General features: G+C 34.4%; 2 protein-coding genes across 2 annotated transcripts; both read right to left on the bottom strand.

The window, feature by feature from the left end:
- Positions 1 to 11979: 11979 nt before the first annotated feature.
- On the bottom strand, positions 11980 to 13374 carry LOC127557377 (E3 ubiquitin-protein ligase TRIM11-like). The gene has a single exon (XM_051990714.1). The coding sequence runs from the start codon at positions 13372 to 13374 to the stop codon at positions 11980 to 11982; it is 1395 nt and encodes a 464-aa protein (XP_051846674.1).
- A 17211-nt stretch (positions 13375 to 30585) lies between these two features.
- On the bottom strand, positions 30586 to 110551 carry LOC127555168 (Putative N-acetylated-alpha-linked acidic dipeptidase). The gene is made up of 19 exons (XM_051987305.1): positions 110059 to 110551; positions 97154 to 97262; positions 91470 to 91656; positions 85817 to 85918; positions 74176 to 74301; positions 72159 to 72345; positions 69201 to 69294; positions 63651 to 63749; positions 61192 to 61277; positions 58671 to 58790; positions 53459 to 53541; positions 52091 to 52154; positions 50099 to 50166; positions 45141 to 45232; positions 40362 to 40452; positions 38882 to 39146; positions 38462 to 38543; positions 35452 to 35544; positions 30586 to 33365 (listed from the first exon to the last, which is right to left on the bottom strand). Exons 1-19 carry the CDS (start codon positions 110171 to 110173, stop codon positions 33185 to 33187), a joined length of 2244 nt encoding a protein of 747 aa, XP_051843265.1. The 5' UTR covers positions 110174 to 110551; the 3' UTR covers positions 30586 to 33184.
- Between the last annotated feature and the right edge of the window lie 9562 nt (positions 110552 to 120113).

Here is a 120113-nt window from a genome sequence, read left to right as displayed (position 1 = left end):
GTCCTGAAAGGTTCTCCTATGCTGGGATAGTCTGTCCCGCTCTTTCCTTCCTTCTTGCTTTATCCTTTCAAGGCAATGGAATTCCTCCTCTATCAGGAGGCAGTGCAGTTTGCATAATTTTCCTATGATCATTTCCTGCCAGTCAACAACAGGTCTCTCCTCTTCAGCAAGAAGTTTCTCTGCTTCCTCAAAGTACTTCTCCAAGCAAATCTGAATGTGCTAGAGCTTTCTTCCTGCAATTGGGAGCAGCTTCTTCTATAGGAGAGAGCCTATGAGCCCCATGCTTTGGGATTGGGCAACATCTCACACAGGATGTCTCGTCATCTTCATAAAATCACTTGAAGACTTTGTTGTGTGTGTCACACTGCCTCTGTCCTCTAGTACTCTACAAAAGCTGGGAGCTGAGCTGTTTGCCCAGTTCAGTCAGCTCTGCTAGGTACCTGTTGATTAATGGGAAGTCTCTGACCCTGCATTGTCAAGAGAAAGTTGAGGCTCTGCAGCTTGAGAGACATGCAAGGCAAAAACTCTGCCCACACTCGATGCTGACTGGCCAATAGATGGTACAAGTGATTTCACTCTGCAATTTCTGCAACATTTCCGTTCCCAGCATCCTTTGAGGTAAATTTATCACAACCAGCTCCCAGTATTATCTGCCTGAGCTGAAGGCCTGTTCAGCAAGGACAATGTGAAAATGAGAGTCTTCAGGATGTGGGGTGTCCCACCTACCACTCTTCTCCAGCTCTCACACTCTTCAAATCCTCAGAAACAATCACGCAAGGACTGGGTGATGTAGGATCCATTGTGATGTCCACTCTGAATCAGTTGAGTGTCTCTATTATTTCAGAGATGGGTCACATTCTCTGCTCTGGAATGACAGCTTTGGCCCTTTGGAAAAACACTGACTCTCTCCTTTCCAGCAACTGTTTGACATTCCAGAGCAGATCCTGATTGGGTTGGGAGTCTACTTCCTGTAGATCTAGCCTGAGGTCCTGAAGGGTTCTTCCATGCTGGGGTAGTCTGTCCCCCTTTCTTCTTGCTTCATCCTTTCAAGATAATGGAATTCCTCCTCCATCTGGAGGCAGTCCACTTTGTATAATTCTCCTCTGATCATTTCCTGCCAGTCAACCCTAGGTCTCTCCTCCTCAGCAAGAAGTTTCTCTGCTTCCTCAAAGTGCTTCTCCAAGCAACTCTGAATGTGTCAGAGCTTCTTCCTGCAATTGGGAGCAGCTTCTTCTACAGGAGAGAGCCTATGAGCCCCATGCTTTGGGGTTTGGCAGCATCTCACACAGAGCAATGTCTGGCTGTCTTTACAGAAGGAGTTGAAGACTTTACTGTGTATGTCACACTGCCTCTGTCCTCCAGCAGTCTACAAAAGCTGAGAGCTGAGCTGTTTGTCTAGTTCAGTCAGCACTGCTAGGTACCTGTCAATTAATGGGAAGTCTCTGTCCTGAGACCTGCATTCAGGGCAAGAAAAAGTTGTAGCTCTGAAGCTTGAGAGATATGCTGGGCAAAAGCTGTGCCCACAGCTGATGGTGACTGACTCAGAAGTAGTGTCAACAGATGGTACCAGTGATCTTACTCTGCAATTTTTGCAACATTTCCATAGCAGCAGCCATTCTGCTCTTTCCAATTGCTTCTTATTTATAGCACCTGAAATGAAGAGACTTCACTTCCATTCCAAGCATTGCTTCTGATCAGAAAGATGCTCTCCTTTCATAGGAGGTAGCCCCACCCCTCTAAGGCCTCCCAGAAAAGGTAGGAATTCCCCTGGCCAGCATTTCTGAAGTTCAACCTATTAACTCTTCTAGATGCAGCAGTCCTGAAGATCCCAGAGTTCACACCTCTGGTTGGCTCCCTTGATTGGGTGGATTTCAGCATGCCAAGAGGGCTCCAGTGTCTATAAGGAAAAATGCTGTGAAAATATGGAGCTTTAACACAGTGAATTTTAAAATCGGATTTTTGAACAAACCCTCTCTAAACGAGAAGAATCCATAGGTGTCTTTTTTTTTGTTTACCTTGCCATGTCCAAAGGGTTCCCAAGTCTCCTCAAGAATCCTCTGCATCTTTCCCTTCAATCTTATAGTGAGTCCCAGAATTTGAGATTAGGAATGGACTTCTGTGGTTATTTTGTTCAAACCACCCATGAAGGCCAGCCTCATGATAGCATTCAATAAATGATTCTCCATTCTCTGGTCCATTTACAAAGGGATTCTCATCACTTCTTTTCTATTACAGTGATCTTCTCATCTGTCTCTCAGGTATCTCCTCCCTTCTCAATCAGTTGATTTTTCAGTCATCCAGGGTAGGATTGAAAATCATAGTTATTTTCCTTCTTGACACATGAAAACAAGAACACGGAGACAAAGGGGATCATGTTCCAGAGTTGCCAAATAATCTTCCTCAAGCACCTTGAGAATTAAAAATGTCCAAAATGGAGTAACAGAAAAACTGGCTTATGTCTTCTTTTAAGTAATAGATTATCTTTTCACAAATAGTTCAACATACAAAGCACATTAACTAATTTTTTCTTTTACATTTTTAATTTATCTGAAAAAGCCTCAGTCTGTGCCAAAAACTTGACTGGGAATTTAGTTTCCTTTCCTTTACCCTATTCTTTTTCACAAATAGAGTTCCATGAGGTCAGGGTCTGGTTTGCTTGTCCTTATCTCCTAATATCTTGTACAATGTCTGAAAATAATTATAGCCTGCTTTAAAAAAAATTAGGTAAATTGAATTGGATGGAATTGAATAATGAGGAATGAAGACTCTAAGAAGGTTCCAGGATTAGAAGGCAAGTGCTTTTTTTTTTTTCCATTTCTCTATTTGTTCAAATGCTAATCAATATTTCTATAGTTTCTATGAGCTATCCCAGTGTAGAGGATTCCTGTAAGATCTACTATCAGCATCTGGGAGTATGATAGGACTGAAAAGGAAAACTCTAATTTGCCACAACCATGATCTCTTTGAAAACCTTAGATTCTTTTGTTGGCAGGGAAAAGACATTTGTTTAGAAGTGGGAAACAAGGAGACCTGAAAGCTATGTTGCTTGGCTGAGTGATAGTGACCTGTGAGAAATCAGGAATATTCTATTCCAGAGAGATGTTAAAGAAAGGGGGGACTCATGTGCAAAAAATGTTTGTGGCAGTATTATGCCACAGTTCTCTTTAACTGTCCTGACTCAGTTTCCCTGTACTAGTATCCTTAACTGTTTTGTCTTAATCTCCTAAGCTGTAAAACTCCCCCTCTGGTATGTATTGGATATATGTATTCTATGTATTGGGTATTTTAAAAGTAAAATGATTTGTATGTGTAATGTTCACGTATGAAACATATACTTGGATATGATAATTGTTCTAAGTTGCGAACTTACCGAGACAAAATTTCTTTCTGTTATTACTATAAGGTTAGGATAAATCTTTGTTTAGGGTTTACCAGAAACTTGATTAATGAAATCTGTTATTAGAGGTAAAATTTCTTGGGTTTATAGTTAATTAGTTAATGCTATTTGGGAGTTTTAGAGCTCCACCCTCTGACAGTTAGTGTGGTGATTGATTGGAATAAAACTGGGTTAAGGGTATTTTATTCTGTATGTGCTGAAGTTTGAGTTTTAACTGCTTATTTTATGTTATAATTATGTTCTTGCATTTTTCCTTCTGTAACTGTTATCTATGTTCCGAGCAATGGTCAATAGAAACTGTTAATGCAATTCAATTATGTCACACCTTGCTATTTCCAATCTGGTTATATGTTATAACTGGTTATATGTAATCATTATATCCTAAGTATTTGGGCAAATAAGTATTTAATCTGATCATTTATCTGTTACTGAATATTTGTCTGTGAATATTCAGGATTTTAAACATTTCTAAAAGAGGACAGTTAACATAGTGAGAAGCTGCTGGCCAATTCATACTGGCCTCTTCACATTTTGTATCAGTCTGTTCTAATCTTTACTTGTTAGATTTGTGTTTTTTGTTCTAGATTTTAGTCAAATTAAAGATATTGGCTTGCTTTTGGAACCTGGATCAGCTTTGATCAGCTTTGATTGTCAGCATGGCACACCCATCCTCTGCATGGAATGAGAGCCTCCTATCATTTCACAGCCTGGAGCAGCAGGTTTTAATTGAGACCATGGACTGGAACCCTTCTTCTAGTGTACTTTGGACTGATATGAGGGACTTTGGGAATGGTTGATCCTGACTGTTAAACCTTGCCTGGATCATCTATTACTGTGTGTTTAAGATTTGGGATGGGATTTGTTAAAACTGTGTAATCATTGCTGTTATGTTTGAGGGATTTTTAGGACATGCTACTGTACTAGTCTGTTATGTATGGGGATTTTGATTCACTCTTGGGATTTATATGGAGAATGGTCATTGGATAATTCCTTTCCATGAGGAAAAAAAGGGGAGGAAGAGATAGAACACTGGGGAAACTGGTATATTTTTTTTTGTCAAAATACCTGAAAGAATGGTAACCCCTAGCTCCTATTCACTTTGCCTAAGGCACTTTTGCTCCACCCCTATCTCACTAATTCAGATTGAATTTGGAAGTCTTTTAAACAGTCCTTTTTTACTTTTATTATGCTTTAGCTTTAGCTTTGGAATCCCTTATTCTGTTAAAATTGCCCTCGCAGACTCAGTTTTGGGGATTATTATTATTATTATTATTATTATTATTATTTTTAGAAAAGTTTTAGAAATCAGACACCTGTCCTGGGACTGGCAGTTTCTCTGATCTGTGTTTTTTCCATTTCTGTAACCCCAGTTCATTATTTCAGCATTTCAAAGGACCTTGAAGTTTTGCATGAGGCACCTAAAAAGTTTGGAGTTTGCCTGCCTTGATGGTCTAACTGTGCATAATCTGCTCAGAAATCTGATCCTTTCTGCAGCTCTGTTTGTTCCTCTGGGCAGGGACAGTTGAAGCTACTCCAAGCCTTACCCTTCTCCCCTTTGAATGAGCCCTTGATCCCTGCTATTAATTAAGTGCACAAATGACCACAGACCTAACTGTCCATCTCAAACTGGACTCTCTGGCTGAGATGGTACTCCAGAACTGTAGAGGACCTGACATGCTTGCAATAAGGGAGCCTTTGTACAGCTGTTAACTCTGGGGTTATCAGGGAGAGACTTAATTTTGCCAAACGAGTCCTTGCATTTTTCTAGTTTTATTTTGGGTTGGTCAAAATTATGGTGCTAAGACCTCCTGGGTATCTAGAGGAAGGTGCTAATATTCAAAGGTTTGAATATTTAGGAGAGTGTAGAATGTTATGCCACAGTTCTCTTTAACTGTCCTGAGTCAGTTTCCCTGCACTAGTTTCCCTTGTCTCAGTTTCCTTAACTGTTCTGTTTTAATCCCCTAAGCTGTAAAATTCCCCCTCTGGTCCATTAATACTGGGGGCCATTTGCTCTTGGATTATAAATTGTTAATGCAAGCAAGATAAAGAAGAGAGTAGACCTCCTGACTCTTTTCTGTCCTCAAGGATTTACATTATCCCTCTAAAATATTCCAAGATGCCTCACTGACATTTTTATTTCTGTGTATTCAGATGTCCTGTCTCTGGTTTTTAGGATTTATGGCCTCCCCCAGCCTGACAGAAGTTTTTGTGCCTTTTCCCTCTTCTTTGTTTCTAAAAGGTATTTAAGGGTTTGAGATTCTCTCATTCATCACTGGATGATGGATGCTGGATTCTTTGAGATGACAGTCTCCTCCAGCTCTGGGACCAACATGGATCCCTTAGTTCCAGTGTATCTCTCCATCCTGATCTCTGTCTGACTGTATAGTTTGAGACGAGAGTCCTGTCCAGTCAATTATGCTCTCCAATTAATAAAATATTAAAAACTCTCTAATCTCTCTCCTGCCTCACTTTCTCCGGCATTACAGCATCCATTTTTGTAGTGGTAAGGAACTGGAAACTGACTGGATGCCCACAGTTAGAGAATGACTGAATAAGTTATGGTATATGAATATTATAGATTATTATTATGTAAGAAACGACCAGCAGGATGATTTCAGAGAGTCCTGGAGAGAATTATGAGAACTAAAAATTATCCATATGTTTTGAAAATAAAAAGCTTCAATGAAAAACATGCAAAAAAGAACTAAGGAAGGGTTCATGTTTTGGGAAGGGACATGCAGGAAAGGGAGGATCCAGAGAGCTGGAAGGATGCTGCAGATACCCAGGAGTTGTGTCTAAAGGGTATTTAAGTCAGTTTATACAGACACACAAATGAGTGATTCCAAGAGTGCCAGAAAGAATAAGGAGATGGCTAGCCCTGGACAGCTTTGATAGTAATGCTCCATAAGTAAGTATTAACATAGTGGTAAGGGGGATGGTTTGGGATAGGGTGAAATTAATATGTTGTCTAAGCCAGATTTGAAATTTCCCAAAAGGCACATTTTCAAAGACCTGACTCTCTCTAAAAGTACAATTTGATCCTTCTGAATTTACTGCAGTCTCATTCTTCAGAATCATTTTCCTTGAGGGATCTGCCAGGTTTCCTTTTGTTTTTTTAAATTAAAGTTTTTTTATTTATAAAACATATTCATGGGTAATTTTTCAACATTGACCCTTGCAAAGCCTTCTTCCAAATTTTCCCCTTCTTCCCCCCCCCCCCATCCCCTAGATGGGAGGGTAGGCCAATATATCTATGTTGAAATATATGTTAAATAAAATATATGTATACACATTATACAGTTATCTTGCTGCACAAGAAAAGTCAAATGAAAAAGGGAAAAAAAACACCTGAGAGAAAACAAAATGCAAGCAAACAAAAACAGAAAGTGAGAATTCTATGTTATGGTCCATACTCTGCTCCCATGGTTCTCTAGCTCTGGGTATAGATGGCTCTCTTTATCACTGAGCAGTTGGAACAGATTTAAATCATCTCATTGTTGAAGAGAGCCATGACTATCAGAATTGATCATCATATAGTCTTCTTGATGCCGTGTATAATGATTTCCTGGTTCTGTTCATTTCACTTAGCATCAGTTTATATAAGTCTCTTTAGGTCTTTCTGAAATCATCTTACTAGTTCTTTCTTTCTTTTTTTTCCTCACAATTTAGTACCTTTTTTATTGTTCCAAATGGTTACATCAATTCACAGCTCTATCAACAGTTCATCAGTGTGCCAGTTTTCCAACAGCCAGAGAACGTATGCATTTCAAGCATGTTCAAGCCTGACCACATGTGAAAGATGAAATGCTGAGTGAGGTTAACAGCAAGAAAGCTAGTATGGCAAGAAGGCAGAGTATATAATAGGGATGTAATGTAATTTGGAGAACCATTAGAACCATTCAAAACCATTATTACTATTGCATGTTATTCCAATTAAGTGGAATAAGAATTGGTTTTACTAACATTCATAGTAACCAAGGCAAAGCTTTCAAAAACTAAATTCTCACAATATTTTCTTTTTCTTTTCTTTATTATTATAGTTTTTTGTTTACAAGACAGATGCATGGGCAATTTTTCAGTATTCAGCCTTGAAAAAACCTTTTGTTCCAACTTTTCCCCTCCTTCCCTCACCCCTCCCCTAGATGGCAGGTAGACCAATACATGTTAAATATGTTAAAGTATATATTAAATGCAATATATGTATACATATTTATAGTTATCTTGCTGCACAAGAAAAAAATCAGATTTAGAAATAAAGTAAAAATAATCTGAGAAGGAAAACAAAAATGCAAGCAGACAATAACAGAAGGAATGAAAATGCTATGTTGTGGTCACACTCATTTCCCATAGTCCTTTAGCTGGGTGTAGCTGGTTTTCTTCATTACGGACCAATTGGAACTGATTTGGTTCATCTCATTGTTGAAGAGAGCCACATCCATCAGAATTGATTAACATATAGTATTGTTGTTGAAATGTATAATCATCTCCCAATTCTGATCATTTAACTCAGCATCAGCTCATGTAAGTCTCTGCAGGCCTTTCTGAAATCATCCTGCTGTTCATTTCTTACAAGAAAATAATATTCCATAAAATTCATATACCACAATTTATTCAGCCATTCTCCAATTGATGAGCATACATTCAATTTCCAATTTTTAGCTACAAACATTTCTGTACACGTGGGTTCCTTTCCCTTCTTTAAGATGTCTTTGGGATATAAGCCCAGTAGAAACATGGCTGGATCAAAAGGTGTGCACTGTTTGATAACTTTTTGAGCATAGTTCCAAATTGCTCTCCAGAATTGTTGGATGTATTCACTATTCCAGCAAAAATGTATCAGTGTCCCAGTTTTCTCACATCCCATCTAACATTCATCATTGTCTTTCCTGTCATCCTAGCCAATCTGAGAGGTGTGTAGGGGTATCTCAGAGTTGTCTTAATTTGCATTTCTCTGATCCATAATGATTTGGGGTAGCTTTTCATATGGCTGGAAATAGTTTCAATTTCATCATCTGAAAATTATCTGTTCATATCCTTTGACCATTCATCAATTGAAGAATGGCTTGATTTCTTATAAACTATAGTCAATTCTCTATATATTTAGAAATGAGGCCTTTATCAGAACCTTTTAAATCTCATTCTTTATGCTCTAGATCATATACCCATTTTGACCTTTATCTTGGTGTATGGTGTTAAGTGTGGGTCAATGCCTAGTTTCTGCCATACTAATTTCCAATTTTCCCAGCAGTTTTTATCAAATAGTGAATTCTTATCCTAAAAGCTGGGATCTTTGGGTTTGTCAAATACTAGATTATTAAAGTTATTGACTATTTTGTCTTGTAAACCTAACCTATTCCTATTGAACCTATTGAAATGATTGATCTGATCATCTAGTCTATTTATGAGCCACTACTAAATGGTTTTGGTGACTGCAGCTTTTATAATATAGTTTTAGATCTGGTATAGGTAGGCCATCTTCATTTATTTTTTTTCCCAGTAGTTCTCTTGAAAGTCTTGACTTTTTGTTCTTTCAGATGAATTTTGTTGTTATTGTTTCTAGGTCATTAAAATGTTTTGGGGGGAGGAGTCTGATTGGTATAGCACTAAATAAATAGATTAATTTAGGTAGTATTGTCATCTTTATTATATTTGCTCAACCTATCCAAGAGCACTTAATATTTTTCCAATTGTTTAGATCAGTCTTTATTTGTGTGGAAACTGTTTTTTAGTTTTGCTCATATAAATTCTGACATTCTCTTGGCAGATAGATTCCCAAATGTTTTATACTATTAAAAATTGTTTTAAATGGAATTTCTCTTTCTATCTTTAGCTGTTGGATTTTGTTACTGATATATGAGAATGTTGATGATTTATGTGGATTTATTTTGTATCCTGCAATTTTGCTAAAGTTTTTCCTTATTATGCTGGAATCCCTCAACTCTCCCTTTGTTTTATAAATCACTTATTATGCCAAAGGTAACAAATGGTTAAAGGAAGAAAAACGTCCATTCTTGTCCTTGAAGTGCTTAAAGTGGGAATAAGGGGAATAACATATCCCTCCAAAAAACTGCACAATACAGAAGCTTGAAGGACAGAAAGACACCAGATCATAAGAGGTTTTAAATACCAAGAAGAATAACTTTTATTTCAATGAGTTGGATTTACAATAACCAAAATTAGGTACACAGAATGGATAGAAAGAAACTTCTTCCTCTACCTTCTTTTCCAGAGAGGAGAAATGCAAATGTGAAATACTGCTTGTAACATCTTGAAGAAGACTATGCTATAATTTGATAATTCATCTAAGTTGCCAAAAAGCCATCTCTTGTCCAAACTCAAAAGTCCTGGCCCCTAGAGGATCTACTCTAAAAGTCAGTACCCCTTCTTTTGTTTATTCCTTAAGAACTAGCTGGAACTGGTCTTTCCCCAGGGAACAACTCTCCTGTCATTGCTTCTCCATTTAAAATTGATTTGTGACTTGGATCTCCAAAGGAAAAAGCAATCAGGGGTTTGGAGTGGTTTTAGTTTCTAGGCAAGATTTAGTAGAGGCAGTTGAAGCCAGTCAAACACTGACCATTGCATAATTGCCAGAGTGTGGCTTGACTATCAGTACCTTATTTACCTGCCAATCTACCAGCTAGAACTGTTTTCCATTTTCCAAAGAAAGTTCTAATAATCTACTGTCATGTCAATGAGAAGGAAAACACATCTAAGGTTAGAAAGTCCTGTCGTTCCTCACTCAGTGTCTCTGCATTCATTCATTCGTTCATTCATTGAGAGAAAGAAGTGAAAGTCCAAATGTCTTGGTTACTGGTAACCTAAGCAGTAACATGTGACCATGTTCAGGTTTCTGGATTTTGCCTGCCAGTGTCAACCATTTAACAGTTTACAAATGTCTGTTAGTAAAATGACATCTTGTCCAGAAGAAAAATGTGCCTTGGTTGTAATTCTATTCACCACAATCTGACATCAGTACATTGCTTAACTTTGTTAAACTGGCCACACTCTTATACCCAACCTCTACCTACATTTCACCCTTTTCATCTTGCCTTACAAAGGACTGATCTCTAACACCCTGAGAAGCAAAGAAAATATAGAAGATTCAAAAAGAAAGTGATGAATCAAGTTCATCTTAAAAATCAGTATAGAACATAGCAATAATTCTTTTTAAAAAGATGTCAAAATACTTCTAAGAAGAGAATGTGAGTGAATGTAGTAAGAAATATTTGAAAACAATTAAAATTTTGTTATATATAACATGGGCTTCAGAGAAGTATTCAATCACAGCAATATTGTCAAGTTCATATACCTGTTAGCAATACTATACTGTTTTACCATAGTGTAAACTCCTGGGGGGAGGGGAGACTAAATTCTACTTATATTTCTTATCTTATACAGATGCCCAAAGGGGAAGTCTTCCCATTATTTGCTGAATCTCTTCTTTTCATCATTTTAAAAAATGTTTCAAGCATATTCCATTGCATTCTCCAAATGATACATACCCCCTTTGATTTCCAGCTTCTTGCCCCAAATAAAAAAATTGCTCCCCACATGTTTGTGTAAGTGATTTCTTTTCCTTATTCTTTTATGTTTTCTGTGTTAGTCTTTATTCTGGTCAATTACCCCTATTCACCAACTGCTTGTCATTTGAAGTTTAATAAAACTTTAAATTCTAATTTTCATTCAGATCCATAAGCTATCCAATCAAATGGACCAAGGTGGAAGCCATTATTTTCCAGTATGACACGAGGGTTTATGAATTGAGAAATTCTTCAACAATTTGTAATTTGTCAGCAAGAATCACTGGGATTGCTGACAGTAAAGAAGGAATTTTTTTTTCTGGAATTACTGAAGAAATTCATATTAGCACTCATTTCCTTCTCACATCAGTTTTCTGGAGTCCATCAGACCCCAATATTCTTTAGGGTGCTAACAATAATATGACTTGAATTTTTATAAGGTATGAGGTCAATTAAAACAATTAGTGGAAGGGGCAGAGAGAAATCAGGAAGTTGTTTGCTAGATTCTTTAAAATTCTTTAGATTCCTTGAAGAGATGAAGATAATTTTAGAAAAGTTAAATTCATTGTAACAAATAACTTTGCTACCAGAAAACCCCAAAGGAGAAAACAAAGAGCTTGACACAAAGGAAAGAACTGAACATAAAGCTATAAATAAGCACACCAAAAGCTAGAATTCATTTCACATTTTTATTAAATGAGGCAAAAGAAAGGTTAACAGTAATTTGAGTTGTATAAGAGAGGAAAAAGATTGAAATGTATGGCTTTAGAAGAACTTTGATAAATTCCAGGAAGGCTATAAAAGCCATAGTCCTTATGTGAGTTGTTCATTATGTTTTTAACTGCTGAAAAAGAATTGATATATTGTGAAATTTCATAGACAGAATGCACTGAGAATAAGAAGGCACAACATACTTGGGAATAGTCCTCTTCAGCTTGCAGGTGAAAGGCAAGCCATCTAGAAGTTGGTGATGCTCCTTCTCTTGCAGGGGAAGCTTGGAAATGGAAAAACACCAGCCCGGGAGCCTAGTGGTGGGTTGAGAATTCCTCCTTGAAGAAATGCTCAGAGAGATGAATAGCAGCAAGCACAAAGATGAGAATCCACTGGACAGAGAGTCATGGCACCAGGCTTTGTTCCTGGAAGTGGGGGGCCAGGAGAAAACATGGGTGTAACAGGTGCTACGAAGGAAATATCAGGTAACTGATAAATAAGAGAACTCTGGAGAACATTGTAAAAGGCGAGGGTGCCAGTTTGGTATTCTAGGTAGAGGCCTACCCTGGGAATAGGGCTTTTCAGTCTGTGGTTCAGTGATCCAGGGTAGGATTGCAAAAAGTAATTCTCTTCCTTCTTGACACATCGCAGGAAGAACACGGAGGGACAATGCTTCTTGCTGCCTCCACTTTCTCTCTTCAAGTAGGGTGTGTGGATCCCCAGCATCCACTGAGGCAGTTGGGTCACATCCACCTCCCAGTACTGTCTGCCTGAGCTGAAGGCCTGCTCAGCAAGGACAATGGGAAGATCGGGATCATCAGCAGGTTGGCTGTCCAGCTGCCAGCCTTGTCCAGCTCTTACACTCTTCAGATCCTCGGCCACAATCAGGCAAGGACTGGCTGATGTGGGCTCCATCCTGATGTCCACTCTGAAGCGGTTGAGCATCTCTATCATGCCAGAGACGGGACACACTCTCAGCTCTGGGATGAGCGCCTTGGCCCTTTGGGACAACACGGACTCGCTCCTTTGCAGCAACTGCTTGACATCCCGCAGCAGATCCAGATTGGGCTGGCACTCTGCTTCCTGGAGATCCAGCATGAGGTCCTGAAGGCTTCTCCTTTGCTGAGAGAGTCTGTCGCGCTCCCTGCTTTCTTCCTGCTCAATCCTCTCAAAAGGGCATTCCTTGAATAAGTAGCGGTTGTAGGGTTTGAAGTATTCTTCTGTAATCATTTCGCCCCAGTTCACAAGAGGCCTGTGATTAGCAAGAAGTTTCTCTGCTTCTTCAAAGTGCTTCTCTAAGCAGCTTTGAATGTGCTGCAGCTTCTTCCTGAAATTGGATGCAGCTTCTTGTACAGGAGAGAGCCTGTGAGCCCCGTGCTCTGGGGTTTGGCAACAGCTCTGACAGAGCAGCGTCTGCTCGTCTTCACAGAAGAACTCCAAGGCTTGGTGGTGAGTGGCACAGCGCCTCTGTCCTCCAGCACTCTGCACCAGCTGGGAGCTGAGCCGTTTGCCCAATTCAGTCAGCTCTACTAGGCTCCCATTGATACATACCGGCAATTCTCTGACCTGAGACACTTGCCTGCATTCAGGGCAGGAGAAAGCTGTAGCTGTCGAACTTGGGAGACATGCTCGGCAAAAGCTGTGCCCACACCGGATGGTAACTGGTTCACAGAAGTAATTCCAACAGATGCTACAGGTGATCTGGCTCTGCAATTGCTGCAGCATTTCTGCAGCAGCAGCAGCCATTCTCCTCTCTCCACTTGCTTTTCTTCTGCAGCAGCTGAGATGAAGAGGCTTCACTTCTATTCCAAGCAATGTTTCTGAGCAGAAAAAGGCTCACCTTTTATAGGAAGCAGCCCCACCCCTCTAGAGCCTCTCAGACAAGGTGTGAATTCCCCTGCCCCAGAATTCTGAACTTCTACCTGTGAACTCCTCCCAGCTGCAATTGTCCTGAGAATTTCGGAGTTCACAGCTTTAGGCAGCCCCACCCCTCTAGAGCCTCCTAGACAAGGTGTGAATTCCCCTGCCCCAGAATTCTGCAGTTCTACCTGTGAACTCTTCCCAGCTGCAACAGTCCCGAGAACTCCGGAGTTCACAGCTTGAGTTGGCTCCTTTGTATGGATGGATCGCACCATCCTGATGTGTTCCCCTGTCTCTTAGAAAGAAGCCCCTCAAAACAAGGAGGTTCAGATCAATGAATTTTATAATCTGATGTGTGTAGGGACCCAGTGTAAACACAAGAATCCCCAAGTACCTTCTCTCCTTTACCATGCCACACCCAATCAGTTCCAAGTCTCTTGGAGAATCCTCTGCATCTCTTCCTTCAGTCCACTTATGGAGAATCACAGAATTTGAGAGGAGAAATGCTCCTCCATGGTCATTTAGTGTAAAGAACCCATTCTCAAGATGAGGGCCATCTCCGTGATCCAAGAAAAGGATGCCCATGGCTAAGACTCACTGTGAAATCACCATTTTGGAAGCCAAAACACAAACAAGGATTTATTTATTTTTGAGGCTTAAGGTATATTCAATGCAAAGGAATACCTAAAGAGGCTCCCAGAAGATTTCCAAGTACGTGGAAGCTACAACACTTTGACTCTCCACTCCAGCTCCTTGCCCTGGTCTCCCTATACTGTGGTCTAGCTTTGGCAGACTGTCCCCCAGCCCGATTGAAACAGACCTGTTGTAAAATTCTTCCAAGGTATCTTCTTCTAGAAATGTGTTGTGCTTACAAATATTTGGGGATTCTTTGACTTCAAAATCAGTTTAGAGGCTTCATCTGCTGTTGGTTTGAGAGAAAGTTAGAGGAGGTTACAGAGAATGCTGTCTGCTCTCCTCCATCTTGGCTCCACCCCCTGCCATGGCCTTTCCACAAAACTTGAATCCTTGCTTCTTTTTTTCACAAGGTACTCTCAATCAGTAAAGTCTCCTTGTTCCCCATTTCTAGACAAATATCTCTCCCCTTCCAAGAAAGAACGTGAGGATTTCAAAGAGATCTTGTTTGTGGCAAAATAGAGCTTCCCCTCTCAGTCCCAGATGGTAATAGCAGTCCTCACAGGAGTCCCTGACATTGGGATAACTTAAACAAGATATAGAGATATCGGCTAGTACTTGACCAACTGGAGCAATAAGTGGAATGGATAAAAAAGCACTTGCCTTCCCAATCCTGTAGCCTTCATTGGAGTCTTCATTACTCAGTTCAGTAGAATTCAATTCAGTTAACATTTTAGTCACCTCATTTTACAGGCATCATGGAAGGTAGTAGAAGACAAAAACAAATTAGCCCTTGCCCTCAATGTATACCATTTGTGAAAGAAAGATAGGATTAGGGAAAGGGAATTAAATTTCCAGATAAGTTGTTGACATCACTAGACGCTAGGAAAAAAAAGTCAATCAATGTGCTTTGCATGTAGAACTGTTTATAAAAAAGTTTATGTTGTTTAAATTAAGAAGCAAATCAGTTTTTCTGTTACACTTTTTTAGACATTTACAATCCTCAAGTTCCTTGTGGAAGGTTAATTGACAAATGTGGAAAGAATGGATTAGGGAGGAAGAAGACACTTAACTGAGAGACAAATGAAAGGATCACTGCAATAGGAAGTAATGAGTATCCCATTGTAGATGCACCAGCGAAGGGACAGCTACTTCTTGGATCTTGGAGATGGCCTCATCATGGGCATGGATTCCTTGAACCAAATGGCCATGCAGAGCCATTTCTTTTTTTTTTTTTAATAACTTTTTATTGATAAAACCCATGCCAGGGTAATTTTTTTACAGCATTATCCCTTGCACTCACTTCTGTTCCGATTTTTCCCCTCTCTCCCTCCATCCCCTCCCTCAGATGGTAAGCAGTCCTTTACATGTTAAATAGGTTACAGTATATCCTAGATACAATATATGTGTGCAGAACTGAACAGTTCTCTTGTTGCACAGGGAGAATTGGATTCAGAAGGCATAAATAACCCGGGAAGAAAAACAGAAATGCAAGCAGTTTATATTCATTTCCCAGTGTTCTTTCTTTGGGTGTAGCCGCTTCTGTCCATCCTTGATCAACTGAAACTGAATTAGCTCTCTTTATCAAAGAGATCCACTGCCATCAGAATACATTCTCATACAGTATCATTGTTGAAGTATATAATGATCTCCTGGTTCTGCTCATTTCACTTAACTTCAGTTCATGTAAGTCTCGCCAGTCCTCTCTGTATTCATCCTGCTGGTCATTTCTTACAGAACAATAATATTCCATAACATTCATATACCACAATTTACTCAACCATTACAGAAGCAGCTACACCCAAAGAAAGAACACTGGGAAATGAATATAAACTGCTTGCATTTTTGTTTTTCTTCCCGGGTTATTCATACCTTCTGAATTCAATTCTCCCTGTGCAACAAGAAAACTGTTCAGTTCTGCACACATATATTGTATCTAGGATATACTGTAACCTATTCAACATGTAAAGGGCTGCTTGCCATCTAGGGGAGGGGATGGAGGGAGGGAGGGGAAAAATCGGAACAGAAGTGAATGCAAGGGATAATGCTGTAAAAATTTTATATCAATAAAAAGTTATTTAAAAAAGTACATTCCCATTTTGCAATAGATATATTGCTGTTTATATTTTTATATTTTTGATGAAAAGTAATAAAAAGAAAAGTTTCTGATAAAAAAAAATTACTCAACCATTATCCAATTGATGGGCATCCATTCATTTTGCAGCCTCTAGCCACTACAAACAGGGCTGTCACAAACATTTTGGCACATACAGGCCCCTTTCCCTTCTTTAGTATCTCATTGGGGTATAAGCCCAGTAGAAACACTGCTGGATCAAAGGGTATGCACAGTTTGATAACTTTTTGAGCATAGTTCCAAATTGCTCTCCAGAATGGTTGGATGTGTTCGCAATTCCACCAACAATGTATCAGTGTCCCTGTTTTCCCACATCCCCTCCAACATTCCGCATTATCTTTCCCTGTCATTCTAGCCAATCTGACAGGTGTGTAGTGGTATCTCAGAGTTGTCTTAATTTGCATCAGAAATACAGTTCTCAAGAGTTCTTTTTACCTTTTTATACTTCTCTTGAGTCATATTTGGAGGTCAAACTTTTTTGTTTAGCTCTGGTTTTTTCATCTGAAATAAATAGAATTCACCTATTTCATTGAATGTCCATCTTCTTTCCTGGAAGAAAATATTCAGTTTGGCTGGGCACATTATTCTTGGCTGCATACCAATTTCCTTTGCCTTTTGGAATATCAGATTCCAGGCACTTTGATCCTTTAATGTGGATGCTGCTAGATCAGGAGTAATCCTTATTTTGGCTCATCAGAATTTAAATTGTTTTTTTTTTTTTTTTGGCTGCTTGCAGTACTTTTTCCTTGGTCTGATAGTTCTGGAATTTAGCCACAATATTTCTTGGAGTTTTAATTTTGGGATTGCTTTCAATAGGCGATCAATGAATTCTTTCAATGTCTATTTTCTCTTCTGATTCTATGACATCTGGGCAGTTCTCTTTGATGCTTTCCTGAAAAATAGTGCCTAGTCTCTCTCTCTTTTTTTTCATCATGATTTTCAGGGAGTCCAATAATCTTTAGATTATCTCTCCTAGATCTTTTTTTCCAGGTCTGTTGTTTTCCCAAGTAAGTATTTAACATTTTCTTTCTTTCTTTCTTTCTTTTTCTTTTTTTGGTTTTGCTTGACTGATTCTTGGTGTCCCCTTTAGTCATTCATTTCCATTTTTTCAATTCTGATTTTTAATGAATTATTTTCTTCATTTGTTTTTAAAATTTCTTTTTGTATTTGCCCAATTGAGTTTTTAAATGAGTTGTTTTGTTCTATGGAATTTTCTTCCTATTTTGCCAATTTTACTTTTTAAGAAGTTATTTTCTTTTTCCAATTCACAAATTCTGTTTTTCAGGGAGTTGTTTTTTTTTTTTTCCACTCTATCTTTTAATGAGTTATATGCCTTATTCAGACCCTCTTGCAAAGCTTCCCTTTCCTTTCCCCATTTTTGTTCTACCTCTCTTTTAAGATCCTTAAAAAAATTATTCAATGAGAGCCTCATGTGGTGGGGACCAGATATTTTGGGTTTTCATGTAGAAACAAACTGTTTTTAGTCTCCTTAGGGTTTGAAATCTGTTCTCTTTTCAGTATAGAAGCTATTTGTAATTAGAGTCAGCTTTGTCTTTTTACTCAAAAATAAAAACAAAAACAAACCACTGCAAGTCTGCTTATGGAGTAGTGAGATATTTCCAAGCTGCCTCTACAGACAACAGTAAGTCACAGTAAAGCAGCGGTGGCTTTACTGGGATTATTGGTTGCATGTTGAGATCCTGCTGACTGCCTCCTGGTGCTTGTTGGGTATAGCTAGATCCTGAGAGACTCTAGCATTTGGGGGGTATAATCTTTACCCTCTGTGCTTATAGCTTCTCTGCTGATCTACTGGCTTGCTGCCAGGGCAGAGTAGCTGACACTGTGGTAGAGTTCTCCCCACAGATTTTCCACTGGTGGAGACCACTCCCTCTCCCCCCCCCTCCCCGGTCTGCTCAGTATAAGGTATTCTCCATGCTCTCACAGCCTATCTGCCTGAGTCTCCACCTGGTCTAGCTCCATTCTGTCCCTGCATGCAAGCAAAAACAGACCTTTTCTGGCAAATTTCGAGATTATCTTCTATTGGTAATGTGTTATGCTCCTAATATTCGTGGGTTCTCACATTCAAGCACTAATTCAAAGGCTGAGTTTTGTAAAAAATAGTTTGAGGGTAGAGGAGTGATCAGAAAGATGTGTGTGTCCTGTCCTCCATCTTGGCTGGAGCACAGTTTCTTAAACTGTGGTTCATGACTATATAAGGGCTCTAGTAAAAATATGTTAGGATTCCAAAATTATGATTTATTATCAATAGATATTTGATTTCTATACCTATTTTATTATCTTTATTTCTAAGAGTCACATGAAAAGTTCTCAGACAAAAAGAGGTTCTGAATAGAAAAAGTTTAAAAAGTCTTCTTATTTTAGAGTAAAGTAAGTGACATCAATGAGTTTCCAAACTTGAATATTTGACAAAAATTCTTGAGATGTTAAATGGAAACGCCAATTGTTATAAAACCCAGTTTTCATTTGATTGAAATATGTCCTCAATTTAAATCATAAGGTAGTCTTAAGGGTGCCTCCCCATTAGGAAATCCCCTTCTGATGAAACCATTAGATGAATTTAGATCTAGGTATAATTGATTCAATTCTAATTTCAAGTGAGACAATTATATTTTTTATGACTATTTGATATTAAAAGAATGTTAGGAAAATTTATGCATCAGAAATTTGTTAATTGGGTGCTCTTATGCCAAGTTGTCTTAGTTTACCAATTTTTTAGCTGTATGAAAATGATGCCTAACCTAATTGTGCTAACTCACTGCGTTATAAATACTATTTAAAAATGGACTGTTCTTTGATTCTCTTAGGTTATATATTTAATTGCTAAAAGACTGATCTATATACATATAAAACTCCTTAGATATACTATCTTGAGAAGATGGTAATCATAATTGTTTGTGAAGTTGGCATATAGCAAAGAACCCTTAAAATGTCCTCATCTTTTATAATCTGAACACTGAAATCTTATTGACTCCACTAAAAGTTTGAATTCAAATTAGGAATCAATACGTTAATTCTACATTTTATGAAAGTTTCTCAAAGATTGCTTCCTGAGTAAAAGTACCCACACCTTCTAAGTGCTTAATCTAAGTTTTTAGAGTTTTTCTGCCTGGTCAAAATTTGGCCACCCAGAATCTTAGAGTAAGAAATTTGATTGTTTATTTAGTATTTTATTTTTCTCCAAAACAAATTTTAACATTCACTTTTTAAAACTTTGAGTTTCACTTGAAATACTAAAGTGTCATTCATGGATTTGTGAACTCCAACCATTCTGGAGAGCAATTGGGAATTATGCCAGAGGACTATAAAACTGTATTGTAATCCAGCAGTCCTACTTCTAGATCTGTCTCCCAAAGAGATCATAAAAAGGAGAAATAACCCATATATACAAAATTGTTCATATCAGCTATCGCTGTGATGGCAAAGAATTGAAACCTGAAGGGATGCCCTTCAATAGGGGAATGGCTGAACAAATTGTGGTATATGAATGTAATGGAATATTGTTGTTCTCTAAGAAATAATGAGCAGGCAGTTAAAAAAAAACCTGGAAAGAGTTACATGAATTGATGCTGAGTGAAATGAGTAGAATCAAGAGAATATTGAACACAATAACTGCAATATTGTACAATGAACTATGAATGATTTAGCCCTTCTCAACAGTACACTCATGTTTCATGATGGAAAATGTTCTCCTCATGTAGAGAAAGAATTATGGAGTCTGAATGCATACTGAAGAATAGTATTTTCATATTATTTTTGTTTTTTTTTCCCTGTGGTTTTTCCCTTTTGTACTGATTCTTCTTTCACAACTTGACTAACATAGAAATATGTTGAAAAAAATAAAAATTTGAGACCAAAGAAAGTGTCAACAAAACTGTTATGAAAAGTGAAAGGAACAGGATACAAGCTAGATCAAAGAATGTGTACAATGTTTACATCCAATTAAATAATTAAATTTAATTTAAAATTAAAAAAAAACTTTTAATTTCAAATTTTTTCCTTTTTTCTCTTCCCACTATTCATTGAGAAAACAATCGGACTTCTGGGGGCAGAGCCAAGATGGCAGAGCAGGCACACATGACTCTCTAAGCTCCTCTCATTACCCTCATAACCAACTATTTAATCCAGCCTTAAAAATAACTCTTCACTAATGAGCAGAACCAGGAGATCATTATACACTTCGACAACGATATTGTATGAGGACATATTTTGATGGAAGTGGATTTCTTTGACAAAGAGACCTAACTAAGTTTCAATTGATAAATGACGGACATAAGCAGCTACACCCAAAGAACGAACACTGGGAAACAAATGTGAACTATCTGCATTTTAGTTTTTCTTCCCGGGTTATCTATACCTTCTGAATCCAATTCTCCCTATGCAACAAGAGAACTGTTCGGTTCTGCAAACATATATTGTATCTAGGATATACTGCAACATATCCAACATATAAAGGACTGCTTGACATCTAGGGGAGGGGGTGGAGGGAGGGAGGGGGAAAAAATCGGAAAAGAAACGAGTGCAAGGAATAATGTTGTCATTATAAAGTAATCATTAAATAAAAAAATAAAAAAAAAATAAACACTTTGCTGAGGACCAAAAAAAACAAACAAACAAACAAACAAACAAAAAAAAACTCTTCACTGCTTAAATTCATGAAGATTAGAAGCACTACAACTCACCAACCGAAGACAATCCGGAAGATCGCCAGGAAAGGTTTGTCCTGAGGGGCTAGGAACAGACTAGCACAGACAGCGAGAGGCTAGGTCCTGAGCAGACCGGGGACGGGGGTGATCTCTGTGGCTAGAAAAGTTATAGAGACGACTCTGCTATAGGCAACTGCTCTGCCTTGATTACAAAGCAGTAAACTGGCAGAGAAATTAAAGTCTAAAACAGAGGGTCCTCTAAAAAATGCCAGAACCTAACGAGATCTGGCTGTAACCCCTCAAACCCAGAAGTGACTCAGGCAGACTTTACTGCAGCCCTGCAGCCACATCCGGTAGTTCGGGGCTTTTGCCGGGGCAGTTACTAATCTGCACGGCAGGGGGGCACAGCCTGGGCAGTCTGTAATCGGCAGAGTGGGGGGCTCAGCCTGGGGCAATAGAACCTCCCCAGCTGACTGTGCTTCCCAGGCAGACACTTCCTGTCCCTGCAAATCCATTCACGGCTCAACTGCTAATACCCACAGCCCCAGGGCAGGGTTTGACTTGGGGCAGTGAAACTCTCACTGCTAAATGTCTAGCCCCAGGGCAGTCGTTATCTCACACAGCCGGGGTTCTTTGCAGGGCACTTTCTCAGCCCGGTCCTGCAGGCCTGAGTTACTCCTGGGTGGGGAACTCTTTCCAGAGCACTCCAGTACCTCGCTGCTTTTTGTAGCCAGTTGGCAGGACAGCTACTCATCCATATACCTTTCACTGCTCTGCAGAGGAAGCTGGTAACCTCCTGGCTCTGAAGGCAGAGCTTACAGGCTTTAACAAAATGAGTACAAAAATCAAAAGAACAATTGATAGTTTCTACACAGAAAGAGAACAGCTTTTCAACCCTGAAGAGAATAATAGCAGACATTCTCCAGACGATTGTTGGTCTCCAATACAAAAGGTTCTCCTAGAAGAGACTATTAAAAACCTTAAAAGAGAGCTAGAAGAGAAATGGGGAAAGACACATAACTCACTAAAAGAAAAATTTGATAAAGTGGAAAAAGAAAACAACTTCCTGAAATGTGGATTGGAAAAGGTAAAAAACTCCCAAGAAGTGCAGGGAAAAAGAATTTGTGAATTGGAAAAAGAAAATGACTCACTAAAAAAAAAAAAAAAATAGTGAAATGGAAAAAAATTCCATAGAGCAAAACAACTCAATTGGACATATACAAAAAGAAGTAAAAAAAGCTAATGAAGAAAATAACTCACTAAAAATCAGAACTGAACAAATAGAAATGACAGATTCATTAAGACATCAAGAATCAGTCAAGCAAAACCAAAAAAAATGAAAGATTGAAAAAAAATGTCAAATATTTACTTGGAAAAACAACAGACCTGGAAAATAGATCTAGGAGAGATAACCTGAGGATCATTGGACTGCCAGAAAATTATGATGAAAAAAAGAGCCAAATACTATTTTACAGGAAATCATCAAAGAGAACTGCCCAGAAGTAATAGAATTGGAAGGGAAAATAGGCGTTGAAAGAATTCATCGAACACTTCTGAAAAAGACCCTAAAATAAAGACTCCAAGGAATATTGTGGCCAAACTTCAGAATTTTCAGACTAAAGAAAAAATTTTACAAGCAGCCAGGAAAAAAACAGTTCAAATACCGAGATGCCACAATAAGGGTCACGCAAGATCTGGCTGCTTCAACATTAAAGGATCAAAGGGCCTGGAATCAGCTATTCCAAAAGAGAAAAGAACTTGGAATGCAGCCAAGAATAAACTACCCAGCTAAGCTGAGCATTTTTTTCCACGTAAGAAGATGGACATTTAATGAAATAGAGGAATTCCATCTATTTCTAAGGAAGAAACCAGACTTAAACAAAAAATTTGATCTTCAACAACAGGAATCAAGAGAAGTAGAAAAAGGTAAAAGGAACTCTTGAGAACTGTATTTCTGTTGTGAATATACATAAAAACCATATGTATAATTTGATTTTACTGATATAACATAAAAAAGGGAAGTAGAAATGGAAAGGGGATAGTGTCAGAAAAAGGGAGGAAGGGAGATAAAAAGAGGGAAACTACATGCGACAATGAGGCAAAGGAAACCTATCATATATGAGGGAACTTAGAGAGGGGGAGGAACATTGTGTGAATCCTACTCTCATCAGAATTGGCTCAAAGAGGAAACAATTGACATATTTGTTTTACAGAGATTTTTCTCTCACTTCATTAAAAAGTGGGAGAGGAAAAGGGAGAAGGAAAAAAGAGTAATAAGGGAAGGGTACAAGAAAGGGGAAGGGATTCAAAGGGAAGAGGGAGGGATACTAAAGAGGGAGAGCTGCATGACGTTAATAGGACCAATAAGTTTAATACTAGGGAAGAAGGGAAGGAGGGCAAGAAAAAGAAAAGTATAATCTGGGGATATTAGGATGGCAGGAAATACAGAATTGGTTATTTTAACCACAAATGTGAATGGGATGAACTCTCCCATAAAGAGGAGGCAGATAGCAGACTGGATCAAAAGTCAGAACCCTACAATCTGTTGTTTACAGGAAACACATTTAAAACAGGGAGATAAATACAGAGTAAAGGTAAAAGGCTGGAGCAGAATCTATTATGCTTCAGGTGAAGTCAAAAAAGCAGGGGTAGCCATTCTTATCTCAGATCAAGCAAAAGCAAAGATTGATCTAATTAAAAGAGATAAGGAAGGAAACTATATCTTGCTTAAGGGTACTATAGACAATGAAGCAATATCAGTATTAAACATATATGCACCAAGTGGTATGGCATCTAACTTCCTTAAAGAGAAGTTAAGAGAGTTGCGAGAAGAAATAGACAGCAAAACTATAATAGTGGGAGATCTCAATCTTGCACTCTCAGATTTAGATAAATCAAAATCACAAAACAAATAAGAAAGAAATTAAAGAGGTAAATAGAATATTAGAAAAATTAGGTATGATAGATCTCTGGAGAAAACTGAATGGTGACAGAAAGGAGTATACTTTCTTCTCAGCAGTTCATGGAACCTACACAAAAACTGACCATATATTAGGACATAAAGACCTCAAAATTAAATGCAGGAAGGCAGAAATAGTAAATGCTTTCTTTTCAGATCACAATGCAATAAAAACTACATTCAACAAAAAGTTAGGTGTAAATAGACCAAAAAGGAATTGGAAACTAAATAATCTCATCTTAAACAATGATTGGGTGAAACAGCAAATTATAGACACAATTAACAATTTCACTCAAGATAATGACAACGATGAGACATCATATCAAAATTTATGGGATACAGCCAAAGCAGTAATAAGGGGAAATTTTATATCCTTAGAGGCTTACTTGAATAAAATAGTAAAAGAGAAGATCAATGAATTGGGCCTAGAACTTAAAAAGTTAGAAAAAGACCAAATTAAACCCCCCAATTACTAAACTTGAAATTCTAAAATTAAAAGGAGAAATTAATAATATAGAAAGTAAAAAAAAACTATTGAACTAATAAATAAAACTAAGAGTTGGTTTTATGAAAAAACCAATAAAATTGATAAACCTTAGGTAAATCTGATTGGAAAAAGGAGAGAGGGAAATCAAATTGGCAGTCTTAAAAATGAAAAAGGAGAACTTACCACTGATGAAGAGGAAATTAAAGAAATAATAAGGGGTTACTTTGCTCAACTTTATGCCAATAAATTTGATAACCTAAGCGAAATGGATGACTACCTCCAAAAATATAAGCTTCCCAGATTATCAGAGGAGGAAGTAAATTGCTTAAATAGTCCCATTTCAGAAAAAGAAATAGAACAAGCTATTAATCAACTCCCTAAAAAAAAAATCCCCGGGACCAGATGGATTTACATGTGAATTCTACCAAACATTCAAAGAACAATTAGCCCCAATGCTTTATAAACTATTTGAAAAAATAGGGAATGAAGGAGTCCTACCAAACTCCTTTTATGACACAGACATGGTACTGATACCTAAACCAGGTAGGTTGAAAACAGAGAAAGAAAATTATAGACCAATCTCCCTAATGAATATTGATGCTAAAATCTTAAATAAGATTAGCAAAAAGACTACAGAAAATCATCCCCAGGATAATACACCATGATCAAGTAGGATTTATACCAGGAATGCAGGGCTGGTTCAATATTAGGAAAACTATCAATATAACTGGCCATATTAATAATCAAATTAACAAAAACCATATGATCATTTCAATAGATGCAGAAAAAGCATTTGATAAAATCCAACATCCATTCCTATTAAAAACTCTTGAGAGTATAGGAATAAATGGATTTTTCCTTAAAATAATCAGTAGCATCTATTTAAAACCAGCAGTAAGCATCATATGTAACAGGGACAAACTGTACCATTCCCAATAAGATCAGGAGTAAAACAAGGTTGCCCACTATCACCATTACTATTTAATATTGTATTAGAAATGCTAGCTTTGGCAATAAGAGTTGAGAAAGAGATTAAAGGAATAAGAATAGGCAATGAGGAAACCAAATTATCACTCTTTGCTGATGATATGATGGTACACTTAGAGAACCCCAGAGACTCTACCAAAAAGTTATTAGAAACAATCCACACCTTCAGCAAAGCTGCAGGATATAAAATAAACCCACATAAATCATCAGCATTCTTATATATCACTAACAAAATCCAACAGTTAGAGTTACAAAAAGAAATTCCATTTAAAGTAACTACTGATAGTATAAAATATTTAGGAATCTATCTGCCAAGGGAAAATCAGAAACTTTATGAGCAAAACTACAAAACACTTTCCACACAAATTAAGTCTGATCTAACCAACTGGAAAAATATTAAATGCTCTTGGATTGGGCGAGCAAATATAATAAAGTGACAATACTACCTAAATTAATCTATTTATTTAGCGCTATACCAATCAGACTCCCAAAAAACTACTTTGATGAATTAGAAAAAATAACAACAAAGTTCATATGGAAAAACTAAAGGTCAAGAATTTCAAGGGAATTAATGAAAAAAAAATCAAATGAAGGTGGCCTAGCTGTGCCAGATCTAAAATTATATTATAAAGCAGCAGTTACTAAAACCATCTGGTATTGGCTAAGAAATAGACTAGTTGATCAATGGAATAGGCTAGGTTCAAAGGACAAAACAGCCAATAACTTTAATAATATAGTGTTTGACAAACCCAAAGACACCAGTTTCTGGGATAAGAATGCATTATTTGACAAAAATTGCTGAGAAAATTGGAAATTAGTATGGCAGAAACTAGGCATTGACCCACACTTAACACTGTACATCAAGATAAGGTCAAAATGGGTTCATGACCTAGGCATAAAGAATGAGATTATAAATAAATTGGAAGAGCACAGGATAGTTTACCTCGCAGACCTGTGGAAGAGGGAGGAATTTATGACCAAAGAAGAACTAGAGATCACTATTGACCACAACATAGAAAAGTTTGATTATATTAAATTGAAAAGTTTTTGTACAAACAAAACAAATGCAGACAAGATTAGAAGGGAAACAATAAACTGGGAAAACATTTTTACAATCAAAGGTTCTGATAAAGGCCTCATTTCCAAAATATATAGAGAATTGACTCTAATCTATAAGAAATCAAACCATTCTCCAATTGATAAATGGTCAAAGCATATGAACAGACAATTCTCAGATGAAGAAATTGAAACTATTTATAGACATATGAAAATATGCTCCAAATCATTATTAATCAGAGAAATGCAAATTAAGACAACTCTGAGATGCCTCTACACAGCCATTCTGGAGAGCAATTTGGAACTATGCTCAAAAAGTTATCAAATTGTGCATACCCTTTGATCCAGCAGTGTTTCTACTGGGCTTATACCCCAAAGAGATACTAAAGAAAGGAAAGGGACCTCTATGTGTCAAAATGTTTGTGGCAGCCCTGTTTGTAATAGCTAGAAGCTGGAAAATGAAAGGATGCCCATCAATTGGAGAATGGTTAAGTAAATTGTGGTATATGAATGTTATGGAATATTATTGTTCTGTAAGGAATGACCAGCAGGATGAATACAGAGAGGACTGGCGAGATTTACATGAACTGATGCTAAGTGAAATGAGCAGAACCAGGAGATCATTATATACCTCAACAACAATATTGTTTGAGGATGTATTCTGATGGAAGTGGATCTCTTCGATAAAGAGAGCTTTAATTGATCAAAGATGGACAGAAGCAGCTATACCCAAAGAAAGAACACTGGGAAATGAATATAAACTGCTTGCATTTTTGTTTTTCTTCCCGGGTTATTTCTACCTTCTGAAGTCAATTCTCCCTGTGCAATAAGAAAACTGTTCGGTTCTGCACACATATATTGTATCTAGGATATACTGTAATCTATTCAACATGTAAAGGACTGCTTGCCATCTGGGGGAGGGGGGTGGAGGGAGGGAGGGAGGGGAAAAATCGGAACAGAAGTGAATGCAAGGGATAATGCTGTAAAAAATTACCCTGGCATGCGTTCTATCAATAAAAAGTTATTTTAAAAAAATTTAAAAAGAGAGAAAACAATCAATTTGATATAGATCATACATTTGTAGTCATACAAAATATTTCCATAATAGACATGTTGTAAAAGAAAATATAGATTCCCTCAAAAAAAAAATCCCTGAAGGGGAAAAAAAAAGTTTGCTTCAATTCAGATACTATCACTTCTATCTCTAAGCATGGATATTTCTCACTATAAGTACTTTAGAGTTCTCCTGGAATGTTGTGTTGCTGAGAATAGCTAAGCCATTTACACCTGATCATCTTAAAACTTTTTACACATTCATTTTTTATCAGTTCATCAAAATTTTTTTTTCTGAAATCATCTTGCTCATCATTTCTTATACCAAAATAGTATTCCATCATAATTACATAACACATTTTTGTTCAGCTATTTCCCAAACAATGAGCTTTCTCTCAATTTTTAATTCTTTGCCTTTATAGAAGAGCTTCTTTTAATATTTTCATACATATAGATCCCTTTTTAAAAAAATCTCTTTTGGGATACAAATTAGTAGTGAGTTGTATTGTTAGGTCAAAGGGTATTCATGGTTTTATAGCCCTTTGGACAAAGTTCCATATTATTGTACAGAATGGCCTAATCAATTCACAACTCCAATAATGCATTAATGTCTCATTTTTCCCACATTCCCCCACTATTTGTCATTTTTCTTCTATTTTCTTAAATAATCTAATAAGCATGAATCTGAGAATTGCTTTATTTTATATTTCTCCAATCAATAGCGAGAGCATTTTTCTATATGCCTATATATAGTTTGACTACTTCATCTGAAAACATTTTTTTTTATCATTTATCATTGGGAATGACTCTTATTTATATAAAAGTGACCCAGTTTTCTCTCTGTTTGAAAAATATAGCCATTATTAGAGAAACTCACCTCAATTTTTTTTCAGTTGCTAACTATATTCCCTCTATCCTGTATCCCTTCCTGTTTATTCTGTTCTATCTTTTATATTTTCCCTCCTCAGAATTTTTTTGTTTCTGACTATATTCTCCTCCATTCTACTTTCCATTTTATCACATTCTCCCATCCCATTCTTATATCACCTTTCCAACTTATCTTCCCTCTGGGGTTAGATACAATTCTATACCAAATTGAAAATTTATGTTATTATCTCTGAGCCAATTCTTATGAGAATAGGTTCATACATTGCCCCGTACTTCCCTCCTCTTCTCCTTTATTGTAAAAGTTTTTTCTCGAATCTTTTGTGGGATATAATTTAGCCCATTCTACCTTTCTCTTTCCATTTCTCCTATCCTTTCTTGTCCCCTGATTTTATATTTTTTGGATACCATCCCTCCATATTCAACTCACACTTATGCCCTCTGAGTAACCATACTCCTTCTAACAGACTTAATAATTAGAAAGTTCTTAGAAGTTACAAGTATGTTTTTCCATGGAGACACACAGTTTAATCTTATTTAGCCCCTTATGTTTTTCCTTTCCTGTTTTTATTTTTATGTTTCTCTTGAGTTTTATATTTGAAAGTTAAATTTGCTATTCAGCTCAGGTTTTTTCATCAATAATGCTTGAAAGTGCATTATTTCATTCAATATCCATTTTTTCCTCTAAAGGATTATGCTCAGTTTTGCTGGTAAGTGATCCTAGCTACTTTGCCCTCCAGAATATCATATTCCAAGCCCTCAGATCCTTTAATGTAGAAGCTGCTAAATCCTGTTATCTTCTCCATGATACTAGAATGTAGAATCTTTTTGGTTGTTTGTAATATTTTCTGCTTGACCTGGGAGCTCTGAAATTTGACTACAACATAATGAGCCTATGCCCTCTCCACTGGAGTTTAAGGTAACCCATCTGTGAAAGAGAAAATCAACCAGAGTCATCTGAGTGGAGATGAATTTCCTTGTCTAAATTAGTGGAGGTGGCTGAATCTCATTATTAAGCCATATTCTTATGGGAGGAGTTGAAGATCATTAACCCATATCTTCATTATCTTATTATCTTCATTAATAAGCCCACTTTCTCCTTAATTGTTCACTAATGAAAGTTGATTGGCTGGCTGGCCATTCTATCACTGGAATTAACATAGCCATCTCAACTATTGACTCTTTTCAGTGTTGCTCTCTGTGATAGCTCAAAATAGAACAAAACACGACAGAATGAAATTCATGGACCCATCTAAACCTGATATGGCTCATTTGAAGGTTTCCTGTCCTCTGGATATGTCTCCATCTTCCTAACACAACTAAAACCTTTCATGCTTTATGCTTATCTTTCCCATTTGGTAAGGGTCAGGGCATTTTGAATGAGCCAATAGCAAGTATCTTCTCACGTGCATTATCAATCATGGGAGACCAATCAGACTTGCCTGAAGAAGAATTTGCTGTCTTCCAGGAAAAAATAGACTCTTTTACTTTCTCCAGTGGACTTTCCAGTAGAAAAGTGAAGATGGTTGGAACCCAAGCATTTTTCAGTTTACTAATAGGAATGAGAGGGAATTTGGAACTGCTGGGAAGCCTCTTCCTCCTCTTTTTTTGCCAGTTACCTAAACATCATACTCCATTCCATCTTTAGGCAATACATGTTATATATTTCATTCTTTTCTTTTTCTTTCCAAGGCTCCTGCTCTTAGGCATTTCATTTTAGATTTTGAGTCTGTAGTATGAGTTGCAAGGTAAAAAAAAATCATTATTTTATGCATTGCTAAATTCTGATTCGTTCTTGATCTGCTTTCCCAAAACTGATGTTGAAGAATGGATCACTGCTTCTTTCCTTCCTATTTTCTGACATCAGCAGGATATCCCTCCCCACTGGTTCAGGAGGTAAGGTACTTTAACTGTTTCATAATTTTGCCTTTCTTTAAACGTTTTGATGAAGTTGTGCTGGACCTGTGGATTCTATCCTCCACGCACCCACCCACATACACATATACTTCCTCGCACATTCTTCCTGCCTTTAACAACTAAAGTATACAACCCAGCAACCCAACCCACAACTCTGTGAAATGAACCTAAAAGAGGGAGCCCCAAGTTCAGTCAAGAATGAAGAGGATTACCCTTCTATTATCCTTGTTTTCTCTCTATGTGGGATTGTTGGAAAATTACTTTTGATACATTTTCTGATATTATTTTCTTGAAGTGGCTTATCCCTTATATAGAACAGTACTTTTTGAATAAGTTTTCAACAAGATTTTAATCTGATTTTATTATACAACATAACAAAAAATACAGAAACAATGCGTTATATTTATATAACACTTTAGAACACTTTACATTTATTATCTCACTTCATTCTCACAACAATTCTCTGATGAAGGTGCTATTATTATCTCTATTGTTCAGGTGAGGAAAGTGAAACACTGAGAAGATAAATGACTTGATTAATATCACACCATTAATAATCATTATGATTTGAACTCAGGTCTTCCTAATTCCAAGTTTAGCATTATATCCATTATATTATCTATAGAGTGGTGGGACTTAAAAGGCATAAGAACTGCAGCAAGAAATCTAACCCAAGGTTCTTTTAGTGCAACATTTTGATGATAACACCAAAGGACTAACCTGAGTAAGAACCTCTCACTGCATCTCAGTAGTGATCTATAAGGCTCAGTTGCAGTTCAGCCAGTAGTTTCACAATTTAACCAAAGAAGTCTATAGGAATCTTGAGCAGATGCTTCTTGGTCCCAGTGACAACAGTGTGGATTTGATACCCAATAAAAAAGCTATTCTTGGATTGCTCCAGAACACTAGCATGAGAAGGGCATTGGAAAAGGATTAATGTTATTAGATATGGAGGATGAATTTAAACTGAGATGAATGGATTTGAACCATAGGGGATTAGTAAGAAAGAATTTTGGGTTAAAACAATCTTATCCTTATGTTAAGAGCTGTGAATATAGGAAGGAAACTGTCTACTCTTGAGACATGAAATGAAGATAAAATTATCTTCTAGGCAACATAACAAAAATGATGAAGATGATGATGATGATTGATCTTTATATAAGCACTTTAAAGGATGTAAAGTGTTTTACATACATTACTAAATTTTAGCCTCAAGACAACCCTGTAGGGTAGACACTTAAAGTATCATATCCATTCAAAGTTGAGGAAACTGAGACAGAGAGATTAAATGATTTGCCACTCATCACATAGCTAATAAATGACAGGGGTAGGAACTTTTCATAAGTTCAAGTCCAGAGTTCTTAAAAATGCACTGAACTGCCTCAGTAAAATCATCCTTTGATACAAGTGACTGAGTTGGTTATTAGGTGAAGATTTGCATGTCCTACCATGCAGGACAGGAATTCTAGACAGGTTGACTGATGAGATATATGTGCATCCTATCAGGACGAGCCTAGCTAGATAAATAAAGATTACAATTATAATATGGATGAAACATGGCTAAAAAACTCCAAAATAACAGGAGGTGTTAGTGGACTATAAGCTCATAGGGACTTTACAGATCATTTTATAGAATAGAAAAGGAGGAAGAGAATAAATCAGTTGTCCAAGATCACAGAGTTAGTTTTTTGCAGAGCTTAAGACTAAGGCTTAGGTATCCTTGCTCCCAATTCCTTCCATTCTCTACCATAACAGCATAGTATTTGTATTATGTGTATTTTGGATGAAGGGGAGAAGAAGGGAAAGGAGTCTAGACTTGTAATTTTATGACTATATAGACCTCCTGGTATTTGTGGACAATTCTTTCCACAGATGCAGATGAGCAACTTTCTGCAATTTATGATCTGAGAAAGGTGCCAAGAACATTAAGTAGTTAAGTATTTCAGAAGGTTTTCTAATTCCAAGGCTAGCCCTTCAGCCATTATGCCAAGCTTTTTACATGTATCTTTGTATTTTAATTATTATTTATTAATCAGAAAATGTGATTTACCAAAATATTCTGTGGTAGGTTAATCTTCTCTTTCTGGATGTTCCTCAAATTATATATTAAAATTGAGATTAATTTTCAAATGCTCTTAAACAATAATGGAATAAGCATAAATTACATACATCCTTTGAGCCCCTTAAAATGGGAAACTATCAATAAAAGAGTCCACTGAGTTTTCACAGAAATGAGTTCACTCTAACCATATTAGGGTAAACTACAGCACCTTTTTATTTAAAAAAGAAGTTAGTTTTATTGATATATTAAATTCATATTTTTGCATGACTATCATTTCCAGATATAAGCTCCCTTGTCTCTCTTCCACCAAACATTACTGAACCCCCATCTTTTAAAAATGTCATTAATACCTTTTATTTTTTATGTAAATATCATTTCTGATATTAGCTTCCCTGCTCATTATTGAACCTTCCTCTTAAAGAAAATAGTTAAATAAAAACAGTCAGTTTATATTTGGTAGAAAATTCAGTATTCTGGCCCTATATTTTCCTTTTCTATTCCTACCTGTCAGAAGAAAGCTATGTTTCATTTCCTATTTTTTGGAACCAAGAGTACTCATTACAATTACTCAGAATTTGATTTCCATTTAGTATTCTTTTCATTTAGATTATTGCAAGCATTGTGGGTACCATTCTTCTGGTTTGTCTTGTTCCACTCTGCATCATTTCATACAAATTTTCTCATGGTTCAGTTTCTTATATTTCTTATATCATTTCTTATATCACAATAATATTCCTCTACCTTCAAAAATCATTTTGTAGAGGCCTTTACCAAGGATGGTCATCTATTTTGCTATTGGATACTTTCTAAAAGATGTTCAGTTTTCACAAGTGATCCCTTGCTCTGGATTTTACGCGACTTACTTCAAAGTACCTGCTGCAGCTTGCACTGTGAAGGCTGCAACAGAAATCTGCTTCTTGACTTCCGCCCAAGCCTTTGAAGGATTTTTTTTGTTTTCAATATCAAAGAGAGCATCATAAATTCCTGGGAATGCCTCCCCAGCATATTTGTTATGACTACTTGGAGCAAAGATGATATGCCTGTTGGTAAAATACAATTTTATGAATATCTGTTCAATAAAAAATTTAAGCTCTCATTTGAAAATGAACACTGACTATAGTATTCACTATTCTTTGGTTGTGGGAAGAGGGAGAGGTAAATCCCAGTCCTTTTAGATGATTCTATCAAATTATCATGCTAGGAGACCATGGGCTTTGAGCTTTACATTTGAGAGGGTTGAACTCTAGGATATTTATGAATTCCTTTCAAATTCTATAGTCTATGAAATGATATTTAAGTTGTGTGTTATAGTGGATCCAGTAGAAGGAAGACATAGAGGTAGAAAGGACCTCAGATGCTACTGAGTCCAATTCTCTTGATGAATAGATGAGGAAAGTGAGGCTGATGGATACTAATTGATTTGCCCAAGTGTCTGAATCAAGATTTGAACTCGTATTGCTGATTCTGCATCTCTCAGAACACAGGTTTGATTTGTAGTTCTACTTCTTGTTCTTTGTGTTACTCTAAGTAACTCATCATATCCAAGTCTGTTCTATCATCAGAAAAATTAAAAAGTTGGATTAATTGAGCCCTAATATTCACTAGATCTCTAAATCCTATGATGCAATAGTGGAGAGTGATTTGTCTAAACTACATATTCATCATTCCTCAATAAAACCTGCTTGTGACCAATAGCTTGAATAGATGAAAAAGTTATATAAGCTAAGGATAATAGTTTTGTGGCATTTTTTCTCTTCTGTGAATTTATCCTTTTTGTGATTTTATAGATAGACATTCAGTATCTGTCTGTCTCTGTCTCTCCCTTCCTTCTCCCCCATCTCTTTCTCCCTCCCTCTATGTTTATATTTCTATACCTTGCTATCTATATTTTCTTTTTGTACATAGCACTTTGCATTTTATCTCCCACATTAGATTCGGAGTTTCTTGAGAATGGTATCTCTTGATTTGGTTGTGCTTTTTCTTTCTTTGTATTACTCACAGGTAAGAGCAACAAGAGCAAAATACTTAATAAATGTTAGTTCACAGACTCATTAAATCTGCAACTTTGGTTTGGATTGGTATGATCGTCTAACCAAGTGAGCTTGGTTGATCTCCAAATTGCTAGAAAGCAAATGATACATTAAAGACTCTTTTGATCTCAGAACTGAGAAGGGATCTAAGAGGCTATCTACTTCATTTATCTTCCCCTCAATTCTACAATATCCCTGTCAGTGGTTATTCAGCTTCTGCTTAAAGGCCAAGTGATAAGAAACTAATTTTTTTATTCTTCTTTTGAATATTTCAACTCATTGTGCACAGTTCTGCCTCCCAGTTTAAAAAGAAGCCTCATTTCTTTTTTGCAAATCCTCAATGAAGTCTTCCCTGATTTCTCCCATTTGGTAATAATCTTCCCCCTCAGACTTTATACGAGACTATGTTTGCCATTTCTTGAATTCCCTCATTGTGCATTAGGTATTATGCGTATCTTTTTCTGTAATTTTGCCTTATCCAACTATTTAAAGTTTATGCTTCCTCTGAAGCCTAGCACAAGGGTCCATATATAATAAACAGTTAATGTGTATTTATGCCATTTTATTTTGTTATTGTTATCTTATTTCCATAAGCTAAACCCTCCCAGTTCCTTTAGCCTATTCTTTAATGAGCATTAAAATAATGCTCCAAAACAAACAAAAAACCTCAAATTTCCCACACTCCAAAATCAAAAGTTGTTATTCTTTTGTTAATTGATGAGTTTCTTAACAATTATGCATATGGTATTCTATGTATTCCTCAGAAGGCACAAACATCTGGTCCTAATGAAGAAATGAGAATTGCCTGATTAAATTCTAGAACTTTGACATTGGGAAAGCCACTTCTAACACTTATTATAACTGTCTCTAGATGTACATTATTTTGAAAGCATTAAAAATGAAACTGTAAATTCATATTACCTCTAAGGAATATTATTGCCAAAGAGTAATCACCAGAAAAATGTGTAATAATTTAAAAAAATTCTTATTTCATTCTCAGTTATTATCCTCTGAAACTTTTTCCAAAGGCTTACATTTGAAAATATATACATATATATATATATAAGCTGTATTAGACTTTTTTTCCCCTTCTTACCTATAAAATGGGCTTCCAGGCAATCCAAGAGGATCAATAAAGGATCTTTCTAAGAACATTAGCTGATCATTGATAATTCTCACTGAAATTGGGCTAAAAAAGATAAGGAAACATGTTTCAGCATATTTGAAAATAAACATTTTGAGACAGGTAGCTTTATGTTCACAATAGAAGCAAAGCAAATGTGGCTTCTAAAATCTAGCTCTTCTTCCCTTGCCTTGTCATGGTACAAGGTAACTTTCAGTTCTTAAAGGCCAAGGTCATTAGAACTTAGGTTCTAGTATATCTCAAAAAGCCAAAAGAATTCTCAGGACAAATAGAAAATCAGATATTTTGTCTCTCATCTGATGCTGTAGTTGTCTGAAAAGGTTCACTGATTAGGCCAATAGACTGTATATAAAATCCCAAGAAATGGATATATCACAGACTAATGAATTTAAAGAATAGAATAATAGTGTTTAGAACATAAAGGGATTCTGGATATCATCAAGTCAAATCCCTTCATTTTATAGAGGATGAAATTGGGGCTGAGACAGGTTTAATGATTTAGATAAGGGTAGAGCTAGATGTTGAAGGAATCTGTTTCACTCAAAGAGTGGGCCCAAGGTTTTCCAGGGAAGAAGGATATTAATGGAGAAGAACATGGCAGAGTGAGCAGGAACAGCAACAGTGAAAGAGTATATTTGAAAATAGACAATTAGCCGGTCAAAGTGCAGGTGTATTAGAACACGGAAAAGGAGTAGCCTATTCCTCCAAGGAATGTCTATGGTTTCCAGTGGTTATAATTAAGTAAGTGGATTCCCAGAAAAGGGCTCTTTTTGTAAGGGGATGCTGGCACTAAGAAGAAGTAAGAGAAGCCAGTGGAAGATGACAAAGTTGCAGGACAGTTATCCCTAACAAATGCAAAGATAGTAGTGCCTCTATGTTACCATGGGGAGGAATTGTATTCTCTTGGATATCAATACTATGGGAAACCCAGTGGACCTGTTCTGGATTTTATCATACATAAAAGATAAAGAATTCAAAGAGAGGTCTTCTGACTCTAAATCCTGTGTTCTTCAGTCATACACTTTGAAGTAAAGTCACCCCAAGCACTACGAAATAGAGAATTGTAAATATTTGGCTACTTTAAGTGAAAATTACATCTAAGCCATGTAAATGTATATGCTTAAATTCCACATCAGAAATTGAAACCTTATCTATAAATCTCTCTTGGAGGCTGAAAGTAGGAGATAGACCATCAAGAAGAGTATTATGGTGTGAATGACATAACTAATAATTAATATATGAACCAAATATAGTCTAAAGTCTCAAAGAGGACCTATCAATGCCCTAACTTTGATATTTGAAAGGAATTTTCTTCGGACAAATTATTTTCACAATGAGCAAATGAAATATGTCTTCAACAGCAGGATTTCTTAACCTTTTTCTAATTATGATTCCATTTCACCTAGGAAATTTTTCATGACCCCATCTTGAATCTGAGCTGAGTTGTTTCTGGAAGTGTTCATACATGCATGGTGTAAAATATGTGTTCAGAACCAAGGCTGCAGTGAAGTACTGTGATGCACCATGGCTATCACATGTTTCTGTAAACACTTCAAATTCATTATGCATTTCATTTTGAATCAATTTTTTTGTCTTTGCATTCAGAAACCTTTTACCATTGCCAAATTTTTCATGACCCCTACATTCAGTGACCCCATATGGGACCCATACTTCAGTAAGTTTTACTCTATAGTACAGCAAAAAGAATGCTGCATTTGGAGTCAAGGAGCCCAAATTCAAAAATCTAGTTCTGTAATCCTTGAGCATATCATACAGTTTCCACTGATGTCAGTTTCTGCATCTATAAAATAATGCAAACAGAAGGCAATGAGGGGGAGTAGGTAGTAAGCTTGGTGGTCATGGGCTAAGGAGAGTATAAAATTAGAACCATAGTCAGAATGAAGAGACAGAAGGGGCCTTAAAAGTCATGCAGGCCAAATATCCTTATTTCGCAAATGATAAAATTGAGGCCCAGAAATGTCATATAAATATGTACCATGAGGAAAGACTAGGAAGTCAAACGTTTTTGGTTAAGTGAGCTCTTTCAGGGCAGCAGCTACTTTGCTTTGCTTTTTGTATTGTCACTACAAAGACTGGCACAGAATAGATACTTAGTAAGTCTTATTGTTTGTTTGCTAAATAGGCACTGATACCCAAAGACTATTTTAACATTGATAACACAAGTGCGTTAAATGGCTAATAGGGAAGGATGACAGGGACATAGCCAGAGTACTCATCTGGCATCCTCTTGATATTGGAAGAAAGACAAGAAGTCATTAGCATATCTGAGGGATCCCCTGTTGCAAACTTTTGGAAGAACTAGGGCAAGAATCAGAAGGGATGGGACAGGCAAAGGGGATTCAGGGGTATGTTAGAACAAATTTGGACCAGCTTCTTAAATTTTCAGTGTGCGCATTTATACCTTGGAAACTGGCAAATGCTTTAAAAAAATACAGATTGAATTATTATTTTGTTGATGGTCTAGGCTTTAAGAAAATGTTGTGGAAAATACTAACAATTCAGATTAAGTTTTAAATGTGATGTATGTACTTTTTTCCCCCTATAAATGTTAAACAAATTAACAGCACTGCCCTTACATTATTAAAGATCTATTCTGAATTGATGAGATCACGGAATTATTTGAGTATCTGAATAATATAAGAGAGTATTTCTACTTATTCCTTTTGTGATTTACTTGATGTTGAAAATTCCCAGTATTCCAACTCCCCCTAATATTCATTATATAATATAGAATCACAGTTTTATTTAACCTATATATACTCTTAGTTGTTTGGAACAATGAGAAGCTAAATGATTTATAACCCATGGTGTCTTTTATTTTATTAAGACAAGTGTGTATTCAGTGTGCCAGACTGGATCTCTACTATTTAACTATGCCTAGTATATGTTCATGTCACTCATACAATTACCTGTGCTTAGAATATGTTCATGTTCTACTCACTTGTTTGTGTCCAAATCTTGCAGTCTCTTGCTGAAGTTAGTAGTTGTTTCTGTGAAATTCTTCACTGCTGAGAAAAGTGGGTCTGCAATAAAGAGCATCTAATCATTAAAAGTCTAATTATCCATGACATTCTGGCCAAGTGCTGTACAGAAAGAATCATAAAAATGTAGTCTCTATCTTCTTGGAGTTTATAGGCTACAGTAAAAAATCCTGAATGAAGAGAACAATACATTTCTATTGATAAGTAAAAGGAATAAAAAGTGACTACTGTATAAGAAATGCTACAATTATATACTCTATGATTAGTATTTCCCGGTAAGTTTTTGCACAATGACCATGGTCATTAATAGTCCCCTTCTAGCTTTAGCTCTAAGATCCTAGGATAACAAATTCCAGAAAAAAGAATGTTTTATCACATACCAAAAGATACACTGTATTCTTGCAATTCTTCTGGATGTTTCTGAGCCAGTTCATAAATGCTGTTAACATATTTTTGTAAAACTTTGGCATAGTCTTGACAATCCAGAGGGAGAACGATGGAGTCAGCCAATTCAAAAAGGATGCCTCCTCGGACCTGAGCCACTATGAGGTGATTCTTAAAAGTGGGGTCATAAAATTTTTCCACTATTTCATAAGTTTCATAGACACTGTGATATACTGGATAGCTGCTGTATCTGTCTGTTTTCTACAAATGTAAGAAAAAAAAATTCTCAGTCTTTGAAACACAACACCCAATAAAATAATATGGAGCTGAACAGCAAAAAAGTATCTAATGAAATTTCTTGGCCAATAGCTGAAAAAAACTCTTCTCCTCTGTCTTTCAATCCTTGTTTTTCTTAGGTTTCATCTCAAGTCCTCCTCAAACATGTTCTCTTTGCTTATCCCTTTCTTCCCTCTACCCCCACCTCTCCTCAGTGTTTTCTCAATAATCATCAAAAATTACTCTTACTCTTTGCAAGCTTAAAATGTTTCATTTTTCTCCTTGTATGTGCTTAAAAATTCTTGTTGAATTGAAATTAAATTGAAAATAATAACATATTGAAAAAATGTGATAAAGCACTACCTAATATAACATTTTCATTGATGTAAATATTAATAATATTAGACTGATTACAAACTAAAAGATCACAACACATAATGGGATGTTGTTTCTGCAGAGAGCAAACAGATCTAAGGTTTTATGGTACAAAAATGATTTTTGAAATTTCATTAGGTTGTTATTAATGGAAAACAGGGCAAGCAGTTGGCAGAATTGGGTTTCAGAAGTGATTTTTCCTTTGACTAGTTGTGTAATCTTGGAGAAATGACAATATGTTTGGGCTTTAATTTTTCTGGTTTAAGTTAAATTGTCCCAGATCCTTCCTCCTTTAAGATTCTTATAGCTAGGAAAATTATTATATTATTGCTAATGAATCACATTTGACATAACTGTTAGTGACAATGATAATAGTTTATATGGCAGTTTAAAATTTATTTACTTCATTTTAGTCTTATAATAAAGTTTATATTACAGATTATTATTATCTTCTTTAAAGCATAGACCAACTATAAATTATATATTATATATATATATATATATATATGATCTATTCTATGGAAAATACTTTTCTAGGCTAAGAGGATATAAAGAGAAAATTGAAACTGTTTTTCCCCTCAAAAATCTTACTACATATCACTATTTTCATTATGAGCTCTGATCACAAGTGGAAGGAAGAGAAGAAAATCTTCCAAGATGGTGTATGGGAATTTTATTCTAAAATAAATTAAAAAAAAATTCTAAATGAATATTTTGCGAGGTGTCAGATTAACAGAACAAATTTTAGCTAGATTGTTTAGAATGATCATGTTTGGTAGAAAATGCAGGGAGGGAATTAAAAGTCATTGGGGGATTCAAACTTACCCAATTTTTAGTATAACGAGCTCTGCCTGAAGGAATGCCAAGTCTATGGAAAAAGACTTCAAAATCATTGCCAGATCCCAGTTTGTTAATCCTTGAAATGATAAAAAGAAAAACATTTTAAAATTTGTTTTTTTTAATAGCTTTTTTATTTACAAGTTATATGCATGGGTAATTTTACAGCATTGACAATTGTCAAACCATTGGTCCAATTTTTACTCTCCTTCCCCCCACTCCCTCCCCTAAGTGGCAGGATGACCAATACATGTTAAATATGTTAAAGTATAAATTAAATACAAAATAAGTATACATGCCCAAACCATTATTTTGCTGTACAAAAAGAATAGGACTCTGAAATAGTGAACAATTAGCCTGTGAAGGAAATAAAAAATGCAAACGGGCAAAAATACAGGGACTGGAAATTCTATGTAATGGTTTTTAGTCATCTCCCAGAGTTCTTTTGCTGGGTGTAGCTGGTTCAGTTCATTACTGCTCCATTGGAACTGATTTGCTTCATCTCATTGCTGAAGATGGCCAGGTCCATCAGAATTGATCATCATATTGTTGTTGAAGTACATAATGATTTCCTGGTCCTGCTCATTTCACTCAGCATCAATTCATGTAAGTCTCTCCACGCCTTTCTGAAATCATCCTGTTGGTTATTTCTTACCGAATAATAATATCCCACAATATTCATATACTACAATTTATTCAGCTATTCTCCAATTGATGGGCATCTACTCAGTTTCCAGTTTCTGGCCAATACAAAGAGACCTGTCACAAACATTCTTGCAACAGGTCCCTTTCCCTCCTTTAAGATCTCTTTGGGATATAAGCCCAGTAGAAACACTGCTGTTTCAAAGGATATGGAGTTTGATAACTTTTTGAACATTATTCCAAATTGCTCTCCAGAATGGTTGGTTGTATTCACAATTCCACTAACAATGTATTAGTGTTCCTGTTTTGCCACATTCCCTCCAGCATTCGGCATTATCTTTCCCTGTCATTCTAACCAGTCTGACAGGTATGTAGTGGTATCTCAGAGTTGTCTTAATTTGCATTTCTCTGATTAATAATGACTTGGAGCATCTTTTCCTATGGCTGTAATAGTTTCAATTTCTTTGAGAATTATCTGTTCATATCCTTTGACCATTTATCAATTGGAGAATGACTTAATTTCTTATACATTAGAGCCAATTATCTATATATTTTGGAAATGAGGCCTTTATCAGAACCTTTGACTGTAAAAATGTTTTCCCAGTTTATTGATTCCCTCCTAATCTTGTCTACATTACTTTTGTTGTACAAACACTTTACAATTTGATATAATCAAAATTTTCTATTTTGTGATCAATAATGATCTCTAGTTCTTTTTTGGTCATAAATTCCTTCCTCTTCCACAGGTCTGAGAGGTAAATTATCCTGTGTTCCTCTAATTTATTTATAATCTCATTCTTTATGCCTAGGTCATGAATCCATTTTGACCTTATCTTGGTGTAATATTAAATGTGGGTCAATGCCTAGTTTCTGCCATACTAGTTTCCAATTTTCCCTGTAATTTTTGTCAAACAGTGAGTTCTTATCCCAAAAGCTGGGATCTTTGGATTTGTCAAACACTGGAGTATTAAAGTTATTGGCTGTTTTGTCCTTTGAACCTAACCTATTCCACTGAACAACTAATATATTTCTTAGCCAATACCAAATGCTTTATAATATAATTGGTAACTGCTGCTTTATAATATAATTTTAGATCTGGTACAGCTAGGCCACCTTCATTTGATTTTTTTTCATTAATTCCCTTGAAATTCTTAACCTTTTGTTTTTCCATATGAACTTTGGTGTTATTTTTCTAGGTCATTAAAATAGTTTTTTGGGAGTCTGATTGGTATAGCACTAAATAAATAGATTAGTTTACGTAGTATTGTCATCTTTATTATATTTGCTTGTCTTATCCAAGAGCATTTAATATTTTTCCAATTGGTTAGATCAGACTTAATTTGTGTGGAAAGTGTTTTGTAGTTTTGCTCATAAAGTTTCTGATTTTCCCTTGGCAGATAGATTCCTAAGTATTTTATATTGTCAGTAGTTACTTTAAATGGAATTTATCTTTGTAACTCTGTTGGATTTTGTTAGTGATATATAAGAATGCTGATGATTTATGTGGGTTTATTTTGTATCCTGCAACTTTGCTAAAGGTGTGGATTATTTCTAATAACTTTTTAGTAGAATTTCTGGTATTCTCTATGTATACCATCATATCATCAGCAAAGAGTGATAATTTGATTTCCTCATTACTTACTCTAAATCCTATAATCTCTTTCTCAACTCTTATTGCCACAGCTAGCATTTTTAATACAATACTGAATAGTAACGGAGATAGTGGGCAACCTTGTTTCACTCCTGATCTTATTGGGAATGGTTGCAGTTTGTCCCCATTGCATATGATGCTTACTGATCATTTTAAATAAATGCTACTGATTATTTTAAGGAAAAGTCCATTTATCCTATACTCTCAAGTGATGCTAAGTCAAGTGAGCAGAACCAAAAAAACATTGTTCCCAACAACAATAAAATTATGTGATGATAACTTGTGATGGACTTTATTCCTTTCAACAATGAGGTGATTCAAGGCAATTCCAATAGACTTGTGATGGAAAATATATAGAGAGAACTGTGAAGAATGAGTGTGGACAAAACAGTATTTCCACATTATGTTGTTCTTGTTTGTTTGTTTTTTTTCTTGTCTTTATTATTTTTCCCTTTAGATTTGATTTTTCTTGCACTGCATGACAAATAACAAAATATGTTTAGAGAATTACATATATTAATCCAATTCTGAATTACTTGCTGTCTGAGAGTGAGGGAGACAATTCTGCAACACAAGGTTTTGCAAAGTTTGCAAAGTAAAATTAACTGTTGTATTTGGAAAAATAAATAGCTATTTTAAAAAAGTCACAAAAAATAAAGTGGTCATTATATAGAGATATAGGACTTCTGAGTCTAGCAGTATGACTATTTAGATAAAACTAAGCTGGAATTTTTATATATGACAACCTGTTTTAGTTTCCATCCTTAATTTGTTTTCTACTATTACCCTTGGTTCATGGCTATTGAGGCTGCTTGACTCCTCAATAGGAGAAGTTGCTTTCTAGTTCTCACATTCATAGCCTCATGTTCTCAACCATGCTACTACACTGAAAGTTGTTATTTAATTTTGTTCTTAATTATAAAAATAGTTATATAATTGAAATCTACGGGGTTATCCCAGAAAAGGGGAGAAAAAAATGGTACCCAGAGTACAAGCATGAATCAGGTATGTAGCCTGATTCAAAGAGTAAGACAACACCGACAAATAGTAATCAATAAAGAATTGCAAAACAATTAGAAAAGAAACCAGTAACTTATGCTGAATACAACTAGTGTATCCTAGTCAAATATCACTGAGATACAGTTTCTTTGTAACTCATTATTCAGCATGCATTTTCCTTCTCCCACACATAGACTAAACAACACCAACACGCTTTTTATTTTTGTTGGTCTCTTTTTCTATTTTTTAAAAATTGTATTCTTCTGTTGCTGCTGATAACATAATTATTGTTCTGTTATCTTGTTATTTGAGCACATGATACAAAAAAGATACTAGCTGCCTTTTAAGATCTCACAAAGTCCCCTGCAAAGGAAAAGATGATACAATAAGGGTTCTCTCTTCTACATCAGTTCTCTAAATCAAGAGACATGGTCATCATGTTTCAAATCTGTCAAGAAGAAGTTTAGTCAACTAAAAGACTTTTCAAAACCATCCATTTGAAACCCCATGAGTCATCATTGTCAAAAGAAGAACATCATAAGATATATATGCATTCTCTGAAGTAGGGGTTGGGCAGAGGAACCCTTTTATCATTCACACCTGGCAGACCCACATTAAACTTCCAAATGTTTACCTGGCATACCAGCTGAATATGATATTACTATCTATATTTGGCTTCTCTCATTTTTGCTCCTCATATTTTTCAACATAGTTTTTGCTATTCTTTTTTGTGTTCATTGATGGAAAGTGAAGTCATCAGATAGAAAAGATATAGTTAAATTAACTTGAATACTTTTTGATATTTGTAACATTATACATACATATATGTATGTGTGTATATACAAACAATAAATAACTACATTAAAATACACAGATATTGCACTTTGAAGTGTGGTCTAGTAAGCCCCTTTATATTTTTTTCAGATATCAAGATGCAAGAGAAAACAATTTGAACAATGTTACCCACAAAAAGGAAAAAAATAACTCTTTAAGTTGCAACAAATTATAATAATAATGATAACAGCTAGCATTTATATAATCCTTATTATGTGCCAAATGCTGAGTGATTTACATAAAGGATCTCATTTTATCTTTACAACAACTCTGGGATACAAATGTTATTATCACCCCCATTTTGCTTATGAAGAAACTAAGGCAAACAACTTCTGTGACTTGCTCAGGGTTACCCAGCAATTAAGTGTCTTAAGTCAAATTTTAAATCAAATCTTCTTGACTTCAATCCCAGTACTCTAATAGCCTGTGCCATCTTGCTTCCCAATCAGCATATGAATTTATTACAGGAGGCTGAAGTTTATATGTACTTTGTATTTTTTCCTTTGGGTTAGATGTTTGAATATAACCTGTCAATGATCTTTAAGTCTTGTTTGTTTGTTTGTTTTGCACCTCAACAGCTAGCACATGATAGACACATGATAAATCTTTGTTAAATTAAAGTGAATTATTTGTTCACTTACTTGGGTAGGCCACTGAATTCTGTTGAAGGATTTTTCTCCTTCCAGCTCTCATATAGAGATTTGTCTTCAAAACCCTCATCAGGGCTTCGAATCTACAAAAATAAATAAATAAATAAGAAACATGCCCATGTTTCTAATAATATTGTAATTTCTAATAAAATGTCATAATGCTTAGATTCTGTAGTGCTTTGGCTTTTCCAGAACATTTTTATATAGATTATCTTCCTTTCTTCACATCAACTATGAAAGTATCATTATTTCATAGATGAAATTTACAAAGTAGCACAGCCTACTTGAATTTAGGATTTGAATTGTTAACTCATCAGAATAATTTGCATATTAATGAGGAACTTTTAAAGATTGAAAATCCTTCTGAGGCCAAAGAATCAAATCTATAATGGTACAATTTTGGGCATGGTGACATGTGATAATCCTAATATTTGGGGGCAGATAAACTTTGACAAAAGTTCCTGAAGGATTGCCATCTATTTGGTGATTTTGTCTGCTTACATTGAATGGTCATTCGTTTCACCTACTTTTAATATTAACCTTTCTTTTGTGGATAGTTGGGAGCTTTGTGAATGGTTAAACTACTGAGAATGGTAGAATGAATCTTCAGAAGGCCATTTAACAACTTTAGAGTTTAGGTTACTCCTTAAGGATGTTGCTTATAGAAACTTCATTTCCTCCTTAGATAAAAGAATTTGTTAAATGGAAGAGACTTTAGGAATCAACTATGCCAACTAAGTTAAGTGTTCCACTAACTGTGATGATGAAAGTCACAAATCAGAAGCTCTATTCCTTTGTTTCCCTAGGGGAAATGATAAATTCTGTCAGTCAGTAAGCAAATAAATACTAATTAATATTTATCACTACATGCCAGACACTGTGTAAGTTCTGGGCATTAAAAAAATAAGCCACTTCTCCACTCCTATCCCTAACCAGTCTCTGCCCTTATGGAACTTGAAGTTCAATGGAGACATATGCAAATATGCACAAACAATCTATATACTGGATACATAGGACAGAATTAATAGAAGAAAATCACTAGAATTAAGAGGGATTGGGAAACGCTTCTTGCAGAAGATGGGATTTTAGTTGCAGCTTGAATCCCTGAAGCCATGGGCAGAGATGAAGAAGAAAAGTATTCCATGCATGGGATGGGAGGGTGCTGTCAATTAAAAAAAAAAAGGCCAGACTGGAGATAAGGAGAATATAACTGGTAGAACAGCAAGAAGGTCATTTTCACTGGATTGAAGAGCATATAGGCAAGGTTTAAGGTACAAGAAGGTTAGAGAGATGAGGGTAGTTGGGCTATGAACTATGGCTTTGAAAAATAAATAAGGAATTTTATATTTGAACCTGTAGGTGATAGAAAGTTACTAGAGTTTATCAAATAGGGTTGTATATGACAGCTAGATTTATGGGCAACTCACTTTGGAAGCTAAATGGATGATGGTCTGGAAGGAGAAGAAACTTTTGGCAGAAAAATCAATTAATAGGTTTTGGAATATTCCAAAAATAAGGTGATACGGGTCTGTACACCAAGATGATATAAGTAGCAATATCAAAGGCGAGAAGGAAGATTTTTCAAGAGATGCTGTAAAGATAAAATTGGTAGGCCTGGCAACTAAACAAATATGGAGCATAAGTAACAGTCTTTGTTGACATGCGTAGTACCAAACCTAGGAGGATATATTGTCTTCAATAATAATAGGGAAGTTTGGAAAGGAGGACACTTCAAGGAGACAGATATGACATCAATTTTGAACATGTTGAATTTAAGGTATCTGCTGGACATTCAGGTTGAGATTTATTAAAGGGAGTTGGAGATATGACACTGGAGATCAACAGAGAGTTTAGGAATGGATATTGAGAATTATCAATGTAAAGATAATTAAATCCATAGGAAGTGATAAGATTACCTGGAAAATTAATATGAATGAAAAAGTGAAGAAGGTGAAGGCCAGAATTCTGTGGGACACCCCTTATTACTGGGCTTGACTTAAATGGGAGTCTAGCAAAAGAGACTGCAAGTAGCAGTCAGATAGGTAGAAGGAGAACCAGGAGAGAATGCCATTCTAGAAACATGGTAGCAAAAGAATATGGAAAAGACAGTGATTGATAATGAAAAGACTCCAGAGAGATCAGAGAGAATAAAACTGAGAAAAAGTCATTTAATTTGTAAATTAAGAGATGGTAATTTTGTAGAAAGCAGTTTCTATATAATAATGATGTCGAATTCAAACATAGTAAGTTCTCTGAGAGGTAGCTAGTTCTAGCCCCTAATACTGTCCTTATGTCCCCTTTGGTATTTGGTCCATATTATTAATCTAGTCTTGTGGTCAGTAAGAATTTAATCAATTACATTTCTGGTTCAACCTTCACCCATTGGAAAAACTCTACCTTCTTCCATCTTGTTGAATTGAAATTTAGTCACATAAGCATAACCTAATGGAGTTGAAAAAAATATAGTTTAACTGCCAACTGTTCTTTACTTACAACCAGTGGATGTTGTCCTTCATTCTCAAAGATGACCAAAATGACATCGCTATGTCAAGTCAGTGTGTCTGACTGTCTGATCATACCAATACAAGCTCAGGATGCTCTGCACAGACTGGACACAAATTGTCCCTATGAATATTTGAGGTGGATTCTCAAACTTTATGCATCTTGTGTTTCTTCTGTGCCAATTCAATTCTGCTAACTAAAATAGACTTTGCTCTTCTTGGCAATACAGTGATCCAAGACAATTGCAACAGACACACTATGGAAAATGCTATCCACATTCAAAAAGAAAATATGGAAACTGAATATGGATTGAAACATACTATTTTCACCTTTTTGTTTGCTTTTTTGGGTGGTTTTTCCTTCCTATTCTGATTTTTCTTTTATAACATGACAATTACAGAAATATGTTTTAAATGATCACACTTGCATAATCTACATCAGATTTCTTGCTGTCTTGGGGAGGGCAGAAATAAGGGAGGAAGAGAAAAAAATTGGAACTCAAAATATTATAAAAATGAATGTTAAAAACTATGCTTAATAGGAAAAATAAAATACTATTTAATTAAAAAAATAAAAATTAGTTTTTTTTTTTCCAGGCAGGGTGCAAACTTTAAGTTTAACAATAAATTTATTTCATATAATTGCTCATTAGAGGGGGAAATGCTTATATTTTAGTTCAAATCAAATCAGTCTGATGAAATTTCAATGAAAATTTTTAAATCAATTTGTATAATGTGCTAAAAATATCCACATTACTTAGCTTTAGCATTAATCATAAAAATTACTTGGGAACTTAAAAAAAAGGCTTATGGAAATTTCTACTTGAAACTGAGGAATTTTGTATTTTTTTGCCACTAGAAAGAAGCTCCTCATATGACTTATTCTGAAATGAATAAATACAGTCTTCTGAGAGGACTTTGGCAATATTTTGATTTCTTTACCAGATAATTTTTATCTTTTAGTTATTTTTATTTGTGTTTTCCATTAATTGTAAGGTCCATATGAGTTTTTTCTTATCTAGACTATCTCAATTTTATATCTCCCTGAGCATCTAGGATAACAAAAAGTTACTTAATAAAATTATATTGGATGAATTTCCTGAACAAATGTCTATACATTTAAATCATAATCATTTCACAGTGATGTAATTTCAATTTGATATAGCTGATCTAGATTTCATGATCTCTAGAAACTCATTATTCTTCAAGATATAATCAACTATAAAACTCATTCCTCTTCCCCTCACCCCAGTCTCAGGGTCATTCATTCTCTTTGACTGGAGAGAGAGGAAGCAACATTTAGGAGTTTCTCCCATACTTTCTTTGAGCAGGGTGTTCTTATTCTCCTTATTATTTCTTACTCAGATGAAGTATTGGATTTCACAATTCCAAGTAATTTACTATCTTATAAATTGAATTCAACTGAAATAATTTCTCACCCTAGTTAAAGGCCTGCATTATGATTTGACTTCAATTCTCTCCATCTTTCCTATTTTCCAGCTTCTGTTTGTGTGCTGTCTTTCTCCATTACATTATGAGTTCTTTAAGGACAAGAACTGCCTTACATTTTTGTTTGCATATACAGCACTTAGTATAGGGCCTGACATATAGTAGGCCTTTCATGTTTACTGACTCTTTGACTCTAGTGACCAATCAGGTTAGAATCTTGTCTTAGGTATTTCTTGGCAATTAATATAAAGGAAAGTACAAATAAAACAAAAGAATAAGCTAGACTCCAATTTTAGGAGAGATACAAGTTCAAATCATGTCAAGAAATTACAGCTCTATTGACCATCAAAAAACAGTTACCTTCCCTGAAACTCAATTTCTTGATTTGTAAAATGGGTATAACATTAATTTTAGTACTTATTCTTATAAGGTTATGTGATGTTATGTGAGATAATGTATGTAGAATACTCTGTAAATCTTAAAAAAGTACTATATGAAATTGGTATAGTTTAATATAGCCTAAAATAAAGGGAGTGGAAGATTGCTTGACTGGGGGAGTTCTCAGCATTAATTGAAACTGTATTTTCCCCGAACCCTCAGATTCAGGAGATAACACTCATGCATAAAATGTTGTTCCTGTTCAAGGGGAAAACTAGAAAAGAAAGAGACCCATTTAAAGGTGAGAGTTCTATGAGGGAATCTGAAAATGGAGATGCTAACCACACATTCTATGCTATCCTTTTGTTCCTTAAACAGATACCTGGGGTAACCAGATTTAATTTTCTTACACTGAAATTAGTTTTTATGATTTTTCTCTCTAGGCTTATATTAGTTTCGATCTCTTGATAAACTTGGTAACATAATAAATGACATGTTCTGAAACAATCGATAAAATTGGCTATATATAGTAATGTAATATGTTAAGAAAACAAAAATTTTGTAACTAAAAATTCATTTCAAAATATCTAGGAACAAGTAGGAGAGGGATTTTAAAATTACCTCTTTTGTCAGGCTGTATACCAGTCTATACATTAGCGGTGTACAATCGATTCTCAAAGTGTAGTTTCCTGAAATGTGAGGATAGAAGTATATAACATCTTAAAACAAAGCAAAAATAAGAAAATTTGTCTTTCCTTTTCCAGTATCTAAGCACTAAAGACTTTTAGAGCAGATTTACAAGATTTACATATTTTGAAATAATTCTGACAACTTCTGATCCTATCCAGTTTCTCCAACTGCAAAATGGAGATAATAAAATAATGGATTACTTACTTTATAGGATTGTTATGAGCTTCAAATAAGTTCATATTTGTAAAGCAGTTAGCATAGTACTTGGCACATAGTAGGTGCTACGTATCTATTCCCTTCCTACTTTCCCTTATATGTGTCTGTCCATATGTCATATCTAAAAGTGTCTATCTGGAGTGTCTATCAATCTACCTCTCTACTTGAATGTCTATCTCCCCATCTATTAATCTGTTCATGTTTGTGAATGTCCACTTATCCAATAATCTTTGTCTTTATGTTTGCAAAGTAGTTTCCTCACAACCATATTATCAGGGTGGGGGTCTATGAATGATTTCTCCCAATTTATAGATAACAACTGAGAGATAAGGTAAGTTGCCTGACATTATAAAGTTACAAGTGATGGAACTGAGATAGAACTAATGGATATTTCAGTTCTCATGTAAAAACAAGAAAAAATATATTGAAAAACTGACTAAGAGAAAAGAGTTGGAATAAAGAGAAGTCATCAGTGGCAACCTATAAGGACAAAACTAGAAATCAGATCAGGTTTCTAAATGTAATTGTGAATTTGAAAGAGAAAAAAAGTCACTATCTATAACCATCACATTCCTTATCCACAAAATAAGAATAATAACTTTAGTATCTCCATCATAGGGTTATCATGAGGATCAATTGACAAGGTCCAGAAAATACTTTGCAATTTTAAAGACCTATATAAGTATTAGATGATATACTTCTCACTGAAACAACATAAATGTTAAGCTAAGTATGAAAGCATTAAAAACAACTCTAATATTTACTTCCATATCTATAAGACATAAGACTTTTTTTTCTAGTTTTGTAATACTTTTCTTGAATATTTTCTCAATGGATCTACAATTTCCTTGATACGTATATTCTCCTCATTGCAACCCAGTCATTCCTTTTAATACTATACAATTCTTATCCATCTTCTCCTTTAGATCTTTAAACAAAGAATCTATCTGCCTAATGGACTAAATGCTTTCCTTTAGATTTTATCATATTTTGTGATTACCAGTGCAGGCATCTATTATGCCTCACTCTTTGTAAATGACCAGTCCCCTTCTTTTTCAATTATACATTTGCTCAGAGATATTCACTGTATGCAGATCATTTTTGGAACTAGGCTACTATCTCTTTGAACCCCCTATGCTCTTCTCCATTGCTCTTTGGATCATTTACAACTTTGATTTTTTGGAACCTCTGAGATTTTCAAAAATTAACAGTCATAAAGGTTAACAAGAGAACATTTTTACTCCTACTCATATTTCAAAAGAATATTTATATAGCACTATAAAAGTGTTAAGTTTTTAAAATATGATCAAGAATTTACACTAGGTAGAAATATATCATTTTCTATATCATATCTTCTGAACTTTAAAATTCTCCTTTACAAATCAGATTTGGCTTCAAAGTTAGGTCTCCTATCATGATAGATATTTGGGCTAGAGAGTTAAGTCTTCTCTATTTAGGTTTAACTTCATGATTGATATCTCCATTACATATGTGTAATATATCATAAACATCAACTAAAAATATCCTGAATGAATGGCTTTTAACTTTCCTATCTCAGAAACAATAAATATATGCTTAGTGAATTGCAACCTGTCTCTTTTGAATTGCTTCTACACATAATTATCTGAATTGTTGTTGAGCAGAATTGTTTAAAAATTACAAAATTATAAATAATTTAATCCTTTTTTCAATGCAGACAATATCCACCTTCAACAGAAGAATCTGCATTAATATAAGCCACTCCACGTTCTAGAAGTATTTTGGAATTTTCCTAGAAAAAAAAAGAAAAAAATTCACATAAACATTATTTTTGTTCTCTTTATCTCCCTTTCCTCCAAAAAATTAATAGGGTTTTAGGTTTAAATTAAATAAGTGTATGTTCCCTTGCTTAAGAATGAGATCATTTCTATTTCTAGAAAGCAATAAAAATCATGGAGTACCATAAAAAAGTCAAATATATATTGAAGAGAACTTCAAATACTTGTGTTTAAGGGAGTGATGGATTACAATGCTCAAACTGAATCAATCTGAGCACATATCTTTTACACAAACACAGCCCTATTTTGCATACCCACTTTCTTGGAAAATTGTCTGACACATAACCATTCATGTCTATTGGGTCTTCTTTGGATCCCAAACTTCTTTTTTCTAGATTTTCAGTTCATCTCTTACAGACTTCATGGCTTCTGTCTCTTTGCCTCCCATATTACATTCTGGCCTATTCTCTCCCTGATGATACTCTTTACTCTCACTTCCCTGGAGGATATTATCTAATCACCATTTCAGTGAGTCTTGAAACAGAGTTCACCTCATTGAAGATTGGATGGTTAGCAGTTTAACTACTCAATAATCAGCAAAAAACCAAAAACTCTTCCAATCCCTTCTTAAATGACAAACAAGACCAGAAACTTTAATCATACCTGTCATTAAACATGCCTATACCATATCACCTGGACAGCTTTCTTCAGTGATCAAATCAATAGTATGATTGCTACTATGAAGTGTGTAAAAATAGAATGTCCTATAGTTCCACTGAAATCAATATGGTTCTGAATCTTAACCTCTATCTTTTGGAATCCTATCATACTGTTATCACAACTCTTGCAATATTTAAAGTATACTTTCTCCCAAAATTTATTTTAATTTTCTGTCTACATGTTGTTCCCTTCCACTCCCAATAGATTGTAAGCTCCTTAAGATAAGGAGTTGTTGTTGTGGTGGTGGTGGTTGTTGTTGTTGTTGTTCTTCTTCTTTTTCCTTTTCCTACTTCTCCTCCTCTTCCTTTTTCTTCTTCCCCTTCTCCTCCTTCTCTTCCTTCTCCTCCTCCTTCTCCTCCTCCTTCTCTTTCTTCTCCTCCTCCTCCTCCTTCTCTTCCTCCTTCTCCTCCTTCTTCTCTTCTTCCTTCTCTTCCTTCTTCCTTCTCTTCCTTCTTTCTTCTTCTTCTTCTTTTTTTTTTGCTTTGGCATGCTTGCCAAAGAATTAACTTGGTATATACTAAGTTGATAACTATAACAAAGAAAAAGTCTACCTACTCTGTAAGAATGATGATTTCATTCTAACACAGTATTGACTAACCTCAGCCCACTCAGTAGATCCCAAGAGACCAAATTCTTCAGCATCCCAACTAGCAAATATCATTGTTCTTCTTGGCCTCCATCCTGGAAATAATAGTAAAATTAAAGAGAGCCTTAGAAAATACTCCATTGAAAGTGAAAGTCAGGATCATAATATTATCTTTATTAACAGCTCTCACAAAATCAATTTGATATTGATAAATAATATATTATCATTCCTGTTTTTTATTTAATTCAACTTTTTTGATAAAATTATACTAAACACATATTTATGACACCGCACAGAAGTAAGGATACAAAGACAAATAACAACCTTGTCCTTGACCTCAAGGATATTACAGTCTATTTCATGGCATGTGCAGAAATTTAATTAACAGATATTTTTAAGCACATAATATCCACAAGGGATTGTCATGCGTCCTAAAGATTGTCTTGAGACTTCATGTAGGATTCCTACATAACAACAGAGCAATGAGATCCTTCATTCCAGGGGAACATCAGCACAATAGAGACAGGAAAGATTGAATAAAATTTGATGCATGCTTTTAAAAAACATATCTAGAGTTTGAAATCTCCTTGGAATCAACAGCAGAATTATAGAAAACAGCAAAATATAGGTTTGTACCCTAAGACATTAAATTTGTACCCATGTAAATTTGCTGCTGGACAGGAAGACACTGAAGTCAAGTGTAGTCAACTTAGGTTAAAATATGGGGAAATATGATCCCATATTTTAATCGTGGCTCCATCCCCTTTCTCTACAAGCAATAAGGAACACCTCTGATCCTATGGAAAGAAATTAAATAATCCTTTTTCTGTTCTTACTGAGGAAAATTTTGTAACATCCTCTCAGAGCCTGAGTTTCCCTATTTTTAAAGTGTGTATAATATTACTAATTTATAGAGGAACAGTGCAGAGTCCCAAACATGGGTGCAAGGAGAATTGGATTCAGTCCCACTTTTGGTATTTATTATTTTGGTGAATCTAGGTAAGTCACTTAACCTTGATCTTTTTTGTTTAACTTATGTCAGATGGCTATTGTGAGGAAAGAGAAATTGTGTAATCTAAATAAAAAGACCACTAAAAAGCAGTTTGATTCTAATGGAAAGAAATAAATCTGCTTAAGAGAATGGAAGAAGTACTATTACTCTTTCTCTATAACCTTTCTTACAAGTATATATATATATATATATATATATATATATATATATATATATATATATATATATATATATATATATATATATATATATATATATTTAAGTTGGCATACTCAAGAAGACATTTTAAAAAGAAAATCTTAATAGGGGACAAAAATGAATGCTACTATTCTCATCATTCACTCTTAAAGTAATTATGTTCTGCCAAAAATTTATAGGTGCAAAGGAGAGCAAAGAGATCTTATAATCTTCTTGAACTGATCATTTTGCTAACCACATGGATATTAGATTTGGATTCCTTTATAACATCTCCATGTGGCTCCTGGGACAGATAAGAGGGTTGTTCAATATCAGTCTTGATTCTAGTCCATGCCAAAATCCTTCTGCAGTCTTAACAATGCTATAGAATTCTATTGTTGGATCTTTATCTTGGGTCCCAATTCCAGAAGACTGTAATGCACATCACAATTTTATAGCAGATCCTTTAAATTTAGAGCATTCTATGAGTTTTATGAGTTGTCAATACTGATGAAAATTCAAAAAATGAAGAGTTGCATAAATGTCTTAATTTTCCCTTATGATCAAGAAAATATTAGACTTTGGCTGAATATTTTCCTCTTAGTATTTGAGTTTGTTATTGTGGTATATACTCAACACTGAAATATCAACCTCCAACTCAAAAGTGATACATTTTTATCTTCCAATAAGCATCCTAGACTCACTTCTCCCACTCTCCTTAGGAAAGCAAAAATATAAAGTGGGCTTAAAACATTAATATCCAAATTAAAATCTTCATGATTTAGTTATCAATCTTGACACCAGAGAAAAGAGAAGGAAATGAACCACCCTCTTTTCATTAAAAACAGAAGGGATGATGGATATACAGTGTTGCATTGTTAAATCTCTATTGTTTGTTCTATTTAGAGACCCTACTATAATGGATTTAAAATACTGATAAATGATAGGAAAAAAAGCAAAGAAATGTAACTTGAAAATAATGTTATAAGAATATTAACTAATTCGTGAGACTATAGGTCAGGCTAAATGAATACAATATGGAACAAAAATATTTGACTTTGCATACCATTGTCAATTGCAAGAGTCAAATGAACTAATCTAGAAATATATATTTGCTTTATAAGTTCTATATGGGCTAATAAATGTAAAACACCAGCAGACAGATACCAAGTGTATGTTGCTAAGCTGATTTGACAGGGTAGCTGGATAGGTTTAATGTCAAGCAATAAATTGAAATACCAAAATCTAATTCAAATTCAATTAAAATGAGTAGAATTTAACTTAGTTATTCTGAGTCTCAACAATCATCTTTAATACAATTTAGTGATAATTACATTCAAAAAGCTTTTATTAAATGTCTGTTTTGTGCAAGGTGAAAGTTAGTAGTGCAAGGTGAGAGCAGACAAAGGGCCAGTCTTTGAATTGTGAAATCTTACTTCTGTTCAAGTCTTCTGACTTGATACTAATGTGATGCTTCTGACACATGTAGTCCTTATGACCACAAATAATTCCTTAAACTTCTCAGTGCCTGAATAACTCTAGTTGTCTACCTATTACAACCTAGTGGAAAGAGTGCTAGACTTAAAGTAAGGACATTTAGTTGATTCAAATCTAGGTCTTTCTACTTGCTACTTGTATGAGCATGAAAAAATTATTTTGCCTCCCTGGAATTTATTATTCATCATATATAAAATAAGGATTCTGAACTAAATGATCATTAACATCCCTTCCAACTGATAAATCTATGATATAACTTACAGACCAGATCTTCATTGATATCAGTTATAAATATAGATTTAGAAATGTGTAGATTATCTGGATTTCTTTAGGTCCCAACATACTGTCATATTGTCACAATCTTCTTATAGCTTAAGTTTGTAAAACACTTTCTTAACAATGGCCACATAAGAAATATGGAGCAAATATTATATTAATTTTACAAATGACAAAATTGAGCCTATGAAATATTTTGAGATTTGGGCAACACCACATATTTGTTAAGTTTCAAAGTCAAAATTCTAAAACTAATTAACATATGACAGAGTAATCCTTTCTAGTCACAGGAAGATGAAAAAGAAATAATCTCAGTGGGACTGGGGGAGTTATTTCATAAATTTTAATTTAATTTAATAAATATTTCAGAAATTAATAAATTTCAATAAATTTTAATTGTTGAAATATTTATACCCTTAGCTGAAATTGAGGAATTGAAAGGAAAAAAAGGACCCATACAAATAAAGTCAAATGGCCTAAGAAGGGAGTTAGAGTATATAGTTACCCGAGTTTGTTGGTAGATCAGTGTTTGGGCTCCATCTGGTGCTTTACACTGATAATAGCACCCTAATGATCTATTCTAGTCCTTTCTACTCTAAATGTAGAACAATTGGTCAGTTGTGTGGAGTGAGGCACTTTCTCTTGATACTTATACTACCTCTTCCAGAATTTTGCACAGTTACCTTTGATCCTGTCAAAAGTGATTATAGGGATAGCCCACATAAAACTGCGAAAAAAAAATTGGTCATTGGGGTCTCTTCATTATCTTTAAAATAAATTACATATTTTCCAGCCTACCTCCACTTTTAGCTTCCAGTCTACCTTTCCATTTTTATTTTACATTGTTTCACTTTGAATAATCTACAGCAGTGGTGTCAAATTCAAATAGAAACAGAGACAAAGAAACCATACATATGGTTTCATCACAGGCTACATATTGACTTATAAAACCTAATATTCACATTATCTAAATTCCATTGAATTTTATTTTGTTAAAAGATTTTCCAATTATTTATTAATCTGGTCTGGCTGCGCTCATTAATGTTGCTACCACAGTTTGCTTCCCTAATGTTCTTAACTTCCTAGTTCTCTTTTCCTCCTTAAATTACCTTGCATTTATTTGTCCATGTACATAATACATGGCTCCAGGAACATATGCATTCTTTGAAAACATGTTTTTTTTTTTTTTGGTTTTTTTTTGTCCTTGTATCCCCAATTCTTAGCACAATGCTTTGTGTATAATGAATGCATAAGAAATGTTTTGATTTGAATTGAATAAACCCATAATATTTTAATAAAAACAGGTTAATTTCTTTTTTATAGTCTGAAAAAGAGCTAATTTATTTATGAATACCTTTGAAATTCCACAAAGTTCATTATACTATTTGTAAAAGCAGCAGTTATGATCCTAACTAGCAAAAAGTTCTACATTATTCTAACAGGGCGAAAGAGTCAAAAATCTGGAAAATGTTACACATGTAGGATTTTTAGTGGATTACAACCTTAAAAAATCAAGGTTGTGAAATGACAGAAAGATTCTAACATGACTCAAGGCCATATTAACATATGAATGTTAATTCATGATTAAGAAAGAGGAAGGCATTATTTCCATTGTATTCAATTTGGGTCATACTTGTATACTTGTGTATCTTAAATGTTGCAATTGGCTCCAGTGTAATATTTTGGAAAGTTATTAAAAATCTGTATTATATAAAGAAGAGGAAAATTAGGGTGAAAAAACTGAAAAATATGCCATAAAAAGGTAGACTAAAAGAAATGGAGAAATTTACCACAGAGAGAAGCCTTTGAGTAACATATAAGTTGTTTTCAAGTATCTAAAGGGTTAAAATTTGGGACTATGAACAATAGGTAACACTTACAGTGAGAGACAGTTCAGATCAATATAAGGAATAACTTCTTAATAACTAAAGCTATTCTAAAAAGTAACGGAGTACTTCTATTTATATAGGAAGTGTGTACTCCATCATCAGACTTCTTGTATAGACATTCACTTGTGGATATTATTTAGTGAATCATGTATGTATTTCAGTAGACAGCTTTTTGGTCCCTTTCAGCTTTCAGATTCTATGACTAAATGGTCAAGAACATGTAACCTAAAGTAAACATTATTTAAGCATTTATGATAACTCCTATAGCAATATTAAAAGTATCTGACCCATGGGTTTAATTTTAATAAGTATGCTAATTGATTGATTTGAATTTAATTGAATCTTTACCTCTTAAGTTCTTGAATTACATTACCTTCCCTTTTCAGTTTTCCATAACTTCTCACAATCTCATGTACTACAGCAGCTCCACTCTGAGGATCAATGCCACCAAACACCCATGAGTCACGATGACCTCCCAGAATTACATACCTGTCTACAAAAATCATCATAAAAATTATGAGAGTTTAAAGATGATCATGTGACCCTGTAATCAACTAATTTCCCCCAACACTATTAATATGCAGCAATAACAAAATTACTCTCCAGAATCAGAAAATCTGAGAATAAGATAATAGAAAAAAAAAGTAATAAAATCTTAATCAAAATAGAAGTTACTATTTACTGTTAGTCTTTTATAAGATATAAATCAGTCAAAATTGATAGAATTGATGTGTCTAGGCTTTGAGACCTTCTAAAAACAGGCCTCATTCTTATGTTGATGACATGAAGTACTTTTGTGACAAGTCACACATTTTATGTGTCCTTCTATTAGTGAATTCTTATGTGTATGCCCACTTTTTCCACTGATGTGTTTTGCAGTTGTCAGAGAATGTCCCAGATTATGAGAGAAAGGTTTCATAGTTACTATTCTTACTGTGCCATTACAATGAATGGCTTATCTTCAAGTTAACTGTGTCCACTGACTCTCTATAAAAAGTAAGTTCACATACCTGTCAGATTGGCTAGAATGACAGGGAAAGATAATGTGGAATGCTGGAGGGGATGTGGGAAAACTGGACACTGATGCATTGTTGGTGGAATTGTGAATACATCCAGCCATTCTGGAGAGCAATTTGGAACTATGCTCAAAAAGTTATCAAATAAGTTCCTTATGGCTAAAGATAATTGTTTTGTTTTGAAAATCAGATATTTTTACCCCCAATACAGTATTTCCACTATCTATTAGTTTATGAGAAGCAGTTTGACAGAAAGCTGGCCTTGACATGTGAAAGCATACTGTGCTTCTGCTGGTGACGTGAACTTCTCGCCTCTTGGCTCCTGCCTCTTGGGCAGCAGCAAGGAAGAAGCTTCTTAAATTTACTCACTAGATTTTAGTAATTCTCTCTATCTGATCAGATTTTAAGGGTTCATTCTGTCATGACTTATTGCATGGTATGACTGCATATAGCATTGTTATGGTTATGGTTCTATAATCATTTCCTAAAGGAGTATTTTCATACATGGCAGTCAATCACTATTGACAGATCATAATGATAATTATTCATTAGTTATCTCTCTCTCATTGGAAGCTGTATTAAATTTTTGATGGACAAAATTCAAATTCTTTTAAAATGTGAACTTCTGAAGGAAAAAGTCTATATCTAGGGAATGCCTAGTAGTAAGAGAGAAATATAATTTAATCATATAGTTTATGTGAAAGAATAAACCAAATATTTTCCACTGAGTAACCTTTTAAACATTGAACCTGTAACTGAGGCACACTCTAAAGGAAATAAGATGAGGGCAGCTTCAATGGTGGCAATGTGTTGCATAGGCAAAAGCACAAACTTGGAAATCTGAACACCAAGCATGAAGTCTTGCTCTAGTTCTTACTACATGGAGAAAACCTCTTTACCTCATCTATTTCAGTTTCCTCAGCTGTCAAATGAGGGGATTGGACAAGGTATCCTCTAAATTCCTTTTCTTCTCTAAATCCTATGCCCAACATGGAAAACCTATGAAATAGTGAAGAAATCCCTCTGTAAAAATCTGTTTCTCATGTCATGGATGTCTTAGAATAACCTGAAGAATGTTTGTATACACAGAGATACTTAAAGGGGCATAACTAAATAATAAAAAAAAGTATAAAAAATCATAGGCTAATTTTAATATGTTATGAAATCAAAACCAACAGATTCCATGTATAGAATTTTCTACACAATGATTTAATTAACAAAAAAAATAAAATAGCAGGAAAGGTATATAGAATCTTAAAATCAATTTTGAAAATGCTTCTGCATATTAGGAGGAACTTAAAATTAAATTACAAGTAAAGATTAGTAAAACATTAAACTTTTTTGCCCTGGCATAGTGGAAAGGTAGTATCAATAGAGTCAAAGGACCCAAATCCTTATTCACGTAACTTGACACCTATGTGATTTTGTCACCTCTTCCTCATCTATAAATGAAGGTGCTGGACTGAGTTGTTTCCAACTTCTCTTTTCAATGTCTTTAAATCTTATAATTTTAAAAGCAGTAGTTTTAGAGTCAGAAACTGGGTTTATCTATTACAAAGTAGGATTCAGATACAAGAGTTATGAGGAAAGGATTAAGAAATATTGTTGCAAAAAAGTTTTTTTTAAAAATCTGGATTCTAATCCATTTCTGATACTACAATCTTATATATCCTTAATCAAGTTAATTTAATGTACCTTACCTCAGTTTCCACATTTGTAAAATAAAGGAAGGAGTTGAAATATATGTATGCAAAGTGTCTTTCATATATAAAATTGTATGGTCTTATCATGCTGAAAGTATGTGAAAGTTCTTAAACTTCTTTCTGTACTTAAGCTGTTCCCTGCTCACATTGGTAAATTAGAAAAGAGATGCTTTACCTGGTTCCACTGCTCCTCTTAGAGTTCCAATCACATTGTAAATCCTTGTTATTTTATTGTTGCTGTGAATATTCATTTTGACTTTTCTAAAGCAATTAAAAACAACATTAGCACTGTGAATCCATAGCCACCAAAACATTACTGATTTGTTTTGTATAGTTTTTCTTCCTCCTCCTTCTTTCTCTATTCCCTTCTCTTCCTTATATGTGTGTATATGCATATATATATATATGTATACACACACACATATATACTTGTATGTGTGTAGAGATGTATCTTTGTCTATATATGTATATTCATGGATATATATGTATCTACACACACACACATTACACATAAGAATATGTGACAAGCAGCAAGGCTTAGTAGTCATTTGGATAACCCTGAGGAAGATGAATTCAAATCCTATCTCTCAAGAAGCAGAATACTAAATACATAAAGAGTAACACAGAGAGGAAAATGTAAATTACTAAGGAGGACCAGGAAAAGTTTCATGAAGAAATTGGCCCTTAAAAGGAGTAAGGGATTCTCAGAGACACAGGTGAAGAGGAAGAGCATTCTAAGCAGAGAGGATAGCCAATATGCAAAAACACTGAGGTGGAAAGGAAGGATGCTGAGTAACAGAAACAGCAAATAGGCTAGTTTGTGTGAAACCTAGTATGTTAGGGTCAGGATTGAGACATTATTCTAAAACAACAAATTGTTACCAGAACGATATAATTTTTTAAATTCCAAAAAGAGAAAATAAAATTTTGTTATAAAGGCAATAAGGAGCCACTGAAAAAGCTTTTTGAGAAGGAAAAAATTATGTTCAGTCCCATATTTCAGAAATATTAATTTGGAGATTGAGTAAATGACAGATTTAAGAGGGGAGAGATTGAAAATAGAGAGCACATTTAGGAGGCTATTGTAGTAGTCTAGATCAAGCTATGCAACTCATATATAGATGAGAACATGAAAAATTGGACATGACTAATTGACAGAACATCAAGTCACAATCCTATACCTGTCTTCCCTTTCACAATTTGAAAATGTCTAGAAGTTTCTAAACATATTACCTAGACTAGAATTCTGTTTATTTGCTCCTCAACCCTTTGAATGTTACCCTACCACCTTAGATGGTACTGAAATTGTTTTCTTTGAAACTATAAAATGATCTTTTAATTTCTAAATTTATAACTTGTAGTCATTTCTCAGTCTTCTTGATCTATCTGTAGTACTTGATGTTGTCTAATTTTCTCCAGGTTAACTCTCTCCTCCTTGGGATGTTGGGTTCTTTTTTTGGGAGGGGATGGCATTGTCTTTCCTCACTCTTCCCCATCAAACTTTATCATTCCTTTGAAGATTCCTATGCTATATGTTTTTGCATTTATTTCTATCCCCACCAATTAGTGAAGTACCTGGCAATATTAGGCATAGATGTTTAATAAATGCTTTCTGACTTAATTTAAACTTACGATTACTAATTTTTATTTATAATTTTTCATGAGATGTCATTTTTGTTCTATAATTTGTATATATTCGTGGATATACCATGTACCATATTTCAATACTTCAGGAACCTGTGATTTCATTGGGAAAGGTATTTCATGCAATAAGCCAAATCACAATTCCCCTGTAATTTAGTTAGTACTTTTCAAGTATTCCTTTGGCTACTCTGGTGAGCCAGCTACACTGGCCCCACAATAGCACCTAATATTAGAAAGATGAATTCAAAGCCAAAATTTCAAGTCTACAGATTCATCTTTTTAAGATGTCTTGGAGGAGGGAATAAGTTTACTTATTGATAAACTATTTCAGAATCAGAAAAATATCTTTCACAGTTGTTTTGCTCTCTAGAAAATCACTTCCTTGGTAAGTCTTCAAGGATCTAATAAGTATTTACTATATGTATCAGGCAAAATGCTAAGTGACAGGGAGACAACGAAGTTAAAACAGTCCTTGCTCTCAAGAAATAAAAATTCTAAATTAAGCAAAAAAAAAAAAAAAAAGCAATCATATTTTAAGTTAACTAAAATCAGCTAAAATGGAAAACCTATCATTTAGAAACATATGAACCATATTCTATTCACTTCTAAAAAAGATATGCACCATTGTTGACAAGGCACTAGGCAGGGGTCCTCAACTACGAGCTGTGAGCCAGATGCGGCAGCTGAGAAGATTTATCCCCCTCACCCAGGGCTATGAAATTTCTTTATTTAAAGGCCCACAAAACAAAGTTTTGGCTTTTACTATAGTCTGGCCCTCCAACAGTCTGAAGGACAGTGAACTGGCCCCCTATTTAAAAAGTTGAGGACCTCTGCAGAGGTTCAGAAACAAAACAAACAATAACAACAAAAGATTCCTTGGCTGAAGTATCTCACATTTATGTTACATGTAAATTAAAGTTTGATTATTTGATTTCTATTATGAAAATTTACTGAAGATGGAAAATAATAAGTAAAATATAGCAATATAACCGTGTAGAATAATTTCCAGTAAATCCAGGTCCAATGCTATAAGGCACATTAAGCCTTCCCTTCCAACTGTTGTCTGGTGGTGCTGGTCCTCCCATATTTCTGTAACACACACATTATATTAATATTATGTTAGCATTAAATGATGAAAACATATGATCAAAAAATAATAATTAGTCAACAAACTTTTATTTATATCTACTATGTATTAACACTTCTAGATATTAGGGATGAATTAATCTTAAAATATTAATAAAACCTAAAATAACTAATAAATAAATAACATCAAAAATAAATACTAACAATGAATTAATAATAAATAAATAAGTTGACAAAATTTTAAAAAATAACATAGTCCCTACTTTTAATTAATAACATTCATGAAGCATTTACTATATGCCAGGCACTGAAAAAAGCCAGTGTCTGCCTTCAAGGAGCCTACAATCAAATGGAGGAGCAGACATCTTGCAATCTATTATATACACACACGCAAAGAAAATGGAGGCTGAGAAAAACTGAATACTGAGGGGATCAAGAGGCTTTTTTGAAGGATGTAGCCTTTGAACTGAACCTTGAAGGAAGCTAAGGATACAAGAATCCAAGATGAGCATGGAGGGGATTCTGGACCTGGAGTCAGCCTATGCAAAAACCTGAAGAAAAGGTATGAAACATCTTATGTAGAAAAAAACAAACAAACAAACAAATAGGCTAGTTTGGTTTTGTGTGTGTGTGTGTGTGTGTGTGTGTGTGTGTGTGTGTGTGTGTGTATCTGTGTATCTGTGTGTGTATGTGTATTAATGATGTGTAATTTGTCTGGAAATATAGACTAGAGTCAGATTACAACTGATTTTAAGTACTAAACAGAAGTTTATATTTTATCTTAAAATCAAAAGGACAACTCTGAATCTTCTTAAGGAAGGAAGTTCCATGGTTAGACTTATGCTTTAGAAGATATTAATTTAGTAGTAGTAGGGGAAAGGATGTTTTGCAGAGGGATGTGACTGAAAGTCAGGAGATCAATTCAGGGCTGAGAAGTGATGAGGGCCTGATATAATAGTAGCTATGTGAGTTTTGGAAAAGAAGATTCAAGAGACGGGGAGGCAGAAATAATGATTTGTCAAATTATTGAATACGACAACAAAAAAGACCACTGAATTGACTTCTAGGTTGAAACCCTGTATAACTAGAAGAATTTAAGATGAGAGATTGGTTTAAGATGAAATATAATGATTTTGAAGATGTTAACTTAGATCAATGCAGCTAATAATTATGACTTCATTGGATTATGCTGACTATTCTCTACTCACTAGAGTAGTAGTAAACTACTAGATCAGATTTAGGCTAATATTGTCATACATGGTCAGCATATTGATTTATTTTGCTTAATTATACTTCTTTACTAAAAGGGAGAGTAGATGAGGCGATGTTATCATTGAGAAGTCATCAACACATTAAAAAATGATAACACTTAAAAACTGGTATAGGGATTGGGTGAAAAGAGAGACTGAGAAGGAAAATAGTGAGTAAAAAAACAGGGCATAGGAAAATATCTTCCATCATTTGCCAAGATTACATGACCTAGATATAAAGAGAGATTTTACAAGTAAATTAGAAGAACATAGAACACATTATAAATCAGACTTATGGATATAAACAATTTATGAATAAACAAGAGAAAAACAGAAAAATTAAATATAAATGAATAATTTAGATTGTATTAAATAAAAATGGTTTGTACAAATAAAACAAATGTAGCTAAGATCAGAAGGAAAGTAGAAAATGGAAAGTAGAAAATGGGAGGGTGTTTTATACAAAACTTATCAGATGAAGGTCTTATATCTAAACTATATAAAGAACTTTGTCAAAAGTATAACCATAGAAGTCATTTCCCAATTGATAAATTATCAGAGGCTATAAATGAGCACTTTTAATGAAGAAATAAAAAATTATATTCATATAAGAATGTTTTGAATCATTACTTATTAAAGAAATGTAAATTAAAACAACCTTGAAGTATCATTTTATACCTATCATTTTGGCTAAAATTATTGAAGAAGAAAGCAACAAATGTTGGTGGGGATGTAAACAATTGGGGAAATAATTCATAATTGTTAAAATTGTGAACGGATCCAACTATTCTGGAGAACAATATGGAATTATGCTCAAAGAGTTATTGAGGTGCCCATATCATTTGACCCAATGATATTCCTACCAGGTCTATTTCCAAAGATAATTATGGAAAAGAAAAATAAATATATGTTATAAAACATTTATAGCAGTTCTCTTTGTGGTGACAAAGAACTAGAAATTGCAAAGATGCCTATGAAATAGGAGACAGCTAAACAAGTTTTAGTGTATGATTGTGATGGAATATTGTTGTGCTTTATGCCTAGGTCATGGACCCATTTTGATCTTATCTTGGTATATGATCAAAATGGGTCCATGATCTAGGCATAAAGAACGAGATTATAAATAAATTAGAGGAACATAGGATAGTTTATCTCTCAGACTTGTGGAGGAGAAAGAAATTTGTGACCAAAGATGAACTAGAGACCATTACTGATCACAAAATAGAAAATTTTGATTACATCAAATTAAAAAGCCTTTGTACAAATAAAACTAATGCAAACAAGATTAGAAGGGAAGCAACAAGCTGGGAAAATATCTTCACAGTTAAAGGTTCTGATAAAGGCCTCATTTCCAAAATATATAGAGAACTGACGCAAATTTATAAGAAATCAAGCCATTCTCTAATTGATAAATGGTCAAAGGATATGAACAGACAATTTTCAGAGGATGAAATTGAAACTATTACCACTCATATGAAAGTGTTCCAAATCATTATTGATCATAGAAATGCAAATTAAGACAACTCTGAGATACCACTACACTCCTGTTAGATTGGCTAAGATGACAGGAAAAAATAATGATGAATGCTGGAGGGGATGCATGAAAACTGGGACACTAATGCATTGTTGGTGGAGTTGTGAACGAATCCAACCATTCTGGAGAGCAATCTGGAATTATGCCCAAAAAGTTATCAAATTGTGCATACCCTTTGATCCAGCAGTGTTTCTATTGGGCTTATATCCCAAAGAAATACTAAAGAAGGGAAAGGGACCTGTTTGTGCCAAAATGTTTGTGGCAGCCCTGTTTGTAGTGGATAGAAACTGGAAAATTAATGGATGCCTATCAATTGGAGAATGGCTGGGTAAATTGTGGTATATGAATGTTATGGAATATTATTGTTCTGTAAGAAATGACCAGCAGGATGAATACAGAGAGGACTGGCGAGACTTACATGAACTGATGCTAAGTGAAATGAGCAGAACCAGGAGATCATTATACACTTCGACAACGATATTGTATGAGGACATATTTTGATGTAAGTGGATTTCTTTGACAAAGAGACCTAACTGAGTTTCAATTGATAAATGATGGACAGAAGCAGCTACACCCAAAGAAAGAACACTGAGAAACGAATGTGAACTATCTGCATTTTTGTTTTTCTTCCCGGGTTATTTTTACCTTCTGAATCCAATTCTCCCTGTGCAACAGGAGAACTGTTCGGTTCTGCAAACATATATTGTATCTAGGATATACTGCAACATATCTTACATATATAAAACTGCTTGCCATCTAGGGGAGGGGGTGGAGGGAGGGAGGGGAAAAATTGGAACAGAAATGAGTGCAAGGGATAATGTTGTAGAAAAATTACCCTGGCATGGATTCTGTCAATATAAAGTAATTATTAAATAAAAATTTAAAAAAGGAATATTGTTGTCCTATAAGACATGATAAGTTCAATGATTTTAGGAAAAAACATCGAAAGACTTACCTGAAATAATGAAGAGTGAAATGAGCAGAACAAATGAAACATTGTACATAGTAACAGCAACATTGTTTTAAGAATGACTTTGAGTGAATAAGTTATTTTGAGTATTACAAATATCCAAATCAACTATAATGGGTATATGAAGAAAGATACTATTTGCATTGAGAGGAAGAATTGATCAATAGAATTATGTATAGAATAACTTTAGACATTCTTATGTGGATCTAATTATAGCCACCTCTGATGTGGGAGGAGAAAAAAAGAAATTTGCATGATAATTTTGTTGTATATTTGAAAGGAATTACATGATGTGCATAGCAGATTTTTAGTTTCATGTGCAACTGATTTTTATTGTAGCATATTATGGAAATATTTGTTTCATTCTATGAATTAAAAATAATATTTAGAAAATGTTTAAAGTTGACTACAAATATATTCAAGTATACTTCAGCATGTAAACCTGAGAAGTCTCACCTATAGTACTTCTATTGTACTTCTCTCTACTCTACTTCTTCAAAACAACTTCCTAAAACCCAGCTCTGATTTTATTACTTCTCATCAGAGAAAAAAAATCTTTTATAATTCCACATGTACTATAATAGCTGTTCTCAGCTTCCCTGGGACCAAGGAGTTATATTATAAAGATTCTATGTAAATTTATATTTACATCAAACATTGTTTTAACTCCAACAAAGTACCTGGGAGCACTAACTATAAGAAATAATAAAATGCATTTTCAGCAGAATTAATCAACAATGTTTTACATGTGCATTACTATTAAATATGTAGATGCTGTTACAATATATATATATATATGTATATATATATATATATATATATATATTAGTATTCTGATATTTTATGCATTTGTAGTATTTTTAATGAAATTTCTTTCTCTGATTTCCTGGTATATACATTATTGATATATAAAATTAAAAAAAGAATATTTTTTCTCCTTTTTAAAAGCCATTGCTTATGCCTTCATTTTTTGGTCTGTTTCATTACTATTAGGATTTGTAGGATTCTGTCAAATAACAATGGAGAACGGCATCTTACTTTGTTCTTATGTTTATTATCAATGGTGATGGCATTTCCCCACTACAAATAATGCTAACTTTTAGTATGAGATCTATAATCTTGAATCTAATTAACATTAACTCTTTTGGGTTAATGATTTATAAATGTTTTTAGAATAATTGAGTGCTATATTTTGACAAAGGAGATATTATAAAATAAATGCTTTTCCATCCATTCATTGTTGTTCTGCTTATTTCATTCTTTATCAGTTTATAACAATTATTGTTTGTTTCCTTTAAGATCTCAAAATTATGGCTTATGATAAAAGATTTATAAATGAATATACTTTTGGTAACTTTATAAAGTCTTGATTTCCATAGTCTTCCTTTTGGACAGCTTTTATCATGCAGAATATTTGACTATATTTAGAGACTTTATATTATAGGTTAAATAGCTATTTATATTTTGCTCTTTTAAGATAGAGGATTACAGATTAATAGATGGATGAGACCTTAGAAATCATCTAATACAATGCTCTGTTTTGTAGTATAAGTGAATCAAAATACGAAGATGGATTTGCTGACTTCATGTTTATTCTCCTGAATGATATTGCCTTTTTCTTTTTTTACTACTAAAGTATCCAATTAATCTTTTGCTTTTACGTTGTTGTTGTTTTTTTTTTTTTTTTCAGATGTACTTACTCTAATAAAATCTGGGCATCATTATATCCAATTGGATGAACAGGAATCTTTGGAAGACCAATAGCTTCAGTTATATCGTATCTATAGGCATATTCTGGGGGAAAAATAATTCACATTTATGATCAAGATAATAAAGCCTTTTCAAATGATTTTATTATATATTGCCATACCTTGGATAAAAAAGAAATTTCCTGAAATTCCATAAAAATGCAATATTCTGAGTAAGAAAACATATCTAATGCAGAATCTTTTTTATGAGCAATGTTTGTTTTTTTCTTGGAGAGATAATTTGATTGATTTTGGAAAGAACAAAAATCAGTTTATTTCAAATACAAAAAAAGCACAAAGCCATGATTTGAAATTGAATTTATACATAGAAAAGATAGTTTGGGTATAGTTGGTTCATTTTTTGACTAAAAAGCTAGAAAAATGGAGGCAGATAATTTCTCCTAGGCTATCTGGTGAATTCACAAAAAAAATTAAAAAAAAAAATCTCAAGCAAAGGAAATAGGAATTTGTAGTGATAATAGTGCTTGGTCCTGGACAAAATAAAGTTCACAATCAGCATTTATTAGGTGCTTACTATATGCCAGGCACTGTACATAAAAAATACAAATGTGAGATAGACAGTTAATGAACTTTTTTTTTTTTTTTTGCTGAGGGGTTAAAAAAGTGGGCTTAAGTGACTTGACCAGGGTCACACAGCCAGGAAATGTTAAGTGTCTGAGACCACATTTGAACGCAGGTCCTCCTAACTTCAGGGCTGGTGCTCTATCCACTACACCAACTACCTATCCCTTAAATGAATGTTTATTAAGAGTCTATTCTAAGTCACTGTTCTGGATGCTGGGGCCCAATATTGATGCAACATTTTAAAAAAACTGAATTTACACCATACAAACTAAGTTTATATCATATCTCTGAACTATACTATTAAAATTTTTTTGTCATTCAGATAATAGAAAGTAAAATTTATGTATATTTCTCCCTTCTCTTCTCTCTTCTTTTTTTGGTTACTTCTTTTGCTTTGTGTTCTTTTCCCTGAACATAGATGAGTGATCATGAGCTGAATAATCCTAACCTTGGTGGTTGCCTTGTGAATTCAAGATGTGAAGAGAGCCTTGGTCTCTCAAGGCTATGGATAAAACAAAAACTTCTTGGCCTAGCATGTAAAACATTCTACAAACAACATCAGTTTAGTTTCCTATCTATTTATGAACTCTAAGTTCCAACAAAATTGATCTATAAGCTATTTTTTGAACTTGACAGATTAGTTTCCACCTCTTTATAGACATATACACTTCCTTCTTTACACTTTCTAAATCCTTGGTTTTCACAATCCATCCAAAATGACCCTGCTTGTTCCTCAGACAAGAAAATACTTCTACCATCTCCTTTCCAAAATTTTGTAATCATTGACTCCCATACCTAGAATCCACTCCTTCTTTATGCACAAATTATTCTCTTCCTTTAGGATTTTGCTCAGGTATCATCTTTTGCCTAATTCCTTCAACTACTAAAACCCTCCTTCTCAATCTATATTATATTATATTAAATACCTTGAATATATTTGTATTTGTTCATATTTTTATGCATATTTGTCTCCTCCTTCAGCATGCAAGCTCAATGTAAGTAGGGATAATTTCATTCATTGTATTTGTGTCTCCAGGACCTAGCTCAGTGCTTGACACACAGTAGAGCACCTTAATAAATATTGAGTCTGAGTTTCAGCTTAGGTGCTAACAGTTCATTACTCTTCTTCCTCATCCTCCACTAAAAAGTTTTTCTTCTTTCTCAAAAATAACTAGAATACTTTGTCTGATCTCTATTTTGTATCCCCATTCACTTTCTACATAGTATTATATTTATTTTTGTACTTTATTCATCTCTTACTCCCACTCAGTTGAAGTACAATATACCAAACTTGAAGGCTTGAAATGTTTCCCTCTTGTCTTTGTATGTTCAGGAACTAACATGGTGTCTTGAGGGTGAATACATATATGTGCACACACACATATACCTATTTTGGAGGTCAAATGGGGATCGATCCTTTAATTCATATAGGGAGGAACTATCAGCATAAAAATTTCCTGTAATAATACCAATTGTTAACTTGGTCAATCAATAAATATTTATTAAGAGCCAACTAGGTGCAAGACACTATGCTAAGTACTAGGGATACAAAGAGTGGCAAAAGACAATTTCCTGATCTCAAGGAGCTCACCATCTCATGTAGAGCAATATGTAAATAATAACATGCCAACAAGTTATATATAAGATATACTGGATATAATAAAGAAAGGTACCATATTTAAGGGAAATCCCATGTCATTTAGTCTTAGAGAGATACTTGGGACACTGAAAATTTAATGGCCAAATAGTGAACATATGTCAGGGGCAAGAGCTAATCTCATATCCTCTGACTTCCAGGCTGGCCTTTTATTTACTATACCACATCTGGACATAAAAGGAACTTAGTAAATATTTGTTAAATTGATTTATAAATAACCATATGACAATTTTGGCTCTTTACAGAACCACAGTACTTGAGAGTTGGAAAGTATTTCATCAGGCATCTAGTCCAATTCAATTAAATTAAGTAGCATTTTCTGAGTTCACAGATGTTTAAAAGCTATTATAAGTAAATTGTATTGTACTATTAGCAAAATATATCTGCCTACAAACATGTCATTTTTAAGGATGGCCTTGTATTAAGGAATGGAGTTTAGGATTATTTTTTTTTCTAAATCAATATTAAATTATATCCAATGAGGATAATCTGAATTCTTGATATTAAATCTACCATCATAGGATTTAAAATAGGAGAAAAATATAGTGCAGATGAGTCAACTTTGCAGTTCCCTAAAATGTGCCTGCCCAAGAATGTCCAGAGCCCACAATCTCTTCCTTTACTTAACAAAGCACTCCCTTTTGTCACTACTGTTCACTCTAACTTACCATTAGCTGGATAACCTGGAGTGAGAGGGTCACCTGCACCATTAAGGTTTAACACATTTCCACGCTGGGCTCCACCTCCTGGAAGATTCCAACCCTTTGGATAAGGTTCTACACCAGGGGAAGAATAATCAGCAGGATCAGAGTAGAGGATAATTCCTTTGGCTCCTGCCAGTTGAGCATTTTTAACCTGTAAAATGAGTTGCCCATTAAAAAAAAAAAAAACTATTCCAAGTTTGTTGTACCAGATTTCTAAGCTATGACATCAGTATTTTACATGGAAACCTAGCCACATATCATAATCAGACTGATTTTGGCCCTTATTCCATTGAGAATATATTGAACTATCTGCTTTGTCTACCAAAAATGTACATTTTAAAAGAGGCATCAAGAGTTGAATTTTTGGATGAAGGCCACCTACACCCAGGCTGTGGGAAGTGAGTGTGGATTTTTACTCTTTTTGTTGTTGTTTGCTTGCATTTTATTTTCTTCCTCTTTTTTCTTTTGGCTCTGATTATGAATGATAATTATGAAAACATGTATGCATATATTGGATTTAACATATTTTAGCATGTTTAACATATATCAGATTACTTGCCATCTAGGGCATGGAATAGAGAGAAGGGGGAGGAAATTGCAACACAAGGTTTTGCAAGGGTAAATGTTGAAAAAAATTATTCATGCACATGTTTTGAAAATAAAAACCTTTAATAAAAAAAGAGTTGAATTGTGCTCAAACACACACACACACACACACACACACACACACACACACACAGACCCTCACTCACAGGTCAGGCAAATCCTCTTAATGCTGCATCCCAGATACTAACACTACCACTGCACATCTACTACCATAAAAAACAATAATTTCTAGCTCCCCAATATTCCAACTTTTCTCTGGCGTTTTCTAATCATGCTATATGAACAATTATGAAATCTGATTCCTCTAAAAAGTCATGAGTCAATCAGAATAAGGTGACAGAACAGAACTCAAAAGGCTCCTAAACATGCATCTGTTTTCCTATATCTTCTTTCCTTTACAAAATGTTAACTGATTTTTAAATTATATCTTATAATAACAATATACTAGTATTTTACATTTGAACATTTTACACTTTATACTTTATAAAGCATTTTCATACACATTATTTTATCTTTATAATGATCCTTTGAGGAAGGCAGGATAGATAACATTTTCTTCATTTTGTAGATATGGAAACTGAAGCTCAAAAAAAGAGGTTAGGTGATTTGTCCAAGACCATATAATCAGTTAGTATCAGACCAGGACTACACCCAAGTCTTTAGATTCTAGTTTAATGATTTCATCTCCCTTCTCCCCCACTATATCACACTGCCTCTCAATTTAATTTTCTGAACAATAAAATATTTACAAGAAAGCAAACTAGCAATGCAACCTCTTGAAATTACAGAATTGATGTGTAGAATGAGGTATATGCTATGTCCATCTTTCCTTTCTACAGAAGTCTATTCTCAATTACTCTATCATCTTTAGATAATAATGTAGGCGCTCCATATTTGACTCTAGAAGCTATTTGCTACAGAAAAATAATGCAAAGTGATGCCAGAAATTAGAAGAGACTGTAATTTCTTTCTTCCTCCCCTCCCTCCCTCCCTTCTATCCCCTTCCTCTCCCCTCCCCTACCTTCCCCTTCCTCTTTTCTTTCCCTTCCCTCCCCTCCCCTTCTCCTCTTCCTCTCATCCCCTTCCCTCCCCTCCCCTCCTTCCCCTCTTTTCCTCTTCCCTTCCCTCCCCTCCTCTTCTCTTCCTTTCCCCTTCCTTTTTTTTCAGTGAGGCAACTGGGGTTAAGTGACTTGCCTAGAGTCCCATGGAAGTTTGTGTCAAGTCATGTTTGAGCTCAGCTCCTCCTAACTTCAGAGCCCATCCTCTATCTACTGCACCATTTGGCTGCCTCAATACTGTCATTTCAATAAAATGAAGTACAGAAAAGTGGGAGGAGGATTAGGAGGTAGGGGTGGATGAAGAAAGATGAACTTACCTTATTTCCTCTGAAAATTTTCCCATATCTAGCAATGACAATTTTCCCAGAACAATTGATTCCTAAATCCCGCTGCAATTTAAAGAAATCTTGGGTTCTTGCATAATTCACATATACTAGGTCACCCTTGGGGAAAAAATTAAAATTAGAATGTAATTTCTAACGTATCTCCAGAGAAATTATACACATAAGGTTTAAGCATTTAAAGCAGGCTTTTTCAACACTCCTTCATATTCATTTTATTATATTTTATTTCATTTTTATTTTATCATATTTTATTATTATTAATTATCATATTTTATTTATATTACTAATAGAAGAGGTAGACCAGAAAGAAACTATCAACCCATTTGATTAATTAGGTCTAGAAAAGTTAAGGACCTTGATCAAGGTCACATAAATTAAGAATTCTATGAAACCAGGGTTAGAAACCACTTCCTGACAATTTGGCAAGCTTTTCTTTGGTAAAAGGCAAGTATAGATCAGGTCAACATTGTAGCTAAGGTTCAAAATTAGAATAAAATGAGACATTATTAGAACATCTAACAAGTAACAATAAGGTCATAGCTATAACAGGGGGAAGGAAATGACATTCATAGAAAATAAACCAGCAATTATTACAAGCTTCTCCATGTTGGTCATGCTGCTGGCCTATCAGCCACAAACTTCACCAAACAAAGCTGTATTTTAAGCTTTGCTTTTCTATGCTGAGATTGAGTTTTTCTCTCCTTTGCTAAAGTCTTTTTTCCCCCTGCAATGAAGGGATGTTGATTAATGATTCCCTGGTACCCTTCCTCTCATAATGGGTCCTGAGTTTTGTATCACATGGCAATATCTGTTACTCCTCACATATTAGAAAATGGAAGGTACTGATATGCAACAGCCCATTCCCTTTTGTTTACAATGGCCTATCCAATTTGTATTTGTCTCATTACAAAAATTATGAAAATATCACCTTCTATACAAAAAAAAGGATTAAAGTAGATGACTTCTAGTCCTTTCTGCACTGCTTTAATCACTGGTTCATGGTAGATACCAAAAATAAATAATTAAATAATTTTAGAGGAAAAAAAAAAGTATGAATAAAAGCTGGCTCCATCTTGAAACCCTTATGATCTTATCAGCTCATCAAACATATTTTTTGACATTTTTATAAACTTTTAAAATTCTCCTTTTCCTGAATTCTGCCTCATTAATCAGTTCGAAGCCTGAAAACATTTTCTTTTTTATCACCTTAAAGCATTATATAAATATTAGCTATTATTTATGAATATATTAATAAAAAGCATTTGTCAAATACTTTAATATACAATAGCATCTTAAGTACTAAGCATACAAACAAAAATATCAGACTCTACTGTTAAAGAGATCACATTCAAATATGGGGAAGTAGTACATATAAAAGTTAAAACAGTCAGTCAGGTAGAAGGAGCCAATAATCCTATAAGTTCAGAGACAAAGTAGAAAGTGATACATCTTCTTTAGGGTAAATTACATTAAGAAGACTGCATCCTTCTAAACACATAATGATGCCAAGGCCTTTTAGTGAGGACTTTCTTATTTTTTTCTTCAGTAACTACAGAATAGAGAATCCTGCCAATTTATATCTCCTCAAAGGCTGGTCTCATGGATTAAGGTTATAGGGAACAGGCTAGAGAACCAGTGTTTATGTTCTAGGTTATGACCCAGATTCTTAGGTTTCCCTGCCACTAAGTGGCATATGGTCAACAATTAGTATTTGGGATAGCTGAAATGATAGACCTCTTCTTCACAGCCATTGTTTCCTTAAATCAGAGGTGTCAAAACTTGCTACTCTCAAAACTCCCAAGATAAAGACAAAGTAAAATCTAATTGGAAAATATTTAACAAAATAAAAATATAACACTTCATAGATAATGTTAATTTGTGATTTGCTAAGTTAATATGCTGCTCATAGGGATCAGTGAGACATAACAAAAGATTTCATGTAGAAGGTACTATTTGAACTGAATCTTCAAGGAAATTTCCTCAAAGGAAATCAAGAATTCCAAGAGGCAGAGGAGACATGGAAGTACATTACAGGTATGGGAAGCAGTTGATGCATGGAGATGGTGATGCGGGAAAGCTTGCTTTCTAGATTCCCACCCTCTCCTAGTTAATAATGTAAATTGCTCTTTAACTCACACATCCTGGTCCTTTTGAATTCCAATAGAAGATTTGGCCTGTTCCCAGCCCCACCCGGATATGAGCCAACTTTGGGGCTACACCCGAAAGCCCCTCGAGCTAAGTCTCCTATTATAAAAAGGCCACGCTGGGAACCCCTCTTGACAGAGATTCCAAACATGGCTACCATGTGAGGACCCTCTGTCCACTGGACCCTCTGTCCAGTGCTCTCCTTATCTCTACCTTCGCCTATACTTTACCTTTGCTTATATAATAATAAACCTCTTTTATCAATCTAGCTCTCTGGGACAATAAATGTTTTTATTGGGAACTCGCGCCGCTACTAGACCCCCTTGCGTCGAATCTGTACCCCAAACCTGCCACTAGACCTTAACCCTAATTTCATTTAGGTACCCCAAAGCTAGACCTCAACATTTGGTTCCCTGACCAAACGAACACCGGAACCTAGATAATTTGGCGATCAAACTGGATCAACCTTTTCGGGGCACTCGGAACCAATCTGGGTTTTGAGCTGTTCAGGCAGTATTCTTCCGGGAAGAATCTGCGTTCTTTCTTTGGTCTCACTCTATCTCTAAAGTTAGTGGGGAGAATATCTGTGTTCCGTCTCACCCTACTTCCATTTCAGGTGAAAAGGCTTCTTTGATCTAGACACTCCCCTGCCTCTAAAGTCTTTTCCTGGAGCAGATGCTTTGCTTGAAGAAACTCCCTTTGTCCAAATCCTTTGGAGAGAGAAAGGCCCTTCCTTTGCATCTCAATGCATTTCTAATCTTTTTTTTTCCTATCACCAGATAGTCCTGCTCTCCAGCAGGAACTGCTGAGACACGAGAGGAAGTGTCTCTTTAACACCATCCCAGACCAAAGAGTGGTCATGTGGCTGTTCTGGGGACCCCACCCCTCTCGGGGGTCCCGGGCCAGCGCTCTCTTTGCTCTGTTCTGGGGAGATAGCCGGAGAAACGTAAGAGGAGCTGTGTTTGAGCCCTTCTCCCACGCCACTGTTAAATGCAATGGAGTCTCTAATGGTCAGGCTGTAGCCATGAGGAGAAAGGGGGTAAATTGGGGTGAGTTTAGAGAATGTCTCTGCCCACGGCAGCTACTCCCTGGACAGGGGTAAGCGGTCTTCCCTTCAGGTTTTGCTCTCCAGCAAGATTTGGGGGCTTAGATGAGCTGCCCCGCCTTCAAGTTCCAGCCTGGAATCGCCAGAGGAGCCCTCGCCATTCAAGACGCATTGTGCTGGGTAAGATGGCATCTCTTCCTCCCCCACCCTCGCTCTGGCCTTTCCTCCCCTTCTTCCATGGAGTGGGGAGTGTAGAACTCGAGGCCTGGTTCGGACCTCTCCCATGTGGCTTGGCAACCTGCCGTTTAAATGCTCCTATCCTGTCCCCTTCTTGGGGTTACTGTACAGTGGGGAGATTGGGGACTCAATCTAAATCTTCTCAAATCTCCGGAAAGGTTGTCACCAACTTTTAAAATAGAAATTTCTAGCAATTTGGACAAGTGAGCCGCGCCCCTTCCAGACCTTTACCTGGCTCTTAAAGCCACAGCTTCCAGCCCCCAGGAAGTGTGCTCGTCCCATACATTTTAAACGGGACTCAGTTTCCCTGATTTGGTCATCCTGCGTTAACTGTAGAAGCCTCAGAATTACGCTTTTACATGCTCACAAGGCTGTCTACAAAGACGGGATTTTAAACTGCTCTCGGTTTTTTTCTTAGCCTCAGGGCACTACTTAAAACCATTTCTTAGCTGCTTGTGGAGAGATAACCTCGGTAAACCAGGCTAGGTCTGTTTGTCTCACACTTTCCTACCTAACCCTACAGGTGGGAACTCTTTTGCTTCTAATTTTCTTAGTGCTAAGACCTTTTGCTCTTAGCACACTTGGTTCTATTCTTTTCTGGATTGGCGTTCTATGTCCCTGCCAACAAAGGGTTTTTTCCTGGGCTCCAACCCTGGCCAGGTTGCAGCTTCAAGAAAGACCTTTGGAATGATGGCTGGGAATGAAATTTCAGGTCAAGGCAAATTAAATTCTTTGGAAGATGGCTTTTTATTTCTTTTCTCCCCTCATTCCTTGACTGCAGCAAGAAATGAGTTAATGGGAGAAACTGAAGCCATTTAAGAATTCAGTGAATACCTTTAGGAAAGAAGTCTGTCTTTCCCGTGTGCTTTTCTCATGTTCTCTAGACTTGTTCCCTGTTTTCCCTCCCTCATTCTTTGAGATGCTGAGGGACTAAGATGGGATAGTTTACCTTCCTACTTAGATGGTGTGTTTTCTAGAGGTATTGGGTAATTTGTAACTGAGTTATGCCTTAAAATTTGTCATCTCTGTTGGGCAATTATAAGTTATATGAAATTTGGTTCAGTTACTTGTGAACTTCAAGATCTGTGTAATGATAAGAAAGATAGCTGTATAAGCTGTAAACCCTTTACTGTGATTCTTGAACTAGATTCATCTGAAGTCCTTGATTAATGATAACTGATTGTAGTTTTAGAAGATGAAATCCTTTGGGACTGCAGCTAATATTTGCTGGGAGTTTTGAGTTCAGGTGTGACTGCATAGACCAGAAGTAAAACTGCCTTAAGTAGCTATTATAATTTGTGGCCACACTATGGTTGCTGCTAAGCTTTTTTACTTCCTGGGGCTAGAGTTTCTTTAAGGTTTACTTCGCCCAGGTACTTGGGGCCACTCCCACCTTGCCTTTTGAGAAATCTGGGAATCTCATGGCCCTGATTAGGCTTGGGCCTATAGCCTTTTACACTGTGTGTTGATGGAAAGCAGGGCTAGGCCCCTGACTTGCTGCTGGAGGAGCCCAGGGCTATAGAATATGCATACTGTCTAGTGTTAAGAGAGGAGCTGTTGAAAGGAGAACACGCCCACCCCAACCACATCTCTCCTTTGCTACCTTGCCCTCAATGTTGGTGGCCCTCTTAGGAGGTTTCCACTGAGGCAAACCCACCATGTCAAGCTTCTATAACGGGGGCGGCTCAAATGCCCGGGCTAATTTGAGCTCGCGGGGAGACTCTTGGCAGTCTTGGGGGGATTTGTCGCTCATAGGACGCTGTGAGGTCGAAATCCTGTTTTTTTTTGGCAAACGGTCCTCTGGGAGGGCCCTTTGTGACACCTTCTAGAGACGTCTAGGAAGGTTACGTTATAGAATGGGAAAGTTTTTGGGTTTTGCCATGAATTAGCTTTCTTAATTCTGGACAAGGTAAAAGACTTTTTCTCCTTCCTTATCTTGCAGTGGACACCCAAAGCCCTCCAGTCGGGCTTGGGTCATTGTTGGGAGCTCTAAGCTCTGGCACAATTCTTTAAGAATTGCTGCGGATTGACAAAAGGCCTTCTTTTGTCGGCTCTATCTCTAAGAGATACGAGGGAGGCTGCAAGGATTTGGAAGAATAAAAGTTTTTACCTGTCCACACCCCATCCCTATGGAGATTTTAAGCTGTCTCTTAATGCAGAGACAAACACTGGGCTTGAGAAAACTGCCTCATTCTCAACACCTGAACTCTGAATAGATTAGCTGAATTCCCAATCTCTCTGGACAAGTCCATCCTTAAAGTTTTTTTTTTTTTTTTTTTCTTTATAATCCTGGGACTGATTAACACTTATTTATGCCCTCAGGCAAAAGCGGTGAGCCAAAACACACCCAGCTCTCTTGTCTCTTTAAAAGCTGAAAGACTCAGTCTAGTGAAACCTAGGACCCTCCCACCACCTCAACTTTTTCGGGGTCCAAACCTCAATGTTTCTTCTACTCTGCTGCTAACAGCTGTTGGTTTCCCTTTAACTCTAACCTGAGACACTGAGCTCTTTTCTCAGGGCAACTTCTGCCTCCTGAAAAAACATTTGGAGCGGAAGCGCCGTTTAATACAAATCTCTCCCAGACTTAGGCCCGAAGGTGCCCTGGAAACTGTCCGAGGAGACCCTAGTCTCTGTCCTGAGTTCGAGCAGGAGGAACAATGGAGAAACTGCGTCACACCCCAGGGGCTGAATTGTCCCCCGGCGTCCTGTTCCCCGGTAGGGAATTGGGGTCTGGCCCTGTTTCCCTTTTTATCCCAGGACAGTCCCAACACCTCAGGGGCCCGTAAGCTGGGTTGGCAGTGCTGAGATACTTTGCATTCCCTCTGACCCCTTCCACCCCTCCCCCATAAGAGTGGGGAAAGTGGGGGAAAGGCTCAAGATCTTTGCTTATTGAGGAACCAACTCTTTTTAAAAAGAAAGGCAGCACAGTTAAAAGATTTCTAAGAGCTTAAATTGCATTCTTATCTTGATTAGATATATAGGCCTCCAGTTTTCCCCTGACTTCTCAGTCTACACCCTGGACCAACACCAGGAGAAATTAGCTTTCCTGGAAATTAAGAGTGAAAGGGCTAAATTCGAGGCTACTTAACACTTTACTATAGACAAATAATCTTTTGCTTCCAGCATTTTCTCCTACTTCTCCTTGTTAGATGGGCCATTAGCATTTTACAGGCAGCCCACAGAAGGGACCTGATGCATCTCCTGCTGTCTCCATCTCCACCGTGGATGACACCCCGGTTTTAACCTGCTCCCGAGATCTGGGCTTCAACCTTTGGACTCTCAACCGCCCTTCAGCCTGGAGAACATGGGACAACTGACTGGGAATGACTAACCGGGACACACACCCCTTAGATGCACTGCTGTCATCCCCAAACCCCACACCTCATGCCTCACCTCCTGGCATGAACCCCCAAATCTCTACGACCCTTGCCAGCTCGAAGCAGTTAAGAGGAGATCGGCGCCCCTTTTCCCACATGCCTTTGGAGGTGACTGCTTGAGGGGGGATGAAGAGGGGACCCCTGAACTTGGAAAATCCTGGAAGGAGAAAATCTTCAATTCTGTCTCAATAAGAGACTTTGCCCTATTTCTTTTTCCTTAAATGAATTTAAGTTCCAACTGCTTGAGAGGGGAATGATGCGGGAAAGCTTGCTTTCTAGATTCCCACCCTCTCCTAGTTAATAATGTAAATTGCTCTTTAACTCACACATCCTGGTCCTTTTGAATTCCAATAGAAGATTTGGCCTGTTCCCAGCCCCACCCGGATATGAGCCAACTTTGGGGCTACACCCGAAAGCCCCTCGAGCTAAGTCTCCTATTATAAAAAGGCCACGCTGGGAACCCCTCTTGACAGAGATTCCAAACATGGCTACCATGTGAGGACCCTCTGTCCACTGGACCCTCTGTCCAGTGCTCTCCTTATCTCTACCTTCGCCTATACTTTACCTTTGCTTATATAATAATAAACCTCTTTTATCAATCTAGCTCTCTGGGCCAATAAATGCTTTTATTGGGAACTCGCGCCACTACTAGACCCCCTTGCGTCGAATCTGTACCCCAAACCTGCCACTAGACCTTAACCCTAATTTCATTTAGGTACCCCAAAGCTAGACCTCAACAATGGGAGATACAATTTTATATATTCAGAATAGTGAAAAATCAGTATGGCTAAATTCAAAGTGGGAAGAGAAGAATAACATGTAAGAAAATTGAAAATGTAAGAAGGATCCAGGTTGTAAAGAGATTTCAGTGTCAAACAAAGGCCTTTATATTTGATCCCACTGGAAAATGGAGTTTCTTGAACAAAGGGTAAAACATGTACAATTTAGGAAAATCACTTTAGCATCTATTTGAAGAGAAGAAAATAAAAGACGCAGAATTAAGCCAAGTGTACAAAGAAGAAATGTATCCTGGAGGTCACACAAATTTAAGGGTTCAGTGATCAATTCTTAAGATATCTAAAAAGGCATAACATTAAATTATTATAAAAATTACATTTTTCATTCCTACAAAGTACTTATGAAATTAATTTAATTTGAAGATTTACTGTGGATATGCTTTGTTAAAATATACGAAGTAAAAGTAAGGGTTTTACAAATATGCTACTGTATTTTTATAGTTAATTTATTGAAAGCTGTAGGAAAACAAAAGCCTCCTTTACTTAGTTGTTTCCGTATAGAAAAGGATTTCATTTGGTAGAGCAAAATTCTTCTTGAAAGGCTCTCCTTCACTATGATGTATCTCATATGTATAATTCCTTCTTTATACTTTCTCAACTGTCATTTGCAGTAGAAGACTGGATCAACCCCTAAGAATCAATACTGATTATTCCTTTCATGGCTCTCAGAGTAAACTTGAGAGAGTAGATTTTCCTAATACTATAAAGACTCACCAGTGTGTTCCCCATTGATTATTACTCCAAACTACTTATTAGAAATAGTACTTAATAAATATCTAAAGCAAAGATATTTGTCATAGAAATATTTTCTCAAAAAGTCATATTCTCTCCCCTTTTTTCCATAGTTTCTCTGGAAAGAATGGGTTCAAACTGACCAAAGCATAAATTTATGATACCTGATTACTAGAAGTATATATATTTTTTTCTTTTCTCAGAGGGCACATGAAGATCTGCTTAGCACCAAAGATGGGGCTCTTACAGAGTTCTGAAGCTATTTTATTTTTAGCATTATTTTATTTATCCTTAATACGTCTCTCCATTATTGATGAAGACACTTGCTGTCAGCCATTAATACTTTGGCAGATTCTACTATCAGTGTCAATTGAAATGCCAAGTTATCACTTAGTTAATAGTGGGGTGGGTATAAAGATAAACTCAATCCTCCTACCATCCCAGGATGTTCCCTTCTCAGGAGTTCCATAATCATTCAAGCTAGTTGACTGTTTTATACAAACATATATATATATATATATATATATCAGGGCTGATTCTCTTCAAATAATCATTAAATATTTCCTATATGGTATCATCTGCCTTAATCTATTGATTTAAATTCATTATGATCTTTTTTAATTTGATTGATTGATCAATCTGTAACTTAATTGGAGTACAAGTGGATATTCTCATACTTCCTACATACATTAAGATTAGAAAAAAAATCTTTGATTATCCAACAATTGATACAACTTTTACAATCCTCTTATCATTGACATTAAACAAGGTATTACACAAGAATACCAATATATTTGCCAAAAAATGTTTTCCACTATTTCAGAAGACTTCCAAGTGCAGAGGGTAAACCTAATTAATCCATGCAAATATTCACCAGCTATGTGAATTTCCATGAATTGTTTTAATGCTGGAAGGTAAAAGTAGTTCATTTCAAATTTCATTACTTTTAAGATGTTAACAACTTCATTCAAATCAGTGGTAAAGTGGGACTATGAAAAAGAATTCGTTGAAACAAACTAAAGATGAAAAATATAATGAGCCTTCTCTCACTGTTCTTTAGTTTTCTGACTACATTCAATGACCCTTTTGTATGATTTACAATGAACTATTGTTCTCTTCCTAGGAATCAACAAACTCTTAGATTGTGGTTTATGGGAAAATTTGTTCTTTTCCTGTCAATCTTCTATTGTCCTTTGCCTTCATCTTTTTTTCCTCTATGAATAAACCAATGACAGAATATTAGTATAGATGAAAAAAGACATTAAATAAAAACTTTTTTAAAAGTCAGAGTATCTAATGTCCCTGATACGATATTACAAAGATTGGTAAAATATAGCTTTCCTGATTCCCAATATAGAATTCAATCATTTTGACATTGTACTTCTAATGAGTGGTCTCAAAGAAACACTACAATGGCTAATTTCCACATCCCACAGAGTTATAAAGAGGAATCAATATTTTAAAAACAAAGAACAAGACCAGAAAACAGCTCTATTTATAGAGTTTAGCATGGTTAGTTCATCACATATGCTTGTTGTTTGACCTTAATTATCTCCATTAACTTTTTCCCTACATCAATATGATATTTCCTAAAAGAGAAAACAAGCATGCAAGTATTACATATAGTAATTTTACTACTATATAGGCAAAAAACCTAAAAACTCACAAATTCTGTGGTTTTTCTGGTGGAAGCTAAGTACCACATATTTTTGTATGTTTCACTACTAGTTTACTTGCTTGTTTACTGAAACTAATGTTAATTTGCTGGTCAAGGGATTTGAATAAATAAATTTTAAAAGAACTGCAAAAAACCTTATGATGATAGAAAATTTAACCACAAGTCACTCATAATAAAAAATGCAAAATAAACCAAATCTAAAGTTGAAAATTTACCTCACCCCTGGAAATTTGTAAAAATTTAAAAAAATAGAAATAAATGAAACTCGATAAGTTGTTGGCATAGAATTGGTATAATTATTCTCAAAACAATTGGAAGCACTTGTAAAAAAAAAAGATTAAACTGCTGATATGTTTTGGCCTAGTGATTCCACTACTCTACAAACAACCCTGAGATCAAAATGTAAATGACCACATAAGATGAACTTCATAAATGCTTTTTGATTGATAACATTTCTTGTAGTAGCAAAGAAATAGAAATAAAGTGACTCTCTACTGGGGAAAAATCCTCAATTGTGATATGGGAATATAATGGAATATTGTTTTGCAAAAAGAAATGACAAATATGAGAAATTTAGAGAAAGATGAGAAAATTAATACAACTTGATACAAAAGGGAAAAAAATAAAGGAACTAAAGTCCAGAGAAATTAATTATCTTGTTGCAAAAGCAGGATTAGAATTCTGTTCTCTCAAGCTCAGATGCAGTGTTATTTCTACCATACCAAATAGCCTCCAAAAACTCTATTTTTATAAAATGTTTATTATTCTTTCCTATTTCTATATTAATATGTGGAAATAATAGTTACTTCACTGAGATATTCTGTGGATATTATTCAAATGGCCCTGCTTAGGTCTATGAAATTCCATTAAATAAAATGTGACTTTAACCTTATTGTCTCTTCAATGACATGAGAAAAGTTCTATGTGATAGGATACAACTTTAGGCTCCTTAGTAACATTACTAAATGATTACAATGATGATATCATCCCTCTTTCTACCATCATTTGATATTCTTTATAATTCAACACTTTCCTAAATGACATTCTTACGAATTCACCAACATGTCTTTTCTTATTATGTTTCAACATTCTCCCTAAAATCCTTACTTAAAAAAATCATATTTTAAGGAGATATATTAAAACTTAAACAAAACAAAACAAAACAAAACACTATGTTGACAAGGGAAGTCATCAAAGTTTGAGATTTCTCTTAATATTATTTTCTTTTGAAAAATAGCAAATTCCTATTTCCCAATCCATATTTCAAACTATTTGTATTTCTGTGGATTGTTTTAATGCTAGAAGATAAAAGTAGATAAGGGATGGGGAATGTCCAGTTCATCATCTGGAACAAGGTCCATAAAATCATTTGCTAAGGCAACTGTAGGTGATGATGAACTGAAAGTTAGATACACACCTCCCATTGTTCTATAAGTTGATAATTTTGTATGGCCTGTAAATGATTCTATAAATATTCATATCGCCCTTTACAAAAAAAAAACAAAAAACAAAAAGCAGATTCCTCGTTTCTGAAAAAGGTGAATGTTCAAGATGAATGATCTATGATCAAGACCCTCTATTTAACATTTCTTGTATTCTTTACCTCTGGCATTCCCTGTGGTGAAAAAGCACTAAAAGGTGGTACCACATCTGGAACATGTTCATATCCGGGGGGAGGAGGTTCAAACAATGATGTGTTGAAAATCTAAAAAGAAATTACGGTTGTTAAAACCCATATTCAAAACCAGATCTTTTCTTTTGGTAGCATTCTTAATTTGGTTTAATATAATGATCCTTCCATTAAAACTATAACATAAGCTCTTGGTAGCACTTCCAAAGAAGTAGGAGGAGTCAAGCAACAAATATCTATTAAGCCTCTCCTTACCTATTTACTATGTATTCAGCATTGTGCTATACATTGTGGGAGAGTACAAAAAAAGCATAAGGTTTCACCTCTATCTTTTAGGATCATTCAGATGCTGTCAAGTAGACAATAATAATGAAAAAAAAATGCTTCCTAAAAATTCAAAGAAAGTTGAGAAAAATAGAAGAGATAATAATTAGGTTTTTTTGCTAAACATATTTGAACCAATATTCCAGTGAAAATGGAAATAAAAATGATTTTTTGAAATATTGTCAGAAAGTTTTGAAAAACTTAAAATAATGTATCTTACCATAGGAGTTTACAAAGATGGTAATTTCCAGCCCAGAATGACTCACTGTGCAATATAATGAAAAATGCAAAACTGAACCAAATTTGAAATCTACTAGCATAAACCATCACATGACTCAATATGAACTTAATATTGATTTTCACTTACTGTCAGTTTTTAATATAGAGAGAAGTATTTTGTAATGATGTCAGAGGTTGGAGAATTTCTTCCAGCACTTTTTGAGACACATAAAACTTCTGGTTTTAGATTCTCAATTGAAACAAAGTGTTATCAAGGGAAACAATGAAAACAAGAAGTAATAAAAGTGGAATAACATTTAAATTCAAACTGTATTATAAGACAGTAATTATCACACCAACTTGGTACTCTTTTAAAAAGAGAAAAGTAGATCAATAGAATGTACTAGATAAGGAATAATAATAACAGTTGCAACAATAATGATAATAATAGCTGATATTTATATTTTACTTTAGAGTCCTGCAAAGTACTTTTAATATATAATCTCATTTAATCCTCACAACTATGAGTTAGAAGCTGTTATCTCCATTTTACAGGGAAAACTCAGGCTGAGAAAAGTTATGATGATCATGATCACATATATACAGCAGTAAGACTATAAGACAGGATAGTTTAAAATGCAATTTTTCGTGATTATTGCATACTATATTGATAAGTATTATTAAATTCATATTGATAGAGTACCCATCTTCTTAAGTACCCAAACAAGCACTATCTTTAGTAGGAATAACAATTCATTTTTCTTACTATTTCTGCAGTTCAAGCCAAAGAAATCTATATAAAAGAGGTGAAGTTCTGTTTGAGCCCTAGATGGCCACATTTTAATCTCATTATTAAGAATACTGTGAAATAGACATTAAAGATATTATTATCCTTAAATTGAGACTTAAGAATCTTGGAAACCAAGGCCAATGAGTAAGTGGCAAAACAAATCAGAAAATTATGTCTTTCGAGTCTTAAACCAAGACTCAATCAAACCATTGAACTAAGAGAGGGAAGAAGAGGATAGGGATGAGTAAAAGGTGAGGAGAGGTCACCCTAGAATGAGTAACAGAACTGTGGCAAAAATTCACTTTCAGTGTACACGTAAAAGTGAGAAAATTATTTTTCAATCCTTTTCAGCTTCTTAGATATAATAAAATCAAACTACACACAGCTTCACACTTATTTAGAATAGTTTGTTTTTCAACATTTACAATTGCCAGCAGCCTTTTTATTTTGATAGTTTTTAATGGAAATCTTTCTTAAATGTACAATATATGCCCCCATTTTCTCAAACAATAGGTGGAACAATTGGACTGCTATGTGGCATAGTAGATAGAGTGTTGGCTGGACTTGGAGTAAGGAAAACTTGTCTCACTGATTTCTGACTTCAGACATTATTAGCTATGTGATCCTAAAAAAAGTTATTTAACCCCTATTTACCTCTGCTTCTCATCTATACAATGGGGATATACTGAAGAAGGAAAGAACAAACCATTCCAGTATCTTTGCCAAGAAAATCCCATGGATGTAGCGTTGGACATGACACAATAGCAGCAACATTTTATAGAGCTATAGAGATTTTTATAATCACAAAATTCATTCAGAAGATGAAAAACTCCTAGGATCTTAAGGGAAATAATTTTTAAAAAAGTAACAAATAAGGAATAAATTTTCAGACAACAAATTATATCATAAAACAGTAATCCTCAAAACTACTTGTCATGAGGTTAAAAAATATAGAAAATCAGATCAGTAGAACACACTATATTAGAAGAATACTAACCAACTGAAATCAATAATCAACATTCTATAAAACCACAATAAAAGCTACTTGAAGATATTCCTATTTGGCAAAACTATCTGACAAACTGGGAGACAGTTTGGAAGAAATTAGATTCAGGCAGGGAAGCAGCTTGGCATAGTAGATTAAGCACTGGGCCAAGAATGCAGAAGACCTGAATTCATATCTCAATTACATTGTTAAACATTGAACCTGCTTTCTCAGCCTGAGGTACTTAGATGGTACTTCAAAAGTCAGGCTTTTAGTGAGGAATTTGACTTTGGATATTTATTAGCTGTGTGACCCTGGGCAAGTCAGTTATCCTCTGTTTGCTCAAATGTAAAATGAGGAAACAGGTTTATATAGTAGGTATTATATAAATGCTTATTCCCTTTCCTTCTTTTTCCTTTCCTATTGTAGGAAAGAGATAATGACCACACCTAAGTTACAAAATTGTTGCAAGGTACAAATGAGATATATCCCCAAAACAATATATAAATGTTATTAACTGTTTTTAGCTTAATAAATATTATTTCTTCATGATTTAATGATTTAACAATGAATGGCATTCAAATTAATGAATTTTATAAATGTTTGATCTTCATTCTGAATGCTGCACTTCATTCGCAAATTATTCATAAGCACAAAAAACTACATAATTTTACTGTTACTTTCACACCATTATAAATTTCAAATGGTAAATTAATCCAAATTATTTTAAATATATAGTATGACATACTTAGAGAAGAATGGGAAGTTATATCTTTTGCAGCTCTTAAGAGATGGAAATATAAGTAAATAGAAAATAAAAAGAGATTATAATATCTAAAGACAATCTCATTTATATAGAATTTTAAAAATGTTTGCCTAACTAAAATCAGTGAAGTTAGAATGAGAATAGATATAAATTAAAATAAATATTATATCTATTGAAAGTCTGATATACAAAATTTACAAGGAATTGACACAAAACCAGTAATCCACCGAGATAAAGTAGCCAAAAAAATATGTGCAAACTTTTCTATAAAAGAGATACAAATTATAAATATCCATGTAAAATTATCCAATAATTACTATTAATCAGAGAAAGGCAAATTAAAACTTTCAACTGCCATCCTCATACTCTTCAAGTTACCAAATGTGGCAGAAGATAAGAAATTCAATTATGGATAAAGCCAAATAATTGCTCTTGGATTTAGGAACTGGCCAAATAATTTTAGAAAACAGTTTGGGATTATGCAAGAAAAAGTCATGAAATTGGTCATACTTTGATCCAGATATCTTACTACAGGCATTATATCCTTGGGAACTCAATGGCAGGAAATAATCAATGAACAAAAACATTCATAGTCATCATTATTTATGATGATAAAATGCAGCCAATGATTGGGGGAAATAGTTCAGTATTGTAGTATATAATTGTAATGGAAAATTACTTTATCATAAAAATAACTCAGATACTGATGTCTTTTATCTACCAACTCTCAAAACAATCTTCTTCCTTCCTAAATTATTTTAGTGCCTGGATAATCTTTTTCTTCTTATTCTCATGTTACATATTGATGTTTCCTTAAATGCCTCAATCTAGTAGTAGGTCCTTTGACCCATTCCTCCATCCATATAAGCCACATAGACATGATCATAGATCCCTGATCTTGCCATCACCCACAACAGTTCTACTTCCACATGAATGAACTTTGAATTTCCTTTATCAGATTATAATCTTTTATCATTCTATACTTCCCTATGAAAATCAGTCTAACCCTGATTTTCATCTTTACTAGACCACCATTTTCACATCCCTCTGTCTTTTGTGGATCCACAAAACACTACAAGGACCAACACCCTTCTTCGTATTTGCTACAGCCTCCTCCCTTTCCAATCTTAACCCTTTGATGAACCCAATCTACAGTATTTTATAGTCTCTAATCCTTTTGACTCGTTGTCCTATAGTTACTGATTAGTCCTTGACAAAACCCAATGATGGATTAATTACATTTACTTTCCCTCCCTGCAATTCTATAATATCAAACAGATATTAATGATTTTGAATGGGTCCATTACCAACTTATTTTACCAAGTAAGCTGAGTCCTTACTATAACAAGGCAAATATTTTAATGTTTGCCTTTTAATTGATTAGCTATCCCACACTCTATGGCAACTATTCCAAACGTTCTCATTTCTCCTTAAATCTCCGAAGGTATCCTTCCTCTATCATCTCAGTCTAAGACCTCATCTTGTATTTAATGAAAAATTGAAACCATTTGTTTAAAAATTCCTCTTCTCCCCATCCCCTTATCTATACCTCTTAGACAACTGGATTACACTATTACTTTACTCTAATGTCAGATGAAGAGGTATTTCTCCTGATCTACTATCATACTTAACTTGCTGCTTTTTGAAAATTTTAAATCCTGACTTAAGAGGGTTGGTACTCTACCCACTACACTAACTAGCTGCCCCGCAATGTGATTTTTCTAAAGCATAAGTCTGACCGTGTTACCTACTTCCATTCAACCAATGCCAGTGTTTCTCTATTATTTCTAAGATTAAATATAAAATCCCCTGAAATTTAAAGCTATTAAAAATCTGGCCCCTCATATCTTTCTTGTCTTCTCGCACTTCACTCTACTTCCACATCCCACACTCTTCAATCCATTTGCACTAAACTCCTCAATCTTCCTTCCTAGAAGACAATTTATCCTTGCATTTTCACTGACTATCCCAGAAACCAGACTATAAAGAGCTGAAAATAGAGGGGGAAAGACAATAAAAGCACCAATTCCAGATGGTTTTTCAAGAGATTTAGCCACAAAAAGATGGATGATAGCTAGTAAGGATGATGAGAATATGAAATAATATTGGTGAATGGAAGAATCAAGTGAAGGTTTTATGAGGATGGAAGAAAAATTAGCAGTTTATGAGTACTAAGTAAGGAGAGAGAGAGAAAGTGTAAGTTAAACTGGTTTACCAAGAAGTTGAGATGAGGAAAAGCAGGGAAAGTGGCTACTACATGGGTAATGGCCTGGGGGCAGAGTTTGGATGAAGAATAGGATCTGATATGGGAAGACAGGAAGAGAGGCAAAAGACCAATATATTGTGATCAAAGGAATTTCAGAGTTCTTACACATAGAAGTAGTATATTTCTGGGTGATAGCAAGATGAAGGTAAAGCTAAAGTTAATAAATAATAAGCTCACTAATAAAGTTGTCATATACAAAGATCAATATGGATAGGCTTTCTCAATCTTCATTTAGGATTTCTTCTACAGTATCCAAAAACACCCAGTTTCCCTTACCTCATTTCCATCTTCATCAATGATGGAGATATAGTTGGGATTAGTCTCATTGGGGTAAGATAAGAGGACATCATAGTGAGTAAGTTCAACTGAGTCGAGGCCAAATTCCTTCCACTGGGATTGAATTTGTTTTGCAAGGTCCAAGTTTTGTTCCGTTCCTGCCAGATGTGGGATGCGTGTAAAATTACTAGTTGAGAAAAGTAGACAATGGTTAAAAAAAGTTTGATTTTGAATTATCTTTATTTTTAATTCAGCATAATACAAATTAATGTAAAAATACTTTGCAATACTTAATTTGTCCCATATGGCTGAGTATTATAATCACTGTGAAGTGGAAACTCTCATCATATATGAGAAGTGAATTTTTCCCATCGGATTCCTCATTTTCTGGAAACATTTCTTGATTTCTATAGCAAGTGAGGGGAAAAGTGAGGAAGAGAGAGAATCTGGGATAAGCAGAATCTGAACTGGTTTAAAAAGTTAGAAGATTTTGGTTTCCTAATTCTAATTTTACCATGTGAATGACACAAATTCTCTGGCAATCAATTTCCTCAGTTGTGCAATGGAGCTCATAACTTTGCAGAGTTGTGTGGAAGTGATATATGTATGTTTATACACATTTTTTGCCTTCAACAGCTCCCTGCAACTTCCCATAAAATGATCCCAGATTAGTCTTTTTAAAATTTGTTTTATTCTTAATTTGTGAAAGAAAAACATTTCACAAAAAAAAAAATTTAAAAAAAGATGATTACACATACAGCTACAAATCTAATTTGCCATTTCTTTTAAATATATAATAAATCCATCATGTAAATTTCTTCTTTTTTTCCATTTTTTCTTCCCTTAGATTAATCTTCTTAATGTTCAAGGCTAATCATGCTCTTTCACTCTTCAAATAAACTTTCAATGACCTATATAAAGGATATATTCAGAAGATACCTAATAGTTCCTAAACCCAGAACAACAAATTTGAAGAAAACAAAACAAAATACACCTTCAAATCCCTTTTCCTTCTCGAATATGATACAGTGCTGGCCTTAATTGCTTTAAACATTCAGATCCAGCCTTCAGCTCTGGACAGGGTTGGATCCTAGAAACTATCATATTTGCTATTTCATTTTAAATAAGATACTTTATTATGATACTCATAATAAAGTCTTAGACATCTGAGACTTTGGGTAGCAAATGTATTAGAATGAAATAAATAGCAATGCTATCTTTCTCATAAGTATGTACTATTGGTAGTTTATAGATCATGAGTAAACCAAGTGCTTCTGCTCCTTGGGATCCAAAATCAGATAACATGTTAAGCAAAAACACAAAAGTTTTACATATAGAAATGCAGGTATAGATAGATTTATGTATGATATATATGAGGGAAAATAATCCAGTTTGGATGGGGCACAAAATGAATAGAGGATAATAGTTTTAGATTTAAAATATGCCAATTTATATGTTAATAATGTATATGCTAATTCTAATGCAGAATACTTTGAATGATAGTCTAAGGAAATTGCACTTTAATTCATTTGAGGCAGAGTGTCATAGACGGGCTTTGATCAGAGAAGTGATTATTGGATCTATACATCAGGAAGAAAATGTAACAGTGGTATGGAGAATAAATTGGAATAGGGAGGAAAAGTAAATGGAAAGACCAGTCAGGAAGCTATGTAAATGGTAAATGGAAATAAGTACATCTATTCAGATAGTCATAGTGGGTTAAAAAACAGGGGACAGATGGAGGAGTATATTACAGAAGTAAAATCAGAAGAACTTCATATATGTGAAAGAGCAAGTAAAGGAAGGAATCAAATATAACTGTTTCCCTGGGTGATTGCTTAGTGGGACCAACAATAGAATCTGAGCAGAAAAAGCATTTTGTTAATATATTTGGAAGAAAAAGTCAGTTACTCATAATCCAGGCCAGAAGGTGATTTTTTTTTTGGTGGGGTGAGGAAACAATTGGGGTTAAGTGACTTGTTGAGAGTTACATAGCTAGTAAATGTCTGAAGTTGCATTTGAATTCAGTTCCTTTTGACTCCAGGATTATTGTTCGATCCATTGCATCACCTAGTTGGATCTATCTATATATATTTAAGTCAAGATTTATGATTTCATTCCTTTAAGGAATTGCAAATGAAAAAAATTTATTCCGCCAATGCAGATAGGCAACTATTCTGCAATTTTCAATACTAGAGTGTTGTCTGGGAGAGTGAGAAGTAAATTGCCTAGAGTCACAAAACTCAGGAAACATGTCTAGAACTTTTGCTTTTAACTCTGAGGCTAATTCACTATCTACTATGACATACTGCTTTTGTAAATTAATCCTTATGATTGTTAAAAGTTTTCTACAAACCGTTAACTGTCACTAGCAACATTTGTAGTATAATATTTCCCCTATGTCTTACCTTGAAATCTGAAAGGTTTTTCTAGCTATTAATTGTATTTTAGTTGGAAAGTTTAGGCTATATATTCTTCCCTTCTCTTGAAAATAATATTACAGAAATCACATACCACAAACCTAAATTTTTGGCTATATGAAGCAAAAAAGAAATGAAGGGGCCCTTCTCCCAATAAGTTTTAGCCATGAAATTGCAAGAATTGCTGTAAAGCAGTGAACCCAAAACTTTTTAATTTAGATCATGTCCAGAAAAAAGAAAAATAATCAATAGTGCATTGTTCCCTAATAATCTCAACTAAGGGGCAATCTCAACATAGGAATTGTAGTTCATATGTATTTCTTCTTCTCTTACCAAGTATGGATTTACTTTTTCAGATACACATTAATATTAATATCAATACCAATACATAAAAACTAATATAAGATATAATTAAGGAGCAATTGTTCTACACTCTATTCTCCTAGTGTAACAAACATTACTTTCCAGGAATGCCCCTAATTAATTAGAGCAATTTTCTCTAATATTTTCAGCTCAAACTCCCACTCCAGTGTATTCTCCCTACTATTAAATATCTGTAAACAGTACCCCAGTTCTTTTTACAAGGGGATAGATAATTCAAAGAACACTATCTTCAAGACTAACTTTCTTCTCAAGGACAATAGACTAAGTTACTGCAATATCTGCACAATATTCATCCCATTAAGCTTACAGCCAAATGAAATGAATCATTTTATTAGTGCCTTCTGAATGCATCCCAGTTCTAACTCCATGAGTTTATGGGACTGTTCTTCACCACAGGGTTAGTAGAGAAGAGTCAGTTACAGAATGTCTGGGTATGCCTAAAAGTCCTTTTAGTAATTCTATCACTCAAGTACACAATATGTGTGCAAAAACCTATACTTACTAGCCAAATCCCTCTCTGCAGAAGGATCTGATTATAATCTTTTATCATTATATTTTTTCCTCTAGTTCTCAACCCTCGGGTTTATTTGACAATCACACTAAATTCTCTAATCTCCCCGTCAATTATTCCCCATTATCTTCCTTTCCGTTTTTGTTAGTTCAAACCATTTTCCCCCTTATCTTCTCATTTCTTGCCAATACCAAACCTTCTATTACTCTCACCAATTACTATTTTCAAATTATTCATATAGTTACTAAATGGAGTTGGAGCAAATTGATTATTTTATCATTTTAATTATTACTTAAAATGAATAATTTTATTTAATATCAATTGGGTTTTCATTTAGGCAAGGCAATGCTTTTATGCATCTCTAATTCATTTACTATGCCATTTCACCACAGAAGGTATTTCAAATCTTTTAATCCCTCATTAAATCTCTCATGTTTTTCCTCTCCCTAGATATCTGTCCAAACTTCACCACAAATTTCAATGGAAATAATTGAAGTCAAAAGGGTTTCATCTTCCTTTTTTCTCAAATCACATCCTTCAGATGTTTTCTACCATTATCTTACTCAACTCTGTCTATCTGAAAGATTCTTGACTCTGTATCAGTTTATAACTCTCAATTATAATAGTAATAATTTAAAACCCATACTTACAATAAAAAATCTCTATTTTTCTTTTACTTTTTCTTCTCAAATCAGAGAGTATAGCAGAGAAAAGTCAGAGACTTATTAGTAATCCAACTTCTTTCAAAATGTAGCTGACATTAAAGAGCAATACTTGGAATTCAGCTATCTTTAAAAAGTTTCAGCCTTTCTCCAATCAATCAGCAAGAAGTTGCTTTTTAAAAAATCAACTATCCCAGCCCAGTAGCTAAAGTTTTTCTGACAACTGAGTCTCTGGCTAAATTACATCATCTAGATTCCTTTCTGTGCTCTCCTTCTCCTATTCTGGAGATCTATTTCTGAAAACAAAATAAAAAATTATAAAAAGAGAAAAACATTCAACAAAACCAATGAACATATCAATAAAATCTAGTATTATAGGCAATAAGCCTCACCTGTTAATCTCAATTTCTGAAAGTAGTAATGAAAGTTTCTTCTTGTATTTCTTTTTTTAGACCAAACTTATTTCTCATATTTTCCAGTTTTAATTGTTTTGTAACTATTTTTCTTTCCATTTACACGAGTGTAGTTCTATATATTGTTTTCCTGGATCTGCTTTACATTGTAAAGTATTTTGCAAACTTTTATACAACATACAAAGGCTAATATTTGTATTATTATTTTAAAATGTATTACTTACCCTATTTAATAGTTTGTTTAAAATTTTGAAATTATTATAATAATAATTGAGAGTTAAAAACTGATAGAGTCAAGAATATTTCAGAATAGATACCTAGTATGCAAGTGATTTTAAGCACATGGATTTATCACTAAAACAAACAAATACACACACACAAAAAAAAAACCTATTTAACTTGCTATTCTATAAAAGGAAGGTAATATTTATAATAAGAAAGTTATATGTACTAATTTTTCAGAATACCAAAATTATCAGAGATTTTAAAGCAGAATTTTGAGGGTAAGTAACACGTTACAGAGAAGGAATCTGAAGGCCAGAAAAACTAAAGTATATAATAAATGAAAGACCAGGAATTCAAATCCAAATCCCATAAAGGGCTGAAACTCTGAATTAGACAAGAAAACACTTAAAGCTACCTATTCTATGTGAGACAATGGTACTATTAACATATATTTGGATGATGGCTCTCCTCACCATTGGTGCTTGCCAAATCTTTGGCAGTAAGGATTGGAGAGTGGAGGGAAAGAAGTGAGAGGCACTTGGTGGCAGGATGAGGAGGAGAGAGGCTGGAGACTCCAGACTCCAAAATCCAGGATACATCTTAGGCAAGTTGCATGACAGCTTGCCTGCCTCCTTCACTTCTCCCCCTAAAGAAAAAGGACTTTGATTTATCCTGACTCTGGCTGACCTTGAGGCCCTCCAGGAAACTACCCCATACTTTACAAGATCCTCCAACTCCAAATTCAGAATTCTTTACACTTCATCACACTGAACACGTTTCCATTTTTTGTGATTAAGTATCTCTACCTCCCTTCCTTCTCTCCCATACTTATTTCCACTTTGTTTTAGCCCATTATCACATTTTTGTCCCATTGGGTCTTAAAAAGAAGCACAGAAAGGTAAAAATTGTGAAGTACTACAGTTAATAGTATAGATAATTCAACATGAATGCAGTCCTTTAAATGTCAAGCTTCTTCTTGAATAGGTAATTCCAGATAGGGACATTTCTAGAAAGAACAGCTATTCCAACGAATAACAAGCTAAATCTTAATTTTCAAAAATATACTTACTATAAAAATGCTTTGATGTTTTCAGCTTTCAGTTCATCCAAAAATGCCTTCTTCATACTTTGTGGGGGAATCATGCTACTAACTTCACTGGTGGGTTTTGTAATCCATCCTGTAACACAGACCCAAATTTGATAATGAGTTGTTAAGACATATGTAAATACTTCTTTATCAGTTCTATAAAAATCAAATAATTTCATGAATTTTAAGGATTGATTATTATCATTGATCTGACATAATTTTGCTTCTGAAAGAAATACTAATTATATTATAATGTCCACGTTTGCCAACTCAGTGCCAAGCTATACTGGAAATCTATACTGGAAAAAAGACCTCTCCAAAGACCTTACCTGACAATTGTTCATTTAGTCTTTGCTCAAAGATCTCTGGTGAGATGTAACCTACAATCTTCCAAGACAACCCATTATACTTTCATATAACTAGTAGTGTATAAATAAGCTTCTTGCTACATCAAGCCTGAACCTGCTTTAATGCAATTGAACAACTATTGGTCCTTGTTGTCTACTCTGTCTACAAATCAAATCCCTTTTTTGCTTATGTTAGTTTTTCAAATACTTGAAAACAGTTACCATGGTCCTCTAAGATGTCATTTCTATAGGTAAAATATCCCATTTCTAAAAATATCATTCCTATAGCATGATATTCAGGTTCTTTTTTCACTCTCTCTAACTGTTCTCTAGCTTACCAATATTTTTTCACTCAGCTCAGGGCACAAGAGTTTCCAAGTCCATCATGATGCCACTTTTGATATAGTCTAAGGTACCATTTTTTTTGTTTGCAATGATATACAAAATTTTAAACATATTAAGGTCATTCTGTCAAAATTCCTGGGACCATACCATATACTAAAATTTAACTCACTCATATTTATGAAATTTTCTAAACCCAAAAGAAAAATGTCACTTTACTTAATTCTTCTAATTGAGTTCTGTCCAATGTGCTGAGATATTTTTAAATTTCAATTATATATCCAACATATGATATCTCAAATTTTACAATCATATGATTTAATGCCTTTATTCAAGTCACTGATAAAATTTTTAAAACAATATAGTACCAAGCAAAGATCTTTATGGCCCAGAAAAGAGGTGGGAACCTCCTTCCAAGCTGACATCCTTGAGGGTCATTGATTCATCAATAAGTACTTTTACAGGTCCTGTCAAAAAAAAGTTTGATTCTATATTATTTGAATTTCTGAATAATTCTTCTATCAAAAGAGCTCTTCTGCAGTTGACTCTTTCCTTTGATATTTCTTTTTCAATTTTTTAAAAATAGATTTCAAACTTTTTTAATTAGCAGATTTTAAAATGACATTCCAATAATTAAAAACATTTGAACAAGAAAAGTTATTGTGATTAATTGCAATCCAGCTTGTTATGATCTTGGTACAGTTTTGCATTTTACTTTGCTACAGCTAGACTAATTCTATGCAGGTTCTTTTTTCCCCATTATGTAAGCTCTTTTGATGCCCTAGGACCAAAACTAGCCAGAAAGGAAGATGGGGAGATAGTACAACAGGACCTTCATTCGTTGTCTGTTCTTAGATTTTCTTTTGAGTTTGAAAGAGGCAGCACAGTCATTTAAATGTTATTCAACCTCTTTGAGCCAACTTTAGTGAAACAGTTAAAAAGAATAAAAGATAACATTTGTGGAATGTGCATATTAACAGGACAGATTTTTCATATCCAAATGTTTCTTTTGAAGGCAATGATTTTTTTCTCTTGGGTTTCTATCTTCTTCAATTTAGACTTAGCAGATTTCTGAATGTCAGCCATAACTGCTCTGACAGATAGTTTTACAGACTACAATGTGATGGGCAGGGTACTGCAATAAGTTAGATCTCTAAGATGCTAAACTGTTCTTTAAGCAATCCTCTTGAACTCATTCTTTTGGTGTTACAAAGCTGTAATAAATGAAAAATTAGAGAATTCCCTCACCATCCAATTGTTATAACTTATTATTTAATAATTCACAGAATATTCACAATATAACTTTATTCATATATTATTGCAACATTTTAAAGGGCATTTGTTTTTAATTTTTTTAAAAAGTAGAATCCATATGTCTGACAAGCAATAACTAATTTAAAATTATAATGAGCTTTCCATACATAAGACTGTTTTAGTATAATCCATAGTACAAATACTGTCATATTATCTTAAAATATGACAAGAATAAAACAAAATTTAATTTTAAAAGCTTCAGAGAGGACCAAAGGATAATGAGCAATATTACTTCACAAGCTAAATATCAGAAGTGAAAGAAAAAATGAACCCATAGGAATCTGACATGAGGCCCAACCAAGTTAGGTTATCCCAACAGTATTTACAGATGATATTGGAAGAACAAACTGACTTAAAATTCAACAGATCTTCTGGTGCTTTGGGGGAAAACTCCCAGTGAAAATGAAATCCTCAGTCAGCACATATGTATCCACTGCTTTGGCATTTCTTTTACCACCAAGTCAGAGCTGGAAGGAATATCAAAGAATATATAGTATCTCTTGTCACAAAGATCTGTCAGTGCCTCAGTGTTTTCTATTTTACCCAGGGTCCCACTTTTCAATGAAGTCCCTACTGAATTCCAAGGTAGTTTTTTGCATATAAGAAATTCAGAATTTTGAAAATTGAAACTGATGATAAAAGACAGCAATCCACAATGTGACTGCTAATGGAATATTTGCAAGAATCTGGTTTTGTTTCAACATTTTTTTCATCATTGACCTGTATGAGCACATACATACTTAATCAAAATTTCAGATGATGTAAAGGGATATAGAAATCACTAGAGGTATGATATTTAAAAAGGTTTTGAGAGACATGGTTTCCAGGCAATTTAATCATATTGTTAACAAGACCAGTAGGTTATTAATAAAAGGATGGTTCATTTGGATATTTCTCCTAAAGACAATCTTAGTGGTGGACTCACAGTTTGCATACCTTTCAAAACCCTTAAGAGGCCCATCAAATAGCAATAAAGTATAATGGGTAACATGATTAGAAGTGGGCAATATTAAAATAAAGAGCAAAATATCTCTTGCATAGGGAAAGTATCTTTGTACCAGAACACTCTTAGCTTTATTTTATCAGTTCAAAGAATGTATATCTTTTTCAATGGAGATCTGAGACTGATCCCAGGACAGAGAAATTATCAATACTCAGACCATCCCCAGTCTTGGCTAACTAGGATCTGTCTCCACCTAAATCTGAGTAGAGCACAATGGATTTCCCCATTTTATTTCTTGCAAGACTGATGGAGTCTAACCAAGATGAGCAGAGTCAATGCAATCTCATTAGCAGTCATATCCTTCAAGGAAAAGGATCTGTCTCCACCTAAGTCTGAGTAGAGCACAATGGATTTCCCCATTTTATTTCTTGCAAGACTGATGGAGTCTGATCAAGATGAGCAGAGTCAATGCAATCTCATTAGCAGTCATATCCTTCAAGAAAAAGAAACTTTTCAAAAAAGGAAGAATTAAAAAAAAACACAAATTTTCTGAATATCTCTAAGATATTAGTTATTAACAATAATTTCTTACAGAGGTTTGATATTACCTCAGCAGAAGGAAAATTTCCTAACAACAAATTTGTCTAAAAATGTTATAATATGTAGTGAGTATGCCAGAATATTCCTTCAAGGCTGGATGATCTCTAACTGAAAGGGTTTGTTAGATGCGATTTGTGCAATAGATGGTGGTTTGTCTAATGAGGTTTAAGCCAACACCTTGTATCACATATCACAATAATCTACAGATAGATGTATGACATGTATACTACAAATTATGAAAGGTACCTTTTTGATAGAGATAGGGAAGGACCAAACATGACCAAACAAGAGATAGAAAAGATAACAGAAGGAATGGACAATTTTTATTATATGAATTTTTTTTGGGAAAGACCAATCCAGCTAAAATTAGAAAATAAAGTGGAAAAAAAAGTCTGCAACAAGTTTCTCTGATAAAGGTCTGATATCTAAGACATTAAAGAACCAATATGAAAATATAATAAAAGCCATTTCCCCAAAAAGCAATAGACAAAGAACATCAATTCTGATTTTTGTGGGGTTAACATTCCTAAAAAATAACATAAAAATAAAAAACTGTGAATGTTGATATACTAAACCCATGGGAAATAAGGGATTAGGTTTCCATGACCATGAAAAACTTTAACCTTTCACTAGAGATTGCTGAAAATATACTTTTCTGCATACAATTGTTTATAACAAAATATTATGATAATATGCACTATTTCTAAAATCATAAATATGGAGAAATTAATGAAAAAATTTGGAAAAATTAAAACAGTACATGAAATAGAACTAGTAATATGCAAAACACTTTTTCTTGCTAGTAATTCCCTAGAACTCTGTGACCTTTGTGCTTAATATCTCAATTAAAAAAACATTGATTTCAGACAATATTCACTTTTCATAACACAAGAAATTTATAATGTTATAACTAGTATTTTCATTTTTTTTAGATATAACTGCTAGCCAAGAGAAGCTACAGACATTCTGGCACAAAATTTATCTAACACTTTTATTTTTATACAGAGCTACATCATTGACTTTGCTTAGAGGCCAAAGATTAGCCTACGACAATGGGCCTAATTGCAATATAAAAAAATAGAGTTTTAAAGGAATAAATGAAAATATGCAAGAAATGCATGGAGAATGCTTTACTTAACAATAGTAGGGTAAACAAGACCAGAGAAATGTCTAGTAGTAGTAGGATACCAGCCACTCCACAAACTTAAGCACATTATTCCTTTTATTTTTTTCTCTACAGACCATACCTTATATATGTGCAGCTACCTACATGAGAATAAAAATGAGTGAATGCTTTAAGTCACAAAAGCCAAAATGCAAATATTGAGAGCTGACTATATGAATAAGCAGTTTTCAAAGGAAGAAATCCAAGAGATAAGTAGCCGTATGACAAAATGCTTTAAATCATCAATAACAAATGCAATTTAAAACAATTCAATGTATATGTCACACATATTAGAAAAATTATTTTATTAAAAAGGAAAATTATTATTCTTAGGGTTAACACTTTAATATACTGTTAATGGAGCTATGAAATGGTTCAATAATCTTGGAAGAAAATTTGGACTCATACATCACTCACCTATATATGACCTTTCACCTTACAATTCTACTACTAGGACTATATGTTAAAGAAATCAGAGAAAGAAGAAAAAGATCAATACATGGAAATCATTTCAAGCAGAATTTTTTAAACAAGAAATTAAACATAAAATGGATGCCTACAAAATGGCTAATGGATAAAAAAGATGATATATGAAAGTAATGGAATATTACTGACCCATAAGAAATGATGAAAGGGAAAGATTCACAAAAGTATTTGAATACATTTATGAACTGACAGTAAATTGAATCAGTTCAGGAGAATAATTTTATAATAATTACAACACTATAAAGAAAAACAAATTTTAAAGAAATAAGAATTCTGATCATTGCTATGTCTAACCAAAACTCCAGAGAAATAAATATGAAGCATGCTACCTACCACCTGACAAAGAGATGGGGGTCTCAAAGCAGAGACTGAAATATATACTTTCAGGTATAGTCAATATGTGGATTTTTTTTTTGCTTGAGTGTTCTTATTTGATCTGTTTTCCCAGTTGGGGGAGGGGATAAAGTAGAATAATAGAGGAATACTGACCAAAAAAAAAATAGTCATTTTAGCATTTAAAGGGCAGCTAAAGGGCAATATGAGTAAAGTATTAAGCCTGGAGTCAGGGTTCAAACTGGGCATTAGACATATTCTAACTGTTTGACCTTGGACAACTCACTTAATCCTGTTTGCTTCATTGTCTTCAAGTGTAAAATGAGCTGGAGAAGGAAATGGCAAACCATTCTAGTATCCTTGCCAAGGAAACTACAAATGGAATCACAGAGTCAGATATAACTGAAATGGCTGAACAACAGCATAGCATTTAAATTTCACATAAGAAAGATGAAAGAGAGTCAGAAATAGACAAACAAAGAGCAGGATAGATTTTAAATAAATGTACTCAAATTATCTACATTTGAAAAGAAATCCAATCTGTGGATAAGGGGGATTCATGGTTTCACAGGCAAGTATATTTTTTCTAATTTTCTTTGTATATGAGAATGCTCATGTATATCAATTTTTGCCAAGTTCAAAATAACATCAACAACAAAAGTAATTTTAAAAATAATCCAAGCATATCAGTGCATACAAAATACATTCTGAAATGTGATCTACTCAACAATTTTACACTATGTACTTTGTATTATTATGCTGGTTAGGTACAATAACATATGATATTCCTCATTCCAAAGATCTGAGAAAAAAACCAAAGGTCATCATGGAGACTGAACATGAAAACATTTCACTCACTACCACATAAGTATTTTAATCCTTAGCAAAACACACTGAAGATCTCTTATATTTATGGTACCTACACATGGTACTGGGTTCATCTCAACAACTTAAGCAAACCTCTCTAAAAACTCATGTCACATCCTATGTGCTATATGAACTCCATTAGTCTCTCCTATATTCTCAAGCTAATCACATTTACAATGCATGGTTTAGATGTTTTCATATTAATTCAACAACTAATTCCTAAAATATGCATTATGTTAAGATAGAATTTCAAGGGCAGAGGGGAGGAAACATTATCAATTTAATTCAATGTTGCTTGTATAGTTCTTGAATTGCTTCTTTTTGTCTTTTCTCCAGGATGGTAAATTGCTCAAAAACAGAGCTCGAGTCTTTTAAGTTTTTCTATCCTCCCTAGTCCTTCACTTTGCACTTAAAATACTAATAATATAAATAATAAATAGCTTTAAGGTTTTTGAAGCACTACATGTTATCTCATTTGATTCTCAACTACCCAGAGAGGCAAATACTATTATTATACTATTTTATAAATAAGAAAATTAAGCCTGAGAGAAGTTAAGTGACTTACGCAATGTTACACAGATAGCAAATTTAACTGAAGTGGGCTAAGAACTCAGGTTTTCCTTACTTCAAGGGCAGCATACTTGTCTGTGAAGCCACCTAGCTTTACACTTACATACAATTCCAATAACACAAGAATATATACTCAATAAATATTCGAGTTAACTGATTTTTCTGAATTTTCATTTTCAGAAACATTTGGCAAAAATAGGATCATAAAATATATAGATTTAAAAGGCAGTCAGGGATGAACTAGTTAATTCCCTTTACAGATGAGGAAACTGAGAACCAAAAAGGACAAACGATTTGCACCTGGTTGTACAAGTGATAAGTAGTAGAGCCAGAATTAACATCAGATTAAAAAATTTTTTAAAACCATTAACCTTCCACCCTACCATTCTCCATTCCCCACAAAATGGTGAACTGAAAAAAACTGTTACTAGCTATATGATCATTGGAAAATCACATTACTTTTATGGGATTCATTTTCCTCAATTCTAAAATTCTTAAGGTGGTAGATCACATGATCTGTTCAAGTTGCATCTCAACTTCAGTATTCTTTGACATTTAGTGATGAATCCATTTATTCATTATGACACATAATCTTCTGAATTTCATCTAAATTCAATAATCAAGCAACTGATAAAATATATGCACAATCAATTATTTTTAATATAAATAATCATATATATATAGATAACTACTTATGTAGATATATTACATATATATATAATTAGTTTTATATATATATAATCAGTTACATGACAGAGGGAAGAGATGTATATTGGGGTTCAAAGAACAACTGGGATTGTACTTTGGTGGGAAATAGAATGTATAAAGGAGAATATTAAATGAGTCTAGACATTTTTATTTCAACTTGCTTTCACTTGGGATTGACTACTAGAGCCTTTGTAGTAATTTCTATCTTTGGCCCCCATAGTCCAAGAAAAAAAAAAGGAATGTGCATTAGAACTAGAGAATAATTGGGTCTTTTTCAATCATTAGTAGGAAAATAAATCATGATATTGAATCAACATTTTTTATAGGAAAGACAGCTGAATAGGAAGCAGTATAAGGAGAGAAGAAAAGGAAGGCATAAAGAATTGTAGATTTACTCCACAAAGAATGGTAAAAGTTTGAATATTCCTATAATCTAACCCAGTGTTTGGAGTGCCTGGCACTTATCAGACTATTAATTTTTTTTATGAACTGACTTTTGGAAGTAGAGGAGAAAAGCTTCTAAAGAATAGGAATTGGGCAACAGAAAAAAGGATCTAGGACTGTAGTACTAGAATTTACAGTAGTATACACCCAGATTGGGAGAAAGGATGCTTCTGAAATAAATTTACATGGGGGAACATGTTTTTTCAATTCAGGGTTGGTTTAGTTTCAGAAAAGTTTACTAAGTGAAAAAAAGCTTTTTTTGGGAAAATGCTGTACATCTATGAGCATCATTTCACACTCTAGTGAAAGTATATGTTAGTATCTAGGTATCTTAGGACAGGTTGGGTAGGACTAATAGACAGAGAAAATATGATAATGCCCTTGGAAGGGATATTTGTCATAGTGAAGAAAGAAAGTGACACTGTCTATATTTACTTTCTAATATAAAAATTTTTGTCCAATAAGCCTCATAAGCATAGGCTTCTTTAATAAATGAGAAGTTAACTAGATATTTATCCTATTAGCAACTATCCATTCTTTTAAGTTGTAAAGGTGTTGTCCTACATTGGGAAAGAATGTAGGTTCCTCAACCAGCTTTATGCTAATGAAATTTTAACTGTATAGAATATAAAAGGATGAAGAAATATATTAGAGAATTCTGAAGAGAAAGATAGACAGACAGACAGACAAGGAGGTAGGGAGGAAGGGAGTGAAAGAGGGACAGGCACAGGGAGAGGGAATAAAGGAAGAATTTAATTTATTAGAGGAAGGGAGTAGAAGACAAAGTGTGTATATAACAAATGGATTAAGATGGCTCAAAACAAGAATAGAAAGAAAAAGAAACTGTAGGTTCTTCATTCTACCAAAATATAGTACATTTCAATTGCCTTATGGTATTAGAAAAATTTATTTGTAAAAAGACTACTACATCCCAAAAGAAAATCATGTAATAACAGCTATGTTTCAATACATCCATTGAACAAAAAACTGCTATGTATCACCAAGCTACAAGCTTACTTTAAAATACATTTGACAGAAAGTGATAGTCTAGTTCTGCTTTTATAATCAACACTGAAACAAGCAGATTTAGTTACCTAGTTCTAAAGTCTCATTTAAATGCAAAAATTAAGCACATCAAACTGAAATGCAATTAGACTCTCTCCTATTTCAAATGCCAGAAAGATTCTCATTCTTCCTTGTCATAATTTGTCACTTGGACTTAGGGAACTGCTATGACATCATCTGCCCTTAGATTAATATAACAATGATACACTCAAATAATTGTTTTGAGAATTCTAATTATTATTTATAAAGCTAAATATAAGTATGATCATGACATGACCTCAAATAACCTGCCTCTAATAATGCATTTTTAAAAAGTCAAGTCTAATCTGAAAGAAACAAAAGAAAACTTTCAAAGGTAAGTAGAGGGAGCTAAGAACAATGAAAAAAAATTTTTTTAAAGAACAACTTTTAAAATAATGACCATTAACAATTTACAGATGAAGAAACAAACTCAGATGTTGACTGACTTGCCAAATATCAGTGCAACAATAAGTGAATGAATGGGACTGGCACTCAGGTCCTCAGGCTCCAGATTCAATATTATACAAAGTAGGCAAAATGGTAATATAAAACAATATTGTTGTTACTGTATCTTGGTTCCATTTATATCGTTATTCATTATTTCATGAATGTCTAATAATGTTTTTCTAAGATCACTGAGTTCATCATTTCTTATAGCATACTTCAATCCATCACAACTTCTTCAGTCTTTCCCTGATTGATGAACACCTCTAAAATTTTCAATCCCTTGCCATCATAAAAAGAGCTGCTATAAATATTTTAGAGCATATAGGTTCATAGAGCACCAATCCTGAAGTCAGGATGACCTGAGTTCAAATCTGGTCTCAGACACTTGCTACTTATTAGCTACATGACTTTGAGCAAGTCTTCTTGCCTTTCAAAACAAAATAAAACACAAAAACATGTAGGTTCTTTTTATTTCCCCCTCCCCAATCATCTTAGGAAACAGACCCAGTGTTTCAGAATCAAAGTTTTATTTTAAAATGGTTTTAAGAACTTTGAGTGACTAAGACATTTTGACTTGTGTGTGTGTGTGTGTGTATGTGTGTATATATACCCAAATTAACTACAAAGGATAAATGAAGGAAAATGCTATCTGCTTCCAGAGAAAGAGCTGATAAATAGAACTATGTATAAAATGATTTTGCATATACATGTGTATGTATGTGTATACATATACACATACATACTTGTGTCTAATTATAATCATCTTTAGGGTGAGGGAAGAAAGAAAAAAGGGGGAAAAGTTACATGGTAATTTTATAATATATTTTAAAGGATAGCAAGTTTTATGTAATAGATTTTTAGTTTTATGTACAATTATCTTTTTATCATATTATTCCTTTTCTTAAAACTAAACAGAAAAAAGAAATATAGGCTACTACCAAAGAGACCCTCAGAAGCTTACACTGCAAGCATTTTGCTTCTCTTCCTTTTCTCTTGTTTTTATAAAGTATAGATATATAGTTATTTGGATATTTGAAAAGGAAGATCAGAAGAAGTAGATTTTGAATACCTAGTCCCCAGAAAGTTACGTTATCTGATCAACAAAAAAACTCTCCACACAAATCTGTCTGATATGAGCACAGTGTTCTACCCAATAATGCCCTTAGGAAAGACAGGAGAATAGAAGGGAGGGATGAGAAGAGAAAAAAAAGTAGATGGTTCTTTTTGAATCCTCTTTTCTCTGTATATCCTCATCTCATATCTTCCCATGGAGTTAATTATTTTCTCAATGTAAATTTTTCTCAGATCTATATATACAGCTTCACTCTTCTGATTTCCAGTTCTATACTACTAGCTACTGGACAACTCCAACTTGATGTCCTGTGGACAGTTCTGACTTAGCTGGTCCAAAACTCCATTGATTATCTTGTTTCCTTTTAGAAGGGAAGCTTGTTTGGTATGAAAATTAGGGGATAAGTATTATATCTACACTTCTATTAATATATGGAATTCCTAGACATGAAAATGCCCTGATTTGGTTAGGATTATTGAGATCTAATATAAGAGGCTGAACCTGATACTAAGTCTTTCTAGAAACTTCTGAAGTTCACTATCTATTCACCAGGCCACTATGATTCTCAGGCAAAATAGAATTGATAGAACAGTCTTTCATTTCATTTTCTGAACTGTGTCTCCATCCTAAAACAAGTTAGTTAAATCTGCTTTCAAATAATGATCTGATACCACTGGGGAAGGGATATCTCATATAGGGAGGGATATCTCTCAGATTCTAGCAATAATTTGCATCTGTAATCCTGGCAAGAATTTGTAATTAAAACTTCATCTGTAATTGGGTAATTAAAAGATTATATCTTTAGAAAATAATTGCAAATATGATTGCTGCAATAGAGTAGGTGGAAGGCTGAAGGAAAGGAGTTCTTGCTTCGGATTTAGATTGTATTCTCTTAAGTCTAACCTGGTTCATTCTAAATCAAAATAATGTGCAAGTCTATTTATCAATCATTAATTAGGTATCTGTTGTGTGCGAGGCACTACAGTGGGTTGTAACCAAACCATCACACTGATTTATCTTAGATTTAAGAGGCATATGAAAGTAATGAACTAGGTAATGATAATATGATATTTATATAGCACTTTTCTCTGCATTTATCATTTTACCTAAGCTTCATACAGTCTTGTGGAATGAGTATTACAGTAGTATTATTCTTATTTTACAATTAAAGTAGCTAAGATTTAGAGATCCACCAAGCTACTAACTGTGGGCGGTGGAATATGAACTTAGATCTTTCTGAGACTAAAGTCCACTCCTCTATTCTATTATCTTAAGGGTTCTTCCAGAATTAACATTCTCTGGCTCTCAAAGACTGCAGTTTTGAATCACAGCCGGTAAGACATTGGAATTTCAGAATTTTTACTTAATGATAAGTACCTAAGCACTAAAAGCATTAAAGACTTTTAAAGATCAGGAAAAATTCCTACAGTTTCATACGATCTCCCTTTACTTCCAATGAAGAAACTTGATTTAAAGAGATATGACAAGGGTCTCTAAAGCCCTGAAGGAGTGGCTACAAGTAAGCCAGCTGCCAAGCATACATTTTCACAAACCCAGAATATTGTAGCTAACAAGTGTATCAGTGAATGCAAAAAGGGCCACTCAGTGTGTATGTTCCATAGGTGTAGCATCTGCTCTAGTCATTCCTGAAAAGCAGGCTGGGCCTCGAATGCACAAGTACTAAAATCGAGGGGGCTCCCGATCAGTTAGTTACTGGATAAGAGACATCACGGACTCAGAGACAGAATGAGCTAACTCCATGATCCTTAGCCAAGGCCGAGGATGGTAAATGGCACGCCCAAATCACACAGGTATCGTTTGGAATTATGGCATTCTGACTCACTTACAGTACACGACCCCGCCTCACAGAAGGGCTCTACAGCCGTGTGTAATTGCTAATTTTTTTGTCTCTAATAGCTCGGGAGAGTTTAAGGATGCAACAATTCATTTTGGGAGGGGTAGAAAGGAGGAGGAGAGGATGCAAGTCTATAACTATCCTCGTATAAACCTCGGGCTGATTGTCCTTTTAAAATCCCTACTCCTTTCCCCTACTCCACTTCCTAAAGATAAAGAGGTTGAGCTAACTGATTAAATCCCATGAGATGATGGGGGAAATTGGACCTGCAACCCAGCCCGAGGGGCATTCTGGCTGCGGGCGCCTACCGAAAAAAAAGCCGAGCAGGAATAGGCTGACCGCCACCCCCAGGGTCCCTGCACACAGGCGGTAAGGGTTCCTACGCAACGCCACCTCCACCGTATTCTGAAGCGGAGTCCACATTGTCCTTCTCCTCCTCCTCCTCCTTCTCCTTCTTCTCCAATCTTCCTCCAGGTTCTCCGGGGGGTGGGGCAGCCGCAGCCGCTGCTGATGCTGATGCTGAGGGCCTGTCCGCGCGTTTCTCCCTCTCCCCTGTACTCTGACCCTCCCCTCGACTACCCGGCCCACTTCTTAGTGGGGCCAAATTCTTTGGAGAAGAGCCTGGGCTCTAGAGCCAGCTGGCCTGCGTGTGCGCCTGCCCTTTTGCTACTCGTGGGTTCGTTTGGGCTGAGTCTCCATGCTTAAAAAAAAAAAAAAAAAAAAGGCACAACCTTTCCTGCTCTTTCCATCCTTTAGCCCATCACAGATTGACTTGTGGACTGGAAGTAACCCGCCTCGGAAAAAGGCGGAGTGATCCTACTGTTGCTTCTTAAGGAGGAATTCAAGCACTCTAACAAGTGGTAGCAAAAATAAAGCAACCAATCCGTGAAATCGGCCAATGCTCCCTTTAAACATCCATCCATCCATCTGCCTGCCTACCTATCAGCCATCTCATTAGATATAAATAGATAGATAGGTAGGGTACTTACATATATAGTTTGATTTCCTCTCTTTTGATAAAGGTGAAAGCCTTTGCATGGTCTTGTTTCTTGTTCTTTACATACAATCCTTAGTATCCCATCTCCAGTCCTTTGAACTGGCTAATCGCCAGTGGAACTTTCACTCCATACCTACACCTCTTGGAAAAGTTAAATTTCTTCAAAACTCAGCTCAAGCATCACCTTCCACTTGTAGCTTGTCCTAATTTCACCAACTTTTAGGACCATTCTTCCATAAACTACCTTAAAATTATTTTACATATGTTTATGCATGTAGTCTCCCTTCCCCTCTCAATTAAGTTAGCAACTCTTTTGTGGGGGTGGGGGGTTTGTTCTCCATAGCCCAACACCCAGTATTGCAGATGTTTAATAAAGAATGACTGATGGATTGTTGTTGATATATTTCTGCACTGAAGTAGGGGGATGGACTAGCAATTTACCTTAAGTGCCAGAATTTACATTTTGCATTAAGATTTGCAAAGCCCTTTTTAAAAATCTCACAACAACTCTGCATGGTAAATCTGTCATTCCTATTTTACATATAAGTAATTTGAATCTCTAAAAAGTGAAAGTACTTGGCCCAGGGTCAAATAACTCCTTATTTGGAATCTAGGATCTAGGAATCAAACTTTGGAGCCTTTTTGATCTGTTCATTTACAGTACACTACCTCTAAACATTCCTCCTTAAAAGGAAAGCCATTCAAATGTTTGAATACAGCTATCATCTTCCTTCTATTTCCTTCAATCAATTATTTTATTAGAAGCTTTCCCTTCAATCATAATTTTTCTCATTCCTGATCAACTTCTTGAGCTAGCTTCAGATTAGCTCCAACTTGGGTTTTCTCAAGGTCCATTTCAGGTCTGAAAATTTATAAACTGATGGAAGAATCTGGTTAGTTCAAGAAAGGAAATCTCATCTTCTGCAGGAGGATTTTTCCTACACCCCTTCCTCTGAGACTTTAGAAAAAGAGAGATCCTTCTCTTCTGGCTTCCATATTCAAGAAAGAAGACAATGGTTCCAGATTCTTATCTAGTCCCTGAAAAGAAAGAAACACTGTGAGAAGAAGCCACCAGGCAGAGAACCTCAATTTTGTCCCTACTTCACTACACTGCTCTTAGAGGAAATTCCCCTTGAGTGAGATCTGGTACTCTTGCTTCCTTGTCCCATCTTTCACCTCCTAAATAACTACACAGCAACAACAACAACAACAACAACAATAACAGAGATTTCTATTTTAATAAACTTTCCCTAAGGAGAACAGAGTAGTCAGATGGTTATTCCAATCTTCTACTCTCATCCTGAAAGAAATCAAATTCTTTCTTAGAGAAAGATGGGTGGAAAATAATCTTTGTGAGTCACATGTAGACAGATCCATATGGACACACATCATATATATGAACATCATACACATAAATAATCCTTTCATCTCTTTTTCATCTCTTATTGCCAAAGCTAGCATTTCTAATACAATATTGAATAGTAATGGTGATAGTGGGCAACCTTGTTTCACTCTTGATCTTATTGGGAATGGTTCCAGTTTCTCCCAATTACATATTATGCTTACTGATGATTTTAAATAGATGCTATTGACTATTTTAAGGACAAGTCCCTTTATTCCTATACTTTCTAGTGTTTTTAATAGGAATGGGTGTTGGATTTTATCACATGCTTTTTATGCATCTATTGAGATGATCATATGGTTTTTGTTAATTTGGTTATTGATATAGTGAATTATGCTAATAGTTTTCTTAATATTGAACCAGCCCTGCCTTCCTGGCATAAATCCTACTTGGTCATAGTATTATTGTGGAGATGATTTTCTGTATTAGTTTTGCTAATATTTTATTTAGGATTTTTGCATCAAAATTCATTAGGGAGATTGGTCTATAATTTTCTTTTTCTGTTTTCATCCTACCTGGTTTAGGTATCAGTACCATGTGTGTGTCATAAAAGGAATTTTGTAAGAGACTTTCATTCCCTATTTTTTCAAATAATTTATATAGCATTGGAGTTAATTGTTCTTTAAATGTTTGGTAGAATTCACATGTAAATCCATCTGGTCCTGGGGATTTTTCCTTAGGGAAATGAATAGTAGCTTTTTCTATTTCTTTTTCTAAAATGGGACTATTTAAGCAATTTAATTCCTCCTCTGTTAATCTGGGCAGCCTATATTTTGGAAGGTATTCATCCATTTCATTTAGGTTAACAAATTTATTGGCATAAAGTTAGGGAAAGTAACTCCTAATTATTGCTCTAATTTCCTCTTCATTAGTGGAGAGTTCTCCCTTTTCATTTTTAAAACTAACAATTTGCTTTTCCTCTTTCATTTTTCTAATCAAATTTACCAAAAGTTTCTCTATTTTTTTTTCATAAAACCAACTCCTTAGTTTTATTTATGAATTCAATAGATTTTTTTTTTGCTTTCAATTTTATTGGTTTCTCCTTTTATTTTTAGAATTTCAAGTTTTGTATTTGATTGGGGTTTTTAAATTTCCTCTTTATCTAGCTTTTTAAATTTTTAATCCAAGTTTTTTAATCCAAATTTTAAGTTTTTAAATCCAATTCACTGATCTTCTCTTTCTCTATTTTATGAAAGTAAGCTTCTAGAGATATAAAATTTCCCCTTGTTACCACTTTGGCTGTATCCCACAAATTTTGATAAATTGTCTCATTATTGTTATTCTCTTGGGTGAAATTATTAGTTGTGTCTATGATGCCCTGTTTTACCCATTCATTCTTTAGGATGAGGCTATTTAGTTTCCAATTACTTTTTGGTCTATTTCCCCCTAGCTTTTTATTGAATGTAGTTTTTATTGCATCATCATCTGAAAAGAATGCATTTACTATTTCTGCCTTTCTGCATTTGATTTTGAGGTCCTTATATTTTAATATATGGTCAATTTTTGTATAGATTCCATGAACTTCTGAGAAGAAAGTGTACTCCTTTCTGTCTCCATTCAGTTTTCTCCAAAGATCTATCATACCTAATTTTTCTAATATTCTATTTACCTCTTTAACTTCTTTTTTTATTTGTTTTGTAGTTTGATTTATCTAATTCTGAGAGTGCAAGGTTAAGATCTCCCACTAATATAGTTTTTTCTATCTGTTTCTTCTTGCTGTTCTCTAAACTTCCCCTTTATGAAGTTAGGTGCTATACTAGTTGGTGCATATATGTTTATTATTGATATTGCTTTATTATCTCTGCTACCCTTTATATATATCATATATATATACATATGCATATGTATATATATAGTTTTCTTCCTATCTCTTTTAATTAGATCAATTTTTGCTTTTGCTTGATCTGAGATAAGGATGGCTACCTTTCCTTTTTTTACTTCACCTGAAGCATAATAAATTCTGCTTCAGCCTTTTACCTTTACTCTGTATGTATCATCCTGCTTTAAATGTGTTTCCTGTAAACAACATATTGTAGGATTCTGGCTTTTGATCCATTCTACTATCCACCTTTGCTTTATGGAAGAGTTCATCCCATTCACATTTACAGTTAAAACTACTAATTCTGTATTTCCTGCCATCTTATTATCCCCAGATTATACTTTTCTCTTTCCTTTCCCCCTTACTCCCTCCCCAGTATTAAATTTATGAGGCCACTTGCCTCACAAAGCCCTCCCTCTTTAGAATCCCTCTCTCCCCCTTGGAGTCCCTTCCCCTTTCTTATACCTTCCCCTTATTTTTTTTTTTTTGTATTCCCTTCTATTTAACCTACTCTTTTCCTTTTTGTCCTCCCCACATATTCTTCACCCTGTGGAGATTACCACCATATTCAGTGAGAAGAGAAACTGAACTGGGAAAACATTTTTGCTAACAATTTCTCTAATAATGGTCAGATATGTAAGATCTATAGAGAATCTACGAGTCATTCTCCAGTAAACAGTCAAATGAGTTCTCAGAAGGAAAAAAAATTCAAGCTATAAACAATTACATGAATAAATCTAAATCACAAAAGTTCTAATTAAAACACAATTTCTATCTCATATTTATCTAACTTAAAAAATGGCCAAAAGGGAAAAAAAAAGAAAATTGCAATTGTTAGAAATGTTAAGGATAGCCAAGAATATTAATAAATTTTTTCTCGAGTTGTAAACTAAGCTAATCATTTTGTAAAGCAATTCAGGAATTAAAACTGAAGTTAAAAAAATTAAAGAAATTTAAAAAAAATATTAAAAATAAACAGTATATATCTTTGACTCAGGAATATCCCTACTGAGCATGTGTTCCAGAGAGATTCAAGACCAGGGGAAAATATTTATGACTACAAAAAGATTTTTATAGAAACAGTTTTTATTAGAACAAAAACTGCACGGAGAATCAAAAGAAGGTCAGTTTGATTGGACTACTGAGTGAATGAAAGGGAATAATATATAGTAAGACTAAAAAAGTAAGCTGAAATCTGTCTGTGAAAAGCAGTCCTACATGCCAAATAGAGAAATTTGTGTTTCATTCTAACTAGGCACTTGAGCTTATTGATCCAAGATGTATAGGCTTTGAAGATAGCCAATGAGGGTGAACCTATTTTTCCCCCACTTTAATGGTGTTCTAGTTGTTACAAATTTTTTTTTCTTTTATCAATCGTCATTTAAGATCTCAAGATTCATGGACATTAAATTAACTGTACACTGAAATGGCATAATAGTTGAATTGGACTCAGGAAGTCAAGCTCTGGTATAAAGAAATGCCTTTCTCACTGGTTTAATATGACCTAATAAACTCCTTGGCCTTTTTGCCATATTTTTCTTTTTTTTACTTTTCCCTGTTCAGAAAAAAGACAAAACTAGAGCATAACAGAATTGTATTCTGGAGGGGATAGACAATTGATGGGGCACCCATATGTATAGTCAGTATTTGTAATTAGTAATAGTAACTTTCGGGAAAGAGTGAACGGAACTTAACATGTACTAGCCAAATGGAACTTATAAGTACTGGCCTACAAATTTCTTAACCCATTTGTCCCAAGGAAAAAATTTTAGTGGATTTCCCCAAGTACTAAAAATTAAAGACATAGAATAAGGAAACAAGACATCAGCATTCTAGTAATTCTTTCCTCTTTTCCCCAACTTCCACACATATTATTACGATTTTTGCATACCCTTATTTATTGCTAATATTCTATTTGAATAGAGGTTTTAAAAGATAGAATAACCACATTATTCTAAAAGTCAGTAAACTGGGATTTGCAAAATCATGATGTGAAGGGAGTTCTACAACATATATGAAATACTGCTCGATAACCTTGCCTCAAAAATAAATAATATTTCAATTCGCTCTTAAGAAAGATTCTTCCTAATATATTTTCCTATATATCAAATGTAAATCTCTTTGTCTATCCATTTCTATGTTTTCACTCATACTTCTTACAATATGGAGAAATTTCCTTCTCAAATCCTGCTCATCCTTTGGGGGTCAGCTCAAGTACTATCTGACCACAGGCAACTGGTTTCATTGAATCTGAGTTTCCTTACTTGTTAAATCTGTAGATCTATTTCATCTACAATGCATACCTCTCAAACCTGGTGCAAGATCAAATGAGATAATATACAGAGCCTCCTCTCCCCCCATGACGCATTTCCTCTTAATTATCTATTCCAAGTAGATAGTAAGAAGTAAGTCATTATTTTTACTCATCTTACTTATCATATTGCCTAGAAGATGCCTTATACATAGAATCAACTCATCCTGAATCTACATGAAATCAGATTAAAATTATAGGACCTCCAATTCTCCCTGTGCAGCAGGAGAACTGTTCGGTTCTGCAAATATGTATTGTATCTAGGATATACTGCAACATATTTAACATATATAGGACTGCTTGCCATCTTGGGGGGGAGGTGGAGGGAGGGAGGGGAAAAATCGAAACATAAGCGAGTGCAAGGGATAATGTTGTAAAAAATTACCCTGGCATGGATTCTGTCAATACAAAGTTATTATTAAATAAAATAAAATTAAAATAAAAAAAATAAAAAAAATTATAGGACCTCTAAAAGTTTGTTTTCATCTGATTAATTTTGATCCTGACCTGTTTGAACGATAACTTCTAAATTAAACTATGGTATAGCAATTAAATTGCCACTACAAACTCAGGCAAAGAATAGCATTAAAATAGCAAATATCTGGAGTGAGAGATTATTATTGATAATATTTTCACCTCTGGAAGTGCCATTGCCCCTTCATTGATATCTTCTCCCTGCTCTAATTTTCCTTGATAGTTTGGATTTTTTCTTTTCCTCCCAAAAATTGTCATTTTGTCTCCCTTTGTAAAATATCTGTTTAGTTTTGATTGGTAAAGCACTAACATTTGTTGTTATTGTTTATTTTGTAAGGCGATTGTGGTTAAGTGACTCATCCAGTATTAAGTGTCTGAGGTCATACTTGAATTCAGGTCCTCCTGACTTCAGGGCTGGTGTTCTATCCACTGTACTATCTAGCTACCCCAGTAGTAATATAAATTAATGTTGATAGCATTATAATTTCAGTATATTGGTATTATTCAGTTATAAGCAATAAATATTCTTTTAATTATGTTTTTTATTTAATTTTTTTCTTAAAGAACACTATGTAATCATATCTTTGTTGATATTGTACTCTTTGGTAGATGTATCCCTATGCTCCTAGATACTTTATTCATTTTGGTTATTTTGGTTGATACTTTCCTTTCAATCACTATCTCCTGGAGTATTTTTATTACTATTTTGTTAATAATTGGAAGGGGAGATATTTTGTTGTCTGAATTATTACTGAAGCAACTAATTGTCTCAATTTTCTTTATTTTTCTGATTACCTAGGACTTTCTAAGAAATATATCATTATGTAATCAGCAATTTTCTCTACATAATACATTGTATATAAATATTATGGTTTTTTAAAATTAATTTTCAAGCTTAACAATTAAGAAAAGGAGAGAGAGTATATTGATGAGATAAAAAGACAAAGGGAAAGCATATTTAAGATTGGGCATACTTAAGGGAGACAACAAGATACTACTAGAGAGGGAGATTGATATGAGGGCTAAAGGAGGATTAATCTTACTGGGTTGAACTAAATGTTCTCTCAAGCTATCAATTCACAGAAAATGAAGTTTGTATACTTGAAATCCATTTTTTACTTGGAAGTGCTACCCTCGGGAAAATAAGGTTTTTTAATTCATTAGAGTCTCCAATTAAAAAGAAAATGAATCTGGATTCTCCCTTCCCCTTTCTGAAAATATTAGCATTTTTCCCTTAGACTTCCCTTGGTACAGGTTGGCATTTTTCCCTCCCTTATTCCCTCAAAACAGCAATGATGATTGTTCAGTGAGTACAGATGTTGGCCTAGATGATGCTAAGACTGGATCTCAAATTTCTGATTTCGTTTTTGTTTCTTTTCCTGAACATATATGACTAAAGATTCTAAGATGAGCATTTCTAGCTGCGTGGACAACTTTATATTTAAGAAGATGAAAACTCCTGGGGGCTGAGGATCATTTGTCCACTGAGGTATTTCCTACAGATATCTCAATGTTCTCAAAGAACAAAATGATAGTGACTGGAGAATGAGCTCAACTTATCCCCTGGTTTGTAGAAATTAATTGAATGCTTAGGCAGTTCAGATATAAGCATGCCTTTTCAGCAGTTGTATCAAACATTTCATGTTTTAAATAAACTTCCCAGTAGAATAAAATAGGAGTTATAGTTACTGTGTCATTCTTTAAGTATTTATCAAAGTGTTCTTAATTTTTTGTGTTTTAATCCTGTGTGTGTGTGTGTGTGTGTGTGTGTGTGTGTATGTGTGTGTGTATAGTAGGGGAGTAATTGTAATATCAAATATAGGAGTGCTAAGTACCTTAAAACAACAAAACAATAACCAAGTCTTAGGTGAGTCTTAACAAGTAAAGAAACAAACAAGAAAAAAATGGGCAACACAATCCCCCCCTCCCTCCACTGCAAGAAAGATTGGTGAAGAATTTTAATCATGGAGTTCTTAGATTTTAACTTGGTAAAAGCAATTAATTTTAATCTAATAGGTCTGGAAAAAGTACAGAGGCTGTTAATATTTTATTTTTAAAAGGGAAGTCTGCAAATGCATTGTAAAGAAATTATTTTTACCCTTTTCACTAACATTTCTCAAATGGGGGGGTAATATATTTGTAGTAACTAATTTTTTTTGTTTCTTTTTTGTTAAAACCTTTATTTGCAAACTAGTTTCTGCCAAGGCCTTCATATTTGCTACTCTATTTTTTATAATAATAATAACTTTATTTTTCAAAATACATGCAAAGATAGTTCTCAATATTCACCCTTGCAAAATCTTGTATTCCAAATTTTTCTACCTTCTTCCTTTCCTGCCCTTTCCCCTAGAAAGCAAGTAATCCAATATAGCAATTCTCCTAACCATGTTTCCATATGTGTCACACTGCTTAAGAAAAAACAGATCAAAAAAATGAGAAAGAAAAAAAACCAAATAAACAATAACAAAAACGGTGAAAATGCTATATTTGTAACAACATTTAGTTCCTATAGTTCTCTCATTGGATATGGATGGCTCTTTCTATCCAAAGTCGATTGAAATTGCCTTGACTCACCTCATTGTTGAAAAGAACCAAGTCTATAACAGTTGATTATCACATAATTTTATTGTTATGTACAATGTTCTTTTGGTTCTATGCACTTCACTTAGCATCAGTTTATCTAAGTCTTTCCAGGATATTCTGAAATCAGGCTGCTCATCATTTCTTGTAGAATAATAATATTCCATTACATCCATATACCATAATTTTTTCAGCCATTCTCCAAATGATAGGCATCCACTCAATTTCCAATTCCTTGCCACCACATAAAGGGCTGCTACAAACGTTTTTTGCACATGTGGGCCCTTTTCCCTTTTTTTTTTTTTTTTTTTTTTTTCGCGATCTCTTTGGGATACAGATCCAATAACACTGCTGGATCAAGCAAATCTGGTGTTATTTTATTTTTCAGGTAGTATTCTACCTTATTATCTAACATTGCTGCTTATTGGATATTTCAAATTAAATGATCCATCAACATTTCTTTTTTTTTTTTTTTAACATTTTATTTAATTTTTAATTTATAAAATAAAATAATTCTGTAATTGTAGTAAAAAAGATAATCTCACATGGAATTGTAAAACTTTAATGTACAACTTGCTATTCCTTTTAAATATGTAAAAAGTTATCATATAAATTTCTTTTTTCTTATTTTTTCTTCCCCTTACTATTGAAATGGCTACCATTAAACACAAATATGTGTGTGTATGTATGTATATAATTATTCTTTATATACTTCTATTTATCAGATCTTCTAGATGCAGATAGTATCTTCCTTCATATGTCCTTCATAGTTAATTTCAT

This window comes from Antechinus flavipes, chromosome 3 (assembly GCF_016432865.1).
Source record: "Antechinus flavipes isolate AdamAnt ecotype Samford, QLD, Australia chromosome 3, AdamAnt_v2, whole genome shotgun sequence".
NCBI lineage: Eukaryota > Metazoa > Chordata > Mammalia > Dasyuromorphia > Dasyuridae > Antechinus > Antechinus flavipes.
This window is presented reverse-complemented; position numbering and strand designations above follow the sequence as displayed.

Bases quoted from the DNA above. Each gene is read 5' to 3' on its own strand.
- LOC127557377 (XM_051990714.1), bottom strand. From the start codon at position 13,374: ATGGCTGCTGCTGCTGCAGAAATGCTGCAGCAATTGCAGAGCCAGATC.
- LOC127555168 (XM_051987305.1), bottom strand. From the start codon at position 110,173: ATGTGGACTCCGCTTCAGAATACGGTGGAGGTGGCGTTGCGTAGGAAC. The intron at 40,453-45,140 runs GTAAGTGAACAA...TATCATTTCAAG, and splicing joins GAATTCAGTGGCCTACCCAA to GATTAACAAACTGGGATCTG. The intron at 33,366-35,451 runs GTAAGAAGGGGA...TTTTACCAACAG, and splicing joins CCTGGAAGCCCATTTTATAG to GCATATCATCTTTGCTCCAA.